Consider the following 142,412-nt stretch of genomic DNA (forward strand, 5'->3'; position numbering starts at 1 on the left):
ATCATTGAATATTTTTCTTCCTTTTTGTTGTTTGAATGCAGAAACGAAACCAGAGTAACATTGCCATTGCGGTATGGCATGAATCGTTATGCAACTTTGCTAACTTCAAACTAAGGTTAGTTAATAGTGTGATTTATTTAATACTACTTTTACCCACCATCAGAATTTGAAGAGAACTGACAAATTACTTCAAACAAATTATTTGGAATCCCATGTTGCACAATGGATGTCTTCACCGCCCTTTCAAGCTAGATCGAGTAAGATCCTATACTATATGAATCGTATTAATGTTATGCAACCAAATTAGTAATTCTTAAATAGAGATCCTTTGAAATCTATCAGAAATTACGTTCGTCCCAAGATACTATGCACCCTAAGCAAATCAAAGGTAACCAATTTGAATCATTCATTCTATTTTTCGTTTTTTCTTATAAGTGGTTCTTTTTGTCTGTATGTAACTGAAAAAAGAGTTTAGTTTGCACTACTGCATTTCACTTTTGTGGGCATGAAGCAGACAAGAAACTCTTATTGGGTGTTGTAAAGTCCTGAATTATTATTAAGGGTATTTTCGTAAATTTCCTATTAAATCTAGGGTCGTTTATATAAGTTGGTCGTCGGGTTTATATTTCAACCGTGACGTAACTTACTAAAACTTAACTCCGACTCATAAGGCACGCTAGGTAGTTTACTATAGGCGGAAATTTGGCAAAAATGTCGGTTAAGCGGCTTTTCCGTCGGCCGCACGAAGTTAACGGCTTTACACGCATGAGTGGGTTATTGTCATAACTCGGTGAGATAGAATATAGCGATTAAATTTAGCGGGATGAGCGGGAAAAATAATTACGACGCTTGACGTCAAACGAGTGGTGGTTAGGCATATTAGGACCTTAAGTCCAATTGAATCGATCGGGCTTGGGGCCCAAAAATATCGGCCCAAATCGAAAATAGAAAAAAACGCATCTAAACCAACAAAGAAAACGAAAAATCGCGAAATCCAAATCGCACCTTCTTCCCCAATTCGAAAGAACAAAACCTAGGAGAGAGAAACCAAAATTCTATCAATTCACCTCGATCCAAACCTCAAATCTTCACCCTCAAGCCTTAGAAACCTTAAACCCAAATGTGAGGATTCGAATTTGTGGGAATCGCTACCGTATCAAGGTAAAAGGTGAGTGCGATTTAGATATATGTGCTGATTTGATTTAAATTGTTGATGGAATTGATATCTCGATTTTAATTGAGTGTATTGGGGTGTTGAAGGTGGCGGCAGTATGGGACGAGTTGGAGTGGAGTGAAACAGATGGTGTAGCCGAAAATTCTTGGAGTCGTCGGGTTTTCGCGAAAAGGTTAGTGAATTTCGCATACAAATTGATAGTGTAAACTTCGATTTCGAAGTTAATTAGTGGTATTGGTTGAAAGATATTTGAATGGGTTGGTGGTACACTTGGCAAAGCTTCGGTTTGGAGAAGGAGAGCTGCGATTTTGGTGGAGCAGCAAGCTAGGATCGAGTTTCGCTTGCTGACTCGGTAAGAGTTACTATATTCACTTTAATTTAGAAAAGTTATGTTAGTCTAAACTTGTTTAGGATTTGACTCAGTAATGCACGATTGATAAGAAACTCGACAGTAATTGTAATTAGATTTGCTATGAACCGAAGAGGGTGGAATGGGTTGTAGTGGAAATTTGGAATTGGATTGGGATCTTATTACAAATGGAAATGTTGTGGGATGGGAGGAGAGTGAATACGAAGCATCTAAAGGGGTTAAGTTCCTGAGAAAATATATGTAAGAACTGGGAATGGCCTCAGTAGTCGATCGCTGACAAAAACTTGTCGGTATTCCGAATGCTTTGTGGTGGCCTATAGCAGTCTAGAACAAAACTTTTCGTAACTAGAAGGGTAGTACGTTAATAATTACTTTAGTGGTTAATATAATCAACGAGTAATTATTTCTCTCGACTTATGTTGAAAGGAAGTATTAATTGTCTTCTTCGGGTTCTAATAGATTTACAATTGGGCTTATATGATTTATAGGAGTTGGATTCGGTTAAGCTGGTTCGATTGGGTTAAGTGGGCTTGAGGAGAAGGAGCTTGCTAAGGTAGGAACCTACATACCAATATATAGTCTGCTTATTTTCATGCATGATTTGAGTTGTTTAAAATGTTAAGAAATAGTTTGTGTATCAACCATGCATGTATATATGATATTCATGTTTTTGCATTGTAGTTTTCCTCGATATGAATTAAGTATATGGATAGCTTTTCGCGTGAAATGGTTTTCTGTAAAATCGGGGGTAGCGAGGGATTGTTTTTTCTTAGTTAAAAAGTGAAAAACTGGTTTTGGGGAAAGGTTCGCGTCTCTTGTCTCCGATGGGGAGACAGAGAGATGGATTTTGTAATCTTGGGTAAGGATTACCCGGTTGTTTTTGTAACTAGGTCGCGAAGTTCGATTGGTCCCGGGATGGTCGAAGTGTTATTTAACGATGATTAGCCGTTTAGGAATCATCGGTTGTTATTTACTATGATAGCCCGTTTGGGAGTCATAGGTTGTTACGCTTTCGATTTGGAAATCCGAACTCACACCTATATAATCAACAGTTTTAAAAAAAAAAAAAACTAGATATGTAACTAGAGTATTTGAAAATAATCGTAATATCACAGTATATATATATATAGATATTACAATGTTTATCACGAGGAGATTTAGAAAAGGAACCGTGAATTCCTATAAAGAAGGAACTGTTGTCGCATTTCGGAGACGGCCGGTTAAAACAGGATTCCAACCGGGTGTACACCTTCGAAAGCGTGGGCCACCTTTAAAGGGATGCATCACCGGATGTAGTCCGAATTCCTTTTCTACTTTTCTAGATAACCATGCTTATGACGTGTCATCATTTGTATGGTGATTAGCTTGTGGGGGTTACATGTTACCTCGATGAGGTTTAGGCGCCAGGAGTGAGAGTTTAGTCCACTCTGGATGTGTGTCGATCCCGGCGGTCTGCGGTCGTCGAACGGTTGACCAACCGTAAAGTTAGGTGACGGCCGTATGGGGTCGGGGGTAGTCCGCAGGGCCCACCGAGCCCTAAAAGCTTTGGGGATTTTGTGTGTACGAAACACAACAACGGCATTTCATCTCCCGCGCCGTAAAATCAGAAAAACAACGGTGCATGGTTCACAATGGGAAGCTTGAACCGATTTACTTACTGGGGCAGAAAATACCGGTCGTACCCTACCATTCTAATAGGATGCAGCGGCCACAATAGTTGTATGATGATTGTGAAAACTCTATTTTATATATCAATGAAGCATGTCAAGAGGATTTCTGCTAGTTAGTGATGTATATATACCTAGTCACAATATTTGAATACTATTATAGAAACCCTGCATGTTTTAAATGTTTTCTATAAGTAAACTATTTATTGGCTATGTGCGTTTCTACTGGGCATAGTTGTTTGCTCATCCTACTTAACATTTCAGACGAGCCAGTTGCGGAGGAGGGTTTCCCTAACCCTAGTGATGACGGGTATGGTGATTTGGGAGGATTTCCCCATGCTTGACGAGAGCAGTCAAGTTTATATTTTGGATTTGTATAGAGATGACCTAGGTTATTCTTTTGTTGCATATAATGAGCCTAGCTCTTTTCCTTTGGTTGTATAGAAAGAGACTAGTTTCTTTTGTTGTATATATAGAGAGCTAGGTCATTTTGATGTAATAATCGTATTTGGCAACGGTTCTCCTTGTTTTGTAGTTATATCGTCATATCCCGGTAGTAGTTAGAGTTAAGTGTAGTATATATGGTTGTTGGATGTATGTATGGTTGGAGGAATGAATTATAAGAGGTCCAGGGTTTATGACAGGTTATGACAGTTTTTTAGGGGTTCTGACGCGTCGATCAAACAAAGGAAACTCTGCTGCGAAATTTCGGTAGAATCGGGATAGGTAATGCGCCTCGAGATTCATTCCACGCCCTCGGGATGTGTGTTGGGGTCTCGGGGCGTGAAAACGTGGTATCAGAGCGTCCACTATTAGATCCGTCTGGGAGCTGTAGCGGGGGACTCGGTCGCGACGCGTTTCAAAAGTGTTAGTCGAAACCCGATAAACCCTAGATACACTACCCCTAGTTAGTACGTTAAGCATTAATACTAGTTTAGCAATGTCGAGACGTCGCATGGGTAGTTGTCTTGTCCTGTGCAAATGAGAGTGTGGACACGCGTCGAGGAATTTGACGAATCGGACACCATTAGGTCGGAGTGAATTTTCATTTCGAGGTGCGCGACCGACTGCACAACACCCTTTACTTCGAAGCCGACTGCGCTCATCTCTTGAAATTCTACTCACGCTCATTCTATGCATGTGAATTCAATAGGGCGCGGCCTATGCTCTTGCATAATTTTGAGAAATTCTCTCTAATGTATCATACACTGAGTTGGCTCTTTGTGTATGTGCAGAATAGTCACCATGGATCCGGAAAGTACTAGTGGTGATGATGCTACGGATCGTGGTCGGGAGGACCGAATGGATAGGCTCCTCTCTATGATGAATCAAATGGCTCGAACAAAATGAGATGAGATGAGATCGAAAGTTTGAGGGCTAGTCGGAACGAGCCCCAACCTCTTCTGACATCCACTGTTATTCCACCTGGTGTGACACCAGAGGTAGCATCCCCAACCACAGTGAGAGTTGAGGAGTTCAGACCACCAGTGCAAAAGTCAATCGGGGTTTCGCTTGCAAATTTCATCGCCACGTCCACTGAATTTGTGGGTCTTCGAGGTTAAAAGTAGCGAAGGCTGGTTGCTAGACATGTCGAAAGTATGCTAGACTCTATGATGTGTACCGATGTGGAACGGGTCACTTTGGCTGCCTTCATGCTTAGAGGTGAAGAAGCCAAACACCGGTGGATCGGTGTTAAGGATGGGAGACGTTTCCTATGAGTTGGGCTAAGTTTGAGGAACTCTTTCTTTTGAGGTATGTTCTGGCGGGCGAGAGATAAGAAGCGAATGGAATTCCTCAAGTTAGAACAAGGAAACATGACCGATGGGGCGAGATGAAGAGAAATTCTTGTTCTTTTCCGCGATATGGGAAGGAGTGGATTTCCACGGAAAAAAGCTAAGGCGAGGAAGTTCATTGTGGGCTGAAACCGTATATCGCAGAGCAAGATGTCGGTCCTTGGATCGATTCCTATGCTAAGGCTGTGAGAAGGGCTCAAGGTATTGAAAAGAGTGGATGATCGACTATTGCTTTCTGAGGCAAGAGGTTGGAAGGGTAAGACGGTCGGCATCTCGGGGTAGGCGGGATCTGGGGAAAGAGCGCAGTTTACCAAGGTAGTGGTTGAGTGGTCGCAAATGATGTATAGGCGGTTATTCAGCAGGCACCACGGTGGAGGGCACCAGTTGTACACCGGGGGGTTTGAATGTGGTTAGGCCAACCGCCTGAGAGTCTACCATTCGCCGAGACCCGATGAGTGGATCCACGAGAGGCCACCGAGGGGTACCGCTCCTTCTCCGACCCGAGCACCGGTCGCAGAATTTGAGGCCTCGAGGTCGAGAGAGCTAGATTGCAATCTGTAATACCACAGAGCACCTACGGTCGGGGAGAGAGTGTGGTTTGCTATAGTTCGCGGTGAAGTTTGGGCATATCAAAGCGGTTTTGTCCCAAGTCCACTTCGGGGGTGGAACGAGACCACGAGGCCAGGTGTATTATTTAGTGCGGAGGAAGAAGTTGTGGATCCCGTGATCAGCCCAAGAGGAAGCCACGGTATATAATGCTATGTGGGCAGATATCAGTGCTACCGATCAAGTGGTGGAAGGTATGATATGTTTGTTTACTCATAAGGTGCATGTCTTGTTTGATACGGGTGCTACTCACTCCTTCATTTCTAAAAATATGGTGGAAATTCTTGGATTGGAAGTAGTTAATACGGGGAGGAAGCTTATTCTATCTACTCCTCTAGGAAAGAAAACTATGTTCTTTGAAGTTTGTCACCATTGTGTGATAAAGATAGGTGATAGGGAGATGATAGTCGATCTAACGGTGATGGACCTAAAAGGTTTCGATGTCATCGTAGGGATGGATTTGTTAGGGAAGTATCATGCCCATGTAGATTGTTTTGCCAAGACGGTGGCGCTTAGAGTCACGGACAGCTGAGGTTGTGTTTGAGGGATTAGAAATCACGGTATCCGAGTGGTGAAGGCCAAGTCCGACTTCAAGTATGATAGATCACAGTTGTTAGCTGGTCTTAGTCTCCAAGGGCGAAGTTGAATCTTCCGAGCTTGTTCCCCAGTAGTTAGTGAGTTCTTGGCGGTGTTCCCGGATGCATTGCGGGATTGCCTCCACGGCGTGAGATAGATTTTGTAATAGATCTAATGCCGGGAACGTCGCCTATTTCGATGATTCCTTATCGAATGGCTCCTCTCGAAATGAGAGAACTCAAGTCCCAATTAGATGAATTGAAAAGATTGGGGTTTATAAGGGAAAGCCAGTCACCTTGGGGAGCACCAGTGTTATTTGTGAAGAAGAAGGATGGGTCATTTCGCTATGTGTGGATTATCTAAGTTGAATAATGTGACTATCAAGAACAAATATCCGTTGCCTAGGATCAATGACCTATTTGATCAGTTAAGGGGTGCCAAGTATTTCTCGAAGATAGATCTCAGAACAGGCTACCATCAGATGAGAATTCGGGAAGAAGATATCTGAAAACGACTTTCCGCTTACGGCTAGGGCATTTTGAGTTTTGGTGTTACCATTTGGATTGACCAATGCTCGGGCTGCATTTATGGATCTCATGCACCGAAAGTGATGTGGAAATACCTAGATCAATTTGTTATCGTATTCATAGATGACATCTTGATTTATTCAAGACTAGGGCGGAACACAAGGAACACTTGAGGATTGTCTTCCAAACATTAGTTGATCATCGACTTTATGCCAAGTTCAATTAAGTGTGAGTTAAGTTGAATGAAATGAGATTCTTAGGGCATGTTGTATCGGAGAATGGAATCAAAGTGGATCGTTCAAAGATAGAGGCAGTGAATAATTGGCCGAGACCGACGTCAGCGACGGAAATCAGGAGTTTCTTGGGATTGGCCGGGTATTACCGTCGTTTTGTAGAAGGATTCTCTAGCATAGCGTCGTCCTTAACTAGATTGACACAGAAGGATGTGAAGTTTGAATGGACAGAAGCATGTGAGAAAGCTTTCCAAGAGCTAAAGACGCGATTGGTAACAGCGCCAGTTTTGACTATTCCAGATCCGGAGAAGAGCTATGTGATTTATACTGATGCCTCTAACACCGGGTTAGGATGTGTCTTAATGCAAGAAGGCCAAGTGATAGCGTATGCGTCTAGACAATTGAATGCCCATGAGAAGAATTATCCTACTCATGACTTGGAGTTAGCGGCGATCATTCATGCTCTAAAGATATGGAGGCATTATGTGTATGGTGAGAAGTTTGAGATATTCTCTGATCACAAGAGTCTCAAGTACTTGTTCTCGCAGAAAGATTTGAATATGAGGCAGAGGAGATGGGTTGAGTACATGGAGGACTATACATTCACATTGCAATACCATCCGGGTAAAGCAAATGTAGTTGCAGATGCATTGAGTAGGAAGCGAGAACATGTCTGTGCTCAGATGATGATGAAGGAGTGGCAATTGCTGGAGTCTGCTGCTTCTTATGGTTTTGAAATCACGGGAAATGGAAGTGGAGATCCTCAGAAATGTTGTTATTTAGCACAGATGACAGTGACGGCAGAAAACACCTTGGTTCAAGAGATTGTGAATGCTCAGAATACCTCGAGGGATGGACCTAGGTACCAAGGATATGTGAATAATGCTGAGGATGTTGATTGGGAAAAATCCGGAGACGGAAGCATCAGATTCAGAGGAAGAATTTGGGTACCTTTTGATCACTCTTTGCGGAATAGTATCTTGAAGGAGGCACATAGATCGAAGTATACCATTCATCCTGGTGGTACCAAAATGTACAGAGATCTACGTCGTCAGTTTTGGTGGCCGGGCATGAAGCGACACATTGCAGAATATGTTAAGAAGTGTGCCACATGCCAACAGGTGAAAGCTGAACACCATAGACCACCACGGTCTTCTTAAACCTCTGAGATTCGGAATGGAAGTGGGAGAATATAACCATGGATTTTGTATCCGGGTTACCGAGGACCCGATGAGGGAATGGATTCTATATGGGTCATTGTTGATAGACCACCAAGTCACCCCATTTCATACACTGTAAGACTACTTACTCTGCTGAAAAGCTAAGTAGAATCTACATGTCGGATGTCTTGAGGTTGCATGGGGCACCACTCTCTATAATTTCAGATAGAGGTACTCAATTTACGGTTCATTTTGGAGAAGTCTTCAAAGGGAATTGGGGACCAAACAGAAATTCAAGACATTTCATCCATGAACCGATGGGCAATCGGAAAAGAGTCATCAAATCATAGAGGATATGCTTGGGCTTGCGTGCTTGATTTTGGGGGTAGTTGGAAGACTCATTTGGCATTGGCTGAGTTTGCCTACAATAACGATTACCAATCTAGTATTGGTATGGCTCCGTTGAAGCGTTGTATGGCAGACCTTGCGAACACCTCTGTTGAAATCGGAGATAGTATTATGTTGGGGCGAGATGGTTAGTGACACCACCGAAGATTAGAGTGATCTGAATCGGTTGCTCACAGCCCCGAGTCGTCGAAAAAGCTATCGCGGATAAAGTAGAAGCGTCCCTTGAAATTTTATGAAGGTGACAGTATTCTTGAAAGTATCTCGAAGAAGGGCATTGAGAGGTTAGGGATGAAAGGGAAACTTGCACCTAGATATGTGGGACCATTCCCGATTATTGAAGATCTCGAGCTAGCTTATAAGCTCGAAATACCGAGAAAAGGCTATCACGTGTTCATAACGTGTTCCATATCTCGATGCTACATAAGTATGAGCGGATCCACTACATATTGTTGATTTGGAATCGTTGGAGTTGGAAGAAGACATTACCTATCCGGAAGGGCGGTTCGAGATCCTAGATCACGAGAGAAGAGATCGAGGTCCAAGGTCATTCCGTTGGTAAAGGTCTTGTGGAGAAATCACAATGTAGAGGAAGCAACCTGGGAGAAAGAAGCCGATATGAGGCGACAATATCCAGAATTGTTCGAGCAATAAGGTATGATTTAATTTCGAGGACGAAATTTTCTTTTAAGGAGGGTAGGATGTAAAGTCCTGAATTATTATTAAGGGTATTTTCGTAAATTTCCTATTAAATCTAGGGTCGTTTATGTAAGTTGGTCGTCGGGTTTATATTTCAACCGTACGTAACTTACTAAAACTTAACTCCGACTCATAAGGCACGTTAGGTAAGCGACTATAGGCGGAAATTTGGCAAAAATGTCGGTTAGCGGCTTTTCCGCGTCGAAGCTGGCACGAGTTAACAACTTACACGCATGAGTGAGTTATTGTCATAACCTGCGGTGAGATAGAATATAGCAGATTAAATTTAGCGGGATGAGCCGGAAAAATAATTACGACGCGACGTCAAACGAGTGGTGGTTAGGCATATTAGGACCTTAAGTCCAATTGGAATCGATCGGGCTTGGGCCCAAAAATATCGGCCGAAATCGAAAATAGAAAAAAAAACCGCACGAAACCAACAGTAAAACGAAAATCGCGAAATCCAAATCGCACCTTCTTCCCCAATTCGAATCCAAACCTATAACAAAACCTAGGAGAGAAAACCAAAAATTCTATCAATTCACCTCGATCCAAACCTCAAATCTTCACCCTCAAGCCTTAGAAACCTTAAACCCAAATGTGAGGATTCGAAATTTGTGGGAATCGCTACCGTATCAAGGTAAAAGGTGAGTCGCGATTTAGATATATGTGCTGATTTGATTTAAATTGTTGATGGAATTGATATCTCGATTTTAATTGAGTGTATTGGGGTGTTGAAGGTCGGATGTATTGATGGGCGAGTTGGAGTGGAGTGAAACAAAGGGTGTAGGAAAATTCTTGGAGTGCGTCGGGTTTTCGCCAAAAGGTTAGTGAATTTAGCATACAAATTGATAGTGTAAACTTCGATTTCGAAATTAATTAGTGGTATTGGTTGAAAGATATTTGAATGGGTTGGTGGTACACTTCGGCAAAGAGTTCGGTTTGGAGAAGGAGAGTCTGCGATTTTGGTGGAGCAAAGAAAGCTAGGATCGAAGTTTAAACTGGTCGACTTCGGTAAAGAGTTACTATATTCACTTTAATTTAGAAAAGTTATGTTAGTCTAAACTTGTTTAGGATTTGACTCGATAATGCACGATTGATAAGAAACTTCGGCAATAATTGTAATTAGATTTTATATGAACCCGAAGAGGGTGGAATGGGTTGTAGTGGAAATTTGGAATTGGATTGGGATCTTATTACAAATGGAAATGTTGTGGGATGGGAGGAGAGTGAATCTGAAGCATCTAAAGGGTTAAGTTACTTGAGAAAATATATGTAAGAACTGAATGGCCTCGTAGTCGATCGCTCGACAAAGAACAACTGTCGGTATCATAACGAATGTGGTGGCCTATAGCAGTCTAGAACAAAACTTTTCGTGAAACTAGAAGGGGTAGTCGTTAATAATTACTTTAGTGGTTAATATAATCAACGAGTAATTATTTCTCTCGAATTTATGTTGAAAGGAAGTATTAATTGTCTTCTTCGGGTTCTAATAGATTTACGATTGGGCTTATATGATTTATAGGAGTTGGATTCGGTTAAGCTGGTTCGATTGGGTTAAGTGGGCTTGAGGAGAAGGAGCTTGCTAAGGTAGGAACCTACATACCAATATATAGTCTGCTTATTTTCATGCATGATTTGAGTTGTTTAAAATGTTAAGAAATAGTTTGCGTATCAACCATGCATGTATATATGATATTCATGTTTTTGCATTGTAGTTTTCCTCGATATGAATTAAGTATATGGATAGCTTTCGCGTGAAATGGTTTTCTGTAAAATCGGGGGTAGCGAGGGATTGTTTTCTGGTTAAAAGTGAAAAACTGGTTTTGGGGAAAGGTTCGCGTCTCTTGTCTCAGTAAGGAGACAGAGAGATGGATTTTGTAATGCGGGTAAGGATTACCCGGTTGTTTGTAACTAGGTGCGAAGTTCTGGATTGGTCCCGGGATGGTCGTGTTATTTACGATGATTCGCCGTTTGGGAATCATCGGTTGTTATTTACTATGACTGGCCCGTTTGGGAGTCATAGGTTGTTCTGCTCGATTTCGGGAAATCCAGGAACTCACACCTATATAATCAACAGTTTTAAAAGAAAAAAAAAACTAGATATGTAACTAGAGTATTTGAAAATAATCGAATAATCTGAGTATATATATATATATAGATATTACAATGTTTATCACGAGGAGATTTAGAAAAGGAACTGAATTCCTATAAAGAAGGAACCTGTTGTCGCATTTCGGAGACGGCGGTTAAGCTCTAGGATTCCAACCGTGGTGTACACCTTCGAGGTGGTGGGCCACCTTTAAAGGGATGCATCAATGGATGTAGTCCGGGAATTCCTTTCTACTTTTCTAGATAACTATGCTTTGTACGTCATCCCGCTGTATGGTGATTAGCTTGTGTGGGGTTACATGTTACCTCGATGAGGTTTAGACGCCGGTGAGTGAGAGTTTAGTCCACTCTGGATGTGTGTCGATCCCGCGGTCTGCGGTCGTCGTCGAACGGTTGACCACCGTAAGTTAGGTGACAGCCATTGGGGGTCGTGGTCACGGGGCCCACCCGAGCCCTAAAAGCTTTGGGGATTTTGTGTAATGCGAACACAACAACGGCATTTCATCTCCCTGCCGGTAAAATCGGAAAAACAACGGTGCATGGTTCACACTTGGAAGCATCTTGAACCGAGATTGCCCGTGGATCAGGGGCTAAATACCGGTCGTACCCTCACCATTCTAATAGGATGCAAATGCCACAATAGTTGTATGATGATTGTGAAAACTCTATTTTATATATCAATGAAGCATGTCAAGAGGATTTCTGCTAGTTAGTGATGTATATATACCTAGTCACAATATTTGAATACTATTATAGAAACCCTGCATGTTTTAAATGTTTTCTATAAGTAAACTATTTATTGGCTATGTGCGTTTCTTTCATGGGCATAGTTGTTTGCTCATCCTACTTAACATTTCGCAGGCGAGCGATTCTTGGAGGAGGGTTTCCCTAACCCTAGTGATGACGGGTATGGTGATTTGGGAGGATTTCCCCATGCTTGACGAGAGGCAGAGTCAAGTTTATATTTTGGATTGTATAGAGATGACCTAGGTTATTCTTTTGCTGTATATAATGAGCCTAGCTCTTTTCCTTTGGTTGTATAGAAAGAGACTAGTTTCTTTTGTTGTATATATAGAGAGCTAGGTCATTTTGATGTAATAATCGTATTTGGCAACGGTTCTCCTTGTTTTGTAGTTATATCGTCATATCCCTGTAGTAGTTAGAGTTAAGTGTAGTATATATGGTTGTTGGATGTATGTATGGTTGGAGGAATGAATTATAAGAGGTCCAGGGTTTATGACAGGTTATGACAGGTTTTTAGGGTTTACGAACGTCGATCAAACAAAGGAAACTCTGCCGAAATTTCGGTAGAATCGGGATAGGTGTCTGCCTCGAGATTCATTCCACGTCCTCGGGATGTGTGTTGGGTCTCGGGGCGTGACAGGTGTGGACCTACTCAAACTCAGGATTGACGTGCTATGGTGGTATTGTGAGTTTATACCTAGAGTAGTCAATCATGAATTTTATAAAGGGCTTGAACTTTGAATTGCATTTTCCCATTAGTAATATATAATACAGGGATTACTTCTTTAATTAGCATGTTTAGTAAAAAAAATCATCTCAATCTCATGAGGCAATTGAATCCCGCCCATGGCTTCGTTTCCATTGACTTTGTTAGACCAATCGAAGAATCGCGGACTTCACTACTAATTTTTATCTACATCTTCTTTTGACCTATTAGCAAAATTGATGCAATTTACCTCAAGCATGTAAGTACATCACATTATATACTCTGTAAGGGAAGGACCAAGCAGGTCATTGTAATGTAAGTTTGGTCACATTGTTAATTCTTGAGGAGATTCAACTTTTCGCGTTTGATGAAAATAACATTTGCAGTAGAGCTTGCCAGCTACTAATTGTATGGACTGCTCAAGTAGCATTAAATGAGTTCATGAGTCCTTAAAATGGCTCTATGTGAACTAATAAGCAAGTAAACCGGCTATAATACCTATGCAAAAAGTAGCACGTCACTAAGACGCATACTTAATTGAACTCAAGCTTTTGATTGATATGTAATTAAGTTTTGTCTAAGGTTAATCAGCTGCTCCATAAAGTAGAACAAAAGAGTTGTATCTATCTGGGTGAACAAAAATATATATTGCTTGAAGTGCAATTCTTCAAACTAAATTAGCCCAAGAAACAAAGAGAATTAAAGTGGGTTGAGTACAGGAACCTTTCCCTCTGTGGAAACAGGTGTTGGGTGGGGTAGGGATGTCCATTCTGCCCGAAACCCGAAACCCGCCCAAAACCCGAAAAAAAAACCCGCGACCAACCCCCTGCCCGAGCCGACAAAACCCGAACCCGAACCCGGACCGAAATACATAGGGTCGGGTTTGGTCACACTATCTAAACCCGACCGACCGAACCCGACCCGATAATTTGGCCCTAAACCCGTTAAAAGGGTTAAAATGCCCAAACCATATCCGACCGAACCGAACCCAAAACCCAGTTATATAGGGTAAAATGCCCCACCAAAACCCGAACCCGAACCGACCATAATTCCCAACAACTATATTTTCATTTATTATCTATTTATCTTCAACAAACTTTTAGTCTTTTTGCTTCATTACTATTTACTTTTGGTCTTCAAGACAAATTACCTTTGACCGTACCACTACTTTACTACTTCTCTCTATTCCCTCCAACAACTCCCCTAAGAACAAGACAACCCAATCACACGCTCATGATGAAGAGATTGGTGGGTTTGATGGTCTTTACTAAGTTTGCATTCACTCGGAAAATTTGCGGCACCTTCAAATATCTCTTTCTAAATGTGGTCACCAAGGCCGAAAGCAAATCAACAGGTCGGATTCACACCACCACAAGAAACTCTCCCAAAAAGCCATCAATCTTATTGTCAAATCAACGGTCGATTCACACCACCACAAGAAGTCGAAACTCCCAAAAACCATCAATCTTATTGAAGTTATTGTCTTGGAATTGCTTGCTTTGTTTGGTCTACTTTTCTTCTTTGCTTTTCAAAAATGCAATCTCGTGTGTTTTGAATCTTTGACGATCATTGGGTGGCTTTTACGATGTTAAAGTTAAACAGATCAAATCCAATAAAAGAAGATGGCTTTTGATTAATTAGATGAAAAAGAGGTTTTTTCTTGAGATCTTGAGATCTAATAACTGAAAATGACGTTCCTGATGAAGAGATTTAATATTCTTTTATTTCATATATTTCGGGTTTTACCATACCCGAAACCCGAACCCGAACCCGACGGGTACCCGAAATATAGGGTTAGGGTAGGGTTTGGTCACATGTATCTAACAAATACCCGAACCCGAACCCGACCCGCAAAGAATAGGGCCGGGCCCGGGTAACCCGATACCCGTTCAAAACCCGAAAAATCGGGTTCGGGCCGGGTAGGGTACCCGTTTGGACATCCCTAGGGTGGGGGTTTGTGAGTGGTAATATTTTACTGCCATTTGTTTGTGCCCACACAGAAGCCCATATTCATTTAAACTTTGGTTCTTTATGTTTATATGGCCATTGTAAGAAGGCGAAAAGGAGATAGGAGAATAGGATTAGATCAATGACTATTCTAGAAAATTTACTCTTTCTTTCCTTTGTTTTAGTCAATTGTTTACACAACCAACGAGGTTTTTCTTCCTATTTGAATCTAATTGTTAAGTAGTAGATACAATCATATTCTAGATATTGCTAATATTATTATCGAGTCTATCATTCTATGTCATATTCTTACTTACATGTCAGAAGCTTGAATAATGTTTTTGTATGTTTGATGGTTATTGGATTCACTATTTGATGATCTTGAATGGAAGAATATTTTTTGCACCTTCCTATAATTGTACATGTGTCATAGTTTATTTGAATCAATCCAACCCATTGGTATTAAATCTTGCTTACTGTCACTTTCTTTGATTCCAAGGGATGGTGATTTTTGTAATAGAGTAATTGTTTCTTCTCCTTTTCTATCCATTGGTCTGCATCTTTTCATTTTTGTTTATCTCTTTGTTGATTTTTTGAAGAGAAATGATTAGTGATCAAATTTATTTAGTGATTTTGATAAAGATGGTTGCTTATTTACTTTTTGTTTATCTAACACTATTCAACTTTTCCTAGACTTAACATTTCAATTAAAAAAGCCTTACCTTGATAGGCATCATGGAACAACAAATGGATGTAGAAACTCATCACGCTAGAAAAATAGGTATTGTGCCTGATAGGATATTTCAATACAACGTTAGGTTGGAAAACTTGAACCAGTGTTATCAGACTCGGCCCGGCCCGGCAGTTTGACTTGGTGAACCGACGACCCGGTCACCAAACTGGGTTGGGTCACATAGTAGATCGTTTAAGCAGTTGACCCAGGCCAAATCCGGTTAACTCGTCCGATTTTCTTGTAAACCGCTTTAACCCGGACGGTTTAGTCCGAGCCGCCGGTCCATAACTAACTTTAGAAATTATAAAAATTTAATTTGTTAGTACTAATTAAGACTCAAACCTTGGGTGACTATTAAACAAGTTAGGATTTCTACCATTACACTACAAACAGATTTTCTTGCTAGTTATTAACTACAAGGGAATAATATCCTAAGAACCATTGTCAGAAGCTACAAAGATACAAGTGTAGTTAATAATATCCTAAGAAGTACAATGACTTTCCTTCTTTCTTAATAATATCCTAAGAATAATATGTTTTGCTTGCTAAAGTAAAAATAAGCATACCCAAATAGAATAACAATTTGAGCCCACTCTTTGCCGGATTATAGAGTGTGCTTGGTTTTCTTCATTCTTTGAAAAAAACATTTTGAAGGCATTAGGCGTGGAGGCACGGCTCTTGGTGGTTGGTGCTTTCAGCAGTTGGTGAGGGAGTGACGCGCCCTTGAAGAATAGGGCATAAACCGTTTTGCTTTCGAGAATATAAGGAATGAAGATCCAAAGAGATCCAGTGGTAGAAATAAAGAAGCATACTATTTGGGATTGGCTTATTTTGCCATGTCATAACTTAGAAAAGACAAAGACAACCATAGGATGGAAGCCCAGTGGGCCCCACACCATTGCTTTTTATTAGATAGATATAAGAAATATAAATAACATCAAATAGTAAACTAGTAAAGAAACATTTTAATTTTGAAAAACATAACCTGTATAGACTCGAACCTTGGTTTATTGGAAAATGAAATGGCTCTAAGACCACCTGGGCCACTAATGAAGTTGTAAAAAAGTATGTACTAAGTAAATTATATAATATTTTCAACTAAGTATTGACCCACTGGTTGAACCAGTGACCCACTGGTCGACCGGTGACCCAGTGACCCAGTTTCTTTGTCGGGTCAGTGTCCGGGCTAGATCTGATAACTATGCTCGGAACATTTGTTGGTATCCTGCCTGATATCATCCAAGAGGCCATATAACATGCATGGTAATGTTACTTATTTTTTTTTCTAAATTTCTGATTTGCTTTATTTGAATATATATTGTACGTCTTTCATTAGCTTCCACATGTCCTGAGCTTTTTATGGTTATGAGCTAATAGAATTGTTTAGACCCTTTGAAAATAGTTGTATTGATCACCATCTTGCAGAAGTGATATGCATTTATGCTAATGGGGGATGTCTCCCCATTTACTTTGATATTTGATTGGATTTGGTTGTTACAATGATTCTTTTTCTTTTTTGCTTTTCTTTTTTCAAGAGCGCACATTGCAGGGTGGTAGTAGTGGGATAAGGAATTCAAATAGAATATTTGATTAGATTGGTGGTGTCGATTTTCGCTTCCAATTTATGCAGAGGTTGCAAGTTAAATGTGGAGCCGAATAGCCGAAGAGTCTCGCTCCCATCTCATTTTTTTGATTGACTAATATATCTGTATGACATAGAAGTTAAACTTATAAAACTGTGTTTACGACTCTTCCAGAAGCTTTATGTGATAAATGTATTTCAAAGTCACTGCTAATGAATGTGTCGATTCAATACTTTGACAAAGTTATTTGATGGAAACACTAGGAACTTTTCTTTTTCATTTTCCATGGAATTAGTAAGACCTAGATGCAGTAAGCATCTTCAATTCTGGACATGGCACTGTATAAAGTTTTTAATTGTCACTTCTTGAAATTGTAACAAAACTTCGTCATAGTTTAGTAATTGATCTATAGTAGATGTGTAAACTTAGAACAACGACGTTGCCTTCTGTCCTAAAAATTATCACATGGTTCAAATTAGTTGCAATATTTGATACTTAATTAATTTCGTTGTGTCCAGCCCTAACAGCCAGTTCTTAAATAAATGAATTGCATATATACATGTATATCTTAAATCAAAACAATTTAATAAAGACATCCGTGTCGTCATAGTAAAAGTAATTGATCTATAATAGATGTGTAAACTTAGCACAATGACGTTGCCTTCTGTCCTAAAAATTATCACATAGTTCAAAATTAGTTGCAATAATATTTGATACTTAATTTCATTGTGTCCAACCCTAACAACATTTCTTAAATAAATGAATTGCATATATACATATATATATTAAATCGAAACAATTTAATAAAGACATCCGCATTGAAGGCACGGGCATTAGCTAGTATATAAACATAGTTTAACGCATTTTTAAACTCAATTAGTTCTATCTACCCGCTTCCTTAAAATATGGAACTCCAAAAGTTTTAATTCTCATTATTCTTAACCAATAGGAATCTAACACCACTTGTTTTTGCACATTTTGTAAAAAGATTAGGTTGGATGTGTTTTTATAGCCATTAGACTCATTGTGTAAATCTCTTTAAAAACACATGTGACTCCAAGCCTCTGTGATGTTCTAACAATGTTTAAAGTTACCGACGTTAGGGCATCACCAATGCAGGCCTTTAAAACCCAGGGCCACGTCAGCATTTTGGAGGGCAATAAGGAGGAGCTAAAACTCTATATCATGGGTGTTCTAACGGAGAAGATGACTGCTCCTTTATAACATGTGAAACAAGACTGAAAAATAAAAAAGTGAAGTCACGTGCTTACTTAAGTGAAGTCATGTGCAAAGTTTTGGGCTTCAGGTTCTTTATAAACATCTGTAGAAATGAAGACATATATCCAGAATGGTTAAATTGGAGGCCCATTTAGGGGCTGCATCGGAAACAGTTTTTCGCTGAAGTCCGGTAAATTTGGAGATAGAGGCCCGTATCCAGGCCCCCCCTTTGGTGATGCCATTAAGGGGCTACATCAGTTGTGAATTTGTGATCCTTACACCCTCTGGCCTGTCATCTCTCCACATACCGCCGAAATGTCACAAATCAATATCGAAAAATCTTCTGTCGAAATGTTCAATACCATGTCTATCGGTATGAAAAATATAGTATGAAATTGTATACGAGATGGCGGGAAAATAGGGTGAAATTCCAATACCTAGGGTTTCAAAAATAAAAAATGGAGAGAGAAATGAAAGAGAGAAAATTGATGAAAGCAATATCAGATGAAATCTGGATAAAGATACTAGAAACCGGAATATACAATTCAATTTTAAAGTTCGACGATATTTGCAGTTTCTCAGAATGTTGCAAAAACTTCAACAAACTATCCAGCCAAGAAACTATATGGTCTACTCTACTAACCATAGATTTTCCTCGAGATCAGAATCAAGAAAATGATGATACACCAGAAGCTACAAAGAAATCTGTTTACATGGACAGGCTTAAGAAAAACATTAAACAAAAATGGGCTGATCTTAGAAGTGATTTCCTTAAACACGAGCGTGCTTTAATTGCTGATGATTTAAGGATATCTAAGCAACGACGTAAATTGATGGTGTTTTACGAAAGGACTAAGAGGAATAAGGCTAATGGTGATTCAGTTGACTCTGATTTCGAGCAAAGGTTCTTTTTATATTTCATTAGTTTTGTTTATTCGAATGTGAGTTTTGTTTTGCTCTTTTTTTTCACTTGTACATTGCATAGTTACGGAACTAGTATCTGATAATCTATTGTACAAAGGTAATTATTATAGTTTACAAGGACTAGCATACTATGCGATACAGCACAAGTAAGGAAGAATGGTAATTGTATGTCAGGTCTTAAATAGTTGAGATAGTATAATTAGTATTATGCATGCTTGAGACCCTAAACATTGAAAGATGACACTATTGAGATGATCAAACTACAGAGGCATTTTTTCTTTGAGATAACACATATTTACTGCCCAGTGCCCACATTGAAGTAAGCCCCCAAGTAGTGCTATTTCTTTGACTTGTTTGAAAATCATTTATATGGGACCCAAACAGGCTCTACCCTGAAACCAATTTGCGGAACTTTATGAAACTCATCAAATCAAATTGAAAGTGTTTGCAGAATGTATAAACAACAACAAGTCCAAGGTTGTCATATCTTTTTAATTTATATTATAATAGGATGGGTAATCTGAAAAACTGCAAGACTTAAAAAGGAAGGGTTTACAGAGTCATTACCAGTTCAAGGTTAAAGAATGTCGATCATTTGGGGGGGGTTAAGAAAATATTATGGGGTAGATAGCGTCAAATGTTTGAGAGGAGCGGATTGTGCACAATGGATGAGAATGATGAAAAATGCAGAAGATTAGGGGGGGCGGACAGAGAAGATGTTTTACCCCCCCTATGTCAGAATTGTTCCTAACGTTGCTCAATCATAACAAGAAGAAACATTCAGTAAGTCAAATGTGGGGAAGATCCCTTCTTCTTTTTCTTTTCGCTTGCTTTGTTCTTAGGCGTTTCTTCTTTGATAAACCTTTAAAAGGCAATTCAACTTGTCATAGAGTTCTAGGATGCAGTTTAATTCCTACTTAAGACTTTTGCTTCATTATCAGGTTTTATTTGCTTTTGGTACAGTGAGTAGATAATTACTTATTTAACTGTAAAAATGTGATCACTTAGATCTACACTATTTGGACATCCAGGATTCTCTCCCTCTGGAATGTCACTTCACAATAATGAATATTGCCTTATAAACTTTTGAAAAAATGGTCGCTTTGGTGGTTGTTAAAAGTGGTTATGTTGTCAATTGAAAATATTTAAATAACAGAAGATTACAGCATGCAATAATAAGAGTTTTAGTAATTTCATATGCTTAAAGGTATATCATATTCATTTCCCTCTGAGCACAGAGAATATATCGTTTTAGTAAGATATCAAAGTCATTCTTCAATTATACATTCCTTAACTCTGTTTTGCCCTTTGCACTAATACATGATTACTATTTTTTTGGGTACACAATTTAGGTTTGATTTGATTGAGTATTTGCAAAAGTCCCTTAAGGACCGTTTTAGAAGAGCTAAAGTTTTGCATGCTAAAATCATGGCCGGTCAGGACATTAAGTTCCTTGAGGTTGAAGACTGTGACAATATTTCGGATGATTATTCAGTTGAAAGCTCAGAAGCTGAATCCGAAGAAAGCTCAGAGGAAGAATCTGAAGAAGGCTCTGGTGAAGATATTGCAGATGGCTCGGGAAATGAATCAGCTGAGGAAATCGCAGACGACTGATCATAAGACAGTTGAGAGGGAGAAACTGATGAGGGCTCCATCAATGATGATGACTGGGGATTTTGACTACATTGATGTTTACTGAACTATATTTTGATCTTTATAATCCCCCTTTGTGCCTTATGTCTAGGCTGGATTTGATGTAGCTGAGTTCGGTACATATGTTATCTTTTCTGCGTAGTAGATGATGATTATTATCTATGTGGCAACAGTGATGCATCATTTGCTGACTGCTGTTACTATCTGTCTGTATGATGGCATTTTATATCTGGTATAAAAGATGTCAATGGAAGGAGAAATTTTTTTAATATCAGGATCAGCACCAGCATGTCAATATCTCTCGAATGTTTCTTGTACTGTATGTGGTTTCCACTTTAATACGTATGAATTTGTATATCTCGAGATGGTGGGAAAATAGGGGCAGTTACTTCTGAAATTCCAGCACCTAGGGTTTCAAAAGAAAAATGGAGAGAGAAATGAAAGAGACAAAATTGAGCAAAGCAATATCAGATGAAATCTGGATAAAGATACTAGAAACCGGAATAGACAATTCAATTTTGAAGTTCAAAGATATTTGCCATTTCTCAGAATGTTGCAAAAACTTGAACAAATTATCTAACAAGGAAACCCTATGGTCTACTTTACTAACCATAGATTTTCCTCGAGATCATAATCAAGACAATGATGAAGTTGAAGACGATAGTTCTGAATCTTTTGCTACAAAGAAAGCTGTTTATATGGACAGGCTTAAGAAATACATTAAACAAGAATGGGCTGATCTTAGAAGCGAGATTCTTAAACACGAGCGTGGTTTAAATTGATGGTGTTTTACGAAAGGACTAAGAGGAATAAGGCGTATGGGAAATCAATTGACTATGATTTCAAGCAAAGGTTGTTTTATTTTGTTTATCGCAAAATTATTTTCTATGTGTACACTGCATAATTAGGAAATTATTTTTCGATAATGTAGTGTATGAAAGTTAATTATATTTACGAAGAGGTATGAAATTAACTAAAGAGGTATAAGATAGATGCATTTTAATTTATTTAGAGACATCTTTAATTTTTTTTTACGGAATTCTGTTTTTAAGGATACTGCGATCTGGTGAGGAGTGACATTAATTGAGCACCGATGATGCGACACACTCCAAGTAATGAAGAATGGTAATTGCCTTTCAGGTCTCATATATTCATGCTACAGGCATAGAGATTAGCATTATGCTTGAGACCCTAAACAAATAAAGTTGACGCTGTTGAGATAATCAAACTAGACATGCTAGGAGTCTAAAAATAAAGCACTACCTAATTATTTCTTTGAGAACGATGAAGAATGGAGAAGATTAGGGGAGTGGACAGAGAAGATGTTTTATTCCCCTTTGTTGGAATTGTGCCTAACGTGCTCAATCATAACGAGAAGAAACATTCAGTAAGTGGAATGTGGGGAAAATCCCTTCTTCTTTTTCTTTTTCACTTGCTTTTGATCTTAGGTGTCTATGCTTTTTTAAAACCTTTAAAAGGTAATTTAACTTGTTATAGAGTTCCAGGATGATGTTTAGTTCCATTAGATTAAAAGGTTTTATTGTTGTGGTTTTTAGTTTTTGGCCATGTGATAATAGGGTAATTAGACTTTTGCCCACCCTTAATTCAATATTAGGTTTTACTGCAGGAGATATAGTAACCCCTACTTAAGAATTTTGCTTCATGATCAGAATTTGTTTGCTTTTGGTGCAGTGAGTTTGTATAGAGATAGTAAGTTATTTAACTATAAGAATGCGGTTACTTAGATCTACACTATGGTTAAACATCTAGGATTACAGCAAGCATTAACAAGGAGAGAGCTTTAGTATTTTCATAAGCTTAATTGTATATCATATTCATATGTCATAAAAATATAGATAATACATTCTTCAATAGTTCAATATACATTCTTTAACACTGTTTAACCCTTTGTGCTAATACATGATACAATTCAGGTTTGATTTTCTTGAGAATGTGCAAGAGTCCCATACGGATCGTTTAAGAAAAGCTAAATTTTTGCATGCTAAAATCATGGCCGGTCAGGACATTAAGTTCCTTGAGGTTGAAGACTGTGACACTATCTCGGAAGATGAATCAGTTGAAAGCTCAGAGGCTGAATCCGAAGAAAGCTCGGAGGAAGAATCTGCAGAAGGCTCTGGTGAAGATATTGAAGATGGCTCGGGAAATGAATAAGAGGAAATCACCGAAGACTGATCATATGACACTTGCTTTTATGGTGTTTCCTTTATACTACTTAATGGTTAATATTGCCATAAGCCCATAACAACGATTGAATGGTTGGTAGGAGTTTGTGTATGGTCGGTGGTGGGGTAAAAGCCTTCAGAGTTCGTAACAGAAATTCTGTTGTTTTCAGTATTTGGTTCCACTTCTGCCGCCCCCACCTAACATACTGTGTTCCATCCAAGTCGTTAATTGGCCGTCTAGGATTGCCTTTTATTATGTTTGGTACCCCAGTTGTTTACTCATTCGAGACGACTTTGTCTTGGACCGGCTTTTCTTATAGCTCTTTGTTCTAGTTGTTTCTAGCCTGTCTATTTGTTGCCGGTTGGTACATTTTGGTTAAGTATGGCGTCTTTGGTATTCATAGCATTTGACAATTTTTGTCCCATTTGTTGTGGTGAGTACACTTTATACGTAGAGTTTTATCTCGAAAACTTCGTACCTCAAATCTATTCTTCTATGGAGTTGACCCTTTTCTAGTATTTTATGTATATACTGTTTTTTTTCTTATGACCCTCGAGTCATGGCACAAGACTGATTTTTCCAAACCACTTCATCCATTTGGATTCATCATCTGCATCTCTGGAGTCAACTTAAGCTTCATACACAACTTAACCAAAACATAAATTGACGTTAAATAAGTAACTGATGTGAGCTCTAAAGGTGCCGATGTGGGAGATGACTTCAAGAAATGGTTTGAGCTCATCGTGCATGAGGGGACATAAATCAAATTCAGTGCGAATGTTGAGGGTCTGGGGTGGATCCTCTGTCATTTCTTGAAGTCCTGTGACGAAGGCCCTATTTGGTGTACTTCAAGATCAGAAAGCAACATATATTGGTGCATGTAGCATACCACTATGTAAGTCCTGCCATGAAGGCCCTGTTAGTCAAGGGAAAGGAGAAAAGGGTTGTTCTGGTGTTAGCCATAAAGAGCATGTCTTCAGTGCGCAGGTCGTATGGTGCGCAGGTAATGTGGGCCTTTGAATCAGTACTTTTGCCATGCAATACACACGCACCCCTTGGTATGAGTGGCCCAGATTTGATACGACCTGCGCACCATAGATTTAGCCATAAATAAATGGCTTTGACCATGTGTGTTTCTGTAAGTGAAGGGAAAAGTAATGTTTTGTTTTGAGTTTTGAAATTTCAAGGGAGTTATTAGATTTAAAAGTGAACTAGGGGGTGTCATCTGTGGGGTGATTTTGTTGTTAAGTGATGCATTAAAATTGTTTTATGAAAAAAAAAATCTTTAATCAAACTGCTAACTCTATTGAATTGGAGTTTATTCGTCCGTCTGTCCATGTCAAACTTGGTACATCAACTGAAAAAGGTTTGAAATCAATGCCACATTCTTATAGAGTCGCATGCAAATTTTGGTTCTGCATAAGATGTTTCCACTTTCCAGTGCCTTTCCTATTAATTATTTAATTTGCTTCTGCAAGGAGATTTTCTTATCTAGTAAAAGTTTTTACTTACTATTGAATTTACTTCTGCAACAGAAGATTTTCCCATTTTAGTAGTTGATACTTGATAATCTTTACGTCTACCTAATTTACTTCTACTCCTTTGTTTTCTTTCAAGCTTATTGTGTTCTCAAGCTTTCTTTTCCAAGCTCAAGAAATTTAGTGCCAGTTAATGTCAAGAAGTCCAACTTCATCTATATATACTAGCATTTACACACAAGTTCGCTTCCATGCATCAATTACTTCATCCTTTATTTGCTGAACTTTTTCTCTACTCCAAGTTTGATGATGACGAGCCTGTGTTATAAGCATTACAAAAACTCCTTCACAGATTTTCTCTTGCTATTATCTGTTCTATGTTTCTCTAATGGGTGCTTCATTATTTCATATAATTTGGTAGAGTACCCATGTTCCTGTGGCCTTACTAGTGTTGTAATCGCCATCCTCAACACAGTTTGGTTTAGTTTTTCTCTCATCTTCGTTGTAATGTCTATGGTTTCCGTATACTGTTGGGTGTTTTCTGCTAGAAAAGTGTGGTTGTTTGCCTTAGAATGGCTTTTGTTCTCAAATCGCAAGAAAATCACAGATTCTCATTTGTTGCAGATACACACGAAGACCTGTGTGCCGCAAAAGCTGTTATTTATCCTACAGATTTCTCTCAATCGGTGAGGAATTTCAGTCTTTTGAGGAAAGATCTTCCTTGTGTAGCTATAGTTTTCATGATCTTCATTGTTAATGAAGGAATAGCTCATATTATTGCCGGGGTTAGTGGTGGGGTGTTCTTGTTGGCTTGTTGCTCCTAAGTGCTATCTGCTTCTCTGGTTCTACATTTTCAGTTTTGCTGCTGAATATGTATCGATGTTGTAAAGTCCATACCAATGTATCACTTCTTATTAGCATTATTATGGCGTATGAGTAGTGTAGGTTGATGTAGGCACGTAGCTAATGTTTAATTTGTTGTCATCACCTTAGAAAGAATGGTACTTGACTTGGCGTTTTTACAGTTATGTGGTCAACATTGGTCAATTTTAGTAGCATGACCATGACTATAAAAACTTATCTTATGATGACGATGATAATTTTTCAATTGAGAGATATGAAAGAAGGAAAGTTAATGGAAGTTTTACCAGAAGAAATCTGGATAAGGATATTAGAAACCGGAATCGAGAAATGGATATTAACCCATAAAGATATTTGTTCATTCTCAATTTCGTGCAAAAATTTCAACAAATTATCCAATGACAACTCACTTTGGTCCACTTTATTATCCCTTGATTTCCCACACTTCCAAAACGAAGACACGTCATCATCAGAAGAATCTCAGAAGAATCTGTATAAGTCACGTCTTGAAATATACCGTCAACTTGAACGGGATTTTATACGACGTACTGTTTTCAATCAAGAGTATAGGTTGGGTGTTTTGGGTAGAAAGATTAAACGGGTTCGACGTGAATTGAAAGTTATAAATGAACAAATGGAGGAGAATTCTGGCGTTTTACTTGATATGATCAGGGACAGGTACTCAATTTTTTTGTTTATTTTTTGCAATTTTGTATAAATTAGTTGGACCATGACTTTTAATTATTTTACTTTTTGCTGCATTGTTAAGATAGGTCACTGTTTATTGCGTTATGCGTAAATTGGGATATTTTGAGAATTTGAGTTGATGTGTTTTATGTTCAAGTTAATTGAGCTAAAAGGTGGAGAGTGATGTCGAGATAAGGAAGTATAGATTCTGAATATTTTGATTATTTTTACATTTTTATTGAAGTGGTCAAAATGTTAAGCAAACGTTTGGTTTTCGTTATTGAAGACGTAAAGAGAAGAGTGATTGTTCCAGTAAATCTGCAGAATTTCGAGCAGGGGTTTTGGATTTAGGTAGGAAGTTCTCACACTAGAAGAGTTGATGGGCAGAATATTTGTGCTACTATATTTCAATATGGTAGTTTGTCTGCTGTTTGTTAAAGAGTATCCATTCACCTGCTGTTTGTTTAGAGTAGGCATCCTTCCCTTCTTCTTGAACTTTAGGCGTTGACTATATATTTGAATCAAATTGCAATGCAACATTTCATATTTCAAGTTACTTTTTTAATAACGTTTGCATGAGCTTGGTAGTTTAAAGTGATAAAGACATAAGACCGATATTTTTGGTAACTTTGTATTTTGCTTCTCCTATTTGTTTTTTTCTTCCTCTTTGCCTAGGAATTGTGCTTATGCTCCTTGGTTCTGTGTCCTTTCGACCGACTCACTAGTTTCTCCCTTAAACGTTTCTTCTACTAAACTAAAACTAAGATATGATTGCAGATCAATCTATTAGTCAATTGTGAGAAAGTAAAACAGAATAGACTCGAGACTCTAGATCAAGGAACTTTAATTTCAGGTTTCAGTGAATGAGATACATAAGCAATCAAGTTGAGTAAAGCTTTCAGTGATCAGTTGTATATATGCATTTCGTCTGCACACAGTTAATAAACTAAAGTGTATAGTTTCTTATCGAAGGGGGAGAGTGGAGTGGTGTTAGGATCAAAGCAAAAGCTATTTTTCGGTTTTATTTCAATGGTGTCTTGCAACATTTTCTATCACTGTGTTACTGTGTATCAAGTCATTTCTTAGTTAGACACTCCTTTACTAATAATCTCGTCTTGTATTTAACCTTGGTTACAACCTAGCATATGAGTTTTGTTTGTTTGCAACTTTGCAACACTTTTTAGGTATTTTGTGTGTCGCGAGGAGCTTGCCTACGTGGAGCAGGAGCATATGGATATTCAGAAAGAAGTTACAAGTATGCGAACTACAATCATGGATAAAGATGGTGACTTCCATGCATTAGTTGATGTTGGTCAGGACACCAATCTTCTGGAAGATGATGCATTAGCAGGCAGTAGTGAGGATTTTGAAGAAAGCTCAGAAGAGGAACCAGAAGAAAGCTCTGAAGAAAGCTCAGACGGAGAATCTGAAGAAGGCTTCTAGGGTTAGGATATGATGAACTGGGATTTTAACAAATTTGGAACACCTTTTGATGCTATGTTGTAGTGCACCCCTACACGCCCCACTGTTCATGATGAACTCAATGTTGCTTGGGTTTGGGCGACTGTTAGACGATCTTGACATTTTATGTAACAATTTTGGCTTCTGTAAAACTAAATAAATGTACTATTTTGTACTTTTCTTTTTGTAACTTTCATCCATGCCGTGGATGTGTCGTTGTACTCAGACACTTGTCTATGCATTCTCTCTACTCTAATGACTAATAAATAACCAGCATACTTATGTAACCCCAGTGTTAGAAAAATTGTATTTGCTACAGAGATTTTTTCCAGTTGACTACAAGTTGTGATATATGCGACCAAAAGGCTTAGAAAACATGTACCAAGAGCCATCACGTTGAAATCGAGCAGAGATCTTTGGGTGCATTTCCTTTCATAGTCATGATTTGGATATCTTTGGGTGTTCATAGTCATGATTTGGATTTTGTACTTGTAATATCTTCGTCCAGATTTCATTCTGTTATAACACAATATATGCTATGAAATCCGTGGGCCTATATGGATGCCCACAATTGAGCCTATATGGGACATCTCCTCATATGTGTTTATCTTGGTAATTTTTTATTTTGGTGTTTATCCATCTTGGAAAGGAGATTACCTAATTATATATAAAGGTAACCTCCTCCCATTTATACTTACTGAACTCAATAAGTTTCCCTCTCTCTTATTTTCTTCATGATTCAATCTATTTAAGTTAGTGTGGTGTTCTATCTAAATCTATTAAATTTTAACACATTATCACCACGAAAATTCTAGGAGCTATCAACTTCTAAATACCATATTCTTCTATTCATCATCTACTACACAAAAGCAAAGATGCACGACTCATGAAGTACAAACATATCAAAATTTTAGGAAAAACCAACGGTTAGATCATCAGATATAAAATAAAAAACGTTACTGTTCATACTTGATCTATGACTTCAATTCGAATTTTGTTTTTTTTTTTTTTTTTTTTTATGTATACTTTTGAACAATTATGTACCTAAAGTTCTACGATATATTTGGAACCCGAAGTTCCAAGATTTTTTTTTTTTTTTTAGAACCTGAAGTTCCAAGATTCAATTTTTAGAAATTTGAAGTTCCAAGATTAAAAAAAACCTGAAGTTCTAATATCTATTATTTTTAGGAACCTGAAGTTCCACGATTCAATTCTTAGGAACCTGAAGTTTTTTATTTTATATTAGGACTTGAAGTTCCAAAATCATGAACGTAGTTTTTAAATAGAACCATAAATTCTTGTATTGAATGCGAAAGTTTTGATATTGTCGAGACTCGAATTTCCATTTACTAGTTTTTTTTTTTTATTTAAAGAATCAGAAGTTCGTTAAGTTTTCTATGAAGAACTAGAAGTTCTCATATACTTAGAGCCAGACGTTTTAACCTTATAATCAACGTTTAATTCTTTTATTCAAATATTTAATCCTATATACATGGCTAGCTAGATTAGAACCTAACATATAATAGTTGTTTTGAAGTTTTTTCTGAGCTAAACGCTACGTACATTCTTAATAGTTATCTAAAATAAGGTTGAGTGTCTACATAATTTTATTATATATGATTAATTAATTAGTTGTGTTAATTAGATGTCGAGCATTGCTAAATTTGAATTCAAAGCTCTTTATGTGAGTGGCGATAACTAGCTGTCATGGCAATTGAATGCGAAGTTACATTTGCAGTCCAATGTCCTAGGCGATGCTGTCAAGGAAGATAACACTGCAACCCTTGAAAAGAAGGCTAAGGCTTTGATATTTCCGCGTCATCATATTCATGATGATCTGAAGGCAGAGTATCTATGTGAGCGAGGTTGATCCTTTGAGCTTGTGGATATCCTTAACGGATAGATTTGACCACCAAAGGATGGTTATCCTCCCAATTGCCCAAAGTGAATGGTTGAGCTTGAGATATCAAGACTACAAAACTGTGAAAGAATACAATTCTTCTTTGTTCAATATTGTTTCTCGCCTTAGACTGTATGGTAAAACAGTAACAGAGTCACAAATGATTGAGAAAACTCTCTCCACCTTTCACGCAAATAATGTACTTTTGCAACTAACAACAATACCGTGAAAGAAAATTTGAGAAATATTCTCAACTTGTGACTTGCCTTCTTGTATCAGAGGCAAACCGTAATGTTCTCATGAAAAACCACAACTCCATACCAACTGGGTCAATAACAATTCCAAAAGCAAATACCAGCTTTCGAGCTAGTGGTAGTCATAGTAGAGGACATGGGAGAGGGCGTGGAAGAGGCAGAAATACTGGGAGAGGTGGTCGAGGTTATCATCCTTATGAAGATGGCAATGGTAATAGAAAAAAGGACCATTGGAATACTAATGACCAACAAAAGGGTAATTGGAACAAGTGGACAACTCCACCGCATAAAACACAAAAGGAGAGAAGTGATATTTGCTATAGACGTGGTTGGGTAATGATGGACATTAGGCAAAATACTGCCGAGCTCTTATAGAAGAGGTTGAAAAGTATAAAGCCTCTAGGAAAATGGAAACAAATGTGATAGAGAATTGGAAGAGTGACCACTTTAATGATGGTACTCATTTGGATTGTTTCAATTTCCTTAAGGTTCAGTATGAAGATCCAAATGGGCAAGTTTGATGAGCAAGTTTTCATCCTTGGAATGATTTATTTAGTTAATTATATTTTTATTATCAGTTCATGGACCGTTTACCATTAATATTGTGTTCTCTTCATAGAAAGTCTAGGTCATGATTGTCATTAATATTTTGAATTTATTTATTATGAATCTCAAGTTTTATTTTTCTTAATATATATACTTGTGTTGTGCTAGTATCAATATTTACAAATTTATTTTGTTTTATGTTTAAATGTATTGATATATAAATGGAGAAAAGTATTATGGATATATATCTAGTAGACTATACCCATAAATGAGAAAGACATTGTGCATCATATCAAACGTTGGGAGCAAGAAGCCCACTTAGACAGTCTGTATTACATGATTGTCAATTTAATGAGTCAGTTTTCCTGTCGTTAGGGGGAGAAAAGCAATGGTTGCTCTAAGAAAGACGTAAAGTAACGTGGATCACGTCCACTATCTCATTAAGGATCCAAACAATAAATGTGACTATATGAGATAAGGAGAATGATACACTTGCAAATGGTTGCAGAGAAAAATACCTAAGCATTTAATGATATGGTAAAAGTAATCATGAATGTGCTAGCCAAAATTGATGTTCCATTTGGATAGGGTCCAAACATGGTGGCAAATGAATCTACTATATGCTAAAAGCGTGGTAGACCTATAAGATCCAAAGAGAGTGCTCCTAGGAGAGAAGAATTGAGGAACCATCTTGTCCAAATAATAGCCAGGTAATGGCTAGAGCTCCATAAACAAATAATGAAAATGTGCAAATATCCAAATTCACTTAAATACCTATGGTTGCCCATGGAGAGACACATGTACTTGAAAATGAAGAGATCGATCTCAATATTTCATGCATGCTCAGGTGAATTATGGGATAGGAAAACATTTGTCATGGATGACATATTTAGCTTTGGTATAACTATTGGAACATCAAAGGACAATGATGAAAAATAAATGAACCACGTGTTTCGTCGACAAAGGAAAGATTGGCCAATCTGGAATTTGCTATTCAAGCATAATTAAACTCTTTGAAAAACGTGGTGTGGACCTATAGTAAAATCCGAGGTTGGATTCAATATAGTAGCAGCAAGTTTTGTTAGTATAAACTTGATTGGGACACCTAAGAAATTGGAGAAAACTGTTGACTATAGATTTTTGAAATGAAATGGACAAAGCACATGGTTGTGCGGAACTTGGATTTGGATAAGGATCCATTTCGACTAAAGAAAGAACAAGAGGAAGTTCTTGGTCTTAAAAATACTCTACTTGAGTGATATTGAAGCATTTATGTATCTAGCACAATACGTACACAATATAAGACATTGTATTTTCTATTAGTTTCTTATCAAGATATAATTGTGTACATACACTTAGACATTGGAATGATGTCAAACACATTGAGATATTTTTATGGAATAACTGGTATGAAACTATTTTATTCTTATGGTTCCGCTAATGACTATGATCTAGTTGACTATGCAATTTTTAGTTATCTATCTGACCCTCAGAAGGGTCACTCTCAAACAGGTTATGTATTTCTTAGTGGTAATACTGCTATTTGTTGGCATTCCACTAAACAAACTTTAGTGACAACTTCCTCTAACCACTCTGAAATTTTAGTTCTTCATGAAACAAGTCGTGAATGTGTATGGATAAGGTTATTAATTGGGCATATTCATAGTTTTTGCCAATTACCTTCTATAACAGGTCGAGTAAGTTCGTTCCAGTGACAACCTTGCTGATCTCTTCACTAAATCACTACCGAAACATATATTTCAAAAGCTTGTATATGGGATCGTCATATGTGATAGTAGATAATAGAGAGAGGTGATCCCATAATATAGAGAGAGGGGATAGTAGATTAAGGAGGAGATATGTGAGCAAATGAAGAGCTGAATGGCACTCCTACAATTATATAACTACCCCTTCTCAGTTTTCTTTTCTAACTCAACTAGTTGAAGACACAAAGGCTTGGCGAGGCCCTTTTTCCCCTGGTGCAATCATAGTTACAGACAGTCTCCCTGCATTGTGCACTTGTGTAGAAAGTAATCTGTTGACGACGACCCTGTAGTCTTACGCTTTAGAACGACTTAATGAAGCTTAAATTACAGATGTTTTCCATATATACTCTGGTGGTTGGTAAACATTTTATACTCAACTCTATGACCATGGTAGACTACAACAGCTGAATTTAATGGGCCTCAGCCCCCTCATGAGATAAATGGGCTCCAACCCATATTCTTTTCCCTCTATTCCTCTGTGGTCTAGGGTTTCAAAAAACAAAAAAAAAATGAGTGATCTATTAGTGAAGAGAAAATTATGTGTGGAAAGTCTACCAAATGAAATTTGGATGTATATATTAGAAATGGGAATATCTAACTATACTTTGGGTCACATAGATGTCTGCTCATATTCAATTTGTTGCAAACATTTGAACAAATTAGCCAACCAAGACACCCTGTGGTCCACTTTACTGGACCTAAAATTTCCAGGTTCGAATCAGGATGATGGCGGTCGTACTAGTTCTAAGAAATCCCTTTACATTGACGTGCATCACAAGTACATTCACCTTCGTGCTCGAATGCGTCATTTTTCTGTAAAACTTGATCAGATGGATCAAGAAATGGACGCTATAGCTAAGCAGATTGAGGATTTTGACCCGCAACATTCACCCGAAACTCTCAATGCCAGGTGCTCATTAGTTTTTCCTTGTTTTCTCAGTTTTTATATTACACTGTTTTCACTTATCCTTTTCTGTTTGCATCATTTTTCAGGTCTGTTGCATGTCGTGACGAGTTTTCCAGGATGAAGCAGGAGCATAAGAGTATTTTAAATGGATTGACTGATATTGGTTTATGAACCAGAAGATATATTTTCAGTGTTTTCATAACTTTAGTGCCATGGTTTATGCTGATTTGGCCTTACTAGAGTTTGTAGTATGTGCTAAGTGATGTTGGCGAGGACATTAATGTCCTTGAAGACGATGCAGTACCAGGCAATATTAAGAAAGCTCTGAAGAGGAATTAGAAGAAAACTCGGAAGGAGAATCTGAAGAAGGCTTTGAGAATTAGGATGATCAGGAATTTTGAATTTTTGACTACTTCTGTAAGTTTGGAATATCTTTTGATGCTTTGTTGTATTGTTCCCGTACATGCCCCCATTAATCATGCTGAACTCGATATTGCTTGCAGTTTTTGGTCACTGTCAAAATGAATAAATCAGTTTCTCTAATGTTCATCCTTCAGTGTTGTTAATGTGTGATTTCAATTCTCACTATTCTTACCTATCATACAATTAACGGATGTGTCATTGTGTTTTACCACTGCGTATACATTTCCCTCTACTGTAATCGTTGTACCCTACTATCTTTGAAACTATTTTTTGATGTTTTGGAGTGAGCCTTTATGTTGATTTGGCCATACTTGAGTTTGGTAGACTAGTACATTTTGCTATATTATGTGTTCTTTTGTGTTTAATCTTGTGATATTCTGTGTCGTAAGAATGATCCTTTGTAGTTGACAAAGGAAAAAGGGAATGAAAATCCCGTGATGTGTACTGTCCTAAGTCTTACCTCCTGACTCATAGTACAGCATATTGCTTACTGATGTTAAAGAATATAGCTACTCAATGTCTCAATGCATATCCTGCAAAAGAAATGTCAGTACGCTCTACTATGGCTTAAACTTTCAAGTAAATTAAGTGATCTAAGGACAATGAAAAAATTATGTGTGGAAAATCTACCAGATGAAATATGGATTAAAATATTAGAAATGGGAATATCCAACTCAGCTATGGGTCACAGAGATGTCTGCTCTTTTTCACTGTGTTGCAAAATATTTCAACAGATTAGCCAACCAAGACACCCTTTGGTCCACTTTACTAACCAGAAGATTTCCAAATAACAAAGATGGTGCTAGTACTACTACTGCCACTACTATTAAGAAGACCCTTTACATTGACGTGCATAAGAGATTAAGAGATACATTAGCCTTAATGCTTGAATCTGGCATTTTTCTGAAAATCCTAAAAGGTGGAAACTCGAAATTAAGCACATTGAAAAGCTAAGCGAGGAAAGTGATTTACCCGCTGTGCTCAGAGACAGGTATTCTATTTGTTTGTTTTCTGGCTGTTGTAATTTGTATAGCAAGGTGTTTTTACTTCATATTTTGATATATAAAGTGTGGAAATATGTCAATAGTTTTGCCTTTTGTTGGATCTTTTTAAGCTTGGTTGGCTCGATTTGGGCATCGGTAAACTAACGAGCTACTTCTAGCTCGGAGTTCAGCTCGAATCTGGATTGTTCATTTAGCCATATGCGCATTTGAACATAGAAAACAAGTCGATCAAGAGCATGTTAGTAAAACTAGGGACACATTGCCAGGGTACTCGAGTATGGACTTGCCAATAAGCTATTGGGCACTCTTACTTAGCAGACAGGTTTCTAGACCCTATTCGTTTATTTTTGAACATACTGAAGCTTAACTATCTTGGCTCGACCAACATATGTGAGAAATCCTCTTTCTGTTTGCATTGTTTTTAGGTTTTCTGCAGTTCGCAAGGAGATTCTAAAGGAGCATCAAGACATTTTAAATGCGTTGAATGATATTTGTTTATGAATCCGAAGAATTATGAAAAAGATAATCTCAAAAGGCTCTTTGCATTATGTTGACAAGGGATTTATAACTGTTTTGTCAATGTTTGGAAATTGGAATATCTTTTGACGTTTTGGAGTAAGCCCTTTATGTACCATGGTTTATGCTGATTTGACCTTATTACTCAAGTTGTGTAGGCTACTTAATTTTACTATATGATCTAATCTTTTATGCTTGATGTTGTATGTAGTTGATGTATTAGCGAAAGAAAGAAATGCATGTTTGATTTGGATTCTGCCTAGTCTAGTTAGACTATCATAGTACAACTTGATGATGATTGCTTTACTCTCCGCTGATATCTTTTTCTACTGTCAAATGGAATCTATTTGTCACGGGATAGGAGAAAAGTCTAACATAAAGAGATTGGTATGTAAATCTTACGATGTTTGATGCTTCATATTAGAGCTTGCATTATTATGAAGGCTCTACTTGGTATAAGTTCAAGTTTATATTGCAGAATATTTACATAGAATAGTTGATGTTAGGTTTGGTTGTGTGTTGGTTGGAAGATGGTGCACATATTGTGTGTTCATGACATTTCAAGGCAGGCTTCCAACTGACTATGCAGCCATTCTCTTGCTGCCAAGTTTTTGGACAAGTAGACCACCCTGTAACTGGGCGAATAGGTGCAGATGTTTTGTTGCATATCCTGTATTGCTTTACTCATTCCTTTTCACCCTCTTGTATTTTGGTGCTCTAGGTTCTAGTGTTTCGAATTTTCAAGAAAAATGAGTAATCAAGATGAGATTTGGATGGAAAATATTAGATGGAGATAAAAGGCAGAATATTGATGAGGCGAAGCTGGTGCAAGTTTTGTTCAGTATTATTTTTATCTTGTTCCATGCTCTCATAGGTTTCAGTTTTTCAGGACAGAGAAATCAAGTCAAGGGACAATTAATGGAAACTCTACCATCTGAAATCTGGATGAAAATATTAGAAATGGGAATGTCCGACTCACGTACGGCCATCAACAAATACAATTGTATAGCTGTAGCTTTGTTATGTAAGTACTACGTGATTGACTGATTGTTGCCAAAGCAAGGGTAATACAACAAAATGGAGGCGAACTTACACTAGTTTTTCCAGCTTCCAAACCAGTTGATATTAGCTTATGACTGAAGATTCGTGTACATGTTGATCAATCAATTTTGATGTTCTCTGCACTTTTACCGTCTCTAACCGTTGAAGATTTTCCATTTTGAGATTTTTGAATAACCTCTTTCTAGTGACCTCTTTCAAGTTTCAATGTAACAAATTAAGGTGAACTGTCCATTAAATTTCAAAGAGAACCTAGTGAGAACTAAAAATCGTCTCTCCTGTTGTTGATACTAGATAATTGCAAGCAGTGGGGGCGTGAGTGGAGGTAGAGAAGAGAGGGAGAAATGGGTTTGTGGGTGGAGAGAGAGAGAGTTAGGGCTTGGTTGAGAGGGACAGGGAGGGAAGGAAGGAGAGAGAGAAAAAGAAAGGTGAGGACAGACAGAAACCAACCAATTTGGTTTTTGTCCGCATAACCCCTTTTCTGCAAAGATCATTCGCTCCGCTCACTCGATTATTCAACTTTTTTAGGAATATTTATCTAAATTTTGAGAAAGTGGGTTCGTAGTCTTCATACAAGTTCAACTGTACAGTGGCAACAATCCTTTTAAACCACACCTAGCTCGCCCAGAAGCAATTAAGTACTTGGGCAGCCAAAGAGTAGCCGGGAGAGTATAACTAAAACCCCCAGCCCCAGCGCAATTATGTATTCCAAATTTCCAATTGAAAGGTGTTTGATGAACTTTGATCTTTGTGTTTCTTTCTGGCCATTTTCCAGGAAAATGTACATTATTTCTATATGATTTTTTTTTCGCTAATTTTCTATGGATAGAACTAACACACATGACCCAGCACAAAAAAAACCTAATAACGAGTCAAACTCTCTCTCTCCTATTTTCTCTCTCCAACAGCCCAATCACAGCAGACTTGGGATTTTTTTTTTGTGCTGGGCCATTCGCCCTCAATTTCTATATGATTGTTAGTATAGTAATAAGCATAGCATTGATAGGATAAGTGCGTGAATTGAAATGTGCTTTAGTAGAATTTTCTTCATTTGCATATATATATATATATCGTCATCCCTCTTTAATAGCTGTGTAAATTTCTCATATATGTCCCTGGACACTAAGAAATTGATGATGTGAAAATTATAAACAAACCATCATTTTCCCAATGAAGCAGTCTACCAAACTTCCTAGCTAGGTACCTAGTAAACTACCTTGCTTTATTTATGAAGGTGACAATGGAGCAATTTTAAGCAAACTTTCTTCACAAGTGTCTGGTGACCCTAAAGTAGTAGCCTTTTCTATTCTTCTCCTGTATAACCCAATATAAGTCTGAAATCCTCCGCTGGGAGGATCAAAGATTGTTTATCATTGGGTCGATATAAACGACTGATTAATTATGTTGTATAAGTAAGAAATATATAATCAACTGATTTTATGAACTCACATAGACCTGGTTTTTTAAACTTCGCACTATGCAGAACTTCTCACATACAGAAACAAGTGAGAAAATAAAAAATCTGTTTGATTTTGAATTTACAACATGGCTGTCATGTATAATCCTTGATAGATCGTAGTATAAATTAAAGCCTGTATATATTTGAATAGTGTATTCATATTTCAAAGGAATAGGATTTGGAAAATGGCTAAGAGACTAACTACTTTCCCCACAACTATCTACTTCAGATTTTTTTCAATCCTACTTTATAAATAGCTAGATTGGAGGGAAGCTTAACAGACTATCCTTTCTGGCCAAGTTTGACATTGTTCCTTGCTTCAGACTGAGGAGATCCACTTTGAACTGTATAGTTAGCTTCCATAAAAAAATCTTGAGATAAATCTGTAGGATATTCTAAGAGCCAGTGGCCTTCCAATATCCATTACCGGCTGCGCGATTCGGACGGCGTCCATTTGATAAGTACCATTGTTTCTCTCCATCACCATATCTCTTATAAAGATCTATGGATCATTGGTATTTTCCGTCTTCAGTTACTTCTCCTTTTCGGACAATAGTCTCTTTTCAATTTTCTCCAATCTCTCAACACCATAAAACTGACAATTTAAAAAGTGAAAATGAAAAACATAATTGGTTTTACCTCTCTTTCTCGCTTTTTTTCTTTCTATGATTTTGTTACAAACTGGACAAGTAGTAATAGCTTTATAGGCATCACCATAAAACTGACAATTTAAAAAGTGAAAATGAAAAACATTATTGGTTTTACCTCTCTTTCTCTAGCTTTTTTTCTTTCTATGATTTTGTTACAAACTGGACAAATAGTCATGGCTTTATAGGCATCATACCAGACAATTAGAGAATCTGAAAAACTTCAGGGCAAATCACATATCATATATGTATGATCATCCGTATTGAATTGTCTTCTCATAACATGTATAATGAGTTGTTTCCACAAAGAGATATTTCACACCAAAACCATGTGAATTTTCAAGTTTTATCATCTCGAAAACCATTATAGGTTGAAAACAAAAAAAATTACACAATAATTAATATTATGTTAGGGTGGTGATTTATACACTCCCCAAATTACTTACTAAACCACTTATTGTTTTGGACAAGATCTAGAACTTATAGAAGGGGTGTAGGCTAAAAAAAATCCCAATCGTCCCTCTTTTAGTACTACAGTTTTCTTGGTGCAATAATATGGTGAATTGGTGATGTCTTTAACAACCAGTTTTCATAATTAAAAAAAAAAATAGACAGTTCATAGAAATTGACATGATCATCATGTGGGCATCACTTGGTTCTTTTTATCATCAAGAAAGAAAAATCGGAAAAGAAAAGAGATAGAAGCAATATGCAAACTAATTGAAGGACCGTATGAGTGGTCCTTACATATATAAATTAAAAGGACCTCACTGAGTTCCCCATAAGCCAAGTCTGAACTCACTGGCCTTTCACACTGTAACAACTATAGGAGTTGTTCATATAGCTCAATGCCTCATCAATGTAAGGGGCGTCAAACCCCAGGCCTTCACACATTGTCATTATATGATATCTTCCGTCTTCATCAAAGATTGGTTCTAACTTAGTAGATTCGAAAGAAGAAATAAGATTGCCATTGGACTCTGGGGTGGATGCTGGATTTGAATTATATGCAACATCTATAGATGGAACTTCTATGAGGTTATCACCTTTCCTGTTTCTCGACACTTTAGAAGCAGCTTTATCAATCTTTTCATCTTTCCTTTTTCTCAACACTTTAGAAGCAGCTTTATCAACCTTTTCGCCTTTCCTTTTTCTCAACACTTTAGAAGTACCTTTATCGACCTTTTGATAAATTCTACATAAAACCCAGTCGTCCAACTGTATAGAAAAAAAATGTGAATAGTGAAGTGAATTGCTTTCTTTGAGAGTGAGCAAAAAAAAATTAAACAAAGATAAAAAATTATTTGTCTTACTACCCTCATGTCATGTAATCCTGCTCTACTCCGAGGAATCTCATCATCTACTCTGTACTCGTGCATGATCCACTTTGTTTTAGCTCCTTTAGGGGCCTTCCCTACATAAAAGACCAAAACTTTCCTCTTTCCTCCTATTTTTTTGGCATCTTTGGTATTAGTTGTTGTGATATCTTTGTCAGCTCCAGTGGCCTTCCAATATCCATTGCCAGCTGCGCGATTCGGACGGCTTCCATTTGGATATTTGCGATCCCTAGGTGTGAAGAAGTACCATTGTTTCTCTCCATCACCATATCTCTTGTAAAGATCTATGGATCATTGAAAGACTAAGAATAAAGAAAGTTGCATGAAAAATAAGACTTCTAAAATTCATGGTAGCGTATAAACCTTCCACCAAAATTGACACTGCACAACATTTAAGGTAAAGCTATATAAACCGCATTCGTGTAAAGTTTGAACAATAGCACAACAACAATAACAAAACACATTTGTTAAGAAAAATAAACCTTTTTTAGTGTGATAAAGTCAAATAACATATATAACTAACCTAAACAACTATTATCTATGAAGTTCTGAAAGTTCATACTAATAAGTGAGTTGCAATGGAAATTAATTATTGTAAAGGGTGTGCTTTAACTGAAAAAATGATCTAGAACATAACATAGACTTACTTCTACTGATTTAACTCGATAAAACTAGTATAAAATACCTGTCAAATCCTGAGGATTGTGCTTGTAAATATTTACATCTTTAATGTTATTGATTGGTAGGTTGAGATTGGAGAGCTTGTTCATAAGATAGTGCTCTATGAGCTCGTCATCACGAGGAGCAAAGCGATACCCAGGTGGAAAAGATTGGAGAAACTCTTCATCAGCATCAATACTATTAACTTCAACAACTTCACTAGATTCAGTGGTTGGAGAACTAGTAGTTTTTCCCATATTGGAGTATGAGTGAAACACGAAAAGAGTATATACGAAAGATATAGTTGTTTACAATAAGAGAAGGTGTGCTTACGTACACAATTGTTTTTGGTCCTTAAGTTAAGGGATTTTGATTGCCCCATTTTAACTTCTTTTTCTGTTGAGATTGAGTTGTTAAACATTGATTAGTTTTCCTAAAGAAACCGGAAGATTTTTATCAGAAACGTAAAGTTTGAGTATGACACGATTCTAGTATCCAGGTCATTTGATCTGGAACTTGTAGGGCTAGCAATGGGTCAGTATGAACCGATACCCGATCCGGTTCGAACCAATAAAAGCGGGTCTGGAATAGATAGTTAGCATATTAGACCGGTTTTGGGTTTTGAAAATCAGAACCGGACTCTTATTGGATTGGTTCTGGATTAAGTATGTACCGAACCGTTATGGGCCTGATCCGATTAAAAATTTTAGTCTTATTCTTCCTAATTTTCCTCCACCATATATTTCTATTACCTTTTGCAACATTACAATATTTAAAGTTTAAAAATACATATGTAATATTACGATATGTTTTTTACATAATAAAAATATGGTTTCTATCTAAAGGAAAATCGGCCTCTCTTACAAATTTGGATTTCAAATCATTCATTATGCATTTTGGATCTGTGTACTTTGTTTTTTGTGTTTAGCAAAAAAAATTATTTAATATTTATATAACAAAAATTAGGATCCAATTATAAAAAACTCAGTTCACCGGGTTGAAATTGAGCTTATTGGTTCAGAACGGATCGGATCCGGAATTAAAAAAAAGTTTTCGGTTCGGTTTTGGTTCTCTAACTCAAATATCCATTCGGGTCCAGTCCGGTTCTAGGTCTGTATGGTTGAAAAGTGGATCTGTTTTGAATTTACATATATCTGGACCGATCCAACCCATTACCAGCCCTAGGAACTTGCACCCCCACCCCATAACAAACTCGTATGCTCTCCTTACTTTACTTCACTCTCAATTTTTAAACAAATGGTCAAACCTCAACCCAAAAAAAAACAAAAAACACAAATTCATAAAGGACTTGCGGCGCAATGCAGTTTGTTGCACGCTTGTCCTAATTATTTGTAAAACTCATTATCAATAAAATTTTCACTTAAACAAAAAAAACAAAAAAAAAAAACAATGTAATTTTTTATTTTCAATGTTAATATTTTATAAGTCTATATAACATTTTAGGAAGTTAACAATTTGTTGAATTATTGTAGACTTGTGAACTAGATTATGTATTTTTTTTTATAAAACCTTCATACATTATATTAAAATAGGTAAAATATCCCTAGGGCAGTACAAATAAAACTGTTTAGGACCATCAGAATTAGCCCACTTTGCTAGCTTTATAGCCCATTCATTCCTTGTTACAGAAGTGTTCCTAAACGAAAATTATGTCATATCTATCAGCTTCCTGTTCATCTCTTCTACACCACCACCTTCCGATCCCTTTTGAGCTCCTCGATGGATTAATGAGTTTGATCACTTTTGATCGGTAAAGATCGCATTCACCACTTCAACCGCATATTCCCGTCTCGAAAAACACTAGAGAGTTTAGATTTAAATAAAACAAACCATAGTTGAACCCTTATGTAGATATATATAGACATAGTATATCAATTAATGGCTTAAATGCTTTAAGGAACTTCATCAATCAAAACCATTAATCTAAGACCATTAATACTAGCCAATGCTCCCAGGCACCCACGTCGACTCCTCTTTTTTCTCACTCACGGCTCTAAAAAATGAATTCTAATTTTTTTCCATTCATTTCAATTGTTCGTACCCCATAGATAAGTAGATAAAACCTTTCTTAAATCTTATCTCAATTCTTAAATTTTATCTCCATTCTTACTCCGTTCTTAAAAAAAATATCTCCAATTCAATTGTTTCTTAATTGTTCTTTCAAAAATAATTCTAAAAACCTTTTTTTTGTCATTTCAATTGTTCTGTTCAAAAAACTAAAACCTCTTTCCATCTACAAAACACCTCCAACTCTACAAAGAAAAATTCGTCTCTTCAAACCCTCATAATAATAGAAGAGAAATCATCTTTTCCATAAAAAGCATCAACAGAGTCTCATTAAACTAAGAAATTGTTCAAGATATGCGAGCCAAGAGGATTACAGAAGTTGAGATGGACTTGACATTGGCAAAGAGTCAGGGGTATCTAAGGAGCAAACCTAAAAGTGGTACGAGACAAAATTAAGCTTCCTGCTGTTATTGGAGTTTATACTGGTTTTATGAAAAATAATGGAGAAACATTAAGGGAAGTTTCGAGTCATTGGCGAGACTAGCTCGGTTGATTTTCAGTTGGGTAAAGCTCCTCAAGGCTCTCTACCTACTTTTGACGCAGTCCCCAATCTGCTGTAACACAGATTGAAATCACAGCTTTCCTCAGAAAACAACTCAGAATAAGAACTCCCACCTTAACTGAAGTAGTGGGCCAACAGTTTATGATTTACAACAGATGGAGATTGAATCAACCTGCAGCAGGTAACTAATAATGCAATCTCATCATTCTCAAAGTTCAGACCTTCGATGCCCTTGAGAGTTGACTCAAAGTTCTTTATGTTTGTGGGATTCCGGCTAGAAGATGTGCGCTTGGCATCCAAAGAACTTATTGACGAACTTCTCTGCCCACTTACAACCTTCCTGGGTGATCCTGGGCTTGCCTCTGTAGTACGGGGACGAGATGGGTCGGTCTCACTCCCAACCACCATTGCATCACGGCTGCTAGAGACTGCAGCTCGCCTTGACGATCCACTAGACCGTCCCAGAAAACCTGAACTAGATAACTGCATGGATGAAGATGAATTTCGTCAAGAGAAATGACATCAAGAATAGAACCAAATATCAGTAACTTTTTAGCATAAAAATATCAACCAATCAGTAGCAATCAGTAGAAAACGGAATGTGTTTAGAGGTTCTTGGATGCCAAGAGGTTTGTTGTCTTTTCACTTGCTATTGTGCATTTGAATTGTAAAATGTAATCTATGCACAATATGTATTGAAAATACTGTGATTTACACTTGCTAAATCAATCTTCCGAAATTTTACTTCTTAGAATCCACTTAGTTGGTCACAGTATTCCGATGTGGAGTTATTGCTTAGTTGAGAATGCTCCCGTGAAGCCATCTCAGTCCCTTTTTTTCTCTTAGCTTGACACCTCAGCTTTTATAATCATTCGGCACCAAAAAAATCAAACTCACGCCCAGTTTTAAGAACTGTTCGCGTAAGAATCTAAAAAAAAAAAGAGGATAAAAAAACCTTTCGTCAGTAAAACCTTATAACCCAAACTTCTTCCAATCAATCCATCCGCAAAATAGAGATAGAGACGTCAGCAGAAGGAAAAGAAGCGTTTTATTTCTTCTTCCCCAATCTAAAGTTCTAAACAACAAACAAAACCTCAAAAAACAAAAACCAAAAATAATAATAAGATCAAAGAGAAGAGATTAAATAATAAACAAAAAAAGGAAGGAAGATGGGAGAGGGTAGAGATACGAAGGTGTTGCAGGAACTGTTACTTTACATATCGAGCGCAGCCTTGAGTGCATTGGTTTTATTCGTTGGTCTCCGTCAACTTGACCCTAATTGGGAATCAAGTAAGAAAGCCCTCGAACACAAAAAGTAGAATTCTAAACATTTAGGTCGTCCTCTTATCCACACTAATGCTTACGAGGTACCATCATCATCCGGTGTTTTATTTTATATTAATTGATTGATGCCATTCTTTATTGGCTTTTTTGAATTTTACTATGCTTCATACTCAGTTTACTCACCGATGAAACTATGCACATGTCTTCTTTGCTTTGGTAATAAGAAAGAAAATGAGAGACTTATTAAACCGACAAAAGAGACAGAGGACATCATATCACTGGTCGTTGATATCATCCTAACAAGCAGAAGATTAGTAAAGAAAAACAAACATCCTAGCATGGTAATTAAATAAATTATTTTTTGTGTCAGAACCGAGTTATCTCTAAACCCATTACCGCACTACCCAAGACCATTTTCTGTCATCTATTTTTATTAGTAAAAGGCATATTTTTTACTAACCAGTAAAGCAAAAGCAAAAACCCCGTGGGTTGAGACTTGCCATTTTCTCAGTGTGTAGAGGTTAGTTATCTACTTCTAAAAACGAAGCTAAGGTTGAGCTTGAGTTCTATTACTTAAGCCATTTTTAGTTACCATACCTTTCTCTGGGGCAGTGAGAGATGAACTTTGTCAAGATATTACAAGTTGGCCGTTATATTCTAAGTCTTCCATTTTGATGATTGAACAGTATCTAGACCTGTGCAACAGATGGTGTCTTTGTAATCTTTTCATTAAGCCTGTTGGAATGTTGATTTGTTTTTTAAGTGTTGACCTTGGGATGGTAAAAAGTCCAACTTAACTGTTGAAATCTGCATATTTATTTAATGTTAGGGATAGTGTAACAATATTTTGGTAAAAGCATTTTTGGTGAAAATAGAGTACCAATATTTATGTCTTTTATTTCTCTTACAGGATGTAATTGCATGCGATGTCATAAATCCTGATCATATTGATGTAGAGTTTGAGACCATTGGGGGTTTGGATAACATTAAGCAAGCATTATATGAATTGGTGATTCTTCCACTACGAAGACCTGAGCTATTTTCATATGGGAAGCTTCTCACTCCACAGAAAGGGGTGTTATTGTATGGACCACCTGGAACTGGAAAGACAATGCTTGCCAAGGCCATTGCAAAAGAATCTGGAGCTGTATTTATCAATGTGGTATCTAATTTGATGAGCAAATGGTTTGGTGATGCACAGAAACTTGGGATGTGGAGTTATATTAAACACTGTTAACCATCAGATTCAAGTTACTATTGTCAATTTTGTACCTAAAGTAGGGCCTATATATCTATTGGTTCTTCTACGGATTCATTTAAAGTTGCTGAAGCAAATTTAAATTTGATAATTATTATTCCAACAATAGAACAGGTGTGTTTCTTTCTTTCGACACATTTTTTTTTTTTTTTTTCAATTTCAATTAGGGTTTTTTTTTTTTTTTTTTTCCGAAGGAATCCAATCCACCTTTGATGATATTCTAATCAAGACTTTTCGTTGAATTCTGCAACGAAAGTTCTCCAAAAATCCAAAATCTTCGTTGAAACTTTGGGCTGTCGAACGAAACTGGTGGTTCACAGCTACTTGGCTGCTTGAGGACTCTGTTAAGTTCTTTCCTCAAAAGTCAACACTAATATTTCTTTATGTAATTGCTCACTCTTCTTTTCCCTTCTACACATCTCTCTCTCTCTCTCAATGGAGCACACAAAAGAAGCTGCACTATTAACATAATTGAGGAAGTCACTAGAGAGCAGCTTAGGCTCAAAGAATCGAGGTAAGTTTTTGTGTTTTGCTAAATACCCAAGTTATAAAATGCAGACACCGTTATAGTTTTGATGTAATCAAGTGTATGGTGCTTTCACAGAACTATGGTGATGCCATGTTGACGAGATTTTTAGTAGCAAGGTGGATGAACCCAATGAAAGCAGCTAAGATGTTGGTTTCATGGAAGAAATGGAGGGAAGAGTTTGTACCATTGGGTTTTATTCCTGATTCTGAAGGGCCTGATGAGTTAAAAGCTAAAAAAAATTATTTGCAAGGACCAACCCCAATTCAAGAGTAAGTATACCCTTTTTTCCCCTGCCTATTATTGTATGTGAATTTAGTAGTCCCCCTTTATGTTTTGGGGTGGTTTAACTTACCATGTTTTTCCTGCGTAAATTGGTTTGAAGTGCTAAATCGATACTACAATGTTAAAATCGTCTTTTTAGACAACTCCATGTTGCTTGACTGTGAATATGAGGGTCCATACTAAATTATGGAGATGAGGGTGTAGTTCAAAAAGCCCAGAAAGATGGTACTGAAGAGCCAGATTCCAAAAGGCCTCATCATCAATTAATAACATCTGTGTCTTCCACAAGAAACATAATGGCTTGAAGCTGGATTTTCTGGTTTTTTTTTTTTTACAATATTATGTTATTATTTTAGTCATTTATAGTTGTGTCTTGCTTTGAAAGATGATATTGAAGGATCAAACTCTTTGATATCACCAATAGTTGTGTGTCGAACCATTGGTTCCACTGGTGGTTGTAATGGTAATGGGCTAATAGTGCACTTTGGTAGTTCCTTTGCACCATATGCATTCTCCTTTACATTGTTATGTAATTGAATGTGGTTGCATTTTTCCCTATTAAATTAGACTATAAAGTCTTATTTGGATAAGTTTTCAAGTATGTCTGTGTCTTTTAGATATTTTAGTATATTGAGTTTATATATTTAGCTTTAATATTTATTCCAAATTCATCTTTTCTTTACAATGATTTATCCTTTCTTTCATTTGATATTAGTCTATGTATGTGGCTAACAATTCAAACCAAAATAGAATTCATGTGACTGACAAATATTGTCATTTTCATTCTTTTAAGAAAAATGGGGCATGCAATTGGAAAACATTGTAATACCTAACCGTGTAACAGTGAAATATCTTGCAAAATTTTGCTTATGTAGATACCGACACTAAATCCTAGGAGCTTTCTCTCAAACTTACTGAATGTCAGATTGGTTATGCTTTATATAACGTTGAGATAGGCTCTGATGATTTTTTCTACTTGGTCTTCTTAGTATATTGACCTATGTCATTGGAAAGCCTTTATCATTCCTGTTTAACATTTCAAACTGGATTTGATAGGCTCATTTATTGATTCACATTGATGGTTTTTTCAAAGGCAATGCAGATGTTGTAACATCTGTATGTGTTCAATAAATTAAAGCCTTTCATGGGTTAACAGAAGTGCACGGTGACAACTGAGAAGTACAACAAACTTGACTCTATGTATCCAACGCTTCACAAATGAGAAAAGCAACGTAACTAAGCTAGGTATGCATACGGTAGATCATAAATGACATCTTTGGGCACTAAAATGAGTTTTGATTTCCATTCTATGATCAGTATTAGTTTCATCTCATCTATGATAGGAACTGAAAATATCCATTTCAATTGAGTTATGAATGAGGGAATTGGAAGTTTGTATAAACCTTAAGGTATGAGCAAGGTAGTTCATAATCATAACTTAATGCATAGGTCTCACAAGAATGCACTTTCTAATTTGAGGACTCACAAAATTGTTCTTGTGTTTGATTGAATTGTGTTGGTTCGAAAACACCTCTTCTATTCCAATCAATAAAACCCCACTTATATGTTTTTTTTTTATGTCTGTTAGTATGTTTCTATGGTATCTAGGTACCATGCAGTAGTAAATGTGATAATGCTAATATACTTATTGCAGAATTGTTATAAATTTTTTGTATTTGTTTACACTACTTTTAAATCCCACTATATTTCTTAAGTTCCAGTGACAACAATCAGTGGAAAAGTAGTTGAGCAAGTAGATTTGTTAAAAAAGAGACAGGGGCCATGGCATCTGGACGTGTGGCAGTTTGTCATTTTATATGTACTCTGGGTTGCAGCTGTACTTTCCCACTTCAGAGTTTGTGGATACTGTAATTATATTTGGTGTGATGGCCGTCGTTCATTTTGGTGAGAAGTAAATATCTTACACTGTTTCATACATGAATAGATATCTTGATTATCGTATATATACCTTGCTTTTCAAATTGCTTAGGCCAGGAAGTTTCATTACGTTAATTGTCATGCTCATACCCTCTGAAGACTTTGAAATGGTGGAATAGTCAAAGCCATAGTTAAGCCCGTAATTGGTCTTTAAGGTGTGCATGAATGGAAGTTAGCTTAGATTGCCATTCGATTACTCATTTTCTCTTTCTGATTTATTATGACGCTATTAGATTTTGCATATCCTACCACACTCCTACAAGTACTAACTCAGGTTCTTACTGAACACATTTGACTTGGTCTTGCTTGAATATTTTTAGTGTAGACACAATTAACACTTAGGTATGTCTGTCAAAAAAATTGGTTTGGATGGTAACGAGATTAAGGAAAGAACAAGGGAGAAGACAATATTAATTGGTACTGTGACTCAAAAGATGATCTTGTTTAGTTAAAGATACTTAATTAAAGTTTAGTATAGTTATACTAACTTGAATCATAAAATGCTTTAGAGGTATATGGGAACTATGCAAATGCTTTACTCCATTAACACATTCGACTCTATGAAATTGTACTTAGAGATAAAATTTGTGATGCTACTTATAAAGGGGGAATGCATATATAATCCCGTTCTTATAGTTTGATATTTGTAGTGGATTGGAAGTTGAATTGTTAGGTTCAAAATGTCTTTTTGGCATTAAGTCGTGACAACTTGGTTTAGTCTAGACAAACACACACATGCTTTAAATAAATAAATTCACTCAAGCCACCCATGCTCTTCAAGGGAAGGACAGTCAACCATGACACTTTCTTTAGGCCACTGCTCATTTCCTTATTGAGTAAACTTGGGACATATCATTACATGCTAGCCAAACGTAGATAAAAAGGTAATAGCTAATTTTTAATTTCAAGGAGTTACATGTTTTGTGATTCAAATGGCTATAGAAATGGACGATAGTAAAGTCTTGGAGAGTCAGCCTATAGAAAGAGTTTGAAAACATTATTACTCGCTATAGTTAATGTTATTTCTTTGAAAGAGTTTGACCACCATTTAGTTGTATTTCAAGGTACTCATTGATCTTTAATTTGTAAACCTCAATTGTGTTCATTTTTGACTTTCTGTATCTTGATTTGGATTCGTCCAATTTCAAGGAAATGGTTGCAGTGGAAACTTAGTTACCACATTGTAGGTGTACCAAGGTCATATGATTATTTATGTGTAATGCATCGATCACCGTGTTAGTAGGATTAAAAAATAATTGGGGTCTTAATTGTTAAAATCCTTCGAACAATAAAATATAAATCACTATTTAATGGATAGAACTCAAAAGTTTAGCGTTGAAACTTATCTCTCCCGTAGTTAAAGAGCAAGTATCAATTTCTTCTCTCCCATAGAAGACCAAGTTTAGTCACACATATTTTTTGCAATTCATCTCAATCCATCGCTGGAAGGTATGTACTAACAAATAAGTAATCTCCTCTTATGTGTTTTGTTTTCACCTGAAAATCCAAACACAATCAAATGTATACTGATTGAGCTATTCTTCATCGAACTCATGATTAAAAATCTTTTGTTACAAGAATTCTTGAAGAAAGTGAAAAGGTCTAGGTATAAAATGTCAAATGCTTTATTACAAATATAATTCGTGCTCTCGCCTCTTTTTAGCTGGAAAACAAACAGTTCATTGTGTGAAGGTGTTCAAAAGGCCCAAAATCACCGGCATACTACACTGGCAGGTATGCTCCCACCGTTGAGAAAACAATGCTTCATTGCATGTTGTTTGAGTTAAATAATAATTTGTGTAGTTATTTGATGTTTCATTAAGTACATATTCTATGCAAATCACATATATTATTATAGGGTATATGATTAATTTGTTGTAGAAACACCTAATTTTCGTAATTTTAGTGTAACCCCCAATGCATATCAAAAGTCTACAAAGCTTTTGATACTTGGTTAAGGAATACTTGGTTAAGTTAAGGATTTTGGATACTCGGAACTTTTATAGACTTTGAGTTCTGTTTAATTGTCATTGGGGTTGAATTCTTCACACCAACTTTAATTTCTTTAACTTAAATGTTTAAGTACTTTCCTCTTCGCTTGAAAGTTACCTTTCTAAATATTTTCCTGTGATAATTCTCCTTCACCATTTTCATATACTATTTCGATCATTTACATTTATTTTGGTTCCAATTTGAAATTGCATACCTGTAGATGGCTGTGATTTTGATCTTATGACCTTAAGTATATAGGGTTCTTCAAATTGACAAGGATTCATGAAATTCATGCTTTCACTTAGAGAACTATAAGCAAGGGAAGCAGACACTAATGGTTGTTTGAAGGTGATTTGCACTAATGTGGAGGTTAGTTCAGACTCAATATAAATATGCTTTGCAGGATGGTAAGTATACTATCCTTTTTGTAGGGGTGGATTACCATATAAAGATTTTTGGACAAGCTAAATCTATTTTATTTGTTGAATAACTTTGATAAAAGGACGTCTCACAATGTATAGAGGAACTAACAGTCATGATGTAAATTATACAATGTTTTTAGTACATTTTAAACGCGCTAGAGAAACTAATGCCTTCTTAGGGAAGGAACTAAATTGTCTCGAGGCGTAAGGGTTATTTAACTGTTCTGGCATTCGTCAAGATGATTAAGTAACTGGATTAAACAATGAGATATCTATATTGTTATGATTTTCAGGTTATGACATGATTTAAGTTTATGAAATGTTGAAAATACAAATGAGACTTTGCCGAAATTTTTGTATGATTATTCTGTCTTTGTTTAGTTTGGTTTTGCTTAGTTGGTCCGATCACGTCCCGAGTTTCATAATGACTGTAGATGCCATGTGTCTTTGGTAATCAGTCATTATAAAATTTGGGGCGTGACATAGTTGATGGCAGATGACATGCACCTTCTGGTCGGGTGACCCTTCGACAAGGAAAAAAATAACTTTAAAATGGGAGAGTGTTTGCAAACCTAAAGAAGAAGGGGGCTTGGGTCTAAGAAGACTTAGGGATATCAATCTCGCTCTCCTTATGAAGGCGGTGTGGCAAGTTCTCACCATGGACAATGATTGGAGCAAATTTATGCTTCAAAAATACAGAATGAATGATGGGCAATGGCTCACTTATCACAAAATGTCTACTATCTGGCCTGGGATCAGGTGGGCTCTCTCTGAAATTAGAACAAACATGGGATGGGTGGTAGGGCAAGGCAAGAACATTGACTTATGGAGAGATCCATGGGTCGGGAAGTCTGTTGCGGATTGCCTGCCTCATGTAAATTGGAGAGGTTTCAAAGCAAAGGTGGAAGATTTGATTTCTAATAACCATTGGGACTTCCCTGCACAAGTCTTAGAAGTATTCAACAGGCTGGGCATAAATCTTATGGAGCTTCAGCAGCCAACTGGAGATGAACACGACCAGAGAATATGGAAGCCAGATAAAAATGGCCTCTTTACTATGCACTCTGCTCACGACTCTATAAGGAAGATGAACAATAAGGTGGGATGGTACAAATGGATATGGGTTGATCATATACATCCTAGAGCAGCTGGTACTGCGTGGAAACTCATCCAGAGAGCTGTTCCCACAGATGATAGAGTGAAGAAAGTCGGCGTCAGTCTAGCATCTAGATGTTGTCTGTGTAAATGCAACGAGGAGACCATCGACCACTTGCTTTGGGAATGCCCAAGACTGTGAGAGATATGGGACTGGATTGCATCAGTTTTTGAAGTTACCATTAGGTGTTATAACTTCAAAGAATTGATCATTGCAACAAAGTCTAGAAGTCCTATTATCAAGGATCTTTGGAATGCTGCCGTCATACATGTCTTGGTACAGGTATGGAAAACTAGGAATAAAAGATTCTTCGAAGGACTAACATACAACAAGGTACACATCTAGACATCTGTTCTTCAAGGTATCATAGTTGCTGTTATGTTGAGCAAAGCCACTATGCACAACAATGTCTTGGACTTGCGAGTGCTTCACAGACTTGGAGTTACTTGTAGACCAAGGCCATCACCTATCATTAAGGAGGTACACTGGACGCTACCTAAAGCAGAAGAGATCAAGGCAAACACTGATGGTTCGTCAATTGGAAACCCGAACAACAAGCTCTTTGGAGTAATATTCGAGGGACAATACAAATCGGTGGTTGAGATCGGCTCAAGGGGCTCGGGTGTTGCAACTAACTATGATGACGGAATACTTGGCAGTTCTACTAGCAATGGAGAAGGCAATAGAGAACAATTGGCTATGCATTTGGATAGAATGTGACTCAAATGCAGTTGTGCATAGTCTTAATGGGAACAATACACCTTGGAATTTAAGGTCCAGATGGAAACGAGTTACATCTAAGCTAACTCACATAAGTCGAGAAGACAACTTTAGAGCGGATGCAACAGCAAGGAAGGCCTCAACTTTGGATAGTGATCAAGTGCTTTGGAGTACTACAAAACCTGATTTTATTTCTAGATTGGAATCACCAGTTAGGACATATTACAGGTTTTGTTAAGCTAGTCTTAATGTAATCTCTTGACATCTCTGTAACAAAACTTTATTATTTAATATACTCCCTACTTGCATGCAAAAAAAAAAAAGGCAGATGACATGCACCTTGGTATTGTTTTAATATGGTAAAATATATAAGTAGGAAGCTACCAGTTACATGATTCATCATGGGTTATGGGGGTAATGAATCAAGCAGTAGCTAGACTTGCTAGCAATGTTTTTGAGTGTGGTTGATGATGCTATTTTGAACTTTGCCCCTCCACTGAATGTATAATGGAAAAAACTCTCTGGGGTATTTATGATACAAGTCATTGAATGCAGCTGACAAGGTGTTCCTCTCAACCTATATTTTGGCACATTTAACGTCCAAAGTTCCTATCTGTTTTGGTGATGAGGTATGTTGGCTAAACTTTTTGAGTGATTATATTGCAAATTGGTTCATGGGGGATTCTATAAACTGCTCATTCCATTTATACTCTTTTTTTTATTGTTAAACTTCTATTTACTCACTCTACCGAGTGACTATATATGTAATGAAGAACTTTTGTGGATTGACACTTTTTCTGCAAAAGTCTATTTGAATACGTTTCTTTGTTTCGATGGTCATGTGTCCTCAAGTCTATCTGAATAACATTCTTATATTAGTTAGTTTAAATTGGTACTCGCCTCTTGATATTGTTGTATTAAGATTGTAGTATTATTCTTATATATATATATATATTAGGGAACATTTGTATAGGTTTATCTTAGTTTTGCCTGTAAAATGTTTTTGCTACGTTTTGGTATACACCTCACATATTCTATTACTATCTTGAAAAACAACGCTTTAAAATCAAACGAGAGGATAAATAACCAAATACCAAGAAATAATGTCTAGGAATTAAGGTAATTTACTCATTCAATAATAGTCATAAATAAAATATTGAAATAATAAATAACTGACGCTTAAAATTATTCTTATTGCAGGAAAGATTGTGATTGACTCATCAATGGACTCCTGACATATACAATGAAGTGCGCCAAAAAATTTACGTTGCAGACATACAAAAAAATGCTCAAGTTATATATTGAAAGTTACTTTTATTAGATTTTTTTGTTATTCCAAGGGATAATATACTTACATTAAACTCACTTTTCTGTCATTGTCTTTCATTTAAACTATTTGTGATGAAGCTTACCGCTCAAGTTATATATTGAAAGTTACTTTTATTAGATTTTTTTGTTATTCCAAGAGATAATATACTTACATTAAACTCACTTTTCTGTCATTGTCTTTCATTTAAACTATTTGTGATGAAGCTTACTGCACCAAACATATTTTGTCAATTGTCTTTCCAATATGCAACATATGTTGGTAGTCAATTTCATTGGAGTCTTTTAGTCGGCTGTTCAATGAACATATCATATTCTATGTTGGTTATATTTCTATAGTAGTTATAGAAACATTCTTACAATGGTGTTGTTTTACCTATATTATTTGAATTGATTGTGTTCTGCCTATTGTCTCATATTATGCTACAAGTTTTATTTCAGTATGATTTACTGATTACTGAGTAGCTTACTTAACTTGGTTCCCATACTCCTTCATCGGCAACCTGACAACTTATTGCAACAGGAACAATAATAACCCAAAACTAGAAATAAAACCATTTTAAAAAAAAAAAATTAGAAAAACATAAACCCTTCAAACAAAATATATATATTATAAACAATGAATCATTAGCTATCAATATACATATATTATTTATTCAAGTATACTTTAGGCTTTTGAGTCATTAGCTATCTATGTAGTAAGTCTGGCCACGGCCAGGCCAAATGGCTAATCTATATTAAATTCTTAGTATTGAACGCATTCTAGTTTTATGAATTGAAATAAATGTATAATTTTGTTGATTTTTATTGGTTAGACTTTTTGTAGAAAGAAAAAAAAATAATAATAATAAAAATAATAAAAAATAAAAATAAAAATGAATAGTATTTTTTTTTTTGGGTTGGGTGGTGTACACATAATCTCGCACCCTGCCCAAAAGTGAATCTATTCTGTTTTGGATAAATCTGTTTTGGAATTTTCATCTAAAGAAATGAACTACCCTGCACCTGTTGGATTACCAAAAAGAGCAGGAAAAGAAATTAAAATAGAATAAAACCAAGGCAATTTCTATCATACAAAGTATATCTGTCCCAAGGCAATTTCTATCATAAGTATATCTGTCCTTAATTATATTGAGAATCTTCTGTATATCGACCAATTTTCTAGTCTAGTGCAAAGAGAAAAATTCCCATTTTTTCAATGGTCGTCCTTAACGGTAGAGAATCAATATCTAATCTTAGTTATGTTAATCGAATTTTCTATTTTTAGCTTTGTCAACTTTACAAAACAATGTTTTCAGCCCTCGGCAGACTTTACAATTTACAGACACTGTCCATGGAAACAGAACATGTTGGTCCTCGGTCAAGAAGAGACATGGGAGAGGGTCACCAGGAGTCCATGGAAATAGAACATGTTGGTCCTCGGCCAAGAAGAGACATGGGAGAGGACCACCAGGAGTCCAAGGAAAAACATTCAAAGACGTCAGAAGGTCCCTACTTTTTTTATTAATGAAACTGCTTTTTCTGTTTTAACAACGTTTTTCGTGTTGTTTCAACAATTCCATGGAATCCTTTTGGAAATAATTCATCTAGTGTATAGTGTAGGGAGAATATATTACATTTACATAATGGTAAATGGATCATCTATATATATCAAAAGCTTGCAACAAGTTTGGCATTTGCAAAAGTTGATAGTATTTGAAACAGCACTAACTTTTACAAGTTATTTCTAAGCATTTCACCATGCATGCCTACCATATGCAATACTAACTTATTTTCTTTTTATTAATGTTTTCATGTATTACCCTGCAGTAGTAGAAGAAGTTGATGACAATCCTATAGAAGAAGTCAGATTGACAGTTCCAATTACGGACGATCCAGATTTACCATGTCTAACGTTCAGAACATGGCTTATAGGCATTTCTTCATGTATAATTCTTGCGTTCTTGAATCAGTTTTTTGGCTACCGGCAAAATCCTCTTTCTTTAGGCTCGGTTTCTGTTCAAATTGTTGCCCTCCCAATTGGAAGGTTTTTGGCAGCAACTCTGCCAACCAAACAGATAAGAATTCCAATGACGAAATGGTCTTTCTCACTGAATCCAGGACCGTTCAATCTAAAAGAGCATGTGTTAATCATTATAATGGCAAGTGCAGGCTCAGGTGGTGTGTATGCCGTTGGTATTATTACCATTGTTAAAGCTTTTTACCGTAAACAACTTAATCCTACTGCGGCCTTCTTGTTATGCCATACTACTCAGGTACATAGTGTTACAATTTCAAAAACTTTTTCATAGTGCGAGTTAAGGTGGTTCTGTAACTTCTGCTGGGATTGCCACAGTAAATTAAAATTTTTAGTGGCGTGTATAATTTCTTCCTAGGCCTTGATTCTTCTTGAACAAGATGAGACTGACCTGGCTTTCCGCGACCTCTTTCTTATGTTTCATTTGCTGTTTCTGAAATTCAGTTGTTAGGATATGGATGGGCTGGTATATTCAGGAAATATCTTGTGGATTCTCCCTATATGTGGTGGCCATCAAACTTAGTTCAAGTTTCTCTGTTCAGGTGTTGCATCTCTATCTCTCCTATAGACAGCCATCTCGATCCTTCTATATATGTTCACTGTTTTCTGATCAATTGTTTGCATATATTATACAGGGCGTTGCATGAGAAAGATAAAAGGCCGAGGGGAGGACTATCAAGGCTACAATTCTTTCTTGCGGTCCTCATAGCAAGTTTTTCATATTACATCATCCCAGGCTATTTGTTCCCAGGGATTACTTCTCTATCTTTTGTTTGTTGGATATGGAAAGACTCGGTCACAGCGCAGCAGATTGGATCAGGCCTCAAGGGTCTTGGAATCGGTTCCATAGCATTTGACTGGAATACTGCAGTTAGTTTTCTGGGAAGTCCCTTAGCTAGCCCTGGATTTACCATCCTTAATGTACTCTTTGGTTTCTTCCTAATTTCATATGTCCTTGTTCCAGCTTCATACTGGACTAATTCATTTGATTCAAAGAAATTTCCCTTGTTCTCTTCTCATCTGTTTGACACTACTGGGAAGACGTACAACCTTTCTCGAATTTTAGACGAAGAAACATTCGGGTTTAACCAAGTGGGCTATGATGCTTATAGTAAAGTCCACCTTAGCATCTTCTTTCTCTTCAGCTACTGTCTGAGTTTCGCGGCCCTCTCAGCGACAATCTCCCATGTTGCATTTTTCCATGGAGGGTACATTCCTTCAATTCGTCAATTATTCCTATTTTCCTAACCCATGTTTATTGTCATAATAACTTTGCTTTGACCAAATCTGTGTCTAAACCTCTCTAGATCAATCTGGAAATCGTGGAAACAAACAAGAACAATGGCTCATGATCAACCTCCAGATGTGCATGCAAGATTGATGAGGAGATATGAACAAGTTCCTCAATGGTGGTTTCACACAATCCTAGTTCTGATGATAGCTCTTTCCTTGGTAGCTTGTGAAGGGTTTAACAAACAGCTTCAACTACCTTGGTGGGGACTTCTGTTAGCGCTTGGCATGGCTCTGTTTTTCACCTTACCTATTGCAATCCTAACATCAACAACAAACCAGGTAAGACTTGTCTTAATAATCATAGTTCATTCTATAATACAATCACTTCCAATGACTAATGTAAAGCACGTTTTGCAAATGTATAATTAGTAGTTAACCATGTTTTACTTAAGAAAATAAAAGTACCTAATCAATGTCATTTTTGTGTGAAGGCCCCAGGACTGAACGTGATTACGGAAATGGTCATTGGATATCTGTACCCTGGGAGGCCTCTTGCTAACGTAGCTTTCAAGACCTATGGTTATATCAGCATGGTTCAGGCAGTGAGTTTTCTGGGTGATTTCAAACTAGGCCACTACATGAAAATCCCTCCGAAATCTATGTTCCACGCTCAGGTAAATTTACACTTCAATATATAGTCAGCTTTGTACTACTAATTTTACATGTGCTCCCTGACCTGTTCTGCACTGATTTCTATTTCAGCTGGCAGGCACAGTGGTTGCAACAACGGTTTATTTTGGCACAGCACAGTGGTTACTTAATACCATTCCACACATTTGTGATACAGACAATTTGCCTGAAGGAAGTCCGTGGACTTGTCCTGGGGACGAAGTCTTCTACAATGCTTCGATTATATGGGGTGTTGTGGGCCCCCAGCGCATGTTCGGAAATCTTGGACTCTATCTCTTTAGTAATTGGTTCTTCCTAATTGGTGCTATAGCGCCAGCCATTGTCTGGTTTCTTACCAAAAAATTTCCAGGGAACAAGTTTATCAGTGCGATCAACATTCCTGTGATCTTTACAGCCACAAGTATGATGCCCCCTGCTAGAGCAATCAACTACATTACATGGGGAATTTGGGGCGTCTTCTTTAACATCTACATATATAAGAAACACAAGGCATGGTGGGCACGACACAATTACATACTATCGGCTGGCTTGGATGCAGGAATCGCCTTCATGGCCACAATTGCCTACTTCGCTCTCCAAATGCGTGATATAAATGGTATCACATGGTGGGGTTTAGATTACGATGATCATTGTCCTTTGGCTGCTTGTCCTACTGCTCCTGGGATTGTAAAAAAAGGATGCCCTGTTTTCTGAGAGTTCCGCCTAGTAGACCTTTGTGTAAATTTGACAGAAGTGCTTTCTCCATGGGCGGTTATTCATCTTTTCCGTTATTGTATTGTCTCTTCTTCTTCTTCTTCTTGTTTTTTTTATAGAGAATTGAAACTCCAAAGCATATGTAAAACGAATCAATGGTCTCTGTATTGTATATATTGTTGCTGTGAATATCTTTGTTTCAAGTTTGGTCTTTCTTTCTGAAGTGTATGTAAATCTCGTTGTTTATAGTTGAAGAAGATGGATTGCAACTTACAAAATTTGGCCAAAGTGTTACTAAGCAATGTTTAAAAAAGTGTTTGAGGCGCGTAGGCCTTGAGGCGCAGGCGAGGTGTACCTATAATGCCCTAGAAGCGTTGAGTAATGCGTATATGCATAGGAGCCGTACGCTTCTGTGTGTGAGGCGTTCCTGAGGCATTGAGGCGTACACCTTAGTTGTGAGGGGTAAGCCTCCATCGCCAGACTTTAGGTCATATATATATTTTTTTCAAGTAGACATCAACAAGAAGTAATATTAATGTATCAGCCACCATGATGCTTCCAAGCTCATCCAATAAAAGCAACTGATTCTGGAAGTTAAAAGAAATTTTGACAAATACCTTGATTCGTCCCGGTTCCCCTGCTAGAACAAGATGAAACTAACATGGCTTTTCCGCGATCACATAAACTGGCAGTTCTTATGTTTCCCTGTGATGTTTCTGATATTCAGTTGTTAGGATATGGAAGGGTGGTGTATTCAGGAACTACCTTGTAGATTCTCCTTAAAAGTGATGACCTTCAATGTTCAGGTCTCTTATTCATGCAGCCATATCTCTATCTCTCCTGCACTGCTGCACATATATATCCCATGTTTTTCTGTCAGTGTCAATGTTCCATGATCGATTGCTTGTAAATGTATGTACAGTTTATTGGATGAGCATGAGAATAGGCCAAGAGGAGTAACACGGCAACAATCCTTTGTTTTGGTTACCACGTTTTGCATACTACGCTATCCCAGATTAGATCAGACCTCCATGATGCAAATAAATTTCCTATTTACTCCTGTACGATTCTACTGGAACAGAGCACAACACTACTCAATTTTTGATGAGCATACGCCTTCACCGCTTCACGTTCACCTTAGCATCTTCTTTGTGTATGAGTTTTGCTGCTGTATCAACAGCGCCTCTCACATGTTGATCTCTTCCGTGGAAGTTACATTTAATCATTTATCCTTTCTTTCTATCTTCATAATCCAAGTTTGTCATCATAGTGGCTTAATTGTTTTGACCAAATCGATCCGTGTTTACACCTCTCTAGCTCAATCAGGAAAATCTAGAAATATACGGAAGTCAAAGACGTACGATTAGGCTGCAGATATGCGTGGAAGATTGATGAAGAACTATGAACCAGTTCCTGAATGGTGTTATCATACACTCCTAGTAGTTCTGATGGTAACTCGTCCCAGGGCTGCCTGTGAAGGGTAAAACAACAACTTCAGCTACCGTATTGGGGATATTTATTAGTACGTGCAATTGCTGTGGAGTCTTAACAGTACCCATTGGAATTTGAAATCATCGCATCAACTATAAACTGGGTAAGAGTGTAAGACTTGTTTTTGATATTCAGCGTTCATTACATTATCAGATTTTCCGACAACTTCTTAGAAGTACGTAAACGTTGATGTGAAATTAGTAGCTAAACAATGCGATTTATACGTACATAAACTCCCCAGCACTTAACGTGACCCTGGGAAGACCTACGACGATTCTATCAGCACGCACGATTCTCATCAGTTTTCCAAGTAATTTCAAGCTAGGCCAGTAAGGCCACTGCATGAGAAGCCACGTTCAGGCAATTCTTGACTAAAATGAAAATATGAAATAGTTAACTTTTACCCTTGTAAAACATGCGTTCTGTTCTTCTTTAAAAACGAGGGTGAACTAGTGTTACCCCCACTAGATGAGCCAATTAGGATTTCCCCACCAGATGGAAAATTAGGGTCTCCTCCCTAAAACACGGTCAACTTGATTTGACCATTGAAAATGACATAAATACCCCTACCTAATTAAAACCATTTTCTTTTTAAAAACAATGAGGGCATTTGTGTAATTTTCAATTATTTGACTTGAAAGTTAACGGTCAAACCAAGTTGACCGTGTGTTTAGGGGGAAACCCTAATTTCCCATCTAGTGGGAGGGGAAATCCTAATTGGCTCATGGGGGTAATACTAGTTAACCCTAAAAACAATTACGTTCGCATCCACAGTATCCAGTGTGCAGTATATAAACTATAAAGACTACACATGCAAATACCACTTACACCATAAATATGCATCGTTGGGCACGGTAGTTTAAACAGCCGTCTACTTGCTACTGAAAGTGTCCTACAAATGCGATCCAGAACACCAGACAATTTACCACTTGAAAGGACATGGACACGCCCCAAGTGGGGGGGGTAATACTAGTTAACCCTTCATTATTACAAGGAGTATACTGGTTCTGCAACCCATGTTTGCAAATCGTTGATTTAAAGTGAAAACCAACTGGTGTTTCCTCATTGTTTTGCTGGCGCCAGTCATTCTGTTGTTTCTTTCAAAATTCAAATAGCAAGAGAACACAAAATTTCGATTGGCACTGGAGGTAGCATTTCAAACAAGACAAGGATGAGTGTACAACGATGAGGGTATAATAGTGAGCATAGGAACTCGTCAGAAGGTACCATAAACAATGTCAGGCATGGTTTACAACTTCAGAATAAATGTGATTGTAACTATGCTTCCTACCCGATTTACAGAAACATGGATTGGCATCAAAGGAGAATTGTGGTAGAAACAAATATGAAAAGATAGAAGGGGAAAGGAAGATGGGGCAAACAAAGAGACGAACACAAACCATGAACAATGTCAGACATGGATTACAAATTCATAATAAGAACCTGTTTGTTTTCCTGATCTAAAACCGAGTCCGAATCTGAATGATTGTCAGAGAAAGGAGGGTGGTAATAAGAGCTTTCACGATGGAGAGTTCACAGAGAAAGGAGGGTTGACTGAGTCCAATTTTCAAACTTAATTGTTCAATCAGACTTTATCTCCTCTGTGGAGAGTTCTCTCTCCACCAAACTCTCCATTTCGAAAACCCAACTACCACTCAGCATCTCTCCCACTTCAACCAATCAGATTTGGACTCGTTTCAAATCAGAAACACAAAAAGTTCTTAAATAGTTAAATGTAATTGTAACTTTACTTTCTCCACAAATTTAAAATCAGAAACACAAAAGGTTCTTAAATAGTTAAATATAATTGTAACTTTACTTTCTCCACAAATTTACATGAACATAGACTAGCGTTCAAAAGAAAATGATATAGAAACAAATATGAAAAGAAAGAAGCGAAACAGAAGACAGGGCAAACAAGAGACACAAACACTTGTGTTCAGTCGTACTTTAAGCTAAAAGACCCCTCGTGAGATGATCTTTAACTCTTGGTAAAGGTTACAGATACCTTCGGCATCGAGTAATAAGAAGTCATGCTCACTGGCTACACCTTTCAAATATAATCTAAACACAAACAGACAATTCACACATTTCAAATGCAATCCAACTAACTCATACAACAGTATTTGCAATATTTTTCTTTGTTAAACTCTAAATGCGTCTAGAACGCTTTAACACTGGATAAGTGTCTCACGAGATATGATTGTTCCAACTTCCAACTATCAAAGTCACAGACCACAATAAGCACATTTGATCAACACATAGTAAACAATGAACAACGTCATACATGGTTTACAAATTCAGACTAACAGGCCGTTTGTTTTTCTGATTGGAAAACAAGCCCGAAACTGATTGGTTGGTAGACAAAGAAGGCAAGTGGTAATAATAGCTTTCGCTATAGAGATTGGTGGAGAGAAAACCACCACAAAGGAGGTGAAAGGCACTTGAGTTCGCTCGTAGTTAACCGAAAAGACCTCCAATCTCATTGGGTTTAACCTTAAGTTTTATACACAAACCAGAAACATACCAACCAAATGCACTATTAAACTCTAGATGTGGAATATTAAAGTTATGGGTCGCAAACATTTCATTGATACATCCTATTATACTTGATGCCAACTTATGCAGTCTAATTTCACCTTTTCAATATAATCCAAAAAATAACACGTAGCCAAGCTATGTTTTTAAAGTACATCTAAAATAGGAAAAACAAGTGTCTCCTAACCATGCTCAATGTAATACACTGCCACATCAGCATCAGTTAAAACCCAAGCTTAGTACGACGCCAGTGCCTACGCTTTGCATTGTAGCTGTAAAAAAACAAAGATTAGTAACTTTTCAAAGTAATAAATAAATATAATAAAGTAAATCGAGAATATGTACCGGATGGTGTTGTCAGTACGCATACGGATCCAGTGAGGAATAGGCCTGTTCTGCCTCATCTTTTTGGCTAGCTTCCTTTTTATCATGAATGACTTGTGTGACGGCTGTAATAATTTACAATAACAATAATATAATATTAATCCTAAATTAATCGGTAATACATTAGAGGGAGGGAGAGAAAGAGGTTTACCATTTTCGGCGACGAGGTCAAATTGCAAAACCCTAATAATAGATTGCCCGTGTTTTGTATTGGTGGCACGTGCACCGGTATATAACAACGTTGATATTTCGACAACTGTCTCCAAAGATTGCGGATAAACATACATTCTCATACCAAACGGGGTGTAAAATTACACCTCAAGGCTCCACTAGGTGCCAATAATTTTTTTTTTTAGGTGGTAAGGGCATCTCCAATGGAGAGTGTATATATACACCTCCACATAAGTGCCACATAGGTGCCATTAGGATTTTATGGCCCCTCTTACACATTAATAGTTTCCACATCCAAAATGGTTTCCAATGCAACAAAGTTTAAGAATTTGTAAAATTAAAAAACTGAGAAAAACCGACGGTCAAAGTCCGTCGTAAGGGGTTTAACAAAAAAAAACAAACCACACGTCACTTTGAGTAACGTCCGAAGTTTATTAAAACTGGGCCAACCAATAAATGACGGTCTTTACCCGTCGCAAACGTTACAATTCTAAAAAAAAATAAAACAGACGTGAGTTTAAGTGACGTCCGAATTTCTTTTTAATTGGGACGTTGCTTCAAGTGACGTCCGAAATGTTTATTAACTAATAGCCGGATGGGGAATTCCCCACCCCCTCTATTAGCTATTAGCTTATCACCCTGATTTACACCCCCATTGGAAACATGTTTTTTTGACATTTAGAGTATAAATTTTACACTTTAAACAATTTACACCCTCCATTGGAGATGCCCTCCATTAGGGATCTCCAATGGAGAATGGAAAAATCCACCTCCACATAGGCGCCATTAGGATTATACACTTTAGATAAATTCCAAATACATAAAGTGTATATTTACTATTTGTGGCTATTCCAATGGTAGGTGGAGGCAAATGTGTAAAAATAGATAGCAACGGACTTAAACTATCACAGCCCATTCAAAATAATGTAAAATAACGGATTTGGTCCGTCGCAAAAGCTTAAAACAAATAGTGGTCCACTTTCAAACGTCATTCAAAGCAACGTCCGTGTTTTTAAGTTTAATATATCACTGAGCGACGGACTTAAACCGTCGCAAACAGAAAAATAAAGCTTCAAACGTATGTTGAAGTGGCATATGAGTTTTTAAGTTAAACAGACGTTATTTTAAGTGACGTCCGGGCTTTTTATTAACTAATAGCGAGAGGGGGAATTCCCCACCCTCTCTATTAGCTAATACACTATTACCTACTTCATATAAGCACCCCATCGGAGAGTTTTTTTATGTTTGGGGTGTAAAATTTCCACTTTATACAGTTTACACCCCCCCCCCCCATTGGAGATGCCCTAAGCGAGGTTGTTTTAGAGGTCCCCTACCCCTTTTCATTAAATAAAAAAAGCTTTCAGTTACATCTCTCATACTCTCTTCCTATAGCATCATCATAGGCTATTTTCTTTCACTCTTTTTTTTTTTTTGACAATCGTCATCAGATATATATTAAGAAGGAAATATTACAGAGGTTGAATTTACAGACACTCAATCCTCTCGCAGAATGTCCCTAAGCCATAAACGGAGGTTTAGTATCCATTCTGCAGAGTTAAAGTGTAGTTTTCCAAAAGCAGCTATGGTGTGAGCAGTTTTGTTAGATGTCGTGATGACCCATGTAAAGCTAACTTTGTCTAGTAATGACAAATTAGATAGTGCATCATTAAGGTATAGTTGAGAAGTCCAAGAGACATTAGCTTGTCCCTTCTCCAAAAAAGTGCTAACATTTTTGCAATTAGTCTCAACTTCCAATTGCATTAGTCTGAACTTCCTACTCCATATGATTGCTTGGAGCATTCCATGGCTTTCTGCATCTTCTGATGTGAGGTCCCATCCATGCCCAAGTCCTGCAACAATAAAATCACCCTTAGAGTTTCGAAGAACATAGCCATAGCTAGATTGTTTCCCTTTAACAAAGGAAGCATCAGTATTGAGTTTGAAGAAGTTGGAATGTGGTCGAGTCCAACTCACATGTTTGGGAACCATTGGGCCTGTCATAACTATGGGAGTTTTGACTTCCAAGTGTGTAGTTGATTGGAAGAACTTGTTGACTAACATTTGTAGTTTAAACAAATTAGGCTGCATTTTGGTATGCAAGACATTGCATCTTTCAAGCCATATTTGTCGATTTAGATAGAGACGTAACTTCGATCCATGTCGTTCAATTGGCCATGTTAATGGGGCCCCGGAAGTGCAATGTGGGTGACCGCACAAAATATACAAGGCCCCAAAAATAGTATATTGTAGAAAAGCCTATTTGGCAAATCACAAGCCCAAACCAATCAAAAGCCCAAAAAATTGGAAATTTCACAAATCACAATAAACAACGACGGAAATATCCCCTCATATTCTCTTTCTTCATTAATTATTTTCGTAAAAATAGGAAATAAGATATGTAATAAATGATCAGTATCGAAAAAAAGAAAAACATATCTCTTCTCAACGACTAGATATCTCTCTCAACGACTAGATACCTTATTAATTATTTGCCTAAATTAGTCAATTACTCAAATACAAAAGAAAGAGTAAAAGAAATAAAATAATAAAACCCCTCATTCACCATTTCACCTTCTGATCATCTAGTATCATCTCATTTTCAAAATTCTTTCTTTACAATTGTGGATTTGTATTAGTTTTCACTTTGATTATTCACCTAACTTTTGATTCTTCTTCAAGTAAGTTAGAAATTAAAATCAATTTTCCCTTTCTTAAATATTATTTTAATAACTCAATTTAATTCCAAAGTAATCTAGACTAATTTAGTGTTGTATATATATTTTAATTGCAGGCATTACAAATTGTCATGTGAATTGTGAAGTGTGCAGTGAGTCAGTGACTTCAGCAAGGCAGATCCATACCACTATCTTTCAATCTTTCATCTTCATTTAAGCATTAAACATATCAGGTTCTATTGTTCTAACTCAATTTCTTGTTAGTTTTTTTTTTTTTTTTAAATGCTTCCTAGAAAGTGTCAATCTGGACATGAAAACGTAAAAGAGACAAAGACTTTTAGAACTAACTCAATCTCGAGAAAGGAGCCCTTGATAAATTTATTCTTAAAGAACCACAAGGTTTAGGAACAAATTCAGATGAAACCGAAAATGTTGATGATCTAGATAACAATGGAAACGAAAATGTTAGTGATCCCGACCCTATTGAAAATGATAACAATGAGGATGCCGGTGTTATGGGCCATCTTGAAAATGAACAAGTCGAATTTTGACAACTTCAATCCATTCCTTAGACATTTATGACCCAAGAACTTGGGACAATAATCTTGACACATTATCTAGAGATTTATTAGTAAAAAGGGGTCCTATAAGGGACCTATTAGTCGAAAAGGACCTAAAGATAGTTGTTATAGACGTTTCTCTTCAACATTTTATACTCGACATTTACCCCAAGTTTACAGGAGGATAGAAAATGGTTAGTATATTACAAGGCAATGGATAAAGTGTTTTGTTTTGTTGCAAGTTCTTTAAAAAAGTTTTCAAAAAGGTTTGTTGGTAAATGAAGGGTATAATGATTGGGGGCATCTTAGTACTAGGCTTCATCAACATGAAACAAGTATGCACTAACCACATCATTAACATGATCACTTGGAATGACTTATGTAAGAGATTGGAAAAAGAAGAAACTATTGATAAATATGTTCAACACCAAATTAACAAAGAGAAAGAACATTGGAAGGCAGTATTACGTAGAATAATATTTGGTGTGAAATATCTTGGTAAATATAACTTGGCATTACGAGGAACAAATGAGAAATTATATGAAAAAAACAATGGAAATTTTTTTAGGCATAATTGAAATGATTGCGAATGGGATCTAATAATGCAAGAACATGTTCGAACGATAGATAATAATGAAATTCATTATCATTATCTTGGTCATAAAATACAAAATGAATTGATAAGTATGTTAGCTTTTGAAATTAAAAAATGCAATTATTCAAAAAGTTAAAGAAGCAAAATATTTTTCTCTGTGATACTTGATTGCACTCCAGATTTTAGTCACCAAGAACAAATGACTTTGATATTGAGATGTGTGGATGTTTAGAATTGTCCAAGAAGAGTAGATGAGTATTTTGTAGAATTTATGGTAGTGAATGATACATCCAAGGGGACTTTTTCTAGAATTGCAAAATGTGCTTAAAATTTTAATCTTAATATTGATGATGTAATGAGGTCGGGGATATGATAATGGGTCTAATATGAAAGGGAAACACCAAGGTGTACAAAAAAACTACTAGATATTAACCCTAGAGCATTTTATACTCCTTGTGGTTGTCATAGTCTTAATTTAACACTTTGTGATATGGCTAATTGTTGTGGTAAAGCAAAAGATTTTTTTGGGGTTGTACAACGAATTTATACATTGTTTTCACAATCTACAAAGCGGTGGCAGATTTTGGAAGAGAATCTGAAAGAGTTTACTCTTAAGTCAGCATCGGCTACCCGTTGGGAAAGTCGTGTTGATAGTGTTAAAGCAATTAGATATCAAGCTCCCGGAAATAAGAGAGGCTTTACTTCAACCTAGTGAAACCGATAATGATTCTAAAATAAAGAGTGAAGCTCGATTTTAGCTAGACATGGAATTGGAAATTTTGAGTTCTTGTTAGGCATGATTATTTGGTATGAGATATTGTCTACCGTTAATACAATTAGCAAAACCTTACAATCTGAAGACATGCAAATAGATATGGCTATTGATAAAATAAAATGGTTGATTACATATTTTAAAAAGTATGGAGAAACTGGTCTCACACAAGCCATGATAACTGCTAAAGATATTGCTACTGAAATGGAAATTGATCCTGTGTTTCAAGTGAAACGTCAAATTCGTAGAAAGAGACATTTTGATGAGAATGCCAATGAGGAGTCAATGCAATCAGCGGAAGACTCATTTAGAAATCAATATTTCTATTTTATTGTAGATCAAGCTATTAGTTCATTAGATAAAAGGTTTGAGCAACTAAAAGCATATGAGGATATTTTTGGTTTTGTTTAGATCGAGAAGTTAAATTCACTAGATGATAATCAGTTGGAAGCATGTTGTGATCGTCTTGAAACTATTCTAAAACATGAAAACTCTTCTGATCTTGATGGGAAAGACTTATATGGAGAACTAAGAGTCTTAAAAGAGGTGTTACCAAAAGATAAAAATAAAGCTATTGATATACTTGATTTCTTGAAACGACACACGATTGTTTTCCTAATGCATGCATAGCTTACAAATTTTGTTGATTGTTCCCAACATCACCGCGTCTGCTAGAAAGAAGTTTTTCAAAATTAAAATTATTGAAATCATATCTTAGATCGACTATGTCACAAGAAAGACTAAATGGGCTAAGCGTTAATATCTATTGAAAATGAATTTTTAAAGAAAAAATTAACTTTGAAAGCTTCATTGATGATTTTGCAGAAGAGTATTGGAAGAGGGCCACATTTCGCTGTTTGCACAGGGCCATTGAAAACTCAGGGACGGCCCTGCATGTTAATGGTGGATTAAACCATAGGTCTATCCATTGTGTGATGTGTAAGCTTTCAAATTCAGATAATTTGAGATGTTATGGAGAAAAGTACCATAAGTTTCTAGTAACAGGACAACATAAGAGGAGATGATGTATACTTTCAGGCAGCATATTACAGAGAATGCAAGATTTATCAGGGATAAAGAAAAGTTTAGCCAGATGAACTCTATTAGGGAGAGAGTCATAATAACATTTCCATGCATGCAGAGAGGCTCAAGGACAGTTTGTTTTTTTTTCCAAAAAGCAAGATTGCTTTTTGAATGAGTGAGGGACGATACATGTGCAATGAGACTATGATACATAGATTTGACATAGGATTTTCCATTTTTAGTCAGTTTCCACTTGATTTTATCTTCTAATTGATACTTTGAAAGATAAATATTTTGAATTAACTGACTAGTATGTGTGTCAAAGAGATAGTTGAGTAGAGGGATGTTCCAACTTCTAGTTGAGTGTAAAATGAGATTAGACACATACTTATAGACATGGTTTGGTGGTGGTAGAGATGTCACCTGGCCCTTAGGACTCCCAGGAATCCAAGAATCCTTCCAAATATGAATGTTGACCCCCATACCTACTTGCCACATTGAGTTATCAACTATAAGGGATTTAATATGATGCATACCTTACTAGAACCAAGAAGAACTTGGTTTGAGATCACTATTGAGCATATTTACAAAAGAGTTAAAGTACTTACCTCTCAGCTCTTGAAATAAGAGGGAAGAGGGAATAGAAATAATGTACCAGAATATTCTAGTTAAATGAGTTTTATTGTCCAATTCCATATTTATGATTCCTAGACCTCTTTTTTTTTACTGGCAGATAGAATTTAAAGTTTTAAGATATAGGGGTCTAGATTTACCATTACATGTGTCCCACCAAAAGTCTCTCTGAAAGGCATTAATGGTGTTAGTAACATTATATGGCAGTAAGAATGTACTCATGTGGAAAACTGGAATAGCATAAGAGATAGATTTAATGAATACAATTCTTGCTGCCTGGGAAAGCAACTTACTCTTCCAACCTGCCATCCTAGAGTTGACTTTAGTGATGAGACCATTGAAAATCACAGACTTAGGTTGTCTTAGGAATAAAGGAGAACCCAAGTATTTTTCACCAATATGAATACTTCTCATGTTAAGCAGGTGTCTTATGTCAAAAGCAATATCAGGACCAGTGTTCTTACTAAAATGAACCCCAGATTTTTCAAAGTTTATTTCCTGACCAGTGATGGAATAGAAGGTATTTAGAGCATCAAGGAGAGCTCTTGTTTCATCTAGATTAGCCCTACATAAAATGAATGCATCATCAGGAAAAAGCAAGTGTGAGATGGGACTACTATTTCTGGAGATAAAGATGTCATGCAGTTTATTTTCATCAATCTTTTGTTGCAGAATCTTAGACAAAACTTCCATGCAGAGAATAAAAATAATAGGGGAGAGGGGGTCTCCTTGTCGAAGACCTCTAGAAGACTTAAAGTGACCAAAAGGGTTGTCATTGATTAAAGGTGAAAAATGAGGGGAGGTGATGCATTGGTGAATGAGATTGACAATTTTATGATCGAAACCTAAGGAAGTAAGGGTGTGAATAAGAGATTTCCAGTTAACTCTGTCAAAAGCCTTTGACATGTCTAGCTTAATAGCCATAAGCCCAGCCTTACCATTCTTGTGTTTAAGAGTATGCATGATCTCATAAGCCATGATGATATTGTCAGTAATTTGTCTATTGGGAACAAAGGCACTTTGAAAAGGAGAGATGCACTTAGACACACTGTTTTTTATTCTTTTTGAGAAAAGTTTGGAGATGATCTTATAGGAGATATTACATAGACTAATGGGTCTGAAGTCGCTGCATTGAGCTGGGTTGGGAATCTTGGGAATAAGAGCAATGTTAGTGTGATTAATTTATGTGTTCTAGAGAGTGACCTTGATTAAAAAAAAATTGACCATATTATGAACATCATGCCCCACAATGTCCCAAAAATTTTGGTAGAAGATGGCTGGAAAGTCATCAGGGCCAAGAGCATTAAGGCCTCCAATACTGAAGATTACCTCTTTAACCTCTTCAATAGTAATAGGGCAAAGAATAGCACTATTATCATTGAAGGAGATAGAGTTAGGAAATAGATTTTGAATGGGATTAATGTTACCCTCTAGGTTGTCAGAGAGGAGAGATTTGAAATGAGAGGGAACAGTGGAACCAATCTCAGAGTGGGTTGAGTTTTTAATAGTCACAATCTTATTAAAGTGTCTATGTCTCAGAGTTTTGATATGGAAGTATTTAATATTCCGATCTTCTTCGAGGATGTCTTTGTCATTAGATTTTTGCTTCCAAAATTTTTCTTCACTGGCAAGGAGATGATCAAGTTCAGAAAGGGCTTTATGTTCCAAGTTAACATTCTATTTAGTAGGTGCTTTGGATTGAATGAAAGCAATTTTGTTGTTTAATAAAGAGAGTTGTTTGAAAATATTTCCAAAAGTGGACTGGTTCCAAATTTTGAGAGCTTTTTTGGTGGAAGCAAGGTGTTTAGAGACAGAGTGTAGGGAAGGATGAAGAGAATGAGGGACCCTATGCCAGGCCATGCATAGAAATGATGTCAGGATAGTCTGGGTGATCTATCCACATGTGATGAAATTTAAAATGAGTGGCAGTTGATAGAGATGTGGGGTGTGTATTAAGAAGAATAGGACAGTGATCAAATTCAATAGCTGGAAGATGATGGAGGGTAGCATTTGGGAAGAGAAGGTGCCACTCTGAGTTTGAGAGAGCTATGTCCAATCTTTTTTGTATGTTATCACTATCAACTCTTTTATTTGACTAAGTGAAAGGAGAACATTTGAAACCTATGTCTAACCAGCCTTGGTCTCTCATGATATCATGAGCTAGATAACTATCTATGAATTCATATTCCCTGCCCCCTTGTTGTTCATCAGTTGATCGAATGATGTTCATATCTCCAATTATGAGAATGGGTTGTTGAGATAAGCTTAAATGTCTAATGGGATTCCAACTGCTGTCTTTAGGTTTGTAGGGGCTGCCATAGAATAAACATGCAATCCATGGAATGTGGAGATTACCATAGGTGATATAAGTTGTGATATGGTTTAGAGAAGAGTTGAGAATATTTACATGGCCTGCTTTCTACATGAGGCAGAGACCTCCATTAGTATTAATAGCAGGAATAGAGAAAAAGAAGGGGTAGTTGAGAGTGTTAGAAAGATGTTGCATGTGTTGTGACTTGAATTTTGTTTCAAAAAGGAAAACAATATCAGGGTTCTCTTTAGATATAAGGTTTTTTATTTGCCTAATAGTGGATTGACCTCCACACCCTCTACAATTCCAACTGATTGTCTTCATATAACCACTACTGGAGATTGTAAAGGTCTAGTCACTAACCGCCAATCAGATAAAATCCAAAAGATATAAGGATAGCTGATGTCATACAAATATACATACCAACCAATAGTGAGAATGATAAAGACTGTAAAGATGTAATAGAAACATGTTATAATAAGAGATGAGATCAAAAGAGGAGGAGATAAGACGTCCCATAGATAAATAAAGAAAGATACACATAGACTAAAAAGAACTGAGTGAGGTGTGAAGGAACAGGTAGTGCATAGATCTATATTAAAAGTATAATAGAAGAGGGGAACCTCGATATGAGATGAATGAGTATATAACAACGATGAATTAGTGATAGAGTGGTAAATGAACATGACAAGACATGAATAAACTACCTGATCATGGAGAAAAGAGACAGTGACCACCTCCTGCAGCTGATAATAAGATTCAGACATATCTATTCCCAAAGGGAGAGATCCATAATTGCTTGTTTCAACAGGATATGATGGGATGAGGGTAGTTTCTTCCAAGTTTTCGAAAACAAAAATGGGAGGAGGTTGCATTTGGGGGTGGATCTGATTAGCATCCACCATTGTTTCTTCAAGCCTGACAGCTGAGATATCTTGTTCATTATTCCACTTTTCATCTCCCCATAAGGAATGGAGAACCACTCCTTGTGATAGCAAGAGACGATTGATCTCTGGATTTGTGATTAATTCCCAAATCAGCTCAATAGGGAAGTCTGAGATGCGGAGTGGATGGAGAGGTGGATTTGTAATATGAGCATCATATCTCACTTCTGTGCTTGCTTTAGTGACTGGGGGTGATAGAATATAAGGGGAAACCTCAGTTGATGATTTGAGCTTTTTGTTTTTTAGATTTGCAGGCTCCAATTCTTTTTTTTTTTGGGTTCGATTTTTATTTGCTTCAGAGGTTTGTCTTTGGGTTCAATAAAGATACATTTCCCCTTAGTTTGTCTGCGAGATTTTGATATGATATTTGGATAGATTGGTGGTGGTGGGAGGGTTATGTTCGCAGTCGTTGGGGGTGGTGGGAAAGTGAGATCGGTGAAGGAGATTTGATGATTAGGAGGGCTTGATTTGTGATGTTGATGTTGATTGGGGATGTATTTGTTGGATCAGGCCCAAAGATGGAGATAATCTGGCGCTGGATGGCCTGGTTGGTACATGGTCCCAGAATTGGGCCAATAGGTTCAGGTCCAGATGGGAGGGCAGATCGGAGAATTAATCGTGTCCTATTCTCCTTGGTTGGATCGTAATTGGTGCAACCATCAGATGAAGAGGAACCCCGCAGACCCGAGTAGTCTTAGCTGCATCAGTAGCGATTGCTGGAACAAAAATAGCCTCCCCAACCCAAAGAGAGCTAGATAATGATTTCGCTCTTCTTCATTATTCTTTTTCGGGTACAGAATATGCGGGACCTTTATCTCTGCTGGAGTAGTATGGCCATCTAGATGCATAACCTCTTGTTACGGTGGTGAAACTGCTAAAATATTATTGAGGCGTGGTGGAGGTACCATGTTGCAGTTGTACGTGTCATGTCCTAACCTGAAGCAATTTTTGCAATTTTGGAAAGGGATGCCCACATAGTTGAAGGTGATCCACACCGGTCCATGATTTACCGTTGGAACTAGATGTCCTTGTCGAAGTGGTTACCCAGGTCCACCATGACTCTTGTTCGGTACCTTTCGGCATCTCTGGGTGAATCATCAACTGGATACAAGCTCTATCAATGTTACATTTGGGCAGTTCGCAGTGAGTGCGTCTGCAAGTTGGGTTGCCTCTCGATATATGTGGTTTATGGAGAAAAAAGTGAGACGACTTTGCATTGCTTCTATGTTTTTTATCATTTTTCTCACCTGCCAGGGGGATCTCTTCATTTTTAGAAATGCTTCCACGTTAGAGGAATCTGTATGTGCTTCTACCCTTCTGACATTGTGTGCTAAGGCTAGAACGAGCCCTTGCTCTACCCCTTGCAATTCCACTATTGCTATGTTGTTGTATGTTGAATGCCCATAGGTTGTTGCCACTACAAGCCCATTGCTATCTCGTATTATTGTTGCCCACAGTCCCTGTGTTCCTTTCACACTCCCATCAGAGTTTAGAGTGTGATTGCTTTCCCTCGCCTTCTGCCACTTGCATATGATTTTTTTTTATGTCGAGTCCCCTCTATTTGCTTCTGCCACAGTTGTTCGAACCTCTCCTTTTCAGGCCCCTCCTCCATTTTAACCTCCATTGCTTGGACCTTAATCTTAACTTCATTTATGATCAGTTGCGTTACTATTGCTGCAGTCGCAAACTTGTGTTCGAAGCATCTGTTGTTCCTCTCTTTCCAGGTCCAATAAATGTATCATGTGAACAACAGCCTCAACACATCTTGGTAGCCTCCTTTCCCTATAGTTTTATGCACTATCCAGTCCTGTTCACGCTGCCAAGGGTTTCTATCCCTCTTCGATACCCAGCTCTTGCTATTAACCTTTCCCATATCTCTCGGCCATAACTGCAAGTAAAGAACAGGTATTCCTCTGTTTCACAGTCCCTATTGCATAGTACACAACCATCATTAGCCACCACCTTCCATTCCTTCAATTTCTACAGTGTTTTCAACCCTCTGCTCATCGCTAACCAAGTTATAAAGGAGTACATGGGTATTTTGTTGCAAAACCAGACTATATGGTGCCACTAAATGCTTTGTCTGACAATTCTGATGCTATCATATGTGTCCTTCATCTCATAATCCCCCTTTCTGTAACTGTCCATATCACTTCGTCTTCACCCGATTGGATGTTCACCTCTTCTTTGATGTATTGCACTAATTATGGGTAGTATCTTTTGAATCGGTGTGGTATTTGCCAGTACCCATCCTCTATAAAACTTGAGACCTTAGCCAATAAATTGTCATGTTAAAAAATCTCAGTGAAAATTATAAGCCACTACTTATTGACTTATTCGAATTAGATTCTTCCAATGAAGGTTTCTATATATTAACACAAAGTTCGAATTGTAGTTATATTGGGAAACTTTCAATAATTTAGGTATGTCCATGTGGCATATCTCTTTCTCAAGAATGGTGACGGCCTAGGAAAAAGACCATCCACTTAAGATAGTATTTGTTTTAATATAGAGAGAGGAGGATTGTACACAAATGTATATAGCTTAACTATCCACTCTATAGTTTCCAATTGAGACATGTAAACAAAATTAGATTTTAAAGGAGGCCACTTTAAAAAGTACAAATTGACAATTTAGAACTAAGAGCCCCTAATTGGAGATGCCCTTAAGAGCATTCCCAATGTAGGTGATTTTGAGGGGAAATAATGACTTGTCACCCTTATGAGCCAAAAACAATGGCCCAATGTAAGGGTGGCTATGGAGGTAGCTTTTCACTAGGTAACAATGGGGATAACACTTACTACCGAGATTGTCACTAAGTTTTGAACTTCAAATGGAATATTTTATTCCATCCCGTGTTTTTTTTTCCCCGACATGATGTTTTATTCCGTCCCACATGTTTTATTTATTTATTTTATTTCAGATGGGATGTTTCATTCTGTCCCGGTGTAAAATACAGTTAGACATAATGAAACATACCATCCGAAGTTTAAAAACACATTTGCATTGGGCACCGCCTGATAGCTTTTCACCATCAAGGTAGTTATGAAGGTAGGGCAGGGAACAGGTCGACGGGTCGGATATGGCTATATCTGAATCCGAACCCAAATTCAAATCAAACCGAAATTTTCAATCCGAACCCAACCGACCCGATCGGATAACACTAAAAATTTTAAAAAAAAAACCCCCAAAATTATATCTGAACTCAATCCGAATAAATAAATGGATATGAAAATCGACTCAAACTATTCGGATAAGGTCAGATTGGATTCGGGTCAAACCCGACCCGAATCCCTGCCGTATATGAAGGGAAATAGTCTTATGTGGTGTCTATGATATGTGGAGGTAACAAATTGCTATTTGCATTGGGAATGTCCTTAAAGCATCTCTATGTAGTAACAAACAAGTGCCTTTACTACCACATTTGACAAAAAAAGTCGTGAAAAACCAACTCTAAGTGGTTGCATCATTGTTCACAAAAAAAAAACCTAGTCACATTCTTCTTCGCAAATTTTTGAATCCGATACACAAGTGTATGTAGTAACATATCCAACTTATCTAACTAAATAAATGATTCTCACCATTTCAAGGGGTGGAGTATTTTTTTCCAATTCAACAAACATTCCATGAAGATTAGTCTAGCATGTACCTCATATAAGTGAATTGTAAAGTACTTGTAGAACCACTTGCTCTAAAAACTGAACCAAGGCCCAAGCCCATTTATAAATTCAAGGTTCGGACTCGGGTATAGACTTTATAGCCTGGGCCCATCCACCTAAAATCTTCACACTGTTTTTCGTTCTAGGGTTTCTCGTTGAGTTTTGAGGAATCAGCTGTTTTTTATCTTCTTCTTCATATTTATTCAGAATGACGACAATTGTTATCACTTCCGAAGAAGACCCATCTCTTTCCATCGTCCGATTCACTTCTGAACTCGCTTGGGCTGATGCCGGACCCGAGGTACTTCCTCAATTATCTCTCTCTCTCTTATTTTTTTTATATACATATTAAATTAAACCCACGGATTATGGCCCTCGATTTAAATATCTGTGAAGAACCAACCAATAGAAATTGCAACCCTGATACAAAAGTGCCTTTTTGGAAATTGGTAGCTGTTAACCGTTGCCATATTTTTTAGCTCAGTAATATTGAATTATAAATAATGTTACACCAGGTGGTTACTCCTTTAGGTGAGGCGCCAAGGGTGTAAAACATTTTCTTGATACTAGTATTAGGATAAACTTTAGTTTTCAGGATCTCGTCCTCAAAGAGTCGATGACAATGATGTCCTGAACGATAATATCTTACACAAATTTAACGTACTGAATGTCAGGTCTGGGTCCATACTAATTATTACAAGGAAGTGAGGGATGCTTAAACTCACTTGCCGTCTGTTCGATTTTGTTTGTCTTTTAGTGTTTCAACAAAAAGCAAGCCTCAGAACACCCGCCCCCCTCCAGCCTTCTTCTTCCTTTCTACTTTGTTCATCCCACCGGATACCGGTATACTAGTTATTAGAAGGAAGAGTAGGGACCCAGTTATTGTCCCAAATACTAATATCATGACCATTAGTGAGGAGCCAACAAGGTATATAAGTATATTACAAATAGAAGAATTTTTGTAACATTCTTCCCCCATCTTGAACGAGATTTGTTATTTTTAGCTTTCAAGAAAACTAGTATTAGGAAAATATTTAGCTTTTAGAAGCTTAACCCAAAACAAAGCATGCTCACTTATTTTATATTCTTATGCTTAGGTTGCAGAACCACAAGTTGCAAGACTATGTATGGAAGCACAAGAATTCATTGTTATGGGCAAATGGTTGGAATTGACATCTCTTCTCCTTACTTCTGCAGACTTGGTATTTTCCAAGGTTTCAGATAAAGGTATAGATTCAGTTATATATCCAGTCAAGTCAATTTTCTTGTTAAAGTAGTGTCTACTGTGGATTGAAGTGGGACCTCTTAAGCAAATAAGAGAGTCTACTCTCGTCTTCTGAATTTTGTGGGGCGTATGTCTTCATGAATAATGTACCTAGTTGCTCCTAATTATAAAGTGCTATGTTTGTTCTCTAGCTTTTCAGTGCACCTTACATTTGCACACCTACAGCTGTAGGTGTAAAATTGCTCTACTTCTGATGAGATGAGATTGTGATATAATCTTTTGTATGCGCCTTTTAGTTGTAATTTGATGCTACACCAATTTGACAATCCTGAGTAGGTGTGTTTATTTGTCTACTGTCTATTGATTTTGTTTCTGAATTCTTTTCAGAGGCTTGCCTGGGAGCGGGTTCAACACTCGCACCTAGGGGTTTTGGGAGCCTCACGTTGTATAGGATCCTGCTAACATACTTTCAATTTTTATGTTGATATGAACACAGTGAAATTTTATGGCTTACGCATATTGCATTCTAAAGTTATTATTTGGTCATTGAATATATTTTAACAAAACCAAAAGTCTAATAATAAGAAGAAGAACAATTTCTTTTCGTATATGGTTGTTTATTACCGCTCTTGGTTGCAGATCTCGAGTGCATTTTCACAATCATTTGCAACCTTGTTACTAAATCGGAAAGTCTGGATGAAGCAGTAGAGATGGCAAAGCTCATATCTGCAAAAGTCACCCAACAACCAAATGACAAACCTGCGTTACGCTTGAAGATGTAAATAATAACAATTTCGTTTCAGCTTTTTACTTTTTTTCTTAGTATCTTATGCTTGTGTCTATTTGATCCAGCTTGTTCAACCTATACAATCTTCTAGTGAACCCATACAGCAAGTTCTATGTTTACATGAAAGCCCTTAGTTTGGCAGTCAACGGTAAAGTCAGTGAACATATTGTGCCTTCGTTCAAGAAGATTGATAGCTTCTTGAGAGAATGGAATGTCGGGACCCTTGATCAGAGAGAGCTCTTTCTTACTATCTCTAACATTTTGAAGGAAAATAAAAGGTAATCTTCAAAGTGTTACTTTTGTCCTCTGATAGTTAGCTCTGGTAGAGCTTCTTGTAAATCAAATAGAAAGAAATGAATTGAGTCGTATTGAAAGAACTGAATTGAGTCATGTTTGTAATCTCAGCTCGGCAAAGGATTCGTTCTACTTCTTGACCAAGTACTTGGCAACGTTTTCGGGTGAAGATGTACATGCCATTGGTGAAGCCAAAGAGGAAGCTGTGTCTGCTATTGTAGAGTTTGTAAAGGCACCTGATGTGTTTCAGGTATCGATTCCATGATACGTATTCCCCTAAGCTTTTTTCCTTTTTTATGAAATATCCACTTTAAGTCAATCAAATGATGTACAATGTAAGAATGAAATGTGTGGATTGCTCACACTGAAATGTTAGCCTGATTAAGGCAAATCACAACTATGATATTGGTGTCACGGACATTGTATTACATGACGACTCATAAGTCATAACTATATATTATATTATGATTTGTTGTCATGGACAAAGTTTGTTTTTTTTTTTTTTTTTTTTTTTTTTTTCGTGTCAATAAAATTCAATTCCATTCATTATCTATACAACCCACTCCCCGGAAGCTTGGACACCAACTAGCCCCGACTGAACTAGACTTCTTTGACCTTTTCTACAATCTTGTGTATTTCTTTATCCTTGTGCTTGAAAATTCTCAAGTTTTCTCCTTCTAGAAACTCCATACAATAGCACTAGGGATAAAGTTAATCGGTATTTCCAGTTTCACAAATGAAGTTTTTGATGCACTGTCATGTGGCTCTAGAATGTATGTCGTTTATATTATTATTTCCTCGATGCTCAGTCACAAGCGAGTCATGCCTAAAATTTTGTGGCGTGATACTGATCGGGGAGTCTGTTGGTGTGTGGGTACTTGTATACTCCTCTTTTTTATGTTATGCTTCTTTTGTATCCTTATTCCTTGATTTAGTACTGTGGAATGTGGTTGTTCATGTTGGTTCTTCTTACTCGGCTGTTTTCTTGCAGTGTGATTTGCTAGAAATGCCCGCTGTAAGCCAATTGGAGAAGGATGGAAAATATTCATTGGTTTATCAGCTTTTGAAGATCTTTTTGACACAGAGGCTCGACTCTTACTTGGATTTCCAGGCTGCTAATTCTTCCTTGCTGAAAACCTATGGTAATATTTTTTTTGATAGAAAATTTTGGGAAGAAAGGCTGAATCTTCCTTTTCTTTCTATTATATCTGTTTCTTTTTGTGACCAATCTAAGTACTTGTATGTAATAGGTATTGTTCATGATGATTGTATAACAAAGATGAGATTGATGTCATTGGCTGATCTTGGCTCCAATGACTCTGGTGAGATTCCATATTCTGTCATCAGGGATGAACTAAAGGTGAGCTTGTTTGACTTGATCTTTTTTTGTGCTTGCCTTTAACCTTCATTACTTACGATGGGCTTAAATTTACCAGTTAGCTGATGATGAGGTAGAACAGTGGGTTGTCAAGGCAATAACTGCAAAGATTTTTGACTGTAAGATGGACCAGATGAATGAGATTGTGATTGTTAGGTGAGCTGTCCTTGATTATACTCTTCCCATCTGGTTTACTTGTGCTTATATGTGGAACTGAAATAATTATTTTTTCAGTGCAATGCAATTAATTTACCTCCTTGTTGATGATTGTTGTAGCCGTTGTACGGAGCGTGTTTTTGGAATGAACCAGTGGCAAAATCTTAAATCAAAGCTAACTACTTGGAGGGTAAGAAATTTTCGTTCTCTTTATGTTATTATGTGAAAGAGTTCAGTGTCTGGCCGTAGAACTATAGAGTTTACTGTTTGACCTTAGAGACAAAGAGTACACTGTTTGCCCATTAAAGGCGTATAGTCAACTAGTTCTGATTTCACAGTTGAAACAGGGCAATTTAAGTTTGATATAAAAGTGCAAGTACTAAAGAAATAGAACAGACTATAAACATTTGGTGCATACATCTATGACTAGTAATGCTATGGTCACAGTACTGTGACCCAGATAGTTCCCATGCCTTTTCAAAATTGGCAGCTGAATCATTCAGTTTTCTCGTTTTATTAGAGAAAAGATTAAAAAGAAAAACAAAGAAATATATAATAGAGTGGGGATTCGTTTTCGTCTTCTCTGCATCACCATTAGAGTCTAGGAAGCACGGATACCGATACGTGACACGGATACGCGGACACGGCATTTTTCAAAAATATAGGACACGGATACGTCATGGACACGTTTGAATAATTATATATATATATATATATATATATATATATATATTATATAATTGAGAATTTTTCACCAAATTCAAATTAAAATGGCAATTCTACTTCATAAAATGACCAATTCAAACACATTAAGCAGCAACTTACATGTATAACTTGGATTCACTTCATCTTTCATCTCTTGCATCTCTTCTTAACTTGGATTTTATTTCACTTGTTTTTTTTTTGTTGAAGTTCCAAAAGAATTTCTTGTATGTGTGAGATTACTGTCCCCCGCATATCCCCCGCGTGTCGGAAATTAAAAAATTAATTATAAAATCGGATACTCCAAATCGTGTATCCGACACGTATCGGGGCATATCCATGTCGGACACGGATACTTCACCCTTCGGGACGTATCGGTGCTTCATAGATTAGAGTTTGGTCTCTTCATTAGCAAATAAAGACACAGATCATTATAAAAGAAGTGATGAAGAAAGAAATTATTTTGTCACCATAATGAAAACCCAAAACAGAGTTTATGATTTACCTATAAATGATATATCTCTGATTTGCATCTAACTTGAAGACAAACTTGGAATCGGAATCCCAAAATTTTCAAAATCACTTATTTTTGTTTTTAATCCAGGTGAATTTAGCACTTCTATTCGTACTCCCCACCAACCACTTGTCATGAACTGAACACACAAAACACAGACCCAATCAAACAATCATTAGAAACACAAAAAGTAAATGTTGGAAAAAAAAAGACGTAAAGAGATAGCAGCATAAACACTTATTATTCATGACGGATTGGCAGAGCACTTAAGAGGTACGTTGGTGTAGGGAAGAAGAGAAATCCTTTGTGTTTCCGCTGTATTTTCAGTATTTTTTTTCGTTCATATTTTTGTTCTCTAATTAAAAAAGAAAAAAAAAAAAAAGAAGCCAGATAAAAGAACCCTGGTTGGATCAATGCTACGTGGCAAGGATTTATTGGGCTGGGATCAGGTCACTGTAGATGTGAAGATAGCATTTTCCTGGAAATTATTCCTGTGTCATAAAATTCACTTACCAATTACATGAACTTGTCAACTATAAGAAGGCCATATTTTCACAGCGAATCTGTTTTGAAAATTAGTACTGTTGTTGTTTATACATCTTTTCTCATGTTTTCTAGCAGATGGATACTTGTGTATTCATAGCGGTTTAATGTTTGAAACATACGTTTTCAGGGCAATATTGCAAATGTCAGGAGCACCATTGAAGTGAACAAGGTAGCTGAAGATGCTTCCCATGGAATGCAAGGCTTAACAGTCCGATGAACGATTATGGAGTATGAGGCTTGACTCTATCATTTGAGTCAAAATGAGGGTTTAGACTAGTTGTAACTTTTTGCAGCAATTTGAGAATGAAGTAAGAATTACATTGAAGTTTTGGCTCAGATAAATTACTCGATGTTTCGAATGTTTGGGGAAAACCCTGACATATATATGTTTTTCTCTATTTGGAATCAATCATTTGTATGCATTCTTCAAAAGAAAACCTATCATTTTTCCGAACGTTTGATAATTAATTTTACTAATTTCACTAGTATTTATAATCGGACTTGTAAGACATGGAAAGGTCGACTTCTCAAAAAATGCTTCAGCATCTTTCAACCTTTTTTATGTATGCAATCTGTATATATATCTGCCTCCTGTTTATATGTTTTTACCTCTGCACTCTCCTATATATCAGGCCAATATATTCTTGTTCTTACCTCTGTGCTTCAGTAGGCATAAATACTGTAGTAACACCCTTCTCCTTATGTTATATCATGCCTTTCTGGTTGTATGTGGTGGCCCTGGATGGTAGATATTACTTACAAAAATCTTATGTCTGTCAGTAGTATGGTCCCAATCTGCTCTTTCTTGTGGTTCATACAGTATTTATCTTTTCATTCGTAGCAATAATCACATGAAAATCATAAGCTGGAATTGTAGAGGTTGTGGTAATCCATCCACCAGTAGACATCTAAAAGAATTGATCAAATTAGAAAATCCTAATATTCTCTTCCTGTCTGAAACAAAAATCCAGTTCCAATCCATAAACTACACCTTTCACCAATTCAACTACCCCCACCAGTTCCTTGTGCCTTCCATTCGTGCTTCAGGAGGACTTGCTCTTCTCTGGAAAGCAGGCATACATCTCACAGTGCTTTCCAATACAATATATTCCATCACTACTGAAATAAATGAAGGATCCCAACACCCTTGGATTGCTTTGCTTTTTCTATGGAAGTCCTTATAAACCTCTTAGATATAGAAGCTGGGATTCGATTAGAGCTCTCTCTTTTTCCGTTACCTCTGTTAATTATAGGATATCTAAATGTAGCACTCTCCTCTGATGATACAAAAGGTGGTAAATCTTATGAATACAATGATGGAGAACCAGCACACACAATCATAAATGAAAAAGGTCTTATTGACATTGGTTTTAAAGGCTATCTATTCACCGGGTCAAATAAAAGATCTAACCTTGATAACATCCAAAAAAGGCTAGATAGAGCCCTTGTTAATACAACATGGTACACTCTCTTCTCAGAAACAACTATTGTACATAAAGCTGCTATAGGGTCTGATCACTGCCCCATCCTTCTAGATACCAATCCCCATCCAAGCTCATCTCCCAAACCCTTCAAATTTCAGTCTGTGTGGATAAAATATGTGGATTACAAAAATGTGGTTACCTCTGCTTGGAACAACATATATAAAGATTTCCATCACCCAAATCATCTTTTCTTCTCAAAACATCTTAATTCTACAAAAAATATCTTTGGGAATGGAATAAAACATCTTTTGGAAATATTTTTCAACAAATAAAAGACTTGCGTCTAAAAATTGTTTTTTTCCAAAATTTGCCTCCTACTGCTGAAATATCTCTTATGAAAAAAATTCTTTAAATCATCTTGAAACCCTTCTTGAATATGAGGAAAATCTTTGGAAACAAAAATCAAGGGATGTTGATATAAAAGAAGGTGATAGGAATACACACTACTTCCACATAAAGACCTTAAGACACAGGAAATACAATAGGATTGAGTGGTTATGTTGTGATGATGGTTCTTGGATTTCCTCTCCTAAACTCAATGGAAATAATCTGGTTTCTTATTTCAAAAATTTCTTAAATGATGACACTACTGTAAATTCTACCCCTATCCCCTCCTTATTCCCAGAAATAGTCAAACAAACAGAAAATGAAGTTCTTCTCCAACCTGTTACAAAAGATGAGATCAAATCTGTCCTTTTTGGGATGGGAGCCCTAAAGGCCTCCAGGCCTGATGGATTTCCAGCCTTGTTCTACCAAAACTCTTGGGAACTCATACAAAATGATATTTTTTATATGGTTTCAAACTTTTTCAGCTCCTCACACAGCCTTGAAAACTTCAACCATACAAACATTGCTCTAATACCAAAAATTCAAAATCCAACAAAGAGTAAAGACTTTAGGCCTATTAGCTTATGTAACATCTTTTACAAAATCATTTCTAAAACTTTAACTAATAGGCTCAAGCATGTCTTTTTTCCTTGCATTTCACCTTACCAGAGTGCTTTTGTCACTGGCAGACAGATCTCGGATAACATTATTCTTGCTCATGAAATCTTTCATACTATGTAAAAGAAAAAAGGCATTTCTGGCCTTATGGCAATCAAAGTTGACATGTCAAAAGCTTTTGATAGAGTCAACTAGAACATTTTGATTGATATTTTGAACTCTCTGGGTATTGATCTACATTTGAGTTCTCTTGTATATAAGTGTATATCCTCACCTCAATTTTCTGTTCTTGTAAATGGTTCTCCTCAGGGTCACTTCAAATCTAAGAGAGGACTAAGACAGGGGGATCTCGTCTCCTATCCTTTTTATCTTAGGTATGGAAGTTCTTTCTAGACTCATAAACAAGCATGTTGCTGAAAACAACATTCATAGAATAAAGATTGTTAAGACTAGTGAACCCATTGCACATCTGCTCTTTGCAGATGATGCTTTCATCTTTTGTAGAGCTGATATTGGAGAAGCAAAGTCGGTTCTTGCTATTCTTAATGAATTCTGTAATATAACTGGACAAGAAATAAATTTTGACAAATCTGGTGTACATTTTAGCAAGAATATACACAGCTCTCTTATAGTGGACATTCAAAAGATCTTGAACATGAAAAAAATTGAGATAGGGGAAAAATACTTGGGATCCAAACTCTTCTTAGGGCAACCTAAGTCTGAAATTTTCAATGATATTATCAATAAAGTGAATAGGAGAATAGCTGGTTGGAAAAGCAATTTCCTCTTACCTATGGCTATTTCTGAAAAGATGAATTCTATCTAGAGAGATTTCTAGTGGGGAAAACAACATGATAAAATTACTCCTGCTATCTCAAAACTTGGTCTTTCATATGTCAATCTAAGAGAGCTGGTGGTCTTGGTATAAGAGACTCTAAACTAAATAATTTAGCTCATTTCACTAGAATTTTTTTGGCAAATCTTGACTAACCCAAATTCTTTGCTGGCTTCACAACTCAAAAGTAAGTATTTCCCTTATAATAAAAGACAAGGCACTTCATGGTTCTGGCAAAGTATGTTGCACATTCTACCCCTCATTAAAGATAATTCTACATGGCATGTTGGTACAGGTGACAATATAAATTTTTGGAATGACTCTTAGTTACCTAGGTTACCACATGGTAAAATTCCTGACACACACCCAGTAGATATAAATTTTACTTATGTATCACAATTGATAAATCCTGTTCTTATAACATGGAACTTAAATGTTGTTCATTCTATCTTTGATATAAACACTGCCATGCATGTAAATAATGTGTATCTTTCCCGTAGAAATTTGGTGGATTTTGTTCACTCGAATCTCACAAAAAAATATATCTATAGTGTAAAATCCATGTATCATAAACTTAGCATGCATATAGGTCATACTGGTAACCCAACTACCACCCTATCTTTCTGGAAAAATTCAAATTTACCAAGACAAGCTCTTCTAGCATGGAAGTTTTATAATGACATTACACCAACTAGGGAGCATCATGTATATAAAGGATAAGTCATGTTTACTGTGTGGAAATGCAAAAGAAAGTGTTTATCATCTTCTTCTTGTATGCCCTTTCACAAGAGCTTTATGGTTTCATACATCATGGTTATTTAAATTGAAAGCCTATCAGCACTACACCACAAAGAGTTGGATTGATCTTTGGTTTAAAACTCCAAAAGATTGGCCAATAGAGATTGAAAAGTGGACTAAGTTATGTTTATTGCTTTATTCCAATATATGGTTGGAGAGGTGCAACATCCTGCATCATAAGAATAAACCATCTCTTACTAGAATCTGTAAGCTCATCTATTTGTTCTTTGACAGTCAGAACAACCAACATCAGGAAATGACTTGTCAGAACTTAACTCTTCCTGCCCAATGGAAACCACCCCCACCTGAGTTCCTTAAATTAAATGTGGATGCCAATTTTAATGATAAACAAAATTCAGCAAGCTATGGTTATATATTGAGAGATCACCAAGGGAAATTTTTTGCTGTAGGTACAGCCACCAGCTGGTCAACAAGTGTAGAGGAATCAAAATATCGCGGACTACTCAGAGCTCTCAGATGGGGCTCAAACTATCAGTCCAACAATCTACTATTGAAAATGGATGCAAAGGTTGCAATAGATTACTTGGAAAACAATCCCTGCAATATAGCATGGCCAGCACAACTAATGCACTTGGATGCAGCTAGTCTTTTTGAACTTTTTAACTCTGTTAAAATAATCTATGTTCAAAGAAGTGGTAATACTGTAGCACATAAGCTAGCAGCTTATGCTTCATGTAACCCACAGTCCAATAACTGGACAAACGACTCTCCAACTTGGCTTATAAAGGCGTTGGAGGGGGATTATCAGTATGTACTACCAATTGATATAGCTCCAATATGGATGAAACAAATCCTAGAGCAAGGAAATGCTAATGTAACCTCTTGTTCATATTAATAATATTGCAAATGATTACCAAAACATATATATATATATATTTGGGGGAAACAGCAATTTGTAATTATCCAAGTCTAGTTTTGGGCTGGGCTTCTAACTCTATTAAAGTTTGGGTACTGTATTTCAAGTCTCGTTTAATTGGGTTTACTTCGTTTTGAATTTCACCTGACTCTATCAAAGATATGAAAAAATTATGAACTCCCAATGTGGTTGGTGGCTAATCGTTACATCTCTTAGTCATGTACTATTTGCATCTTGATCGTTTACATTGTGCAATCACGTAAAATTTAAATTACATGCAATTGAAAAAAAGAGGTGATAAGGTTTGGTTGATTTTGCATTAGCGAATCTGCGAGCAATTTTGGTGGTTTGCGTACGAGGTTTCGATTGTAACTCAGTTGGATCGGGCAAGTCCAGAAATATAAACCCAATTTAGGCACTAGGGCTTTGGGCTGGCATTTCTTTATTTATTGGTTTTGGGGTTCATTTTCCTGAACCTTAGTCAACTCGAGTCCAAAAGTTTACCGTTGCGTGGAATTCCAATTCCACCACCTCATTTTTGTTGGTGTTAGTTGGTAATAATAACGGGATCATTTAATTGGCCACTTAGCTTTACACCAGCATTTTAAGAGGGAATGGAGCACTCTCCAAACATTTCAAGGCAAGCCTGACGGGGTTGTCAACAGGCCAGACTTGGACTTGGCATGCCGTTCCCATGAATCACAATAGTTGTGATATGTACCTGGGTCAACCTTCTTGATTCTGACGGTACATATATATTTATATAACTCCAGACGATTCGTCTGTTGAAAAGTACAGTCCTGCTGCGTGGTGCTACCATGCTGGATATATTTGAAATACCAAAGAGGGGATATAACTTCAAATTTGGTGGTTCGCTTTTTAAGAAGACTCAGAAATGGTACAGCTATTCTTCCCATAAGTTCTAAACTATCCTCTATTGGCCTATTTCTTTAAATTCAATAAGAATATAAGAGTCAAGTGGAATGACTTGTTTTTTGCTTAGAGTCACCCCACATTCTTCTTCTTTGATCAGAATAGTATAAGCCAGATTGTGTAACTATGATGAATTAAACAAATGAAAGTTCATTCATGTAAAGCACTTGGGGATGTGGGGTGGTCAAAGGTTCCTCATCATCACTTCCTCAACCAAAGAATACATTGAGCATGATTAAAAGAAGGGATTTTAAATCGGAAAAAATGCAAGATTAGTAGATTAGGGTGCAAGGAAAGTGCCTCAAGAAGTTAAAAACCAGCATTTTTCCCGCTAAAAAGTATAAGCCATCCAGAATTACACTAAATATCCCGTGGCAAGCAACAACATTTTTAAAACTAGCAGGTCTAACAAAAGAAATGTAGATGCGTAAGCTGGCAACCCCAAGAAGTAGAAAATCTGAGGGAATCCAATTCACTTGGGTACATAATAAGGATTCACCTAGTAGAAGATATGAGTTATAAGCTCAACAAATCATCAAAATCGTCCTCTTCGGATCCGTGCCCATGCCAAGACAGCAACAGCGGCACCCCCCAAATGACCTGCGCCAGATACTCGACTGTCTTTCTGCAAAAAACATCAAATAGTTAAATCAGGTATTCTAAAGAGGAGGAAAGAAATGTCACCTCAAAATATCAGGTCCCAGAAATTTACATTCTAAATATTCCCGGGGCATTTTCAAATATTGGTTCTGTTGAAAACATTAGTTATCTGAGAAACGAAAGTCTATATCTCACATCCCTAAATATCAGGATTGGATGGGCAAAAAAAAGATCCATATTACCTTATAGATTTACACATCTATTTATTTTATTTTTTTCAATTGGATAGGGGTGTGTTAGTGACTTGGGTGTTTTGGAGTTTTTTACCTCAACTTTTGTTGTAGTTTCTCAAATTATTCCAACAAGTTCATGCATTCACTCATAAGCTCCTATACGTCTTTTTTTTCAATATAATTTACAATTTCACATCAACTGGAAAGACTTAGCAGTATATTAGATATTCTCAAACAAAATTAACTACCATTGGTTACTAGGCTTGATAGATGTTTTTAAGTAACCATTGCTTAAAAATCACTGTGTTCTAAAAAGTGCAACCATGAAATCCTACTCTTCCTTTCATCCTTTTTTCTTTTTAGGCCCCAACTACTCAAGGTTTTTACGCAATGAAAACATACCTCAGTCATCCTCTTCAGATCCGTTCCTATAATGAATGCTCCCTGATTGAATAAATCAGAAATAATCAGTAAGAAAGATGCATGAACTAGAATATGTTGTTTCATCTATAACCCAGAAATGTATGGGTAACTTACCACTAAAAATGCTGGAACTGGTATTACAAGCCAGAGGTAGATAACTTTTGTTGGAAAGAGAAATATATCCAGTAGCAGAATTGCATTAACCGCTCCACTTGCCCCCTACATGGATCAGAGTCTAATCAAACAAAGAATAACAGGATAACCAAGATGATATTCTTGATACCTTGAAGCCAGATTTTTTACCAACGTTAGGAGGTCTATTGGGTCCAGGGGCCCAAAATTTCAATGCCTGTCCGTCATCACAAATGTGTGTGTAACACTTTCTTCTTCATTCTCTCAACCAAAACCACAAAAATAGCACGCACATTTCTTTTAATTCTTCTTCTTCATTTTTCTCTCAACCAACCACCAATATCCCACACACCTTTCTTTTAATTCTTCTTCGTGACTTCCTTTTTTCTCTTCCTTCCTTGCCTCAACCTAACGTCGGTCTTCACCGCCCATCGCGGTTTTCTAGTTTCTAGGGTCATTGAGCAATTAGCAGATAATGTAATAACAAGCACAAGAATTCACACCGATGCATGCTAGTACAAGCATATATGCATGTCTATTGAAACATCTGTCATTATGCTATAAACAACTGAACAATGAATACATGTTCATTATTCAGAATGCAATGTGTGAAGGCTTAGCACAAAAAAAGTTGAAGAAAAAGGAGATTTTTATTTAGAATAAGGTATTGTGACATGAATATGAATGAAAAAAATCACAGGGACAATCCTTTTCTTTGCCACCAGTGAGAGAGTATATCCTTCCCTAAATTTATTCGAGTTCAACGTTACACTTTATTTATGACATAGTAACATATTCGCCAATGAATCAATTTAATACCAATGTAATGCCTCGAATATATTCATTCACTTTACTTGGTCTTTGTCAATGTCCCCATTATCAAAAACTTGGTGTTATATGATGTAGAACATTAGTGTGTTGCTAATGTTGAGGGCGCGCCCCTTAGTCGAGTCCAAGCCCATGGGCCGTGAGCCCACTAGTTTAGTTGCTACTTTATTGTTATTAGTATAAATAAGAGGCTTGTAGTTAGGGTTCCTCAGTGTTGAAGTTTATGAGTTGTGAGATTCAATAAAAGAGAGATTTTTAGGTCTTCTTTAATTTGTGTTTCAATTAAAGTATAGATTTTATTTAACTGAAGTTTCCGCCAGTCAAAATCTACATTATTATATACATGAATTTTACTCATAGATGTTGGTGTTACTAGCTTAACAACCAATGCAAAAACACTCTTTCGGAGTACAATCGAGGCTTGCTTCCATGTTGCATAGTTGTATGACAATATTACTATCAATGTCATTACTTCATTATATGTATGCCTCTGTATGCATGCACCAAAGTGCTACTACAAAATGGTAGGTACAATGCATAAAGCCATCTTCCAATAAAAGAAATAAACATGATAAATATAAAATTGATGGAATACTTACCAATCCTTCAACTTTTTTAGGGTCTTCATACCACATTCCTGAACCCTGGAAACCAAGCAATGCAAGAACAGTTCAAAATAAATATGCAGTGTTCGTAAGCAATAAAAAAATTATTTCAAAGTATAGGTGTCGAACCATCACTGACTCGACTTTCATCGAATCAATGCTACTTTCATAGTACATATATTCATCTTTTCACTTCAACGTCACCACATTAGATAAAATAATAATAAATTCACTTTAATTGTGTTCCGGCCGTATTAACAATATTATTTAAAAGTAAATAAATAAATCAATGTATAAGGAGTCTGCTATAAGTTTCAACTTGCACAGTGAAATCGGCCATTACTCATTAGCGTAGCTGTACTATTACAACTGTAATGATGGCATTTCCTTAAGACAATTGAAGCTTAATACCTTGTCGAGGTGATGTTATATAGCAAGTGGTGGTACAATTCAAATAATCATTCTGAAATTTATAATAAAAGTTTAAACCTAAAATTGAGATCAAAACTCTTGAGAGTTGTACTCAAGTTACTTAGAAATAGTGCCTGTGTATATCCTTGCTTGCACGAGCGGGTGTAACTATATCTTTGCTGCTGCGCATGCCTGTTTCCATGCCTTAGTATCCTAATTCCCAAAAGGTCAATTTTGTATAATATACATTAACTGAACCAAATATACCCAGGAAGTACCTTTGAGATTGGGGACATAAAGGCATGCTGTACCAAGTAGAATATAGAGCCACCAAGTGCCCCAGCTAGATACAACTTCAGCAAAAATTCTGGGCCAAGATATCTTCCAATCTGAAGTATTCGACAAAACAAAATACGAGTCCAAAGTCACAGATGGAACTAAGTAATATAAGCAGTTATGGTCAAGGAACGGGAGAACATAAGCGACAGACGGAAAGTACAATACTTTAAAATTTCAACTAATGAAGCTTGAGTGTCATCAGATGGTGAAGGCACTAGTTAACAGAATACAACCAAATGCCGATCAAATTCATGGAACTTATTACATTTCAAGGAAGATGAAGAGAATCTACTGAACTAAAGAGGTAGGCCTAGTTGACCATTAGAAAATGTTTACATTTTCAAATTATTTGTTTGAGTCCATAAAAGTGAATTTTCTAAAATGTTAAAGCATCAGCTTGAATGTAAATTATTTGTTTGAGTTTAAAAGAGAATTTACTAAAATGTTAAAGCATTAGCTTGTATGTTATAGTTTTCTTTGTCTTTAATGTTCTAATAGCCAGAATGTGAAAAACTTGAGTAAAAGATGTAAAGGTACATTTACATACCGATGATCCAAAGAAATAAAGGCCGATCATGTTAGACAAAAGATGCCCCACATCAATATGACTGAATGCCGAAGTGATCATTGTATGCACGCGTCCATTGCGAACGTTTTCTACTGAAATCTGCTCCAGAGTCCAGAGACATCAGTAAGTTAGCACTTGTAAGAGATTGAATGTATGATGTTATGGGATCAAACTCATTCAAAACAACTTAAGGGTCCTATAGAAAATAAATTGGACTATTTTTTTTATTACCTCACTAGGTTTTTTATTTATTTTTCACTGAATCCCAATAGCAATAATATATTAAAGATGAATTAAACCACATTTCTGTGCAATAGATAGTTAAAGTATGACAGACCATAAAGTGCTTCCTCATAAATGAAGTATCCAGATATCTCCATAACATAAAAACTGCAACATTAGCGGAGATCAGTCCCAAAACAACATTGTCAGCCGTTGGAATTGATGATCTCCTGCAAATAGGAAGAACAGATTACGTAAAAGGAATTAGTAATATGACTTTCTATACTTTGACGGGCATAGTAGCCCTCATCTGGATAAGGTAACCTTTTTATAAACCCAAGAGGGCAAAATTGACATACTAATACGGAGTTGAAACAAATTGTGAAACTAATCATGAATTCATCCATCTCTGGGTACATAGGGTTTAGCGTTGTAACCGGTTTTGGTCGATTGGGCTTTCACATGTCAAATCACTACCACCGAGAAAAGTGATGGAAATGGTGCACATTTTCCAAAAGTTTGCTGCGAACACTTCGAGACCAAAATAAGAGATCTTCACTACCATCTACACAAACCTCCTCTCATTCTCTGGGATTACTTTAGTACAATTGCACTTTCCTCCAATCCAGTAAATCATGCAAGGACATAGCATGTGCAGGTTTTGGACTAGCACTTGCAAATGTCTTGACAAAAGGCTTATTATGTTTAACAATTAAAAATCAAGTAGATGTCTAACCATAAATCATAAGTTGCAATGCTAGTCTAAAAATAAAACAAGTATAGCCTAAATAAATAACATGAAGAGCTGAAACGCATTACCAATTATATCTTGGAGTATTATAACGATGAACTTGATAACCCCTTCTTTGTAACTGGCTTCTCATAAAAAGCACATGATCAATGAACTTTTTACTTTGATTCCTTAAATGGGCATTTGCAAGAAACCCATGATAAGACCTCCATGAGTTAAAACTATGTTTTAAGGTTGTTTGAGTAATAGAACCAACAACAATGCTCTTGCAAATATGTTTTACTGGAATTTGAGAGAGAAGTTTGTAAGGAAGGTAAAGTTTCTGCATTGTGGTGTGGTAAAGGTTAAATCTTTGAAAGAGGGAGTGAGGTTATGAAGAGTGCCCAACTGCCCAAGCATGCATTTGGCGTTCATCTTCTTGTCCTCTATGGGTATTTAGTCCGTTAAAACTGTGGATGTGCATCTCAAGGTTATTGGGCTTTTTTTTCACAGTGCGAAATGGGCCAATAGTTGACCGTTAAAGCTTAAAATTTCAGAAGCTTTATTATTATCAATGGCAACTAAGTTGTTATTACCCAAACTAATTTCCCATCCCTCAATTTCAACTTTCCAGCTGTCCTCAAATTACCAAACACAAAAATTTCGATACTTTTCAAGAAAACTCTCACCACAATTCACAGAAACACCAAATTACAGACAAAGAATATTACTTGCAAGTCTTTTACAGAGGTATGGTTTTCCACCAACTAATGTTAATGATTTTCTAGAAAAGAATAAATTTCTGTTGAATTTTAGTTTACTAGATGTAGAAAAATCTCTGGGCATTCTTTTATCATTCAAGTTAACTCAGAAATCACTAGTTTCTGTATTGACATCTTGTCCTGGAGTTTTAGAACTTGGGTTTTTGAAGAAATGGGAAAATGGGTTTTCAGAGTTGGGAGTTTCTAATGTTTCTACAATGTTAATACAAAGTGTACTTGAACATAGTAGGAAACTTCATATTGAGCCTAGTGATGTTTGTATGTGTTTACGCGGTTTAAAGGGTTTGGGTTTTAGTGATGAGACTGTTGTTAAGATTTTAGAGGGATTTCCTAGAGTGATTACTATGAGGTTGAGGGATGTAGAGGGCAGGATTGAGTTTTTGAAGGGGTTACGGATTTCATGGCGAGAGATTGATGGTATTTGTTATTCGTTTCCGTTGGTTTTAGGATTAGGCGTGGAAAAAAGGTTGAAGCCACTGTTTAAAGAATTTGGAAGTTTGGGGTTTGATGGTAATGTAGTTAGAAATGAGATCATTGTGAATCCAGAAATTCTCGGTATGGAAGTTGGGGAGCTGTCTCGATGTTTAGAACTTCTGAAGGGTTTAAAATGTCGGGCACCGATTGAGGAGAAAATTTTAGAGAAAGGGTATTTCAGAGCTGGCTTTGAAGTGAAACGAAGAGTAGATTGCCTATGCAGGCATGGGATGATTCTTAGAGAAGCTTTTAAGGTAGTGCAGAGAGAGCCGAGGGTGATATTATATGATGTAGAGGATATAGAAAAGAAGATTGAGTTTTTGAAACATAAGATGGGATTTGGTGTGGGTTGCCTCAACGGAGTTCCAGAGTATTTAGGTGTGAATTTTGATAAACAGATTGTTCTTCGACACAATGTCCTCGAGTATTTGAGGTCGAAAGGTGGACTTGGTTGTGAAGTGGGGCTGCGGGGTATGATAAAGCCTAGCAGGCTTCGATTCTACAACCTTTATGTCAAGCCATATCCAGAGTGTGAGGAGATCTTTGGAAGATTCTCAAAAGACAAAGAAGTTAGACCCCGACATCCTGGTGGATTGTGGAAGCTGTTCAAGCCACCAAAGTATCCTGACACCGAAGAGGATATAAGAAATATGAAGTTATTTATGGAGTCTATTTCTGATCCATTGGAGGCTGTTCTTCCACATTTCCATGAGCAGAAACATGAGCAGCGTGAATTGGTTGGAAAAAATCAGCAATAGGTTAAAACCTTCATTTTGTCCTGATGAACTGCATCTTCTTTCGTTTTAAAGTAAGGTCAAGATTGTTGCTGTTAAAATACCCTCCATGGTATCATTAACCAGCCAACCGAACTTATAATGGAATTACTTTGTATACTTGATAAAGAAGTTTGCCTTGCATGCAGAGGGTATTTGATCACCTCCACTAAACCTTTGTTGTATTGCTTGTGAACAAAAAACCATTGCTGTATAGCTTGTGAACAAGAGAATTTTAACTCCTGAAGACCTAAATAGCTGCAACTGTGGTTTATGGTTCGGGCAATAATGGTGCAAACTAAGCACATCTCCTGTTTTGGAGTTGAATGTCAATGGATGGCACAACAGAGCAATGCTCTTGGTATGTGCAATAGGTCCCTGTTGTACTTAGCAAACAGGGCGAAATAGAGAGAAAGAAGAAAGAAAAGAAAAAAAGTTTAGTGATTCTGCTTGTTCAACTCGCTATTGTACTGGGAGGAATATATGAAATAGATTGTAAGAATGTGAAAGGGGTCTGCAAGTTGGAGTTGACGTGGTTGGGCCTGTGAAATTGTGATCCCTCTCCTCCTGTCAATATCTGGAACTCATGCAAGGTCTTGAAATTTACAGTTACTTTCTAACTGTTTCCATGCCTTATGGATTTGTATCGTAGATCCTTTAAACTTCCTTTACAAGCTCTGCTGGTATATATTACCAGTGAATCTTGATTGATTCCGAAATGTACTTTAAACTCAAAATTTTCTGCAATGTAGTTAACGCTACTTCTTAATTTCTTTAGATTTTCTACATGACATCTCTAGTATGTCTATTGATAATCCTTATTTATCAATAAAGAGATTAATAGGTAACTTCTGCCATATTCTTCTTGTTCAGACTATACTTGTTTGATTTTGGTTCTGAATTCTGTCTGTGATACCCTACTTCTTTCTTATCTCACTTTGGATTGTAGTCCTTATGCTATTGCTATGTATGTCTGCTAGATTATGTATGACTGTTTCTACACTATAATGTGTAATTTACTTTACAAGAACTCAGGGAAAGTTAGAAAATTCTATCCAATTTATGTTTGTTTTTAATCTGAGTTAGGTTGTGTTTGCGCTGCATTGCTTAAAACTTTAAGCTGCTTTCCGTTAAAATTTGTAGCTTATGTACATTATAAATCTTAATTTTAGTTCCAAGATATGCTAAACATTCGAGTTTAATAAGTTAAAAAGTAACACAGTTTTTTCCATGCTCTATGCTTTCTTTGTACGCCTCCAAAGCACGGACATGTCTAAAATTCAACTGTGTCCGCGTCGGACACAGACACAGACGCAGCTTGGACAGGTATCCAATGCGGCACGTGTGTGTCCCACATGCTAGGGTAGTTTGGACACGGTTTGGACACGGACTCCAACATGACTTGTATAGTTATGTGAGATGTCTTTATTTCTCCTTTTGTTGTAACTATGTTTATGAATTTTGAATTGATATGATATGACCTAAAATCTAATATTACATCAACAAAAATATATATTAAAGTATCATTTAATATCTGCGTCCTTGCCGTCTCCACGTCCTATTTATTTAGGATATGATCTTGTCACGGTGTTGGTGTCAGTGTCGGTGCTTCATAGTTGTATGCTTATTATTTTGCATGTCTGAATTAGTAGGGGAGATTGTTTAATGTAGTTTATTCTTACTTAAATTACAACCCTTAGTGAGAATAGGGCATCCGTCTTCTCCAACTGTAGTTTTGGAAAGGATGTAAATTGGAGTGCATGTACTCTTTTAATAAGTTAATATAGATAGACATCCAGCACTGTAAAGTCTGTTCTATAATAAGGTTGCATGGAGTTCAGTTGGCACAATCGACCATCCCCTAGTCCGCAGTGAGCCACCAATTAATAGTGAAATGCCATAAACTGGCCCGCTAGCCCTCCTAAAGTGTAGTAACCTCATTTTAACATTTGTGCTTGGTGTACCATTTTTTTTTTTTTTAGTTTAGTAAATAGAGTTGCACTTGTTTTAAGTTAGTTAGGTGTTTATACTAATAAAACATTTCATGTTCTAAACAGGGCTGTTGAGCTATTCTGCCATTGAATATTTTTACTGAAAACAAAATTTATGGACCAAAGAAGCATTGTATGTGGAATGGAAAATCTCAGAAGAATCAAGAATGTGGAATTGTTCCAAAACTTTGGGGGCCCAAGGCTTTTAAGGCTTGGCCACTGGGCCTTTGGACCGCTAAAATGGTCACCACTCTAGCTGCTAGTGGAAATAATTGAGATGCCACGACTCTATCAATCAACAGCTGCAAGCATGGCCCCTGACTACATAATAATAGTAATGTAGTAATGTATACCTAGTTGACAGTGCCGGCAGGGGATGTGCTACAAGCCTACAACTTACAACCATTATATCAATCTCATTGACAATAAGAATCTAAAGATGAGAATTGCTCAACTACGATTAAAGAACCTGATGACTCGTGAGTTGTCACCTGGGGATGAGATGCAACACGAGGGAAGAACGAGCAACTGTGAAGCTGGTCCAGAGAAACAGATGGTTTCCAATGTGGTCTTGGTGTTGCTGTTGGTTGCTTGGAGCTGGTAGAGTTCATGTCGAAACTACCATATATTTACAGCTTATATTTGTTTTAATTGTTCTAATTTCATCTCTTTTTCTTGTTTTTAGCTTGATGTTAATTGTTATGATGGTAAGAATTTACCTATTAATTAATACAATCAGGCAGTTTTTAGGAAAAAAAAACTTGAACATTTAAACCTTGTAATAGTGATTGTCTTCGTATGATCTTATCTAACCAAATTTATTTCCAAAAGAATGGTCGCGCTACAAGAATTAGTATGTTACATTATGCTTAAATTTCAAATTTTCATTTCATTAGGATGGTTACTCTTGCAAAGTTAGATCCAGGCCAACTACGACCATTTGGCGTCATTCATACGTGTACGATACAAATTAGTGTGAAGGATCAAAACCCAATGTTTCACCGTCATTCCAAAATAGATAAGAGATGGTTTCTATGGGAAAACAATACCAACTGATACCCACTAATATAGTTTATATTTGGACAATCTACCATTCCAATAAAACTTTTAATTTTTCACTACAACCAACAACCATAAGTTTAAGTATGAGCGCGTGGTTACTGTAGAAAAATAGTAAACTGCAATTTCGCGGTTATTGTAGAAAAATAGAAACTCACAAATTTAGGCATGAGCGCGGACGCGCTCTCCGCAAGGCCAATTCGAGCGCACGCGCCCTCTTATTTTCCCAGCTCAAAAGTCTAGTAACTTTGTTTCGTGAGAGGCTGAAAAAAAATTATCTTCTTTTTCACGACAAGGGCACGCACGTGCTTTGGGCAAGGCCAATCTGAGCGCGTGCACGCTCAGACTTCTTCACACGAACAGTACCAGTTTCTCTCATCTTCCTCATCCTTTATGTGAGGGATAACTCCAACAATCTCCCCCTCCAGAACAGTGAAGGGGGATACCTCCCTGCATTCCCAAATCAACAGGAGGAGTGTGCTACCAATTCGGCGGTGGCACAACAAACATCAAACTTACATTTCGATAAGATTTTGGTCATTATATCCGACCCGTTCTTGTCGGTGTGGATCTTCTCAATACACAAATGCTTGTCTTCGAGAACTTCTCTAATCCAATGATAACGCACATGTATGTGCTTGGATTTAGAATGAAAACTATGATTCTTACTCAGATGGATGGCGCTTTGACTGTCACATAGAACTACAAACTGTTTCTGTTTTAGCCCTAGTTCATCGAATAACATCTTCATCCATAGCATCTGTTTGCAACACTCAGTGGCTGAAATATACTCGGCTTCTGTAGTGGAGAGGGCAACACACTTTTGTAACTTAGATTGCCAAGAAACTGCTCCCCCTGCAAAAGTAAACAGATAACCGGAGGTGGACTTCATAGAGTCAACATCACCTGCCATGTTTGTATCAGAGTAGCCTTCAAGCAACGTCTTACTTCCACCAAAATACAAACACGCTTTGGAAGTGCCCTTGATATATCTCAATATCCACTTAACACCTTTCCAATGCTCTTTACCCGGATTTGACAAAAAACGGCTTACAACACCAATGGTGAAAACAATATCCGGTCTTGTACATACCATTACATACATCAAGCTGCTCACTGCGGATGGATAAAGAATCTTTTTCATTTGACTCTGCTCATGCTCACCCTTTGGACACATATCTTTGGTCATGCGGAATTGGCCACCAAACAGACAACTGACTGGCTTCGCTTGATCTATGTTGAATCTCTTCAACACCTTGTCAATGTAGTTTTCTTGAAAAAACCACAACTTCTCACTCATTCTGTCACGAGTGATCTGCATCCCAAGTATTTACTTTGCTTGACCCAAATCCTTCATCTCAAAGGACTTACTCAAGTCTTTCTTCAGGTTAGATATCTTGTTGATATTCTGACCAACTATCAATATATCATCCACATACAACAAAAGCACTATGAAATCCTAATCTGAAAATTTCTAAACAAACACACAATGATCGAAAGCAGACTTCATGTAGCCATGTTTCACCATAAAGGAATCAAACTTTATATACCACTGTCTCGATGCCTGTTTCAACCCATATAAACTTTTTATCAGTTTGCATACTAAGTGCTCCTTACCTTTGATCTCAAACCCCTTTGGCTGGTCCATGTAGACATCTTTTTCAAGGTCTCCATGAAGAAAAATTGTCTTGACATCTAGTTGCTCAACCTCTAGGTTCATACTTGCGGTAAGACCTAATACCACTCAGATAGAAGTCATATTAACTATAGGAGAGAAAATTTCATCAAAGTCAATACCTTTCCTTTGACCGAATCCCTTTACAACAAGGTGAGCTTTGTGCCTTGGATGTGGATTATTCTCCTCATGCTTGACTTTGTAGATCCACTTATTTTTAAGAACTTTTATTCCTTTCGGTTTCTCAACTAAGTCATAAGTGTGATTCTTATGCAAAGAATTCATCTCATCATGCATGGCCTTTAACCACTTATCTTTGTCTGTACCTTTAAGAGCTTCTTAATAGTACATAGCTTGTCCACCATCAGATAGTAAAACATTCGTATGTAGTGGATACCTAGTTGAAGTTTATCTTTCTTTGTCAGACCTCCTTATCTCATCTTCTTGTGGCTTAGGAGGATGCATTTCTGCTTGCTCAGGTGGTAGTTCATGCATTTTAATCGCATCTTCTATATCAATAGGTTATATCCCATCATGAGCAATAAGATTATCTTCATGAGCTTCAAACCCATGGTTCCTGCATTCTTAATGCCTTCTACACGTTCCACTGTAGGAACTTTTGGTTTTGAATCAACAAGATTAGTGAAAGCTTCTAGCTTCTCACCATCCTCAAAGTCTGCTATGGTTTGGTCTTTTAAGAACACAACATCTCGACTTCGGATTACCTTTTGTTGATCGGATCATAAAGTTTGTAGCCAAACTTCTCATCCCCATAACCCAGAAAAATGCATTGCTTGGATGTGTCATCAAGCTTGGATCTCTCATCTTTGAGAATATGAACAGATGCCCTTCACCCAAATACCATAAAGTATCCATAATCAACATCTCTGTCTGACCATACTCTCCTTGGATAATCACTATTTAGAGGTTTCGAACGCGGTATGTTAATCACATGTACAGCTGTGCGCATTGCTTCTACCTAGTAACTTATAGATAACTTAAAATGAGATAACATGCATCTCATCCTCTCTACAATGGTCTGGTTCATCCTCTCGACTATATCATTGTGTTACAGAGTCTTGGGAATGGTCTGCTTATGACGAATCCCATGACTTTTGCAATACTCTTAAATGGCCCAATGTACTCACCCTCATTATCTGAGCAAATACACTTCAAAGGCTTCCCTGTCTCTTTTTCCACCATGCTATGGAAAGTCTTGAACACGCCAAGTACTTCATCCTTGGTCTTCAGACTATATGCTCATATCTTTATTGACGTATCATCAATGAAAGTCAAGAAGTACAAAGCTCCCCCGTGGGACTTCACTTTCATAGAACAACATAAATATGTGTGTACAAGCTCAAGGACATTGTCCTTTCTGTGAGAGGGGAATCTTTGGAAAGACACCATGTGTTGCTTTCTAACCAAACAATGAGTACATCTATTTAAATGCGTACCTTTAATGTTTGGCAAGGTTTTTGCTTGGCAAAAACTTTCATGCATTTTTCTCCCATATAACACAGTTTTTTATGTCATAGTTCGGAGGAAGCTTCTTCTTGTGCCGCATTCAACTTTGCTTTACACAAACTAGCTTGTGTCTTGTAAAGCAAGCAAGTTTTTTTTCCCTTTGGCTACTACAATGGAACATTTGCTCAATTTCCATATCTCATTACCAAACGAGTTTTAAAAACCATCATCATTTAACAAACCATCATCATTTAACCATCGGAAATTAGACTTTGCCAAATGTCAGGGACATGTCTTATATCCTTGAGTGTCAAGGTATAGCCGACATTGGTTTCTACATGAACATCACCAATGCCTACAATCTTCGAGACTTCATTGTTGCCCATTTTTACCTCATCAAAATCACCCGATTTGTAGGTAGTGAAGAAACTCTTCTGGGGTGTGACGTGGTAGAAAACACCTATATATATCACTCACTCTGTACCTTGGCATGAAATGCTCAAGCATAACTTGTCACCATCTGACACAATTCCTATTTCACCTTCTAAAGCTATGACAGTGGCGTCTTGACTGGTGGTGCTTTCTTTTAACTCAAACTTGTCTTCATGTACGGTACTAGTCTTCTCATCCCTCTTCAATTATATGCATTCATACTTTAAGTGGTCATGGATATCGCAATGATTACACAACAAGTCTTTCTTAGGAGGTTTGCTTGCGCTCATAGATTTTCTTTTGTCATCACCTCTAGAATGAGATGGTTTTCTGCTTTTGCCTCTCTTTGAGTGACAAGAGCTATTCTGTGCGTCATTTCTTGTCTTCTCATAAAAGTATTCTAATGTCTTCCAGAGGCTGAAAGAGGTGGTCTCTTGGGATACAATGCGGATTACATTGTTATCAATCCATTGTCTAATGCACCCAATCGCTTTTTCTTCAAGCGTCTTCCACTCAACCGCAGCAATTGGGTCTGGTTTTACTCCTCCATTCTCAATGGGTTGTGCCAAGTCCTTGAAATATAGCAAATTTTCTATCCTAGCTTTCCAAATAGTTATCTCTATTTAGACTAGTTATGCGAGTGTGTACATAATGGTCCATCTCCACAAGCTATTTCAACTCAAATCTTTTATTAGAAATTATTTTGTCAAACACCTTCTTCTGAGCAAGATTTGGATAACAACCTTGTTGGGCTTAATCCAACCTAGCACCGATACCACTTGTTGGGGAAAACAATATCAATTTATCCACACTAAGATAGCTTGCACTTTGACAATTTGCTACTACAATAAAAAATATAATCTTTCACTACAACCAACAATCACAATCCTAAACTATGGATATAACTATCACTAATATGCAATAGAAATATAAAGCAAGTAAAATATACCACAACACAAAGATATACTATGATTCGGTCAATGATACCTACTTCCACAAGAGCTAATCATTTTATAAATATGGGAAGGAAGATTACAATCACTTTTCCCAAGTCTCTCCACCTTACTAATTCACTCCTCTCTTCTTACAAGTTTTTCTCTTTGCAAGAGGTTTATCTCAATTTTGATTGCTCTCAAAATTGGGTTTCTATTCAAGACTTACGTTTTCCAAAACCTTACTTCTATTTTTATAGTAAACTGTAATTTCGCGATTACTGTAGAAAAATAGAAACTGACAAGTTTAGGTATGGCGGACGCGCTTTTGGCCATGCCAATTCGAAGTCTTGTGCGCGCGTGCGCGCGCGCCCTCTTATTTTCTCAACTCAAAAGTCCAATAACTTTGTTCTGTGAGAGGTTGAAAAAAATAATTATCTTCTTTTTCACGGCAAGGGCAAAACCAATCTAAGTGCGTACGCGCACAGACTTCTTCACACGAACAGTACTAATTTCTCTTCTCTTTCTCATATGAGGGATAACTCCAACACTTCAATTTCTCTTCATTAAATTGATACAATTTGAGGTCCAAATAATCATATGTAGTTGGGATAATTCCATCCATAGCCATATATATGTTTCGTTGTTCATGTATTGTTAGTTTATTAGACCCAATGTCAGAAACATTAAATTGATACAATTTGAGGTCCAAATAATCATATGTTACTTTCGTGAGCTACTTTCGTGCAATGTAGTTAAACCCAAGGAATTTATAGATTCCATATAATTTACTTTATACAAGGTTTAATGTTTTATATACATTTTTTTCGAGTTTGAGCTCGAGTTCGAGTTCAAACATAGCCATATATATATAAGAGACATAGCTTCAATATTAAGACATAATCGTTTGTATATGTATGTATTGTTAGTTTATTACCCCTTAATGTGTAGGGATACTTTGCTCTTAACTTGGATCCATGCCTTAAATCCTTAAGGTATATTGGATATCCAGTTTTAATTAATTTATAGTCAAGACTCGAGACAAGTTGGTATGTAAAATGCGAAATATGCAAGAAATATTCTATTCATTTTACTGAAAAGTCAAAACTATTGGGCAATGTTTTTCTTCCTATTTGAGCTATTTTACTCGAAACTATTGGCGCCAAAAAGATATTAAATCCCGAATTGAATTCGCAGCAAGGAAAACATTTTTACCACACTTCGTCATTTATTTTGTTTTTGGTGTGGTAAAGAGTAAAGACTGATGAAGATATGGAAGGATTCAGCGAAAAACAAAAAAGGACGAAGATATGGAAGGATTTTGGGAGTGGCAAGATGCTCTGAAAAATATTGAATTCAAACCTCAATCATCACCATCTTTATTGACTTGATTTTCTGCTTTGATGAATCATATCTCACCAGTCACCACTGTTGCTACCCAGGACAGCGGAGTGGAATGGAGCTAAAAAAAGTACAGGCAAGTAAAATCAAGTATATTCTATTGTCCTTTTTGATATTATTTGGGGTCCACTTTGACACAAGTCCAAAGTTTTTCTTCGCGTCAAAAGATACCAGATTAGCTGACACGTGACCCGTCTCTGATGCACTCAGCTGGCATTTGACGCAATGACAGCATAGTCCAAGAGGACCTGAGGAATGCAGAATATTCAACCGGACCAGAGAAAGCATTTCAAATGACAAATGTTCAGGTCTATTGTCTATACCTCCATCCATACGTACGCGTGTTACACACGTACACCCAATCTGTTTCCACTAACAAAGAGCACCCGGGTCTAAATTTCAGTTCTGTTCCGTGGCAAACTTTAGAATCATATCAAATGCGCCTAAATATATATCAATTTTTTTTGGTAACTCCAAATATATATCAATTTGTTCCAGAGATTAAGAGCCAATGCAAGGATTAACAGTTACTTACTTGGCTAACGTATATTAACTATTATTGTAAGGGACATTCTATCAAGCACGTGGTGTGGCCGCAGTCCAAACACACAATGACTCTACTAAATCGGCTCCAAAAACACAAACACTCATCCACTTTTAAAAATCATAATAACATCAATGACTAGTTACTCGATTTTATCTCGTGCCAACATCACTTATTATTCACATTATTGTTAGCATTAACATTAGGCCTCTACCTGCCGTAATATCCAAATCATTATAGTATTTTTTACCATCGTTAGATCATATGCCTGCTCAAACAACTTAACACCTAAAACTATTACATATGTGCTCATTTTAACTACACATTTTTCCAAACCATCACACTTGTCATACTAGATGTTCGCCCTCAATACCTATAAAAATCACCCTCATAACTATATTGCTTTTGATTTCAGCACACTTGATTATAGTCTCACTTATACAATATTGGATATGTCGTTATTTTTTTATTCATGAAGAACAGTTATTTCCAGCCACCAAAATTATTCCATTTCTTTATCCTAAATTAGAGCTAAATCTTAAATTATTTGTGTAATGTCATGTTAATCCCAAAAAATAAAATCAAACATTTACAATTATTGAGACATTGATTAAACATACTTACAGACTTAATAAAAATCTAATTATTTTTTTTTGTTGATAAAAAACTTTCTAAACCTATCTCGAATCGTCCTTGAACAAATCCATGCTTGACTAGCTATTAGCTTATCTCGTGTGTCAAGTTTAAAAATATTATAAAGCTCAAAGGACAACGAGCTGAACATACTTAAGTTTGATCCAATAGCTAGGCTTCAGGACTTGATCACGAAATCACTAAATGAATAGAGTTTAATCACGCTGTTGTTGTAAGTTGATGTTGGTGGAATTCGACTTCCAGACTTTTTATATTATCACCCACAAATTTTACCGACTTCGTTAGTCGGCACCTGCTGTATTTGCTTAGTGGTCCATTAGTCCATCACAATAAAAATCAAATTAGTAATATACTACCTACCAAATTAATAAGAGAATCATCATAAATTGACAACATTAGTCCCAACTCCCAACAGGCAGCTCAGCTTCGTGCCGCTGTAAAACAAAAGTGTTTAATAAAACGAGGGGTTGGGATCAGTGAGAAAAGGAAGGGAGGGAGGGAGTGTCTCCTTTACAGACTCTAGGGACCACATACATATATATGTATATATACACAACAATCAACAAAGTATTCAAGCAGCACATCTTTGTTGACGTGGACGTATCAGTACACAAAATCGCATTCGTACCGTTAAAATCACTGACATGGAGGGCGGCGCCGTAACATGCCTTCACTGCTTCTGCCTCTGCCGCTGCTACCGCTGCTGAGCTGGGGTCTATATCTTTCTTTCCAACAGTAAAACCTACATTACACTCCACGTTACAAAATCGTGACAATCACGTGGGGAATTCAATACGTAGTTCAGCTTTTTGACTTCCACGTGTTTAATCCACGGCGTCCAAAGTTACTGTTGTTTGTAACGTAGCTGTGTGTAAGACTTTGGTTTTTCTGCGTGAAGTGGCGGGATGTTTTTAACTTTTTTTTATGAGCTGTGATGAGTCTGTAAGTCTGTAACCGTAGTAGGAGAAAAGTCGGAAGAATCAAGAATGGCGTGGTTGGAAAACAAATGCAGATGCTGCACCTTTATTACTGTTATATTGCTTGGACGTATTAATGGTTGCAGAGCGTTACATTCCACAAGAAGCTCTTTGCTTACTCTCATTATTCACTGTGATTAGCATTTGTAACTCCAACGTAACGCTCCAAGTATTCCATTGAGTTTCATTTTTGGCACTGTTATTGTAACGTGAAGGGTCATTTTGCCATTGTAATCCGTTTTTTTTTCATTTTTGAACCATTTAAGTATTTAACCCCATCTGAAAAATGGTGAAATTACAAGTTAATCGGCATGCGTAAAAGTGTCTTCCTGTCTAAGCATGCTTGCGATTTTGTTGCAACTTGGAGAATCTGAACCAAAAAATCATTGAAGGCTTGAAGCCAATCATTTTCTATATGATAACAAACAAATATAAAAAAATAAACTGATAACATCATTACGTAATTAAAAAAACTTCACGAACAAAAATACAATAAAATAATTTAAATGGAAGTTGTATAACAATTGAGCTATAAATAAACTTATGTCCTTCTGCAATGTGCAAACCTGAAGCACGTTTACAGTTAAATGATTTAAATTATTATACATGTCACCATTCTTGTTTTACAATTAGCACACAATTATATTGAAAAATTGATTTCTTAATAAAAATTGATACCTGCATGGACACGTAGGAGACATGTATATAGTCGGATCCTAGAATTTTCCTTGCGAGATATGGCACTTATGACATATGTATATGCCAGTCCAATTCATCCTACAGACCTACAGTTAACCATGCAAAATGATAACCGCAGGGAAGCTAAACTCTTTCTTAGGTTTTCCTAAATTACTCAATTAAAGTTAGGTATGAATGTAGTTTTTCACACTTATTGAGCTCCTTTTTTTAGTTGGGTCTCAAATGTATCACTCATTCTTAAGCTGTCCTTAATTAATCGATTAAAGTCTAAAGGTAGTTTTTCACATGTATTGAGTTTATAATTTTTTGTCTCGAATGTATCAAAAAGTTTAATATTGCGCCATCCATTTGTGATTTGTTCAACTCACTCGTCGGAAGCATAAAATCTAACAATTAGTATTTCTTTCCCTTGTCTTGAGTATCTAGAAGTCTGTAGCTTGCCTAATACTAAGTCAAATGGAAATTATTATCTAATAATGCATCAAAATGCTAACCCGCCAATGTTATTACCATTAATTTATCTATATATATAATCAGTTTTAGTGATATGACATATAGTGTGTACCCAGTATGAATGGTGGGTATAAAAAATTTACCTATACACCTCACATAATGGCGACTATAATTTTAGTTCAACATTTCTACCGGGCACTCACAATAGTGGTTAGAACAATGTGTCCCAACCAAAATTATTTTAAGTTATATTTTGAAGAAATTAGTTTATACAGTTACTATTATATCATATTATTTTGGGTGATGAACAAGATGTAAAAAAAGGCTAAAATGGAGAGAGAAAGAAAAACTAATTTGGCATACGCCTTTGAGAGTGGCTGTTAGAATTTTTATTTATATTTTTTGACTTTTTTCACACCCATGTCAATAGTAGCTAAGAGTTATGATTTATTTAGTTATTTTATTTTATTTTCATTTTCTATACGCCTATGGTATTGGCAGGTGCAATAAAAACCATTTGACTTGGCCTAATTAATATTTTCATTTCGTAATAGCATTTTAATGCGGTCATAGCATTGAATTGAATATCCAATTTGCTATAAACTACACACAAGTGGAGACGAGCATTAACGTGCGCAACTAAAAAAGAAGGGCCAAAAATAAAGTGGTGTTAGGTCTAGATTTAGCATGTGTTAGCCTTTTTTTAAATTACTTGTGCTTGTTGATTTTCGATACAATATACATTTAGATATTATATGACGAGACTACAAAAATAGAAGATTTATGTATCAATTATCGTTGGCTTAGATTTTGCAAGCTGTTGCTTTTCTAATTTAGTGAGACCGGGTGAAACGTGCCCGGAAGAAATTGGGCTTGGAACGCTAATAAGAGAAAAACTGTTGAGAGCAAAAAAATCACTCAATTATTTGAAGTATAACCAATGCAGGCAAAAGAATTACTTTGACTAGATATTTTATTTCCGTGGGCCTTGGGCCTAGACGCACAAATTAGAAGTAAATATTAGTCTTACGGTTTATGCAAGATTCAAGAGAACTTGATATATGTCTAGACATGAAAGGATAGCATAAGGGTCTAACACCTTTTTCATTTGAATGAATAATTTGTTCAGATTTTGGTGCCCCCATTCACTTTTAATTAATTACGACGAATAATCAATAGATATTGATTTTGACTTAATAATATTTATTTAATGGTACGTGAAAAATAAATCGAATAAAAATTAGATAACTTCAAAACCTACAAGTAAGTAATTCTAGAAAATTTGGTTTTTCACGCTAACATATATAGCTATGACAAGATTAAATAAAAATACTACTATTGACTTCATGGGAGAACAAGAGGTTATTTTATATAATATATATTCAATATGAAGATATGAGTTTAGGAAATTTTCTAGTTTACACATTGTTTATGGTCCGAATATATTTTCAAAAATTTTTAGGAATAAGTAATTAAAGATATAAAAAATAAATAACTATTAAATTTTAATTAGATAATCTTTTTGATGTAGAACGGATATTGTAGAAGGGTAAATAATTTCAAAAAATAGAAAATGGAAGAAAGTTTGGAGAAGACGAAATGTGGTGAATTTATGATTTATTATGGGGTGAGGGCATTTTTGCTGAATATGTATTTGGCCCTTGACAAAAGCAATTTGGTCATTGGCAATAATCGGACCCTGTCATAACATCAATAATATTTCCATTGTGTCGTTCATGTACTTAAGTTTTTCCAATATTGTATTGTTCTCTCAAATCTTCATTGTTTCCAACAAATGCAAATAAAATAAAAGTAATTTATTACAAATCAACAACAAGTTTCTTTTCACATTTCAATTTGAGTGTTTGCACAGACCAGTCTAATTCTTTCCAACTAACTAGAATGAACCAATTTAAAAACATGTACTCTTGAAATAAATAGTTTGACATAAAAAGTTTATCAGATACTATAAAAAAACATATTATTGTTTAAAAAGAATCATTGGTTTTTTTTTATCATATTTTTTTTACCATTCAAGTCTTTCCAAAACCTATTTGAACTAATTAGTTTTTATTTATCAAAAAAGACTAATAAGTTTTCTATTATTGATATCAAGTAATTATGTTATTTAATTTTCATTTGTTCACTTAACCTAATTTGTCTCTCATATCATAATCTTTACCATTTACTCCCAACCAAAATTATATTTTTCTCTTTCAATTTTGAAACATAACCAAAAATGTCCATATGGATTATGGAATACCGAATACATCCTCATATTTTTCTAACCACTAAAATATAAAACGATATTTCGACAAATACGTCCATAATTATCAGGTGGTTGATATTCTGCGAGACTCCTAAAACAAAGTCGGTTCATTTCCTAGTTAAAAAGGACAAATCAGTCCAAAAAAAGACATTTAACCACAGTGAAATAAATGGGCACCACCCTTCAGTCCTTACCATAGTTAATATTTCAAACTCCAAACCCAAAGCCCTTTCTCAACGCCTATTTAACCGCCACCCACGCTCTTCGTCTCCTTGCGCTTCATCAGCACATCACTCTTTCTCCTCCTGAAAAACAAAAAACAAACCTTTCTTTTTCCTTCACCTTAAAAAAAAAAATGACTCCGACTGTTGATAACTTCTTTCTCTTCTTCCCCTCAACTGCTTCTTACCTTTCTTACTCCTGCTTCCTTTTCTTGGTAGCTGTTTTTGGTTTATGGTTAGTACCTGGTGGTTTAGCATGGGCTCTTTCCAACCTTTCCAAGACTCATACTTCTTCAACTATTCCAGGCCCGTCTGGGTTTCCTTTACTGGGAATGGTTTTAACGTTCACTGGTTCTAAAACACATAGAGTTCTTGCAAAGTTAGCAAAAACTCTGCAAGCTTTACCACTAATGGCCTTTTCAGTTGGTTTTACTCGTTTTATTATCTCAAGTAGTGTGGAAACTGCTAAAGAGATATTAAATAGTTCTGCTTTTGCTGATAGACCAGTGAAGGAGTCTGCTTATGAACTTTTGTTTCATAGAGCAATGGGCTTTGCTCCTTTTGGTGAGTACTGGAGGAATCTGAGAAGAATCTCAGCTACCCATTTATTCAGTCCAAGAAGAATAGCTAGTTTCAGTTCATTTAGAAGTGAGATTGGTGAGAAAATGATTGGGGAAATAAAAACTGTAATGAGGGTAAGTGGGGAAGTTGAAGTTAAGAGAGTTTTACATTTTGGGTCTTTGAATAATGTGATGATGAGTGTTTTTGGGAAGAGGTATGATTTTGGGCATGAGGGTTTTGGGGATGGGTTTAAGCTTGAAGAGTTGGTGAGTGAAGGGTATGAGTTACTTGGGATTTTTAACTGGAGTGATCATTTTCCTGCGTTGGGGTGGTTTGATTTTCAAGGTGTGAGGAAAAGATGTAAGAAGTTGGTTTCTAAGGTGAATGTTTTTGTTGGAAAGATCATTGAAGAACATAGGATGAAGAGGGTGAATGGGAAGTTGGGTGATGAGTGTGTTGGTGACTTTGTTGATGTTCTGCTCGACTTGGAAATGGAAAATAGTCTCTCTGATTCTGATATGGTTGCTGTTCTCTGGGTAAGAAGTTCTTCTCTCTTCATTTACTTTTTGTAATATCAGTTTCAAGTTTTAATTTGACAATTGTTCACTTATGTGTTGCCTTCACTTTGGGAACTCAATTGGGAACTACCTTAAATTTTCACTGAATAAAAATTAATTTATGGCCTATTTAGATTCTTTTCAGGTATTGACATATTGCTATTTGTTTTTTTTTTTAACTTTATATTGATACGATGATGTCGCTCAATTGCTCACGAGTTGTACTCCTTCATTATGGTTGTCAAGACTCAAGAGTTATGAGCTTTGTTCTGTCATGGTAGGCATGAATGTTGATGGTGTGTTGTAGTTGTGCTGTTACCTTAGAGAGTTTTGTGGTTTCATTTTGGTACTGTTTCAGTATATATCAAAAGTGTTCTTTGGAAGGAATATGGAATCACATGAGGAATGTTTTTCACGAATGTATGATTTGTATAAAATGCAATCATATGTTTTGTAATCATAGTGCATTGAAAATATTCTGATTAAGACCTATATGATTGTGATTTCAGGAAATGATATTTAGGGGTACTGATACAGTTGCAATCCTCTTGGAATGGATTCTTGCAAGGATGGTCCTACATCCAGATATTCAATCAAAAGCTCAAGCTGAAATTGACGCTTTTGTTGGCAACAACCGATTAGTATCAGATTCTGACTTGCCCAGTCTTCCTTATCTCCTAGCAATAGTGAAGGAATCCCTCCGTGTGCACCCTCCTGGCCCGCTCTTGTCGTGGGCACGACTAGCCATCCATGACGTCCACATTGGGAAGAACTTTATCCCTGCTGGAACCACTGCTATGGTGAATATGTGGGCAATCACCCATGATGAAAGTGTCTGGTCTGAGCCTAATGAATTCAAACCTGAGCGTTTCATGGACGAGGATGTTAGCATTATGGGTTCTGATCTGAGGTTGGCACCATTTGGCTCTGGAAGGAGGGTCTGTCCTGGGAAGGCTTTGGGTCTGGCTACTGTTCAACTCTGGTTAGCTCAGTTACTTCAGAACTTAAAATGGGTTCCTTCTGAAAGTGGCGTGGACTTGTCTGAATGCCTTAAATTATCTCTTGAAATGGAGAAGCCTTTGGTCTGCAGGGCTATACCTAGGATCGCTGTGGAGTGACCTCTGGTGGGGTTGGCTGGTTTTGAAGAATGAAGCAAGGCATGCTTTTACTATCATTTTGGTAACTCAAAGGAATAGGTATAGATATTTAGGTCGGTAGAACTAGTTTCTTTTATTGGTTGTTCAGGCTTTAAATGTTTTTAGCCTTGGCTTTTTTGTCTCTTTAAAGTTTCATAGAAAGTAGTAGTAATGCACTAATGCAAGGATCTGTATTTCAATTCTCCTTTTGTTATCATCTGGTGGGTGCTTTGATATGTATACATGGAAGTTATTGTGCAGTGTATACAAACGTTTAAGATATTATTATATATATACCTGGATTGAAAGTTTGTTTCCTTCGTTTTGTGGAACTTGTTTTACACTTTTACCTAGCTGCAGTTGAAATTTTGAATTTTAACTTCACAATTTATGCTTTCAGTCCAGACAACAGTGTACATGATTTATGACTTGGGTATATCTGAGGATGTTAGGTCATGTTAATGGCATGCCTGAAAGGCGTTGGAAATTGACTGCCGTATAGTTCATGTACAGACCAAGTTTCAGTTAGCAACACGCACAAATATAGAACTGTGCTGTGACGTGTGAATTGTGAATTAAGGATGGCTGGCTCCAAGTCTTAATCCTCGTAAAGTTTTGCACAGGCATGTGAAATTCAATTGTCTTATTGTGTCTTCCCCGTTACAGGCGTCTTCTTGAGTTGAAATCCTAACCTGGCCTGGTTACCTGACAAAGAAAACAATGCACTTGGGACTATGATTGATGGGTTAAATCCTGTAATAGTGCTGGAGTTCCATCTTTTGAGACCTGAAATCAACATACCATGAACATCATTTTCATTGAAGATCAAATGGACTTTCTATTTATAACAAAAAAGCTTTGTCAAAATACACTGGTTTGGAAATGAACTCAATAAGAGAGTATGATAACGATATGTGAATGACGTGGAATTACTTAAATTAGGAATTGCAGATTGATCAAGGAGTTAGACGTGTTCATTTTTCTATGCTTTCGATAATTTGGCAAGGAACTTGTTTTTGGGCCTTTCAAGTATATTCCGTCTTTAATAACATTTCGTATGCAATTATCAACTTGAGTGGATGGTTAAGGAATTATCAATCGTGTTAAATTTGTCAAAGTTTCTTGGGAATGAAATTGGCCTGGCTTCCTTGAAAACTTGGCATTGCAGTTTCTAACACCCGAAGTACGATGATTTTGCTAAATTTACATGTGCTGATGTGCCAAATATGAAATCCGACATAGATGGAGCATAATAAATTCATTAGGGCATTACCAATGGGCAGGATATTGTGGAAATGTGAATTTATTCACCTCTTTATGGTTCAAAACTTTGCCCAATGCAAAGTTGAATATAGTGGTAACTATTTTTCCAAATCAAAATCAGGGTGAAACTTTCAACCGAGATAGTAGTTGAGTTGTGAATTTCGGACGGGATGTTGGATTCCGTCTCGTGTTTTTTTAAAAATTCGGTTTTTTTCCAGAACATTCCATCTCGCGTGTTTTTTCAGTTTTTTTTTAACTTCATATGGAATGTTTCATTCCGTCCGTCGCGTTTTTTCGATTTTTACATTCAGACGGAATCCAACATCCCGTCCGAAATTAATATTCACCTTTGGATTGGGCAGTCTCACCTTGTTTTTCACTAAAACGGTGGAAAAGAGAAAAAAATACTGCCTACGTAGAGGTGAATAACATTGACATGCATTGGGAATGCTCTTAAAGGATATCCAATTTGCAGCCCTAACTTGACCTTCAAGCAACACCAGCTTTATCCAGGATAAGATCAACTTCACAGTTCACACTTCACAATCATCTTTTTAGGTGAGAGTTAGCATTCATTAATGTTTATAAATGCAAGTTTTTCAACCGGCCTATTTCAGGTATCATACTCTTAATTGCATATTTCTTAAGAAATTGACTACAACTTTTTAGCTTAGGAAGATGAAAACTGTTGAAGATGGCTTTGAACATTCTCTTTATTGATGGATCGATTGAATATACCTTTGGAATACACTAAAATGACAGGTTACAGGTTAAAACCTCTTGTCGAGTTGATATCCCGTTACATTTGTACATTGAATACGTCAATTTCAGCCAAAAATTGCAAGATAAATCTGCATCTATAATTTAGTAGAAAATGCATATTCCAAAATGATTGAGAAAATGATATATCCGCACAATGTATTTACCATTCAATCTAAATTATGTCAAATGTATTCCCTTGTTCTATATCCTAATATCCTGTTACAGATTTTTCTCTTTGGGATGTCGGTATTAGTCTTATCCGATTGATATACTTTGGTTTTAATTTGGTTCATTGCCTTTCCTGTATCCATCAAATTGGCGGTTCATCCCCCTGGCCTCCTTGTTTGCACTTGTAAGGTATCCCCTTGAAGGGTACCTTAGACTCCTTTACTGTAAAAGCTAACCAAGAAAACCCCTACCCTCATGCATTGGATATGATCATATATTACTTTCCTTCTATCTTTATTCTCATGCTTTGTGCCTCTTTATTCTTTCATCCCTTTGCATATAGGCTTTGGAGTTTGGAATGAAACCTAGTTTTTGTTAAAAAAAAATGAACTTTAGATTCTCTACTCTGAGCTGTATTATATTTAATAACAAACCGATCATCTTTGTTGTTGTTAAGATATCTTTATTTGATTTGCAGTTTGTAGTATAAACTCCGAATGATTGAAGAATAAGAACTTACGATGATATGGCTAAGCTCTTTTGTGGGGATCCAAATCCTTCACAGAATATATTTTTCAAGATCGACTTGTCTGTAAAAAGTTTCTCTCCTTTTCTCCTGTAAAAAGGAGATGCATGTGGCATTTGAATATCCAAACAACACCATTCTTTCCAATTAAGTGCAACTAGCACTGCTTCCTCTTTTCATTGATTCTTACCCACATCTGTTTAAATATTCCTTTGCATCTTCTATTAGATTTGGTTTGGAATACAACTCCACGCGGTTTTTTTGTAGACCTCGGAATAGTCTAAGTATAGAATGAACCGCACATTCGTACTAGGTGTATGCATGAAGGAAATGGCATCTTCAATCCAATGGATTCCATTTTCAGTATATAACCGAATGATCTATACTGAATCTTAAGCAAAAGTTTGATCGACAGAATATTTTTCCATTGCGTGCTGAGTTATCACACACTTTTCTTTGTGTCACATAATTCTTTGGTCTTAATCAGATATACCGACATACTGTGGTCCAACTCTCCAAGTATTACAGATCTCCCTCCATTCTTCATTTGATTTTTTGATATTTGCAATAGAAGAGATTGCAGAAGTGTCTACATTCTACACTGAATTTATATCCAGATCTAAAACCAACTAACGATATGGTGAAATCTGAATTTAACAGCTTCCCTGGATGAAATCATTTGTCGTTTTTGGTGAATTTTTCATTAAGCTCTCTTCACAATTAGGACGACCTTATATATTTTGGTCAAACATTTGGTTGGAAAGTGTAGAATTGATCCTATATGTGCCTTTTAGCGGGTATGTATCTCTTTGGTCGTAATCACATTTACCATATACCGTGGTCCTCGTATTACAGGTCTCCCTCCATTCCTTTACTTGATTATGTGCCCTCGTATTTCATATGTACATATTCTTCTTTATGTATGCAAAACATGATCTTTAGCTCAGATTATGACTGGAAGATTTGGGTTATGGTGTGGTGATGTGAACACTTGGAAAAGAAAGATTTTAAAGCATCTATGTTATTCCTCAAGCATTATGTCAGTTGCAATGCGCTAATCAATATATGGACTAAGTGATTGCAGCAATAATCGTAATTAAAACAATAATATTCCTTTGACCACCAATAGGGGAAGTTATAAGAAAGTAGTAGCCTAGTCGGCACTGGGCAGGGATGGAACCAGGGGGTGCAGGTGGGGGCCGTCGCACCCCCAAAGATTCGAAAAACTCCATTACTGATCTATTAGTAATTAGCTTTAAAATTGTCTAAACCATAAGGATTTGAACCCCCAAGACTTTTACAAAAGTTCTATTAGTGCACCCAAAGCTCAATTATGCGTTGCGCATACACTTGAATCCTGGTTCCCCTGGCTGCTAGTAGGGGATCTAGCCAGGAGCATAATAGTTTACATAATTCTAGACTTCTGGTTATGTCGTCATATATACTACATCATTCTTTTTGCAGATATGCTTACCTAAAAAATAATATATTGTGGCAGAGTGCATCACTGCAGAATATTTTGCTTGATTTACTTTTTCTACTGCTATCCTTATTTGTAATGTAAATAAGGATACAAATGTGTTCAAACTTAACACAGAGTCACACACACAGACACACACCATACTTCAGATTGTGAGATTTTGAGCTGTCTGTATGTTATTATCTTTTGCTCTCCGAAAACTGGAGCAAAGGGAAGTGAGGAAACTAAATTCGTTGATTTCGTTCCTCATAACGTCAACATACAGACATACAGTACATAAGCGTCATAACGCCAACATGACTTCAGAATTTAACGGCTTTTAAAAATGAGTAGCCTGCATCGAATTTCTTTCTTTTTTTCCCCGTGTGTGATTTTAGACGGCGAAGACATGCTCCAAATATCCCCTCTTTGGGCCAAATTGTACTTTTAATTCTGCTTTTAGCAAAACATTCATTGCCTAAGGCCTAAGCTCTATGGTTAAGTTCTATAAGTTCTAACACAATGAGATTAGTGTGGGTGAGTCCCACACTCACACCAGAGATAAATGGGTTAATGATCATTACATCACTTTCATAAGGTTTGGATTAAGAATTCATAATCAGATATTAGTGTTGAAGGTTCATGGCCAACTAGCCTACTTTTCACTTAGAAAAAAATGCAACAGATGTCAGACAATCATCACCTGAACCTTAATCCAACCTGAATATTTAAAAATACAGTATATATATAAATATAAATTCCAAGAATATTACTTCAATGACTTAGATGTTCTCATGCCTGAATGATTTGGTATATATAAAATAATCACGTGTAATCATCACATTGCTGGTTGCATACTGGTATTAAACTATTGTTGCATATCAGGTGCCACTTACCCAAAAAGAATGTCACAGCCAAAACCATGATCGCCAACACATAGTCACATACAACTATACCAAGCTTTCTGTATCAGTTTTGTGCATAGTAATAAAATAAAATAAAAAAGAAAGCCTACTGCAATCTTTAACTTTGTCCAGTTGGCCTGGAAGTTCAACACTTACAGTCATGATTTGTAGGAACAAAGCCATCATGCCATTTAATTATGTGTTACTCATGAATCATGATTAACATTTTGTTCATCTTCTCCTATTCATCCCTCTCCCTCTCAATCTCTCCCTCTCAATTCCTCTCAATCTCCGCCTCCTCTCTCCCTCTCAATGATTGCAAATGATTGCAACCCAATTATTTCTGAATTATAATAGGCACAGAAATGATGCAACTGAAATGCCAGCCCACCCCAGTACCGAAAACTGGGCTTGAAAGTTGAAGTTACAATTCAAAACCCATCTCAAATATCTATTGGACCCACCCCAAGTTAAGGCCCAAAGCCCAAATTGAATCCACAACTATAAAACCAGACCTCTCCTCATTTCTCCCTCTTTCTCCAAAATAAAAAAACAGAAAAATGGACTCGTCTCGCAAAAGCTATAAAAACAAAGCCGAACAACAACAACAACTCTACTCAACAGTAATAATTCACAACAATGAATCTTCAGATTCAGAAGAAGAAGAAGAAGGTTATAAAACCACAGAAGAAAACGAAGTCGAAGTCGAAGAAGATGAAGATGAAGATGAATCATCATTACCACCTTTATTACAAAGACTTCCAAAAGATTTTGGAATCGATCTAGACGATCTAGATTACTCTGAATATGATGACGACGATGATGATGATGATGATGAAAATTATTCAGGAACAGTTGTTATTAAAAAAACTAATAATAATAATAAAATAAATAGGAATCGATCTAGTGATTCTTCGTCTTCGGTTGTTGTTAGAAATGAAACGGTTGTTTCTGTTGTTAGTAGTAGTAATAAGAGGAGGAATGATAGTGGAGAAGGGAGATTTGGTTCTATGTCTATGATGAGTAGAGCTGTGGAGAGTATGAAAGCGGTTGGAGGAGGAGGAGGGAAGAATGGGAGTTTCGGTGATGAGAGTGATGAGAGTAGGAAGCAGCAGTTGAGGAAGTTTTCGGATTCTTCGATTCCTGATAGTGTTACTAGAGAAGATCCTTCTACTAAATATGAATTGCTCAATGAATTAGGTTTGATTTTATTTCTTAACTCATTTTATTTGTTTTTATTTGTGAATTTATGTTTTAATGGATTGTGTTTGCTTATGGAGTGAAAGAATTCGGAGACTAATTAACTTACATTGTTTAATTTAAACTGCTAGTTACAAGCTATGGTCTATTTGAGAAATCAGAGTTTAGATTGTTAGCTAATATTATATAAGATATAACACAGGAATGGAGGTGGCGCCGTTATATTCAGTGAGCCCATTGGTGAGGAGAAGTTGTGTTGACAATTAGTATTGGGGGTTGAGATTGGAATTCCTTATTGAGTTATTAAAGACATGATGGATGGTCATTAGGATGGTGTGGATGTATATTTTGAACACTGCGAGGGATACTAAGGCTACAATGTATTTTTATTTGCTCATTTTTGCTGCTCTAAGGCTTTGAAGGTATTATGTGTCTGGCATCTAGTGTTGTAATGGTAAAGTCATTTCTAAAGTGACTTCTAATGCTGTTAGAACTAGTTCTAGGTCGGCAAATACTCTATGATGTGCATATATATATGATGTCAGGAATAGGTAAGGGATTAGAAGCTGGGTTTCGGGGAGGGTGGTAGAAGGTGGATCATGAAACCTCTCTTCTTGGCTTCTGTTTTGGTGTTGAAAATTGGATGAGCTTAAAGTTTGTTACTGTTGAAAATTGTACTTTGTTGAGCTTAAAGTTTGTTACTGTTGAAAATTGTACTTTGTCCCAGGGCCAATGATCGCTTCAAAAGCAATGTTTTGAAGTAGTCAACATAGGAAGCGTACTCACTAATAGAAAAACGATCCTAACTAGGAACTAAAAACTAGGAATTAAACTTCAGCTTCTTGATCACTAAAATCTTATTTATTACTATAATTTAAAAACCTTGGAATTTAGAACATGGGACTGCTCTGTCTTGTATGTGTAATGTCATTTGTGAATGATAATGGTTTTGGGATTATCAGGAAAAGGCTCGTATGGAGCTGTTTACAAAGCTAGAGATATAAAGACTTCGGAGTTGGTTGCCATCAAAGTCATATCTTTAAGTGAAGGGGTCTGCGAGCTATATCACCTTTTCCTTTTTATCTAATATTAGGTGCGTTAAAGAATTGAATAAACAAAGTGTGTATGTCTTTTGCAGGAGGAGGGATATGAAGAAATTCGTGGTGAAATTGAGATGTTGCAGCAGTGTAGCCATCCAAATGTTGTTCGCTACTTTGGGAGTTACCAAGGAGAAGAATACCTGTGGGTAGGTCCAAAATCAACTAGTTGTATCGCGTGCCTTTCTATATGCAAATACACTATTTACAAGTGTCTATATATTCGTTATTTAACTTATTTAGGTTATTATAAATGAAAACATCACCCATGTTTTGCACATAAAGTCAAGAATTCCTGTTGGCCATTTAGGTGTTTTCTGTGTTCTGTTAGCAGCTCTTAATTAATAGTTTCCATGTCTTGGCAGATAGTAATGGAGTATTGTGGGGGTGGAAGTGTTGCTGACTTGATGAACGTCACTGAGGAGGCATTGGAGGAGCAACAGATAGCTTATATTTGTAGGGAAGCATTGAAGGTACTCTGTCGGTTTGGTGCTTAGTTTGAAGATGACCGCCATTTAGGGAAAGAGACCACCAGAATGTGCTTCCTAGTCTCTATTGTGTATGCCATGTCTTACTAATTTTTAACTTGACTTATACGTTGTAGGGGCTATCTTATTTGCATTCAATCTTCAAGGTCCATAGAGACATTAAGGGTGGTAATATCTTGCTTACGGAACAAGGAGAGGTCAAATTGGGTAAGTAAGGTACATATTTGTTAGAGCCATTGTCAGATATAAGTTCTATGATAAAGGGCAGCTTACCCCCCAGCTCTCCCTCCCTCGCCACCCACCCACCCACATTAGTGCTACCATATTTCCATGTAAATATTGTTCATGTTATCCTCAGGTGTAGGTGTAAGCAGCAGTTTGCAATCCCTTGACCACCCTGAGTTCTGGACCTAAGTTTGCTAATATCTCCATAGTAGGATACCATCATTTACCTGTATGTTAAGTTGACATCTCCCTAGCACCGCTACTGATGTGTTTGCTGACATGAGCAGGTGATTTTGGTGTTGCGGCACAGCTTACCAGAACTATGTCGAAACGAAACACGGTACACTTATCTTGTTTCAGCCTGTAAGATTAAGTGCATCTTCTTCGTTGTTTTTATTTTCTTTCAAAACTGTCCCAACCACAGTGAATTAGTGAGTGACTAATGGATGCCAATTTTCAAAAACTGTTGCTTTCAGTTCTTAGTAGGATATCTCATCCTATATATATATGATCGTTTACCTCTTAAAAAAAAAAGAATGTTGAAACTCTATCTGGGAAAGGTTAAAGATAAATGGTCTTCCTTGCTCCTAACACAGTATGATTTGGTTGATGTGGTTTGTAACTTATGTTTGGAAAGTTTTAAAGGCGTTTGTGTTTTTCTTCGATTTTTTAATTGGAAGTTTCGGGTTTGCAGTTCATTGGCACTCCACATTGGATGGCCCCAGAAGTTATTCAAGAAAACCGCTATGATGGAAAGGTGATGCATCCATCTTGTGGTTGTTGTTGTTGTTGTTGCTGTTGTTGAACTACAACCTTATCTTCTGGTTTTCTAAAACCAGGTAATATTTCTTATGTTAATTTCATCCCCAGGTTGATGTATGGGCCCTTGGTGTATCTGCAATTGAAATGGCTGAGGTATGTCTCTATAGTGCATAAATTGTTGGGTGAAAAATATTTGTTAATTTTGTTAACTTTGGTTGTTGACATTTTCTTGCTTTATATAATTTTCAGGGGTTGCCGCCAAGATCAACTGTACATCCGATGAGAGTTAGTACATGCACATGAATGCTTTTAACTGTTTTAAGATAGATGTTTTGGAAAAAAAAATTATTGCTATATACTCTTTTTTTTTTATCATTCATGTTTTATTTCAGATGTTGCTTTTGACAACACCAATCCTTTTTGCTATTAGAATTCAAATGATCGCTACCTATGTTGTTCTTATATAAAACACATGTAATAAAAGGAAGAGTGTTTTCAACAAATGCATGTACTTCATGTTTTTGTAGTGCTACTATATGATCTTGAAAACCAGACACATGTTGGAAGCTGACGGAGGTGGGTTCATTATTCAGTTTATTCTGCAATTGAAAATATAGACTAAATCAAAAATAGATAAACATGTAAGGCTTAAGCCTCAAGGTACTAAAACCATAAATGACTTTTAGGCATGCCTTGAGGCTTAATCCTCGGTGCATTTATTTTAGATGCAAACTATTCACATAATATGCTGGGTATTTGATCACATGTCAGTAAAATTTCTCTATTTCAAATCGTGGTGTTCTGCAGTCTTCTAACACCACATTCAGTCGTAAGGGAAATTGAGTGCTTTCAGTAGGTTAGGGATTTTGCAGTTATTCCTTTATGAGCCTTAAAACTGATTATTTCGATCATCTCATAAATAGCAATTCCTTTTCACCTGGTTTTGCTAGGTGCTGTTTATGATTTCAATTGAGCCAGCTCCAATGCTCGAGGATAAAGAAAAATGGTAAAGGGAAATGATTTGTCCTTGCGTTTAACTTTTTCCTCTCTTTTTTTTCCTCTCTCCAAATGGAATTGTCTAGTACATTTTCAGGAGTTTGGTTTAGTTATTTCGACTTAAGTGTATCATGAAAAGACTTTTAACTTCTCCTTGTCTAAATGTTGATCGTGTTTCCCAGAGTTTTGAGAATTTCAAGGTTGACAAGCAGGACGAACAAAACTAGCTTTTGACAAGTAGGACAAAGAGAACTAGCTCTTGACAGCCAAATACAAGTTCTGTATGGCATCTGACTAGATACCCAAATCTATTTAATGTCAGGGTTATTCCTACTGTAGGACAGTAGGAATTACTCATTTCAACTTCAACAACTAAACAACTTGTACAGCTTAGCTGGATGTCCTTTTTTGTCATAACCGTGGGTGATAGTAACTGTATGTGATTGCGGCATCAAAGAAGACAAGCCCATCTTCATCTTGTGGTTAGCAATAAATATTATCACTTTCACCAAATAGTAAAGTGAAGTTCGCTACAGACAACAAGACTAAAAACCTTGAAAGCAGGAATTAATCCCCTGGTGCATGTTTGTCTCCAGCATGGATAGGACAAGACAATTCACATCTAAATATCGAATTGAATCCTCATCATAATATGGCAATAGTGCACAGAAGGGCATTAGTAGACTCATTATTGTTTGGTAGTTTCTATTTTTATTTTTAGTACCGGTTGGTACCTTGTGCAGGTCCCTCGTGTTCCATGATTTTGTGGCAAAATGTCTTACCAAAGAACCGCGCCTACGTCCTACTGCTCCAGAAATGTTGAAGGTATATTTGGCAATAGCACAAGTTTTTACCTATTTCTCAGGTTGCCAACTTTAGTCAAACATACAGTTGTTGGCTTGTTTTATTTTCTGTTGCTCTCTAGCACGTGAGTTTCTCCTCAAGTCTTCCATACCCTTAAAAGGAAGCCTTTGTCATCAATAATGTTGTTCTAAATAGCTTTTTGTTAATTTCTGGATGCATATTGTTCTGAAAACTTAATTTTTTTTCCCAATATTTGAAATTCAGCACAAATTCATTGAGAAATGCAAATGGGGAGCTTCTGCTATGCTGCAAAAGATCGAGAAGGCAAGGCAGATACGAGCTTTGATGGCTGCCCAAGAAGAAGATCAGGTTCCAGGGACCAACTTATTAGGATTCATTTCAAAATACATCTTTTCTTGACATTGTTTGTGTTGGCGTCTAATCTTTATTTTTAATACTCTTATTTTTTGTTATAATGAACAGGTGTTGGAGGAGACGCTGCCAAAATTGAATGAAGACTACGGAGACACTGTTCCATCAAAGCCTCTAAACATTGGAATTCCCAGTGAAGATCTTCCATTGGAAAGTTCTTGGGATCACCAAACATCAGCTGGGGTACTTCCAGACGACGGTAAACTTCACATTCATTAATGTATTAGATGTTATTCACACTCATAGTGTAAATTTGTTTTTGCTGAAGAATTACGAGGTTCCAAATTCAGAGTTACATGTACAAACCTATTGCATAATCCCCCAAGAAAATAGCAAGGGTAGTTTTTAGAGCTTCTTGGTGGTAATTAGAACCTCTGCTTTGGGTGTTGAGTTAGATAACTCAGGATTAAAGCATTGTGTCTAGGTTAAATTGTTTCTCTCTTTTGGATGCATTTTGATAGCATAATTTAGATAAATAACGCAACACTGTCTGTACATAGAAGATTGTAATGTTTACCTGATATGGATCGGGTGCAAATTCATTGTTATCAGTTTGAAGCTGTACTCTTAATGGTTTCCCATGTCTTCAATCTCTGGGTATGAGTGGTATTCAACACGATGAATTTTTGGTTAATATTTTCCTCGTACGCAGATGATTGCCTTGACGCATAATCTTAACATATGCATGCTAAGGTGTTCAGTGGCCTGGTGTTGAGCCTTGGGAAGTTGGGTCCAAGGTCTTGAGTTTGATTCTCACCTTCACCGGGGAAAGGGAATTCAAGGGGTTGGGGAATAAAGTTCAAACTATTAGAAAGAAGAAACTTGGAGGCAATGTAATCTATAGCTGCTGCGGCTGTAGAATTTGTTTTTAAAAAAGTACTACCAGACTGTAGAGTATTATCCCTCTCAGAATGTAGAGAAGTTTCCATCTTGTTTCTACTTTCTTTTCTTCGACTGATTGTTTCCACTTTCAGTCAATGGCCGACCATTTAAAACTATAAAAACAAACATTATTTCGGTTGGACCAACCTTATAGTACCGTCTCCTGCTTTGGATAAATGGTGGAACGTTCGTTGCGATAATTGTACGTTACTGTGTGAACTATTATTATCACCTTCGTTCATGATCTATTAGCAGTTATATGACAGTACAAAGAAATCGATGTTTCCGAAATTTTTAAAGCTGAAATGGTATTTTTATACTATTGACAAACTAAAATTTGCTGAAAAATTGGCATATTTGAGATTTAGTGTTGTGATAGAATCTAATCCGCTGATTGTTTAAAGAACACTAAATTCCGCGAATGCAACTTATTGGTGTGGTTTTACCTTTTGAATGAAATGGGGCTCTTTATAATTTGTGGAAAGATCCTTCTGAGATACGGCTGATTCTATGTAAAGCAGGTGGCTTTGGGACTGTAGTTATTCATGATGGTGCTGAGTTAGATCTGACAGCAAATCAAGCATTCATTTCCAATGCAAAAGAATCTTTACCTGCTCAGAGGACCACTGGAAGTACTCCCTTGATTGCATCAGGAGTTGAATCTTCTGAAATATGGTACCTTGGTTACTATTTGTTTCTGATGAACATTTATTTATTCTTGTATAAACTAATTTAATGAAGGATGTATTTAAATAATATTTACTCATCAAGTACTAACAGGTGAATAATAAGTGAATCTCAATTATCTGACTCTCTAAATTTGTTTCCTTATTTATTGTCACATTCAAGAAAAATTGTATGCATTCCTCTTTTTATTTTTATTTTAATTTGCTTACTATGTTCCGTATAAGCTTCTCTTCAATGTTTAGTAATAGTGACCTGTAAGAAAAATGAATATATTTTGACGTAGTAACTTTAGGTGCTTAAGAAGTGCTATTTAGAAAAGAAGGAAAATGACCAGTAAACTATGACGACTAATAAGAAGATTGTCACTACTGGATTCACACGTGATAAATGACCACTGAAGTATGAGGACTAATAAGAAGATTGTGTACTGGATTCACACGTGATAGAAGTTTGTGTCTTATATCTGCTCAAATGGCTTACTTTCAGCTACAGTGTGTTGATGAAAAAGAAAACCCATTCCCAGCAAGATACTCGATTTTGACTCTACTGTTTCTCTTTAGCCCCTTAGTTTATATTAATTATATGCAGTAATTCCTAGTGTCTCCAGTAACTTTTAATTACTATTTCTGCTTGATGCCTTGATTCACTAGATTGCTCAATTTAGTATCTTCAGGGGTTCAACACCATTTAATGGGGTACTTTAATTTTTACAGGAAAGGAGCTACAACTGCTTCTGTTAGCAACATTCAGAATGCAGAACCAAAACTAGATGCAGAGACGATACAAGGGTCATCAGATCTTGTACATGGATCTCCTGATTGTTCCCTGAATACTGATGACCTCTCTCAATTACAATCTGGAGGTGGCCGTGGTATTGGCAGTAGCACATTGAAGAGTGGAAATGTGAGTCGGAAAGCATTTACAGTGCAAGACAAGGTAAATTTCCTCTCACGTACATATTTCTCATCAAATAAAGAAACCTGAGCATTTTACGTCACGTGGAATGGTAAGTACGTAAATGATCAAAAAATCTGTTACTGTTTTCTCTTTGACATTCTGCTCAGGGATTCTGTTGAGGTTCAGAGGTTTAGGGGACGGATTAGTGTTCATCACAGTGATCCGCATGGGAACCGGTTTACTTTAACCAATATCATATCATTGTTGAATGATAATTTTTTTGTCGATTTAAAGAGACACAGAATTGAGTCACATATTGAGTTAGAGTTTCTTTTAATGATCCTTTTTAGGGTAGTTTTTCTGATGTGAGTTAGGGTTTCACATAATTAATTGAGTCACATATTGATATGGTTAGTGATTATTAGAATAAGGTATAGTTACTAGTTTGAGGTTATTTAATGAGGGTATTTTGGGATTATTTTTACTTCCAAATTTACAGTAGCGAATTAGAAGTTGTTTTCCTATATATGGAGTTGTAGGCCTTTAACTAATTTAGTCTTTATGGATTGAATTGAATTGATTTTTAGTAGAGAATTCGTTGAATTTTCATCTTCTTCGTTTTTGCTTCTTTGTTTTGGGGCTTTTCTTTTGTGTGGTAGGATCTGTCCAAATCAAGTTGTTAGTGACTTTGTTTTTGGTATTGATGGAACTACTTGTTCGTGTAGCAATATAATCGTCATTTTTATTTATCCTAAAAAAAAAAAAAAACGCAGAAAGCTTCAGTGTCTTGTCATATTCTGGCCAAAATTGAGGTTTATAATTGTCCGGCTCAATGGATGGAGAGACTATGGTCTTTCTGTCGTGAAAACATAGTGGAGGGTCTCCGCTGGGGACACGAGGTGCATCGAGATTCGAGAGTATAGCATCTTGACTGTGTAATAGGTGCTATAAAATGCAAACACATGTTAGGTACTTAGTTTATTTTTGTTTCGTTTGCAGCTTTGGTCCATCTATGCAGCTGGTAATACAGTCCCCATACCATTTTTAAAGGCAACAGACATATCTCCCCTAGCATTGCTATCGGACAACATGCTGGGTTGCAGACAGCGGGATAGTAGTGGCAACATCGCAATGGAAACAGTTCAAGAACTTTTCAGTGGTGATGGGTTGTCTAAAAAAGGGCGAAGAGGGCAAAATGAGGTATCTTTACAATTTTGTATGCCTTACACTAGGGACTTTTACATGTGTTTATTGAGTTTAATTGTGTAAGGATTGTGGTGCAGATACCACTACCACCAAGCGTATGTGAACGACTCACTTCGAGCTCCACACTACTGAATCTGGCACAAGCTCTCGCTTACCACAAAACGTAAGTGTTTTTAATTATCCTGCATGCAATCTGAATTCTTCGCTTGACCTCTTAGCTTGATTTTTTTATTCTCCCGAAGTGCCGAACTATCACTGGAACCTACACAAGAAACTCTTTGAACCCTTCAAAAGTTTCTTAGTGCATGTCTTGCATACCTTCCATTTTCTATCCCCTGATTGAAATAGAGCTTACTGCTTATTATTTAATAAAGAGTATGCCCTTTTAATGCATTGGTGCAGGTGTTATGAAGAGATGCCTCTCCAGGAAATGCAAGCTGCACAAGAACAACAGACTATTCAGAATCTCTGCGACACCCTTCGAACTATTCTAAGATTGTAGCTTGTAGACGATCACCGGCATTATAAAAATGATGTATATTTTTGATAGTGTAATCATTTGATTTTGTTTTGCCATCTGTCATCAAGATAGGAGATGGATTGTCAACGTCTTGCCCAATAATTTGGATATATCTGCCATTGTAATCTATACCTTTCAGCTTGGGGCTCGCCATGTTTTAGAGGCAGTATCTGGCTGACAGTGACATGGCATGTAAAGTTCATTCTAACGGAGTTTTCTTCTTCGGTGAAGAAGATCTGAACTCTAATCATGGATTTCATTTATGTTGCTTTCTGAAAGTAATTTATTTTAAGTTTTTAACAACTTAAGTATGTAATTGAAAATTTGATTGGAGGATATATATCAATGTACGGAGGTTAATGTACTGATGTCAAGGTGCCGATTTTAAAGTTGCATGTGAATTCTGTTGCGTGGTATTGTTGTAAAGTTTTATCTTACAACAATACCACGCAAACCATTGATTACTCCAACTCTCTTTCTATCGCTCCAACTCTCTCCCAAATTCTCCATTGATTACTCCAAACCATGGCTTCTCTCTTCTCTCTCCACTGTCTGTCTGTAACCAACCAAACCAAGAGTTTGCTCCCCCAATATTTTGTCTTCCCTCTAAAACCTACGCCTCTAATTCTCAACCTGCACCTTCTTCATTCTCTCCTATTTCTCAATGGCAACTCTCTCAAAAGTCCCGGCAGCCAAGAGGTCCAACAAATCCGTGCGATGTAAGTCCAACCTTTTCTATTTCATCTAATCATCAAAAGGTTTAGTTTTTCTTGCTGGGCTTCATACGTTTGATTGTATTTCAGTTTTTCTTTGTGGTTTATACGTACTATTATTCTTACTGGAAAAGGGTAATTTGTTTTAAAGGTTTTTAGATCATATCACGAATCATATGCAGTATATACTGGATGTCTTCTTTCCTGCTACCTCAGAAAACCCTAGATGATATTAATGCCATTTGTAGAAATTTTCTATGGAATGGGCCAGGCTGCGCTACTTCTCATGCATTGATTTCGTGGGCAGACACATGTGTTCCTCATGATGGAGGAGGTTTGGGAATCTAGAAATTGAGCTCTAGACACTTTTTTTAGTGTGTTTTTTGTCTAGAGAAAGAACAATATTATCTTTTGATTCTACTCCAATTTTAACAACACGAGCCAATTTTTGGAGCATTAACTTTTTAAAACTTGAACATTTATCATTTTTACTTTTCATTTGCTGGAGAACAATTTCTTCAAAAAATAAATAATACAAACATTGTTATGCATCAGATTGGAGATGGTGTGTCAATCGAACTGTGGCTAGATCCTAAGCACCCAGCTGGTATTGCTCCAAGATGTATTTTCCTCAAATAATACAATTGTCTTATAAAAAAAAAACCATTTGTCCTTTCAAATTTCATACATTTGAATTACATCAATGTTCCAAACATGCTATTCAAAATTATCATATTGCTGCATTTTAAGAGGAGAACAGATTGTTAAAGGGGAAGATTTGAAATTAGTTGTAATCAATATTTTTCCGTTTTTGAAGTTGATGTTTTCCACATTGTTTTGGTCTCTCCATAAATTCATCTCACTTTTAATTGGAATTTTGTAGATTTGGATGAATTTTAGTTATTTTGATTAACTCACTTCTCTTTTTAGTTAACTAGTTTTTTGTTGGTAAGGAAGGACTTTAGAAGGACTAATAAAAAAGAGGTCAAAATTGTAAAATTCACCTAAAATTTGAGAGACAAATGTCAAATTTCAGTTTTATAGAGGAAAAACAAAAAAAAAAAGTTTGCTATTTCTTCTTAACTTAAAAAATTTGCATCTGTGTACCTATACCCAATTTCCTGGTCTGGGAATTAAATAGGTGAGTGCCATGAATGCTGCTGCATATTTGAGACACTTATGGCACATTGTTAATGATAGAAACACGTTATGGGTGCAATGGGAGCCAATCTCCTAAAGAGCAAGAATTTTTGGAGTATGAACATTCCCCATGACTGTTCATGGAGCTGGAGAACAATCTTAAAAGGAAGGAAGGAAGCCAAACACATTGTTAGGCATCAGATTGGAGATGGTAAGAAGACTAAATTGTGGCTAGACCCTAAGCACCCAGCTAGTATCCTACAAGAGTATTTTCCTCCAATACTACTATATGCTCGACATGCAATGCAAGGACTTGTGTTTCCAACATCATACATGAAGGAAAATGGAATGTTCCAAATTATATTAGAGTGCATATGAATGATATTGCTGCAGAAATGGAAGAGGAGATACAGATTGGAACTGGGGAAGATAAGTTGATATGGACTGTATCAGTGAGAGGCGTGTATAATCTCAAGGATACATACCGTGGCATAAGACCTTATATGCAACCAATTAACTGGCACAAAATGGTATGACACTCCAATAAAATCCTTCGACACTCTTTCATAACTTGGATGATGCTCAAGGAAGGACTGAAGACACTAGTTAAGCTGAAGGAATTGGGGGTGGTTCACTCAGACATATGTGTGCTATGTTGGCGCGAGAGTGAAACTGAAGAGCATCTTGTGTTCGGTTGTAGCTTTTCTCATGCAGTATGGAGTGCAGTTCTACAAAAGTGTGGCTACAATAGAAACAGACGCAACTCATGGCAGAGTGAATTACAGTGGGTACTGAAAAAAACATAAGGAAAAGAGTGTAAGCAAGATGCACTAAGGCTTGGATTCAACGCATATGTGTACTGGTTATGGAGAGAAAGAAATACCAAGATTTTTGAAAACAAACAATGCAGTGCACTACAGGTGGCAACTATGATTTTTAGGGATGCACAAACAAAAATCCATTCAATCACTAGGCAAATGCCATATGGGAAAGAAAGAGATCATTTCATGCAAACATGGAATGTCAGAGTGGAAGCAAGACACAAAATAAACATGAAGTTATGCAGCTGGGAAAAAGCAGAACATGGGGATTTCACTCTCAACATAGACGGTATATTGTAAGGAAACAATGGAGGATGGGCAGCAATCATTAGAGACGCACAAGGAGTGGTTATAGCAGCAGCCAAGGGGAAGTCAGAGTTCAAATCAATAGCACTAATTGAGCTGCAAGGGTTGGAACAAGGTCTGGTGTTGGCCTCGCGGCATGGAGTGAAGAGAATAAGGGCACAAACAGATTCTCAGAATGTGGTTACATTCATTGAAAAGAGGGACCAACACCCATGGCAGGCAAACCATACAATGATGAGGATTCTAAGTATGATTAGCCAAACCGAGTTGTTTTCTATCAAACACATTTACAGAGAGGTTAATAGTCTAGCAGATATTTTAGCCTCAAATGTACCGACGGTTAACTTGATATAATTCCAAGTTCTTTTTCAGAGGACGTAAGGAAAATTGTGTATGAGGATTCAATAGAAAAAGTGTATGTGAGAATGTAACCAAGCTTTACGTTATTAATGAAAAGGGGTAGGGGTCCTCTATAACAACAACTTTTTTGTTAATAAAAAAAAAATATTATAAAAATAAAAAAAAAATGCAAAGAATTTTAATTTACTTCGCTTTGGTTTCTATATAACTAAACGTATGATCTAGAAATCATATGCTAGTATCTTTTTCTAATTTAAAAAGTGATTTGGTTTTCATTGATGCTTTAGCTTTTACTCATGTTGGGGAGAAATGTTTGTTTCACTTACTATTTTTCCTCGGAACTTTTATTTTGGATTTTATGTTACAAATTTACGCTTAGGGGTGATTTGTTTTGGTGAGGAGGAAGTCTTTAATTTTAGTTTGCTTTTCGGTTGTTAAAAATTCAATTTATCAATGCAAGGGGTGTTCTTAATCGAATAATAAGTTATGGACTTTAACATGCCCCATCAAAGGATTATAGTTTTATTTTTTAAGTCTTAAACCCATTTCACAAAGAAAGGTTTTTAAAAAAAAAAAAAAATGTGGAGGGTTCGAAAGTTAGGTACATTGGCTTATAAATTACAAAAGATTGTGTTTGTTAAGCTTTGTAGGAAAAAGGATCCGCTTATAGTGAAAGTTGAAATTTAAAGGGGCGGTTAGGGGCTTGGTTATTGGGGCTTGGAGCTAGGTTTGCCGGAAGATTCTTTTCGAAATGGATAGCCCCTCTTGGGGATACCCCTGCAAATACGTGAGACTTTTAATGTGCTTATTAATAATTTTGTAAGATCTCGAAGGCCGTCGGAGGGCGTTGAATTTGTTTGAGAATGGGGAATGGGTCAATGTGCTCGATTCGACAACTTATCTTGTATTGATAAGGAGTCTTTTTCAAGCTGCAAGAGTTGGGGAAGGTGATGAAATGATTGATTGAATGAAGTCTGCAGGGTTTGGGGATGCTATTGATAAGAAGACGTATTATGGGTTTTTAAAGATATTGTGTGGCATTGAACGGATTGATCACACTATGGAGATCTTTAAGAAGATGAAGTCTGATGGTTGTAAACCTGGGGTCCCGACGTATGACCTTTTGATAGGTAAATTATGTGCTCATGGTTGGGGGGAATGAGCTAATGCTCTTTTTAAAGAAGCTATGAAGAAAGAGTTACCTGTGCAACCAATTGTCTATAAAGTGGATCCTAGGTTTGCTAAGAAACCTAAAACTAAGAAGAGTGAGAAACCTAAGAGGTAGACATTGCTAGAGAAAATGGCAAGGAAGAGGAAAACTCTCAAAAAGCTTCGGCTGAGTTTTGTAAAGAAGCCAACAAAATGATGTAGAGAGCTTTTTGATCGTAACTACCTTTGGACTCTGTGAGGTAAGGAGCTTCAAGGAAGTGTGTATGGTCATACAGTGTTGTTTTCCACTTGGTTTCTCTTGTTGTTATTGTAGTATTTCCTTTGGAATTTTAGAGTTTAGAGTTTATGGTTTATAGTTTATAGTTTATAGTTTCGTTTTAAATTTGATTTCTTTTTTGTCTTCCATTAACATTCAAATGATTTGGCATGTATATATATATATATATATGGCAGAAGATGTAGAAGGGGGAAGTTGTTTGACTTGGATGACTGGCCCACTACAGAAGACTATGATTATGTTAAGAAGAAGATAACAAATTTGAGGTCCCCACCATTGCTATTGCCATATTATTCTGAAGACAAGAAAGATAGTGGCCCTAGTCATAAAGTAAAGGGAAAGAGAGTTGTTCGAGAACAAGATCAACAACCCACATCTATTGAAGTTGAGGAGCTGTCTATATCTACCGGAGTTGTAGGTATGTGTAATTACATCCAAATTATTTTAATAGCTGTTTACATCCAAATTTTTCCAAAGACTTCTTTTGTAATTCTTGTATGCTGTTTGAATGATTTAGGTCCTGATGGAACTCAAAGTTTTAGATGTGAATTCAACATTGACCAGATATATGATGCAGAGCATTACTACATTCAAGATTCATCTGATGAGGAGTATGTACCTTCTGAAAATAATTCAAGTGGTGAACAGTCTTTGTTTGATGAGGATCTTTGTTTGCTAAAGAAGAGGATGGAAATGGTTCAATTGCTGAAGAGGATGAACCGATACAACCAACTGTTAGGACACAAACAGTTGAGGATGATGATGTAATAAATGTATTGCATTGGTTGAAAACACTTTTAATATTCCAACTGATGAGGGAGAGACTAGAACTGATGATACATCAGTTAGGTTGTTTGTAGGTCAGAAATAGGCTGATAGATTCTTGTGTAGAGATTATCTGAGGTTGTGTGCTGATAAGTGCTCAAAAAGTGCAATTTAATCCTTGATTATGCCTCTTGTTTAGTCATCTTAGTGGACTAATAGTGTTTGTAAGTTATGTTTTATGATTCTACAGGTGAAAAAGAGAGTTTTGTGGAATATTAGAGAAAAAGGGGTAAAACGAAGCAATTAAGAGTATTAAGGATCACATGGGAAGCCCGTGGACAAGGCCAAGAAATTGAAGCTATTAAATATGTGACTTGGACCTATTTTAAAGCCTATTTGGAAGCCCAAGGCAAAATGATTTGTTGCTTGGACCAAAGCCCACAAAAGATGATAGAAGGATAGAGCAAAAGAGGGAAAATAGACTTCCGCCCGTGCGGGGACGCAAGGATCGTAAGGATCATCGTCGGCCCGCATGAAACGACAATCATCCACTTCCTTCTCAGTTTTGGAGACGAAATTGGACTCTGAAAGAAGTTGATTTGTATTAGGAAACAAATGGTGGTTTGGAATGCTTCTAGAACTCATTGTAACCCCTATAAATAGAGGACCTAAGTGCCTAATGTAATTTGCCAATTCACTTATATTCTTGTCTCTAGAACTTGAGGTAGAGAGAGATTAATAATAAAAGATTTGGTTTTAACTAGTTGAGTCTTAATAAGTTAGTCTTTCTAGTCTTATGTTCTTCGACTCTTCTTCTTCTCGTTCTTCGTGTTCTTCCTTCTTTATGGAAGGCTAATCTTCTCCTTCAAGGGAGGAGATGAAGTCGGTGCTATGGTTTGATGATTTTTCTGGTTCATGGTGTTCTTCAATCAGGTTAGTTTTTTATGTTTTTAGTTATTAGTTCCATTGCCCAGACCAGGGGATGGAAGTATAGATTAAGGTTTTTATTTATTGCAATCGAAAATCATGCTAGTTTAGGGTTTTATTTATTGCAATTGAATATTTGCTAGTAACATGCTTTTATTTATTGTAATTGAATATAATGCTATAATAGGGTTTTATTTATTGTAATTGAATATTATACTATTATTCTCTACTTTTCTTTTAGTTGTGTATTGTTTTAGAGTAAGGGAAATATTCTTTGTGTTTGTCTTAGATGGTGATTCATTGAATAGCTGCCCAAGCTCACATAAAAGGAAAGAAGATATTAATAGCATAAATATATGAACAACCTTAAGTAGAGTTATTTGTTAACGATGTTTTGTTTAAGAGGGCATCGACACTCGCTCGATTGTCTAATTGTAGTTTACTTGTGAGAACAACCATGAAGCATAAGGTCACAGATCAAAAGTATCGATGAATTCTAATATCTTGAATTCTCTCTCTTATAAATTCTCAATATTTTAGTTAGTTTAGTTTAGTTTAACATTAGAATCTACAATATCTATAATCATAGTTTTTAATTCGTCAAACCCTCTTTCCAGTCCTGTCCTTCACATAATATACATTTAAAAGTGAAACGATACCCTACTCATCCTTTACTTATTGAGGGATAATTAGGTTTTGATATGCTTCTATTTTGTTCAACGACCATCATCTATCTACATAATCTATATACCATCCCATACACAAGAAGGAGCGCGTGTCATGTGCTATTAAAAGAAAATATAGTATGAAGTTCAAGAAAAATGATGCTCTGCAGATTGAAGTTGTGTGTAAGGAGGAAGGTTGTAAATGGAGGACTTATTGCAGGTGCATGATTAAGAGGAGTACATTCAGATTAAGAATGTTGAATGATGTTCACACTTGTACAACTGATAGAAAAGATAGAAACTCTATGACAAATGCAGCTTGGATAGCAAAAGATATTGAGAAAGACATGAGACTTCATTTCAAGAGCTACAAACCAGCTGACATCAAGAAAATCATTTGGAACAGATATCAAGTTAAGATTAAGTATTGACAAGCTTGGAATGCCAGAAACTTAGCAATGGAAATGATTCATGGAAGTTATGATGAGTCTTATGCAAAGGTTTATCAGCTTTGTTTGCATATTCTCAGCTCCAACCCAGGTTCTATTGCTAAATTCTCTAGAAATGCTAACTACATGAGTTTTGAATGGGTTTGTATTGCTTTCAAAGCATGTTTATATGAGTTTGTCAGTGGGTGTAGGCCTTTAATAGGTCTTGATGGATGTTTTTTTAAAGGGGAAACATGGGGGTGTATGTCTGTTTGTTCTAGCATTAGATAGAAATAATGGATTGTTTCCATTAGGTTTATTTATTTGTATTTCAGAAAACACTGAGAATTGGACTGAATTTCTAGATATTATGGCACCATCCTTGAACTTACATCCATCTAGACTGACCATAATTTCTGATAGACAAAAAGGTTTAGGTAATGCAGTTACCACAGTGTTTCCTGATTGCAATCAAAGATATTGTTTTAGACACATGGTGCAGAACATGAAGACAAGGTTTAAGGGTCTTGAAGTGGAAGCATGGAATGCAGCAAAAACATTTGGGGAAGCTGACTTTAATAAAAATATAGAGTTGCTTGAGAAAAGATGTAGTGATACCAAAGACTACTTGGTGACTGAGGAGCCTAGGTTGTGGGCAAGGTCACACTTTGACATTGAATGTAAGGCTGACCACCTCTCTAATAACTTCTCTTAATCATGGAATAATTTTATAATGGATGCTAGAGACAAGCCTATTGTGAAGATGGTTTCCAAGATAGTGATGTTACAAATGAAGTTGATCTATGATAGAAAGGGGAAGTTTGTAAACTGAAATGAGAATGATCTAGTACCAAGGGTGAAAGATATATTAGCAAAAAGAGAGAATGTAATTGGTGATTATGAAGTTGCTGGTTCAAATGAGGATAAGTTCTGTGTGACACATAAGTTTGGATATTGGTGGACTGTTGATTTGGTACAATTAAGTTGTACATGCAAAGAATGGCAAGTATGTGGAATTCCTTACATTCATGTTGTTGCTGTTATTAAGCCAAGGAGAGACACTTGGACACAGTAAGTTTAAATTTGATATGTTCTATTGCAATTTGTTGTGTTAAATTACATTATTTATTGCAATTTGTTGCTGTACTTGTTTTTAGATTATGTAGTCCTTTTTTTCACTATTAGAGCATATAGAAATGCACATAGTGAGCACATAACTCTAATGGTTCATGAGGATGATTGGCCAAAGGTAATTCTTATTCCAATTTTCAATTCTTTTAATTTCTAGTTTATTGATTGAGTATTGACATGTGTTTTGTTTAATTGATGCGTGACTGACTATGTCAGATTATGTTTATCCTCCAGTTAAGCATAGACAACCTGGAAGGCCTAGAGTTAACATGAAAAGGGGTGCAAATGAAAATGAGAACTTAGTTAGGTGTTCTAGATGTGGTGTACTTGGCCATAATATAAGAGGGTGTCAAGGAGGTGAAGTGTGTGGTAATGTTGTTAGAGGAAGAAGGACTAGAGGAAGACCAGGTAGGCCAAGAAAAAGACCACTTCCAAATCCATTCTTGTAGGCACCAATCAACCCTGAAGATGGAGCTCAAGCTACTCCACCAATAAGATCGAGGCAGAGGCAATAGAGGAGGAAGAGGCAGGGGCAGCAGAGGTAGAGGAAGTGAAACTGAAAGTCAAAATTTCAATGGAGGAGGCAGAGGAGAGACTGAAACTGAAGATGGAAGAGGCAGAGGAGAGGAGAGGCTCCCACTGTTAATGGAGGAGAGGCCGGCTCCCACTGAAACTGTTAGAAGAGGAAAAGGAAGTAGGGGCAGCAGAGGTAGAAAAGGAGGAAGGGGCAGTAGAGGGGGAAGGGGCAGCAGAGGGGGAATATGTACTTCTAATAATGCAACTGAGGCCTCATTTGCCTATTCCCAGCCCAGTCAGTCACAACCATCTCAGCCACAACCATCAGCACAACAGACTTCAAATGTCAGACCTCCATTGGTGATACCTGCTATGCCTCCCATATAGCCACAATAACAGAGAAGGTACAACAACATAAAAGGTACTTCAACAGAAAAGGTAATATCAAGCCAAGCCTCATGCTCAGTTAATGAGAGACCAGCAAAGAGAGCAAAGAAAGGGAAATAGTAATGTTTCTGCTGATGGTGCTTATTTTTTGTTAGTTGCTGTGTTGTGTGTTTTGCGGCTTTTGTATTTTTGCCCAAAACAATGTTTTCAATGTGTTTTTTGTTGGAATTTTGGCTATGCTTGGGTTTGCTTTCAATTGTCAAGACATGATTACTATGTTGCTATGATCTGTTTAGTGATTAGTATGTTACTATGATCAGTTGTCAGGATTACTATGTTGCTATGTTGCTATGATCAGTTGTCAGGGTTACTATGTTACTATGATCTCTTAGTGATTACTATGTTGCTATGATAAGTTGTCAAGACATGATTACACATAACATTTATTTCATTTCCATTCCTCTATTTCATACACAATTCATCCAAGTGACAACTTTTTCACAAGTTCAATTACATCACTAGCATTTCCTTTCACCTTCATTTTAATAGGACCCTCAATTGAGACCAACAACTTTCCCTCCTAGCACTTCATATCCTTTTTTGAATCCTTTGAAGTACTGACAACAACTTCTTTGTTCTTGTCTTTGTCTAGGTGTCCCTTGTCTATCCAAATAAAACCCTTACATCCATTTCTCTTGCATGTTAGAAATCTCTGTCCAAAACTCCATTCCCTAGTACTCTTGTACATTTTCATAGTTTTTCCACAACTCCAAAGACAACTGTGAGGGCATATATCTTTCCAATGGTTTAAATCGCCACATTGAAAGCAACCAGTAGCCTGAAAAGAGAAAAACATAACCCTCAAATCACGTGCTAAAATTATGTTATTAACCCTTACTCTTTGTAACTAATTTGTAATTAACCCCCAAAAAACCAGACGAAAAAAACAAGGAAGGAAGCTCCAATCAAGAACAGTAATAGTAAGGACCCTAATAGTAACAACTGAAGGGCCAAAAGTGATACTTACCTCAAGTGACATCTTAGCTGGTTCATCACCATCCATTAGTTGTTGTTGGAGAGAGAAGCGAGTTGGTTTTTATATGGTTGGGAAAGAAAGGAGTCAACCAATATCGGATAAGTCAAAGAGGATGTCAGAAATTTCTAACGGCTCTTTCAAAAGGGTAGTTTGGGTATTATGGAAAAAATGAACAGTGTTTTTAGAGGTATGAGACAGATTGAGGGTCTAATTGTGAAGATTCAAATTTTAGGGGTTAAACACAAAACGCGACCAAAAGTTTGGGGGTAACTCAAAAAAACCCTATTTTTAGCCACAGATGGAGCTGTCGCATACTTTCCCACGACTGGCGGCTGTTCACAACGGTTTTATCCGTTGGATTCTCGTGTGAAAGCCCTTTCCTCCTTTTCTTCTTCTTCTTCCTATAGTTTTGTTTGGGGGTTTCCTCTTTATGTTGTTTTCTTCTATTTTAGATTTAAGAGGGTAATGTTTAATTACAATAATTTCTTTAATTTTTACTTTTGGGTTCTGATTTGGGCGTTTTTCGGGTGCATAAAATATTGTTCGAGTTCCTTCATTTCAGATGTGGCTTTCTTAAATGAGGGAGACAAATCAGGTAACTCTAAGCTAGCTTCTTCTTTCTCCTCTATGTATATGGTTTATATGTCTAGTTAAATTCTATGTAAACCTTAACAAATTGGTTGTCTTTTTCAAAGGGTTTGGTTAATTGAGTTTTTGGTTCGCATCGCAGCAACTAAACTGAATTAAAGGTTTGTTTGTTACTTTTCCTTTTAGTTGATGATTAATTGGCTTGTTTTGATTGGGTGTTGACTGTTGGGTGATTCAATATGGTAGGGAATTTGTTTGTTGAAATTCTTCTGAGAACAAATTCTTCTTGTTCTTCGTTTCTTTGAGTTTGGTACAGTCTTTGCATTGGTTTATGTCCTAATTTTTGTTGGTGGTTCTATTTGTTCACTTCGCGACTCAGCGTTATGAAATTTTCAGTTGGATTTAGTGTGGTAATCTCGCAACTGATTTCTCTAGTATGGTGATTGTTCCTCTTCTTTTGGGAAGGGAAGAAAATGATTGGTTCCCGAATGGTATGCCAATTCAGTTGCAATATCCCTGTTGATGGGTCTAGTTGTGTTTAGCTCTGTATAAGTCTGAAAAGGTTGTCTATACTCTTCACTATGTTAAATGATGCACATGACTTATTTAGTAGGTACTTGTGCTTTCCTCACAATCTGACTTCCATTCACAATTTTAAAGGCTTCCTGTGGTAATCGGAATGTAAAGTTAAGGGGAAGAACTAGTTCTAAGGTTAGATATTGGGTTGTTGCAATTAATGATGCTGGATTAAGGCCACCTGAAGGATGGTGTCACCCCCATCGTTTTGGTTCTTTTGCTCCACCAAGGGGTTTGACTGAGGACGGTAGTGAGGCCCAATGGTTTGTGGATGGTCAAGCAGCATTTGGAGCAATTGAGGAAGCGAAGTCAGAGGTCTTTTTCCTTTAGCACTGAGTGTGTTTGAATTAAAAACCATTCCAATATTTATCTTTTTGTTTAATCAGAAAAGTTTCAAATGTTTGAACGTTCATTGCAGATATTCATTACTGATTGGTGGGCGTTGTCACGAATCGTATCTACGACATCCTTTTGATGCACATGGGTCATCTCAGCTCGATGTTTTAATGGAGGCAAAAGCTAAGCAAGTGGTTCAGGTGCTTTTTGCTCCTTACATCTTTAGACCCATCCTTTTCTATATGCTTTGGATATTAAAATGTATTACATCTTTTTGATAAAAACAATGGTCATATATGTATATATGAGCTGGTAAGTTGGCTACGTGGTACGTTCATTCAAGAGGGTGCCAAATAGGAGAGTGGGGTCAACAGGGCTTCATGTTTTATATAGAATAGTGGATACTTAGATAGGTGTCACTCGGTACACCGGTCTTTTAATTGAAGCCTTGAGAGTCCGGTCCCAAGGTCTTGGGATGGAATGCCACCTTTATCGGGTTTTTTTAAAGGTTTAGGGAAAATAAAATTGTAACTTTATATTTGTAAAAAGTTTGTTTCAATCAATAAGATCTCGCAATGTCCATCTCGGAAATATCAGATTTCATCTACATTTGAACATCACGAGTTATGAAATTTAAAAAGAATGAAGGCAACAGGTTGTTCGCACTGCTAAAATAACACTCTTTGCCCCATGAGTGTTGTGCCTTGTTCTTGCATGCTTTTCACCTGTCACTTGCTTTGTCGACAAACATATGCTAATAGGCTGTTTAACCTTAATTTTGTTGTAGGGAACAAAAGCGATCCAGTTTTGTTTAGTTTTCCGTAAACGTTTTTATGTGGTTGTGTATACGATGAGGAAGAATTCAAATATATGAAAGCAATTCATTGGCCTTAAAACAGATTTTCTCGAATTCTGTTGTCTTATGTTACTTAACTAGAACATATCACGAGGCTCTTCCTACCTTAATCTGTGAAATATCATAGATAACATGTGCAAATCTGAAGTACTCATGTAAGCGGCTTATGTGGAGAAAATGATTACCTTTTGATTAAGATCTATCTTGGATGAATTGAGATGTTTAGATATATATGTTTTTAATGATTATTAGACTCGATGGCGTTGTGGCTGTTTGGATTTACATTCTTCTTTACAAGGAAGTTGCCATTGCTTTGAAAATCAATAGTGTGTATAGTAAAAGCGGAGACTTCTTAGCATTCATGAAAATGTTAAAGTATTAGCGTTACCAAGACCATTTCTCAACTGGAGTTTATTTATGGTATGTAATTTATTTGGGAAACATGTATAAATTTCCGTTGGATTTAATTAGAGTAATGATATATGTTACGATTAATCGGCATTGGCACGGCAAGTGTCTTGATGATCATTGTTGGATACATACAGGTCACACCATAAAAAACTTGTTATTGTTGATTACCGTGTTGACTTTATTGGTGGTCTTGATTTATGCTTCGGATGGTATGACACACCGAGCCAAAGGTAAGAATGTACAAGAGCTTGATTAATATTATCTTTCACTTTGTAATCTGGAAGGTTATATAATCTAGATTGCAAGTTATTATTGATTCATTTCAGTTAGAATCACCATTAAACCAGTGTTCTCTATCTCCCGAAAGTTTGACATTGAATTAAGGAGGTCTGTTACTAAACTGGAAATATACAAAACTTGTGCTGCAGTCTGCTCAAAGCAGACTTGCTGGTCTGACTTTGTGCTATAATATGTCTTAGTTAGAGTGGGTTTTGGGATATAGTGACCTAGGATGAAAAGTTAGTTCTCTGAATCTATTTTCTAAGGGTTCCAGTTTCATAGTATTTGGATATCCAAGTTAGGAGTTACGATGTCCAAAGATGGCATTCTAGCCTACCGGAAAGGCTGCGCCCGGCCGATTAAGCTCGATTTTGTAGTAGTTAGAGTTAGATTTGTGTTTTAGTGATCTTGGCAGTAAAGTTAGTGCTCTGTATCTACTTTCTAACGGCTCTAATTTCATGGTATTTGGATTTTTGAGCTGGGAGTTACTGGTATCGAAAGGTGGACTGTTTTCACTGAATTTTCGATTTATCTTGGGTGATTTTGAGTGAAATGTAGACATAGTTAGAGTCAAATTTAGGTATACTCTCATTATGAAGAAAAAAGATTGTGCTTGGGGGATCCATTCCCATTGCATTCATGGAACCGAAAGCAACCTTCACTTATGGTGGTGGTATCTATTGGGGGCCTTAACCTTGACACAAACAAGAAATTAAGTCTTTGCATTGCCACTATACTTGAGACCAAGTTGTTAGTCCCCAAGAATCATTTCTTCCTCGAATTTTATGATACAAAGGCAAGCTAGCTATTTCTACCCTTAAAGACAAGTTGAAGCATTAGCACTCTGGGTGTTTTTAAATGGTAAGGATTGTGTATGAACTAATATTACAACCACCAATCTCACTCGTCTCTCTCTCGATCTTTTCTCCCCTCTCTTTTCTCTCTCTATCTCTCTTTTATCTCTTTTCTCTTCCATGATCTCTCCTCTTTCCACGTGTCGCGGCAGTTACCCTGCAGTTAAGGTTCAGCCCTCCATCACTCCATGTCTCCAAAGCGATTCTGAGCGGTTGAGATACTGCGGATCGATGCAGTGCGACTGGCTCCCCGGCTATACCGCATCCGGTCCCATTGTGCCCACTAACATCCTATGTCATGTATCGTCTATCTGGGATGCCCTCTCCGGTTGCATTGATGGTCCGCGAACTTCAATGTGGCCGAGAACTACCCGATCTCGAGCCATACCCCTTTCTTGGAATACTTCTCTTTCGGCCCCATCTACTCTGTCCCTTATCCTCTTTCCGGTAGCGCGTGCTCCGCGTGTTTCCTCTATCTTGCCAAATCGGAAATACGGGCGCATCGCGCCTCGTTTCTTGTTTCTTGAAAATCGAGACCAACCGCGTCCCCACTTCCTTGGTCCTCTGGCGGTTAATACCATTGTGCCCTGCCCGCTTCCAATCCGGCTCAAATCTCTCTCTTCTCTTAAAACCCCAACACCCTCAAAACCACTCATAACCAAAGAACCCTTATTACCTCTTCAAATTCCCTTTCTCAAACTCTTTCCTCATCGTTCCCATCTTGTTTTCTTCAATAGCTCTCCAAACCGGGGGTGTTCTCGCCTCCATAGCTTTGGTCCTCTCTCGTTCTGGGTTTGTCTTCCCTTTACACTGTTTTTCTTTTCCTCTCATTATTTGGTATTCACTATTTTTGGGCGATTTGCTTCCATCGGTTTCTTCTTTTCTAAGATTGCGCTTCTATCTTTTTGTAAACTTCCTCCTTAATCTTGTTTCCATTATGTCTTCATCGAATGTGAGGCTATCTGCTCCACCCAATCCTCCGCCACCAAATCCGGCGAATCCGGACCCTCTACCCATAGATCAAGTCGACCCTCCACGGACCGATCGAGTCCGCGGAACGATCCGATTCTACCGATCCCACCGCTCCATCCATCTACGGAAGGA

The 142,412-nt window shown here is 36.7% G+C and overlaps 14 protein-coding genes, 2 long non-coding RNA genes and 2 pseudogenes across 18 annotated transcripts; 13 read left to right on the top strand and 5 right to left on the bottom strand.

The window, feature by feature from the left end:
* The first annotated feature begins 18,645 nt into the window (after nt 1–18,645).
* LOC147521948 (uncharacterized) lies at nt 18,646–21,104 on the top strand. Its single transcript, XM_086589673.1, has 2 exons — nt 18,646–19,157; nt 20,530–21,104. Exons 1-2 carry the CDS (start codon nt 18,712–18,714, stop codon nt 20,789–20,791), a joined length of 708 nt encoding a protein of 235 aa, XP_086445799.1. The 5' UTR covers nt 18,646–18,711; the 3' UTR covers nt 20,792–21,104.
* A 151-nt stretch (nt 21,105–21,255) lies between these two features.
* LOC147521949 (F-box protein SKIP24-like) lies at nt 21,256–21,612 on the top strand. The gene has a single exon (XM_086566784.1). The coding sequence runs from the start codon at nt 21,256–21,258 to the stop codon at nt 21,610–21,612; it is 357 nt and encodes a 118-aa protein (XP_086422910.1).
* A 3,340-nt stretch (nt 21,613–24,952) lies between these two features.
* LOC147521950 (F-box protein SKIP24-like) lies at nt 24,953–27,788 on the top strand. The gene is made up of 2 exons (XM_086589687.1): nt 24,953–26,031; nt 27,225–27,788. The coding sequence occupies exons 1-2, from the start codon at nt 25,520–25,522 to the stop codon at nt 27,481–27,483; spliced, it is 771 nt and encodes a 256-aa protein (XP_086445813.1). The 5' UTR covers nt 24,953–25,519; the 3' UTR covers nt 27,484–27,788.
* Nucleotides 27,789–32,317: 4,529 nt separating this feature from the next.
* LOC147521951 (uncharacterized) lies at nt 32,318–33,423 on the top strand. The gene is made up of 2 exons (XR_015211463.1): nt 32,318–32,877; nt 32,961–33,423. It is a non-coding gene; the product is annotated as an uncharacterized LOC147521951 (long non-coding RNA).
* A 5,178-nt stretch (nt 33,424–38,601) lies between these two features.
* LOC147521952 (NAC transcription factor 32-like) lies at nt 38,602–40,429 on the bottom strand. Of its 2 annotated transcripts, none has more exons than XM_086559459.1 (3): nt 40,005–40,429; nt 39,296–39,603; nt 38,602–39,200 (listed from the first exon to the last, which is right to left on the bottom strand). In XM_086559459.1, the coding sequence occupies exons 1-3, from the start codon at nt 40,234–40,236 to the stop codon at nt 38,781–38,783; spliced, it is 960 nt and encodes a 319-aa protein (XP_086415585.1). In that variant the 5' UTR covers nt 40,237–40,429; the 3' UTR covers nt 38,602–38,780. The 2 variants fall into 2 exon arrangements, with proteins under 2 accessions (XP_086415585.1, XP_086415594.1); XM_086559468.1 differs by having other exon boundaries at nt 39,299–39,603; nt 40,005–40,427.
* A 3,178-nt stretch (nt 40,430–43,607) lies between these two features.
* LOC147521953 (outer mitochondrial transmembrane helix translocase-like) lies at nt 43,608–45,217 on the top strand (annotated as a pseudogene). Its single transcript, XR_015194792.1, has 2 exons — nt 43,608–43,936; nt 44,764–45,217. The product of XR_015194792.1 is annotated as an outer mitochondrial transmembrane helix translocase-like (transcript).
* Nucleotides 45,218–54,583: 9,366 nt separating this feature from the next.
* LOC147521954 (oligopeptide transporter 1-like) lies at nt 54,584–58,312 on the top strand. Its single transcript, XM_086589704.1, has 7 exons — nt 54,584–54,963; nt 55,286–55,731; nt 55,938–56,035; nt 56,129–56,701; nt 56,801–57,065; nt 57,218–57,400; nt 57,489–58,312. Exons 1-7 carry the CDS (start codon nt 54,765–54,767, stop codon nt 58,107–58,109), a joined length of 2,385 nt encoding a protein of 794 aa, XP_086445830.1. The 5' UTR covers nt 54,584–54,764; the 3' UTR covers nt 58,110–58,312.
* On the bottom strand, nt 57,565–59,998 carry LOC147521955 (uncharacterized). The gene is made up of 2 exons (XR_015211467.1): nt 58,727–59,998; nt 57,565–58,590 (listed from the first exon to the last, which is right to left on the bottom strand). It is a non-coding gene; the product is annotated as an uncharacterized LOC147521955 (long non-coding RNA).
* A 2,222-nt stretch (nt 59,999–62,220) lies between these two features.
* Nucleotides 62,221–62,823, bottom strand: LOC147521956 (large ribosomal subunit protein eL39z/eL39x-like). Its single transcript, XM_086589730.1, has 3 exons — nt 62,674–62,823; nt 62,484–62,587; nt 62,221–62,410 (listed from the first exon to the last, which is right to left on the bottom strand). The coding sequence occupies exons 1-3, from the start codon at nt 62,803–62,805 to the stop codon at nt 62,362–62,364; spliced, it is 285 nt and encodes a 94-aa protein (XP_086445856.1). The 5' UTR covers nt 62,806–62,823; the 3' UTR covers nt 62,221–62,361.
* Nucleotides 62,824–64,187: 1,364 nt separating this feature from the next.
* Nucleotides 64,188–64,694, bottom strand: LOC147521957 (uncharacterized). Its single transcript, XM_086566797.1, has one exon. The coding sequence runs from the start codon at nt 64,692–64,694 to the stop codon at nt 64,188–64,190; it is 507 nt and encodes a 168-aa protein (XP_086422923.1).
* Nucleotides 64,695–75,974: 11,280 nt separating this feature from the next.
* On the top strand, nt 75,975–81,921 carry LOC147521958 (uncharacterized). Its single transcript, XM_086589741.1, has 10 exons — nt 75,975–76,166; nt 76,963–77,092; nt 77,730–77,868; nt 77,943–78,155; nt 78,283–78,421; nt 79,163–79,313; nt 79,422–79,531; nt 79,608–79,705; nt 79,826–79,895; nt 81,595–81,921. Exons 1-10 carry the CDS (start codon nt 76,074–76,076, stop codon nt 81,682–81,684), a joined length of 1,233 nt encoding a protein of 410 aa, XP_086445867.1. The 5' UTR covers nt 75,975–76,073; the 3' UTR covers nt 81,685–81,921.
* A 2,351-nt stretch (nt 81,922–84,272) lies between these two features.
* LOC147521959 (uncharacterized) lies at nt 84,273–84,722 on the top strand. The gene has a single exon (XM_086566815.1). The coding sequence runs from the start codon at nt 84,273–84,275 to the stop codon at nt 84,720–84,722; it is 450 nt and encodes a 149-aa protein (XP_086422941.1).
* A 1,063-nt stretch (nt 84,723–85,785) lies between these two features.
* LOC147521960 (uncharacterized) lies at nt 85,786–86,385 on the top strand. The gene has a single exon (XM_086566827.1). The coding sequence runs from the start codon at nt 85,786–85,788 to the stop codon at nt 86,383–86,385; it is 600 nt and encodes a 199-aa protein (XP_086422953.1).
* A 1,202-nt stretch (nt 86,386–87,587) lies between these two features.
* Nucleotides 87,588–92,779, bottom strand: LOC147521961 (RHOMBOID-like protein 12, mitochondrial). Its single transcript, XM_086589763.1, has 8 exons — nt 92,520–92,779; nt 91,816–91,930; nt 91,458–91,577; nt 90,850–90,960; nt 90,155–90,199; nt 88,710–88,814; nt 88,575–88,616; nt 87,588–87,964 (listed from the first exon to the last, which is right to left on the bottom strand). The coding sequence occupies exons 1-8, from the start codon at nt 92,777–92,779 to the stop codon at nt 87,875–87,877; spliced, it is 888 nt and encodes a 295-aa protein (XP_086445889.1). The 3' UTR covers nt 87,588–87,874.
* A 133-nt stretch (nt 92,780–92,912) lies between these two features.
* LOC147521962 (Mitochondrial transcription termination factor family protein) lies at nt 92,913–95,316 on the top strand. The gene has a single exon (XM_086589748.1). It carries the CDS (start codon nt 93,005–93,007, stop codon nt 94,442–94,444), a length of 1,440 nt encoding a protein of 479 aa, XP_086445874.1. The 5' UTR covers nt 92,913–93,004; the 3' UTR covers nt 94,445–95,316.
* Nucleotides 95,317–109,213: 13,897 nt separating this feature from the next.
* Nucleotides 109,214–111,804, top strand: LOC147521963 (cytochrome P450 78A5-like). Its single transcript, XM_086589769.1, has 2 exons — nt 109,214–110,330; nt 110,861–111,804. Exons 1-2 carry the CDS (start codon nt 109,368–109,370, stop codon nt 111,467–111,469), a joined length of 1,572 nt encoding a protein of 523 aa, XP_086445895.1. The 5' UTR covers nt 109,214–109,367; the 3' UTR covers nt 111,470–111,804.
* Nucleotides 111,805–117,103: 5,299 nt separating this feature from the next.
* SIK1 (Protein kinase superfamily protein) lies at nt 117,104–127,134 on the top strand. The gene is made up of 18 exons (XM_086589774.1): nt 117,104–117,770; nt 118,733–118,821; nt 118,909–119,016; nt 119,233–119,340; nt 119,472–119,562; nt 119,868–119,920; nt 120,275–120,337; nt 120,451–120,495; nt 120,592–120,627; nt 121,293–121,348; nt 122,082–122,163; nt 122,407–122,511; nt 122,626–122,773; nt 123,978–124,131; nt 124,857–125,079; nt 126,040–126,240; nt 126,324–126,409; nt 126,649–127,134. Exons 1-18 carry the CDS (start codon nt 117,131–117,133, stop codon nt 126,746–126,748), a joined length of 2,388 nt encoding a protein of 795 aa, XP_086445900.1. The 5' UTR covers nt 117,104–117,130; the 3' UTR covers nt 126,749–127,134.
* A 1,859-nt stretch (nt 127,135–128,993) lies between these two features.
* On the top strand, nt 128,994–131,515 carry LOC147521965 (small ribosomal subunit protein mL104 (rPPR9) pseudogene; annotated as a pseudogene).
* Nucleotides 131,516–142,412: the final 10,897 nt, after the last annotated feature.

Source organism: Coptis chinensis, chromosome 1 (genome assembly GCF_015680905.1).
Source record: "Coptis chinensis isolate HL-2020 chromosome 1, ASM1568090v1, whole genome shotgun sequence".
Taxonomy (NCBI): Eukaryota; Viridiplantae; Streptophyta; class Magnoliopsida; order Ranunculales; family Ranunculaceae; genus Coptis; species Coptis chinensis.

Excerpts from the sequence above, each read along its gene's own strand:
- LOC147521960 (XM_086566827.1), top strand. The coding sequence starts at position 85,786 with ATGACTTGTCAGAACTTAACTCTTCCTGCCCAATGGAAACCACCCCCA.
- LOC147521952 (XM_086559459.1), bottom strand. The coding sequence starts at position 40,236 with ATGGGAAAAACTACTAGTTCTCCAACCACTGAATCTAGTGAAGTTGTT. Across the intron at positions 39,604-40,004 it reads CAATCCTCAGGATTTGACAG|ATCTTTACAAGAGATATGGT; the intron begins GTATTTTATACT and ends AATGATCCATAG. Across the intron at positions 39,201-39,295 it reads GATTACATGACATGAGGGTA|TTGGACGACTGGGTTTTATG; the intron begins GTAAGACAAATA and ends TTTTCTATACAG.
- LOC147521948 (XM_086589673.1), top strand. The coding sequence starts at position 18,712 with ATGGAGAGAGAAATGAAAGAGAGAAAATTGATGAAAGCAATATCAGAT. Across the intron at positions 19,158-20,529 it reads GACTCTGATTTCGAGCAAAG|GTTTGATTTGATTGAGTATT; the intron begins GTTCTTTTTATA and ends TACACAATTTAG.
- LOC147521949 (XM_086566784.1), top strand. The coding sequence starts at position 21,256 with ATGGAGAGAGAAATGAAAGAGACAAAATTGAGCAAAGCAATATCAGAT.
- LOC147521950 (XM_086589687.1), top strand. The coding sequence starts at position 25,520 with ATGTGGTCAACATTGGTCAATTTTAGTAGCATGACCATGACTATAAAA. Across the intron at positions 26,032-27,224 it reads CTTGATATGATCAGGGACAG|GTATTTTGTGTGTCGCGAGG; the intron begins GTACTCAATTTT and ends AACACTTTTTAG.
- LOC147521962 (XM_086589748.1), top strand. The coding sequence starts at position 93,005 with ATGGCAACTAAGTTGTTATTACCCAAACTAATTTCCCATCCCTCAATT.
- SIK1 (XM_086589774.1), top strand. The coding sequence starts at position 117,131 with ATGGACTCGTCTCGCAAAAGCTATAAAAACAAAGCCGAACAACAACAA. Across the intron at positions 122,512-122,625 it reads CTGCCCAAGAAGAAGATCAG|GTGTTGGAGGAGACGCTGCC; the intron begins GTTCCAGGGACC and ends TATAATGAACAG. Across the intron at positions 122,774-123,977 it reads TGGGGTACTTCCAGACGACG|GTGGCTTTGGGACTGTAGTT; the intron begins GTAAACTTCACA and ends TATGTAAAGCAG.
- LOC147521957 (XM_086566797.1), bottom strand. The coding sequence starts at position 64,694 with ATGACAGGCCCAATGGTTCCCAAACATGTGAGTTGGACTCGACCACAT.
- LOC147521954 (XM_086589704.1), top strand. The coding sequence starts at position 54,765 with ATGTTTTCAGCCCTCGGCAGACTTTACAATTTACAGACACTGTCCATG. Across the intron at positions 56,702-56,800 it reads GTTGCATTTTTCCATGGAGG|ATCAATCTGGAAATCGTGGA; the intron begins GTACATTCCTTC and ends AAACCTCTCTAG. Across the intron at positions 57,401-57,488 it reads AATCTATGTTCCACGCTCAG|CTGGCAGGCACAGTGGTTGC; the intron begins GTAAATTTACAC and ends TTTCTATTTCAG.
- LOC147521961 (XM_086589763.1), bottom strand. The coding sequence starts at position 92,779 with ATGCAGAAACTTTACCTTCCTTACAAACTTCTCTCTCAAATTCCAGTA. Across the intron at positions 91,931-92,519 it reads AATACTCCAAGATATAATTG|GAGATCATCAATTCCAACGG; the intron begins GTAATGCGTTTC and ends TCCTATTTGCAG. Across the intron at positions 90,200-90,849 it reads TTATGTCCCCAATCTCAAAG|GGTTCAGGAATGTGGTATGA; the intron begins GTACTTCCTGGG and ends CTTGGTTTCCAG.
- LOC147521959 (XM_086566815.1), top strand. The coding sequence starts at position 84,273 with ATGGAAGTTCTTTCTAGACTCATAAACAAGCATGTTGCTGAAAACAAC.
- LOC147521956 (XM_086589730.1), bottom strand. The coding sequence starts at position 62,805 with ATGTTTATCCGCAATCTTTGGAGACAGTTGTCGAAATATCAACGTTGT. Across the intron at positions 62,588-62,673 it reads TGACCTCGTCGCCGAAAATG|CCGTCACACAAGTCATTCAT; the intron begins GTAAACCTCTTT and ends AAATTATTACAG. Across the intron at positions 62,411-62,483 it reads CGTACTGACAACACCATCCG|CTACAATGCAAAGCGTAGGC; the intron begins GTACATATTCTC and ends GTTTTTTTACAG.
- LOC147521963 (XM_086589769.1), top strand. The coding sequence starts at position 109,368 with ATGACTCCGACTGTTGATAACTTCTTTCTCTTCTTCCCCTCAACTGCT. Across the intron at positions 110,331-110,860 it reads ATATGGTTGCTGTTCTCTGG|GAAATGATATTTAGGGGTAC; the intron begins GTAAGAAGTTCT and ends TTGTGATTTCAG.
- LOC147521958 (XM_086589741.1), top strand. The coding sequence starts at position 76,074 with ATGACGACAATTGTTATCACTTCCGAAGAAGACCCATCTCTTTCCATC. Across the intron at positions 79,532-79,607 it reads TCATCAGGGATGAACTAAAG|TTAGCTGATGATGAGGTAGA; the intron begins GTGAGCTTGTTT and ends TAAATTTACCAG. Across the intron at positions 79,896-81,594 it reads CAAAGCTAACTACTTGGAGG|GGCAATATTGCAAATGTCAG; the intron begins GTAAGAAATTTT and ends ATACGTTTTCAG.